Source organism: Rhinolophus hipposideros (assembly GCF_964194185.1).
Source record: "Rhinolophus hipposideros genome assembly, chromosome: 1".
NCBI lineage: Eukaryota > Metazoa > Chordata > Mammalia > Chiroptera > Rhinolophidae > Rhinolophus > Rhinolophus hipposideros.
In genome coordinates this window covers 30,242,750-30,366,103 of record NC_138047.1, presented here as the reverse complement: position 1 = coordinate 30,366,103, position 123,354 = coordinate 30,242,750, and the positions used below count along the sequence as shown (strand labels likewise).

General features: G+C 40.3%; 1 protein-coding gene, 1 long non-coding RNA gene and 1 pseudogene across 3 annotated transcripts; 2 read left to right on the top strand and 1 right to left on the bottom strand.

Annotated features, from left to right (window-relative positions):
• Window positions 1-7,342: 7,342 nt before the first annotated feature.
• LOC308499111 (DAZ-associated protein 2-like) lies at window positions 7,343-7,809 on the bottom strand (annotated as a pseudogene). The gene is made up of 2 exons: window positions 7,679-7,809; window positions 7,343-7,581 (listed from the first exon to the last, which is right to left on the bottom strand). The product of its transcript is annotated as a DAZ-associated protein 2-like (transcript).
• A 5,095-nt stretch (window positions 7,810-12,904) lies between these two features.
• LOC308502220 lies at window positions 12,905-16,980 on the top strand. Its single transcript, XR_013994008.1, has 3 exons — window positions 12,905-13,680; window positions 15,590-15,700; window positions 15,793-16,980. It is a non-coding gene; the product is annotated as an uncharacterized lncRNA (long non-coding RNA).
• Window positions 16,981-60,134: 43,154 nt separating this feature from the next.
• On the top strand, window positions 60,135-119,431 carry CWH43 (cell wall biogenesis 43 C-terminal homolog). The gene is made up of 15 exons (XM_081059626.1): window positions 60,135-60,303; window positions 65,753-65,873; window positions 66,243-66,397; window positions 68,606-68,807; window positions 75,320-75,408; window positions 81,113-81,370; window positions 83,788-83,913; window positions 86,970-87,049; window positions 89,562-89,667; window positions 90,724-90,859; window positions 92,533-92,682; window positions 97,770-97,914; window positions 100,660-100,721; window positions 101,521-101,676; window positions 118,428-119,431. Exons 1-15 carry the CDS (start codon window positions 60,150-60,152, stop codon window positions 118,504-118,506), a joined length of 2,019 nt encoding a protein of 672 aa, XP_080915752.1. The 5' UTR covers window positions 60,135-60,149; the 3' UTR covers window positions 118,507-119,431.
• Window positions 119,432-123,354: the final 3,923 nt, after the last annotated feature.

The following is a 123,354-nucleotide window of genomic DNA, read 5'->3' as shown; positions in this document are numbered from 1 at the left end:
TACATTACGAGATGATCACCACAATAAGTCTAGTTAACATTCATCACTATACCTTGTTTCCTAGTCAGCCCCTCCCCTCCATGAGGTCTGTGAAGATCTACTCTGTAACAACTTTGAAATACGTGATACAGGATTATTAACTATAGTCACCATGCTGTGCGTGACATCCCCATGATTTATTTATTTTGTAACTGGAAGTTTGTACCTCTTGAACCCCTTTCACCCATTTCGCCCACCCCCATGCAATCCTTTTTACAACCCTTTAGGGTGAGAGTACTATCATCCTCATTTGATGGGCTAGGCAATGCGTTGTGCAAGGCTACCCTGGCAGTTTGCAGTCCAACTAGGTCAGCTGGGTCCCAGGCCCTCTCTTTCTACTGTGCTTTGTCCATTCCTTCCAGCCTCCTGCCACTGCAAACCTCTGACATGTGGGGAAAACGCGGGTGCCTTTACTACCCATGTCACTCAGCTGGGATTCTTCCCTGGACATGCCCCTGGGACTCATGGAGTGTGACGAGTTGAAGAGAGGTCGTGCACTGCATTGAAGGCCTTCATCCTTTCTCTCCTTTTCCAACTGTCCTCATTGGCCTCAGCCCGTCCACCGTGCTGAGCCCCTCGCTGGCCCCTCCACCGCCCACCCTGGCCTCCTTTCTGTTCCTCATGTTCACGTGGCTCTTTCCACCTGAGCGCTGCCATGGAGCTTCCCCCTGCCTAGCGTCTCCTCCCCTTCAGTCTCATCCTGGCTTGGCCTTCTCTGACTGGTCCTCTGGAACACCTGTCTTGGTCCACCCCCAGCCTAACGGAGGGCTCCCTCCTTCTCTTTCATAGCAGAACACGCTGTGTTTTCTTTTGTAGCACCTATCACAAGTTGTTATTCTATACTTGTTAGGGTGTTCATTTGCTTCAATCCTGTTTCTCCTGCTTCAGTGTAATCTTCATGAGGTACAGAACAAGATGGTGTCTGTTTTGTTCACTGTTGCATACTTGATGTCTCAGATGTAAGAGGGGCTCAGTAAATAGTTATTCAACAAATGAAGGAATGAGCCTGTGTTCAAAGGCTGTCTGCCGACACACTGTTGTTCTGGAAGGTGCATGTTCCCCAGTGGATCCCCCAGACCACGTTTCTCCATGTGAGTCACTGGTTTTCTTTCCGCCCCACTCCTATGGGGATATTGTTCCATTACTAATTTTACATCGTGTTACCAGAAGTCAGAAGTAATCCTCTGCCAGCGTGTGGTCTACAAGGAACAGCTTTCTAATTGGTCTTGTGATAGAAACGAATAGCCCTCCATGACACAGAAGTCTAACGGTCCAACAAACACCTGAAGGACATCTGTCCTTTAACAAACATCTAGCTACCATCAAATCCATGACCCCGCCCTCACTGACTTAAATAACTAGAAGTTACAAATATGTAACGTGCATGAAGTATACGAATTCATTACTTGGCATCTGCCTGACAAATCTGATGTGCCCATGTTCTAGGCACTTTCAGAGGTAAGAGAGGAAAGACATGGGTGTTTCCCACAAAGAATTTGTCACTTCCCAAAGAATTAGAATAAAATAAAATATGTCTGGCCCTAGAAGTACATAACACTGAACAGAGCCTTTCTTAGGCTTTGCGTTCGTCCTCTACAGGGCTCAGGGTCATGCCCATGAAGTTGATTGTCATTGGCTAACGCTATGAAAATGGGGTTGATTTAGAAAGTGCCAGAGTGGTCACGGCAGGCTCCAGCTTGTTCTATTTCCGTAGCGCTGCACTGTCCTCAGGCGAGACCCAAATTCCCAAGCCGGCCCTGCATGATTCAGCTCCTGCCTGTCTCTCTAGTACATCTACTTAGGCTCGCCAGGGTCCTATGGAGTGGCTGATGTTCCACCTTCTCATGCTTTTGCATGTGCTGGAGCTCCAGGCTTCCTCTGCTTCTCCCCCCCTCTCTTTCTCTCATTCTTAAAGACAGGTACAGAAGCTTAGGCAGCATGAGAGGGAGAGGGATCCAGACAAGCAGTTTGGGGGAGGTGGGAGAGACTGCTATGTAGTGTGGCTGGCTGAAGAGCAGGCCCTGGTGGGGAAGGAGGGAGGATGGATTAAAAACAAAGTGCAGATAGGAAGCTGGATCAGTGCTACAGAGAGCTCAGGACTCATTCACAAGCACCTCTTCCCTGCTGGTAAAAGGGACTCTGGATGGTTTCCCGGTGTGTGTGTGTGTGTGTGTGTGTGTGTGTGTGTGTGTGTGTGTGTGTTTGGGTTGGGGGGGGGGGAGGGACACATCTTGGTGGCCAGCACAGCCCTTACCCTCCTGCAATCCTTTTTCTTGTCCCAACTCTCCACTTACCATCTGCTTAGCTCTGTGAGAAGCTCTGTGAATCACAAGATCTCCTGAGTCACTCATTGCCTCTCTGAGGGATACATAATGTCAAATCTCACAAAAGCAGAGCAGTCAGGTTTAAACGAGGTGTCACTCAAAAGCTGGGGTTCTGCTTTCCTTCATGAACTGGCACTGCTGTCATGAGAGGCATGTTGCCAGCTCTGCTTGAGCTTTCGGGCCAATGACCCAGAGCTCTGGCTGTTTTAGGTTAATCTGGATTTAATATTCAGACTGCCAGACTCAGCAAGAGGCAAAGCAGGGCCCAGAGATCATAATTTCGGCCCCAATGGGGAAAGTTTGAAGCATGAATATGACTATACGTGATTTGGTTGTCTCCAGTCTTCCTTGAAAGAGGCCTATCCTTTATTTCACTCCTGAATGCTAATAATAGACATCCCGAAAGAAAATCCAGTACTTTAATATCCAAAAACTGCTTGCCATAGCCTGCACATGCAAAGCCCTTCGAGTGCATAAAAGAGAATGCTCCTGGAGTAGCAGAGAGAATATGTGGTCAAGCAGAGGCCAGTAATATCTTGTGGCAGATATTTTGATCTCATTCCAAGAGAGTGTCGTCATCTTCGTGTCCTGGTGTCTTGTCCCAAGCTTCTCTACAGTACCCTCCCCTCCTGGCTAGGGTCAGTGTAGGAGAAAACAATTTGACTCTCCAGTAAAAAAAATACTCACAACAGGGTGTAAATCCAAGCACCGATTTAGCTCTTTGCAGGACATAATTCTGTGTTATAAGAAAGGCTTATTAATCAAAATCTAATTGATAGAAGGTTGGGTAAGACTTACTTTAAAAAACAAAAGGCTTTATTTTTTAGAGCAGTTGTAGATTCCCAGCAAAATTGAGAGGAAGATACAGAGATTTCCAATATCCCTTTACCCCCACCCCCACCCCACTTATGCTCCCCCATTATCACCATCCCCCATTATCACCATCCCCTACCAGAGTGGTGCATTTGTTACAATTGATGACCCTACTTGGACACATCATTGTTACCCCTGGGCTCACTCTTGGTGTGGTATGTTGTTTGGGTTTAGACAAATGTATAATGACATGTATCTACCATTATAGTATCATATGGAATACTTTGAGTATCCTAAAAATTCCCTGTGCTCTGCTTGTTCATCACCACCCCCACCCCCTGCCCCTGGCAACCACTGATTTTTTTTTTACTGTCTCTATATTACCTTTTCCAGAATGTCATATAGTTGGAATCATACATTGTGTAGCCTTTTGGGATTGGCTTCTTTCACTTAGTAATATGCATTGGTTTCCTCCGTGTCTTTTCTTGACTCCATAGCTCTTCTCTTTAGCTATAAATAACATTCCATTGTCTGGATATAGCAGTTTATCCATTCAACTACTGAAGGACATGTTGGTTGCTCCCACGTTTTAGCAATTATGAATAAAGCTGTTATGAGCATCTGTGTGCAGGTTTTTGTGTGAATGTAAATTTTCAAATCCTTTGGATAAACACTAAAGAGTGTGATTGCTGGATCATATGGTAAGAGTATGTTTAGCTTTGTAAGAAACTTCCAAATTGTCTTCTAAATGGCTGTACCATTTTGCATTCTCACCAGCGATGTATGAGAGTTCCTATTACTCTTACATCCTCCCCATCCTCTGGTGTTGTCAGTAAAGATTTACTTTTGAGGGGAATTTTCGGGAATCCCTGCTTTACCCTAGTCAGCCCTCCTCACCTGATTCACTTTCCTCAGCATTAGGGAAACGAGCTTGTACTTACTCTTCGGGTTTCATTGGCGATATCCAGAGACTAGGGCACGGACGCTGGAACCAGATTGCCTGGGTTCCGATGATAGCCCCACTATAAACCTATATCTGTATAAATAATTGTTGGGCACAGTGCCTGGCACATAGATAGGCAGTGCCATTTAAGTGTTCATAACCTCTTCCTCCAGAAAAACCCTCCCTGGCCTCTCTCTGTAGCCCCCTGGGGGCTACATTTAACCGACCTCTATTCTAAGATGTGAGATCCCTGAAGGCAGCGACTGTCTTACTCACCTTCGTGTCTATGGCTGGAAAACCACATGAAATTGAGATAGGATGTTTCGTATTCATTCAGCAGTGTGAACAAATAGTAGGTCTTCTTCCTTCTCCCTTCCAAGAAAGTCGCCAAGAGTGCCTTTACCTCCAGGATTGTTGATGACGATATCCATCATAGGGATAAAAGAGAGTCCATAGATCAAGCATGAAACAAACACCCAGAATATCACCCCTATGTAGACTATTGTTGTAGGGAAAATAAAAGCCCCAGCAGAGAGGAAGAAGTGGACAGATCCTAGAGGGAAGATTTGGAGCTTTTTGCAAAACTGGGATGGGAGCCGAGGCGTGCAGGTCCTGGAGTAGTGGAGACCAGCACTTCACTCCCTTCTTTAGCTCTGGTCTGCGGAAGGACCTCATGGCCAAAAAGCTGCAGGATGCCTCGAGGGAGGAGGTTCAGTAAACACTTAGCTTCCATGTCTGCAAAAGATCTAGGGCTGGGACTGGGGCCACCGCTTTCCAGGGGCCCTGTGGGTTTTGACTTGAACATCACAGTAGTGGCCACAGGGGACAGGGAGGGCCGGGTTCTGCACTGTGCCAGATCCCTTCTCCCAACCCGAGGGAGAAGGCCCATCTCCCCACCGGGCCCCCACCAAAGGTATATGTTCCCTGAGTGGATGGGGGGCTATGAAGAAATATAACTTTATTGGAGACACAAAGGCATATGGCTTGCTTTGAACCTTAGTGAAGTGAGCTGAAATTCACCCCTGCAACCTGCCCATGAGCCTAGCAAAAGTAGGCATGCTGACTATTTGGCAAGTAGGTAGATGAATGCCAAAAGTATTTTAAAATGTATCCAGTCTATTTTGTTTGTTTATTGATTGATTTATTTAATTAATTTATTTTTATTTTATTCTTTTATTTTTCAATTACAGTTGACATCCAATATTATATTAGTTTGAGGTGTACAGCCTAGTGGTTAAACATTTATACAACGAAGTGACCTCCCCAATAAGTCTAATACCCGCCTGACAACATACATAGTTATTACAATATTATTGACTATATTCTCTAAGTTGTACTTTATACCCCTATGACTATGTTGTAACTGCCAGTTTGTACATCTTAATCCCTTCTCCTTTTTCACCTAGTCCCCCACTCCTTCCCATCTAGCAATCATCAGTTTGTTCTCTGTGTCTATGATTTTCTGTTTTGTTTGTTTATTTTGTTTTTTAGATTCCACATATAAGTGAAATCATACAGTGTTTGTCTTTGTCTGACTTATTTCACTTAGTCTAATGCCCTCTAGTCCAGCCATGTTATTGCAAATGGCAAGATTTTATACTTTTTTTATTGCTGCGTAGTATTCCTGTGTGTGTGTGTGTGTGTGATCTCTTCTTTATCTAGTCATCTATTGATGGACACTTAGGTTGCTTCCATATCTCAGCTATTATAAATAGTGCTGCAGTGAACATAGGGGTGCACATGTCATTTTGAACTGGTGTTTTGGATTTCTTCAGATTAAAAGAAAAGTGGGATTGCTGGGTCAGAAGGTAGTTCTATTTTTTATTTTTTGAGGACTCTCCATACTTACCCTGTCTATTTTAATAGTGCCGTAGAAACAGTTTTTGTTTACTACCTTGAATAAAGGTTTTCGAGGGCTATTTCCTGAGCATTTAAAACACATTCAAATGAGTTGTCTTTGAACAAAGATTCAAAAGATGTTTGTAACTACAGGTTGCGTAGTAACAAGTTGAATTTAAAACTTACTAGTCTTACATTGTGGATCGTCTAACTACACCTGGCCGCTTTGCACTTTGTAGAAAGATTATGGAGTCTCTAGTCAGAACTTGTATCACTAAGCCCCACCTAATGTGATAAAGCCTGTTAGACAAAAACCAAAATCCTGCTTTGCGTATTGGCATCCAATTCACAAAGTTGCCTTGTGCCTAGTAATTCCTTGTCCTTGCTCAGAACGAAAGCTGTGTAGGCTGTTGTTTTTCTACTCTCAGTCACTTGTGGTCCAGGAATTACTCAAATGAATTAAGTCTAGAAATAACCCAAAAATGTTCCTTTAATCCGTAATTTCTGCTCATTCCCCCTCTCGAGTCTTCATAGACTGCTTTCTAGGCTGCTGTATAACAACCTGCAGACCTGCTTTGTTTTCTTGCCCTTTTAAGTGTCAGAACAGTATCTGAAAGACAGTAAGTGGAAAAAGGAGGAACAAGATAAAGACCTTGACAAAATATTCAGGCACCCCTCAAAGGTGAGAGATTCCACTGGACAACTGTCCTGACTCTCAGCAAATCAGCACCACAAAAATGGAGGCTGTTCCAGAGGAAACGAAATGTAAGGACCCCAGAGAACTCCCTAAGATGCCTTTATAAATATACCCCTTCAGGCAAATCTGACACATGACGATTTAGGACTACAGTTTATCTTTGGATTTAACAAAATAGAGAGTAAATATGATTGTAACTATGTTTCAGGTTTTCAGTTAGATAAGTACTGTACTTCAATTAATATCCCAAATGGCTTTCTTTTTTTGAATGTTTCATGTCAATTTTGAATCTTTAGGACAGTTTAATAACTTTTTTCTGTTCTTTTCTTTTTCCTCATTTAAACACAGAAAGCTTTTGACCTCTAGAAGCTATAAGGACTTTCCGACAAGTTACTACAAGTTACTACAGCACATTTATCTTTAATTCTAGAATAAACAAATCTTTAAGATTAAATGGGCGTGTATCAGAGAAAGTTTTAAATGGCTAGGTTAAAGTTTACAGTCATGAAAAATTATGAAAATATTGTAAGGTCTGCCCTACCGAAATAATAGCCTCAGAAATGAGGACATTAATTGTTATGTTACCACACCATAATTTCATAAAAGCAAACCCATCCTGTGCAGCTTCCTGGGAATCTTGTGTCCCCTCATCTACCCACCTAGTTCCACAGTGCAGGTGGAAGGAGACTATGCACCCATGAAGAAGTTTCCCTTCTGCTGAGTTACGAGGACACTGGCTCCCTGTATGACAGCACGCTGGCAGCATTGGGAGGGTGTGCAGGGGGTGGAGGAGGAATGTTTCCATGAGTTGCCCCAGCTCCAAATCTGGCTCCTTCCACCAGCACTGTGGAACCAGGTGGGTAGATGGGGCCAACTGGGTAATGAGCCACGGGGACTGTGAAAAGCAAAGGTCCAAATACCACAGACTGGGCCATGGAGAAATACAGTGAGGCATCAGGAAATGCATTTAAAATGGTGGGGACTGTGGCAGCTCCGGGGGTGCACAAAGCTCAGAAGATAGAGCTCTGAGGAGGTAGGTGGGGCATCAGTATAGGGGGAGCCTGAGGGAGATGCAAGGTCTGAGGGGACCCAGGATTCCCAGGAGGCTGCACAGGGTGGGTTGGCTGCATGGGATATCGATCTTTGCTGTTCATGGTGGCTGCAGGTCCAGTTTGGCTTGGCATCAGGGACGGTTATTTCTATACGTATATTTTAAACAATGTTTTGCTTTTATGAAATTATGGTGTGGTAACATAACAATTAATGTCCTCATTTCTGAGGCTATTATTTCGGTAGGGCAGACCTTACAAGATTTTCATAATTTTTCATGACTGTGAACTTTAACATAGCCATTTAAAACTTTCTCTGATACACGCCCATTTAATCTTGAAGATTTGTTTATTCTAGAATTAAAGATAAATGTGCTGTAGTAACTTGTCGGAAAGTCCTTACAGCTTCTAGAGGTCAAAAGCTCTCTGTGTTTTTATGAGGAGAAAGAAAATAACTACCAAAGATCCAAAATTGACGTGAAACATTAAAAAAAAGATAGCCATTTGGAGTATTAATTGAAGGACAGTACTTATCTAACTGAAAACCTGAAACATAGTTACCATCATATTTACTCTCTTTGTATTTTGCTAAATCCAAAGATAAACTGTAGTCCTAAATCGTCATGTGTCAGATTTGCTTGAAGGGGTATATTTATAAAGGCATCTTATAGAGTTCTCTGGGGTCCTTACATTTCTTTTCCTCTATAACAGCCTCTATTTTTGTGGTGCTGATTTGCTGAGAGTCAGGACAGTTGTCCAGTGGAATCTCTTACCTTTGAGGTGTGCCTGAATGTTTTGTCAAGGTCTCACAGATGATGGCTATACCATCTGGTGAAGGACCAAGGCTACCTCTGTGCCGAGAACGAAATCACATACTTCCGGCACTTCTCACAAGGTAACAACTTTAGTCATATTAACCTGAAGGTGCATTGTAGACACATGTTGTTGAGGTGATTTTCTGGTGCCCCAACTTTCAGACATTTTTCAAACTTAATAAAGAACCATGTCATGGTAGCAGTACCCGCCCTAAAGCATTTCATGGTAGGGGAGGTATCTATTCATGAAATGAACGTGGGTGAAGCAGCCCTAAGGATATTCCTTTAATTCCTCTGGAGTAATACTGTACCATACTGGTCTTTGCTGTTAGTAATAAAACATCAAATTAGGTTTGGAGGGAACTTTGATCTTCTTAAGAATTAAAGTTGCCAAATTATTCTGAATTGTCTTTAATCTCCTTTAAGTCTTTGATTTATATTACTTGTTATAAATGAAATGCATTAGTGGCCTGCCTTTTCCTTTCCATCCTTTGTCCCACATCCTGCCCTCAACCCTAGTCTTCCATTCCCTCCTGCCAATCTCCATCAATGGTGCAGGACAGAAAGCCAGTCAGACTAATTTCCGTCTCTCCTTGCACTTCTCCCCACTTGTCATCTTTTAACTAGTCTTTCACAAGGATCCTCTGAACCCCCTGTGGGCCCCAAGCACAGATCCCATTACTTCTGCTTTTGCATCTCCTCAGGCAAAAGTGGAGGGTGCCTTTTGGACCCTCCTCATAGGTTGTCTTTTCATACATAAACCAAACCCAAATTTGTTTTGGTGCCAGAAAAACTCAGCTTGTTTGAACAAGGTATAGCAAAGCAAACTGCTATAAACAATAGTTTGTTTAAAATGGAGGAGGTGGGAAGGGCAAGGAAGAGGATGCATTTCACAAGCCTGATTACTTTAGAACCAAATTAAGGCAAATTTTCAGATAAAAAAATTGGTTCCCATTTATTTTCTGAGTGTCTGATGCAGCGACTCATGGCTCCCCAGAATTTCTAAGCTGAGTTAATGGGGTCATATTGTGAATGCCTCACTGCAAAATGGCTTGAGTCCAGAGAAATCTCATTAGGGTTAAGAATATTTCAGGAATCTTTGATATTCTGATTTTTGTTTTTGGCAACTGGATTTTATTTTATCTTATCATTTCAGTTCATCTAAATTTTGTGTTCTATACATGTGGTGTTTGTACCATTGACTGTTAGGAAGTTCAGTTTCTCTCTGTATACTATGGTACACTTAACTTGTGGATTTTCTCGTACTAAAAATGTATAATAAAGACTATTTTGAAGATTTGAATAAAGTTACATTATACCTCAAAAGAGATATATACACATATAAATGATTTCAAATCCCCTGATATTAAATGACAAGTTCGGTGTTAAAGTGCCTTACCTGAGAAGTCTCATTACTTCTCACAACCCAAGATTCTTTCACGCCTCTTTCCGTTGAGGGAACTGACACACTGACATGTTAAAAACGCCCAAGATCACATTGGCAGCTGTAATAAAGGCGGGCTTGAAATTTAGAATTAATGATTCATTCTTCATCCAACCGATATTTATTGAGCACTTACAAAGCTTCAGGCTCAGTAACTAGTTTCTGGGGACACTGAGGGACACAAAATATCAAAATCCCTGCTGAGTTTAGCAGTTAGAGTTGATAACTCCTTCTTCCATGATTAGGCAGCATTCTAGCCTAGCTTTTGAAAAGTTTAGCCCTATAAGTTAATTTGCTTTTCCTGAAAGGAAAAAGGTCCCCAAACTCATCCTAATTCTCTAATTCTCTAAAGCGTGGAAGTCTGGACTAAAGCTGGACTCTTCCAGAAAAAAAGAACCGATCCCCACCCCAAACACCTCTCTTTAAAAGGAGATACTTCCTTACAAAAACAATAAATAAACAACCAATGCATACGTTTGTCTACATATTTTCAAAACATCATCTATTCTAGGCAAACTTAATAAATATGGGGCAGTACCTTTAATGATTCAAGATTGCCAGGCCAGTGGACTATTTTTCTCTGTTATAGATACCTGGTTACGACAATTTTCATACATTTCAATAAAAAAGAACACCACAGTTTATTTCCATAATACAGTGACCTGAATTTGCTGGGAGAGACTGTAGTTCATCAGGTAAGGCTTTCCCCCCCGAGCAACCGAACTGCTCTCATGCTGCAGTGTAGAACAGAGTCTGCAGTGGACTGACCTACTTGGGAAGCCCAAGGCGAGCACACAGCAGCACCCAGGTCTCGAAATAGTATAGCCATATGCACATCCAACTCATAGTTCATGTCTCTGGTTTGCTGCTTGTTATGTTACACAGGCAAGTAGTTCTGAAGGAATTGTAAAACAGTTGACAATTCTCCATAGACAGTTACCTAAACCTTTTATAATTTAAGTTATAACACTAGCTGCTCATATTGCAAAGAATATGCATAAATTTATTTGTTTATGCATTGGGATAAACAAATAAATTGGATACCTTCAGCAGTAATTACGGATATATAGAATTTAAAAATCATTGCTATTATTATACTATCTATTTACAATGATGAATATATTCTTTATTTCTATGTGCTAACATGAGGATCTGTGATCTTGATATTTGAGTCCTATTTTACAGTCTTAACACATACACATTGCATTATAGGAATTGAAAGAATCTGAAATAAGATTTTCTTCTTCTTCGAGTTTCTGAAAATGGCACTCATTTCTTTTACCATTCATTGAGACAAAGCTCATATGATTCACAGAAACGTAGGATTTATTTTTAACAATGCCTAGGAGGTTTGAGCCGTGCGTAAATAATTTAAAACAGAAATCATTAGGACTCTGGAGTTTATGTTCATATGGCTAGGTTTCATTTATAGTCATGAAAAAGCTATCCAATTCTCTTGCATTTCATGACAGTTAAAAGCTAAGTCTCCCTAAAGAGAGAGACTTAGTTAACTAGAACCCTGGATTTAACAGATGGGAAATTTTACTGTGAGGTGTCACATCATGAAAGCTACAGTGAGTGAGAGTGGATGAGGCTCTCGTTTTATATCATTTAGAGAAAGGATTGCTGTCTTCCCCTGGAACACCTCACCTTCTTACCTCCATTTTGTAATCTTGGCTGTGAGATAGACATGTATATCATGTTTTTGTTTCTTATTATTGGCTGAGGGTTTCTTTCCTCTCCTTCTCGACCTTAGTGACAATTTGAGGTCAAGCTGAAAACTAGGTCACTGGAGAGATAAAGTCTTTGGATGGGGAGGCAAGAGAACAGGGATTCCAGTGCTGGCTCTGGGTGACCCGCCTGCATTTCTGTTATAGGACAAAATGTTCCACCCTTCTGGGCCTCAGAGAACAGTAGACCAGATTATCTTTGAAGTTTCACTTTTGGTTGCAAAAGTCTATGATTTAAATCTAGTTTGAGCTATGGTAATTAAGAAGCAAACTGGAGGCAGTAAGAGGCTACTACGTATTCTGTAATACCACATTCATAAAACAAAAATGTAATGAAGTTTCTTCAAGAGTAGTGCTATTGCCCATGGGGAATAGTGTTGCAAGTATGTATAGTGTTACTCCCTACCCTTAATAATGTTTTATTTAGAGGGACATCCATCCTGTGACACTCCTGGCGTCTTTCGGCACTATCACTCACTCTTTTCTTGGGCACATGCAGTGACTTATTTAACTGGTGAGTTTAGAAGGAGACTCTGGATAAAGTAGTCAGTGCTTCCCTCTGGAGTCTTCTTGGGAGCTGGTATACCTGCAGAAGTCGTCTGTCCTTCGTTCCTTCATGGGATGAGCTTATAGGGCCAAGGTCCTGCCTGGGCAAATCTGTAATCATCCATGGGTAAGTTTGTTCCAGGGTTTAGTTCCAGGGTTTAGTGTTGGGAAAACATTTGGCTCCTAAATCTAAGCCACATTCTATAGTATCAGCTTTCTTAGTAGTAAACATGATATTTTGATTTCCCTGTGTCTTATTTTTTTGGTTTATTTCTCAAGTAGTTCATAAGTTGGATGACATACTATTTCAGGGGTTCCCTGAAGTCCCAATGAGCAGTACTAGATTTTATTAACAAGTGACTTTAGCCATGAACTTGCCCGAGATTATTTTAGGCAACAATTACATAGCTGCATGGTACTCATCGTTCTAAAATGTGAACCAAATATTTAAACAAACACCATGTGCCTTAAATATATTGCATCCAACTTATTACGTGAATCAAGAGGTTCTTATGATTCTGGATGTTGGCTGAAATTTGAATAACCAATCTATCCTTATAACAATTTGTTTCCCCCTTGAATCCAGAAGGAAGGGCTTAAAGTCACAGAAGCTATGTAACTTAATAAATATTTGAAAGCCTCTTATGGTCCCTGGACTTTTCTAGGTACTAGAAGATACAGCGGAAAACTGAACAAAATCCATGTCCTCAAAGAGCTTGTATTTTAGTGAGAGGTGAACACAATAACCAAAATAAATGAAGTAAATAATGTAAATAAATAAATCGGTATGATAATGCAGTATAGTGGCACAGTGTCTGGAGTTGACTAGCCTGGGGTCAAGGCTACAACATTTACAAGCTATATGACCATTGGGAAAGTTCTGAACCTGTCTGGGCCTCAGTTTCCTCAACAGTAAAATCAGTTTAATAAAACTTTTGTCGGTTTGTCATGAGGATTACATTTAATGAATGTTAAGCACTTAAAATAGTGAATGTCTGGCGTACTTAAAACCACTATATAAGTGCATGCTATTATTATATTAAATGGTGCTAAACCGAGAAAGGGAGTGTTAGGTGGGTTTGTAATTTTTAACGAGTGCTAAGAAAAGACTTCAATTAAAAAGTGGCATTTGAGCAAACGCCTGAATTTGCTGAGGGAGTTAGCCACTCTGATATCTGGGGTAAACATGCTTTAGGCAGAAGGAATGGTAAGTACAAAGGTCCTGAGGCTGGCACATGCTAGGGCACATAAGAGGGAGTTAAACAATAACCTTTGGCTCCAAAAGTTTCCTAAAAGAAGGGTTTACTGAGCCAGAAAAAGGACCAGGCTCTGGAACATACAGTCTAAACCACCAGCAACAGGGCCAGATGGAGAAGACCAATAGGTCTGCCATCCTGGAGCTGACGGGCTCTTTTACGCAATGGATTTGGGGAAGAAAAACGTAAGTTATTTTGAAAAAATTTACATTGGCTATATATCTTTGGGGGTGGGAAAAGGTGAAGCAGGGGCAATTCTAGGATGGGTGCATGTCTCTAAGGAAGAACTATTTCCTACTCCTGGATTGATTGTGGGCAACTGTCCAGAGAGTTTGTGCATAAGCAGGATACAGTGGCACCTGGTGGTCAGCTGTTTTCTTTAGATAGCTGCCTGGACATTGATTCAAAGCTTTCACATACTTTCAGGAATGTGAGTAGTCTTTTGTTGGTTTCTGCTCTCTTCCTCTCACCCTCTGGCCTGCTGTAATGTAATTTGGGATAGCTCAGAATTTTTCTCTTGTCAAGGCCAGTGTGGCTGGAGAGGGAGTCCTTAGAAAAAGAGCCTAAGACAGGAATTCATGTGCCTATGATTTATTGAGGATATGCTTGCTCTCAGGAGAAAGGAAGAGAGGAAAGGAGGGGAGAACAGCTGAAGGAGCTAAGTAATGACGGGGCCTGAGCTGGTGCAGCCTGGCCCACGGGGAGCTCTGCAGTGTGAATTGCACTACAGAGTGTTTTCCCCCTTGAGACAAGTGGACTGGCCTCTTGTACCCTCATATCAGTGAGTCATTGGCAGCAGGCTGCCAAGTAAGGTGGTTTCTGAGTCTTCAGGGTGCTATTATAAAAACCACACACTGGGGAGCTTATACACAACAGAAATGTATTTGTACAATTTGGGAGGCTGGAAGTCTGGGATCAGAAGGCGAGCATGCTAGGGTGAGGGCCCTCTTTCAGGTTGCAGACTTCTCCTTGTGTGTCTTGTGGGAGAAACGGCTGGGGAGCTCTGTGGGGTCTCCTTTGTAAGAGCACTGATCCTATTAATGCGGGCTCCACCCAAATGACCTAATCACCTCCCAAAGCTCCCCTGCCCCCCACTGATACTATTACACTGGGGGGTAGGATTTCAACATATGATTTTGGAGGAGGACATAAATATTCAGATCATAGCCCTTGGCTAAAATCAAGGTGTCAGCAGAGCTGCATTCCTTTCTGGAGGCTCTAGGCAAAGGCAGCTGACAAGAAAACATTCTGTGATGTTCTAAATTAAAATACAGTGGTTGGAGAGTGAGAGAAAGAGACAGAACAGTTAGTCTGTTAATAGCTGTGGACCAGCTCTGACAAAAGACTGCTCACATTCTTGTATATCTGTTGGAATTTATGATTCATTTCCAGGTGGCTATTTCTGGGATTATCCCAAAGAGAGAATAGCCAGGCACCATAGAATCCCAGGCAGCTCCACTTCTTATTTACACAGGAGCTTTTCCAGAGTCTGCTGTGGATGCTCCTGCGTCTATCCCAGAATCAGCCCCGCGTCAGCTTCTTCTGTATCCTTTGTTTATAGCTAATGGAAATCCTTTCAGCTTGCATCTTTCTCCTGGCCACCTGATGTACAAAACTCCTGAACATTGGACATGTCTTTCCTCCTAGCCATGCTGCTGGTGGTTTAGACTCTATTCCCCAGGACCGGTCTTCTGTTTTTGTTGTTAATTGTTTTTGCTAGCAATGACCTAATAAACTGTTTCTTTGAAAAAGACTTTCAGCCATGGAAGTTAGATTTTTTGTTATTTAACACAGCGAAGAAACTCTGTAGGGGGCACCTTGCTGCCTCACCTCCCCGTCCTCAGGGATTCAGGTCTGCCTCCAAACTAGCATATTCCACACACAAAGCAATTGCCCTGGAGGCAGACAGCCCTTCATCCTCAGAAAGCAGCATAGCAATCATGGATTGTACCTGGAGCTAGAGCCTTGGGTAGCTGCTTTACCCCCAGAAGCTTGTCAAAGGATTGCTTCCAGCCACTTAATATGTGTCCCTAAGAGGAGCTGTGGTGGCTTTGTACAACGGCAACTTAGCTAAATGGGAACTTCACTTTCCAGGTACCCAGACACAGGAGAATTCTGTATGGTGTACAGTTATGGTCACCACAAGAAAGAAAATATGTGATACCTGAAAGACAGAAACAAAACAGCAACCATCTCATTTTGAAGGTGGGTAGAGGCATTTAGGAAGAGCCGCAGAGGTGCCAGTGAGTCCCACTTGGTTCTTGTTTTCCATACTCTGAGCCCGCCTCTTTTTCCAGACTGCTGGCTCTACTGATCAGCCGTGACCCCAGTTCACCATGAGATACTCTGCTGTGAGCTCAGAGATGGAAGCCACAGAGAGGCGACAGTCTTCCAGATACTTCTATGCCAGCTTCCATTGGGGTTCCTCTCCCGCTGTTGAGAGCTCAACAAGCTCCGACGTGTCCACCTGCATCAGGGCTGGTTAGGACTTTTTCTCTGGTACTTTTTGGACCTTTTCTTCCTCAGCTTCTTGTATAGGTGTAACTCCATGATAAATACTCTATCCCATAATGCTCATGGTGGTCTTGCTTCCCTGATTGAACTTTACTGGTCCAGGAGGGAAATATAATCTTCATATTATCTTCAACTTATTACATGTCCAGGAACATTTTATCATTCCTTATAGATTGCTACACCAGACACCTTCTGGGCTGGCTGTCCTTGAATATAATCGGTATGTATCAATATAATCAATGTGACATTGTCCTCGAGTATCTGGTAGGGGAGGCACAAAAGAATTCTTTTCAGGAGAACCTTAATATCTAAAGATCCTTGTCAATGAGGCAAACATGAACTCGAGATTCAGTGGAAAGGCAAATCATTGCCTTCGGATCTTGCAGAGAATTACAAATCTTCTCCCATCTCCAGGGCTGGACCTGTCACCTCCGATTTCTTCTCCTTGTTCTTGGCTTTAGCCTTCTTCTCTCGTCACATAGCACTATGCTAAAGGGAGGCCAGCAGGACTTAATTCAATCATGAAATTGCTGAATTTACTTCTTCTTAATCTTGAGGTGTCATGAGAAGCGTGTTGGCCTAGTTTCTGGTCCTAATTGCCAAGAACCTCTGTGGATTAGGAAATTTATTCAGTCTCTCTGGGAGCATTGTTTTATAATGCGATATTAATGGAATAGAATAATGGTTCTTCTGCCACATACCTAAATTCATTGCTCTTGTGACAGCCTTTTTAGAAACTTACATTTCAGTTATTTACAAGTATATTAGAGCTCCACAGACTATGACACATGCATCCCAGAAACATTATAATATTAAATACACGATTGACATGGCAGCCTCACGTGATCCAAGTGTCACGTTTACTTTACAGAGAGCCATCCTAAGAAAAGAGTGAGACATTTGACATTGGGGGTTTGGATGTTGTGTGTTGTGGGAGTTTTTGTTTATTTTGTTCTGAAATTAAAGTATGCAAAATAAAGAAAAAAAAAAAAAAAAGAAAAGAGTGAGAGTGCCAGAACACAGAGGGGCTGATGGTGGTTTCCTCTTTTATTTGCTTTCAGCACAGGATGACATATTATAGCTTATATGTGCCCAGCTGTATTATCATAACTGTTTTTAGGTAATAGTCTCTGGTTTTAATTAAATTCATTCTCATAAAATAGACAGATTTCCTGCAAAGAAACCATGAGCTGAAGTGAAAACAACAACATAAGCGCAAATAAACAAAAACAAAATGATAGATCAGACACGTTTACTCCTAGAAAGAACAAACTCTTTGCCAACCACATTGAAAGATTAAAATAATGAGGATAAAATCAGATCTGACAAAAGTCTGACAAAAATTTTCAAAATTATCAAGAAGATGATTTACAATTTGGATTTATATCTACTAGATTCACATCTACTATCATTAATGCCAATCTCTCCTTACGGGCATATTGTGTCTTGAAATATTAACTAATGTAATATGATACCATCATGATTGGCAAGGCATTTAAAAATATTATTCATTTCACCTTGATAGCATCTTTTTATTTTATTTTTCATGCATTTATTATAGTGCTCATAGCACCTTGGGAAGTACACATATTGGAAGCATGTACTGAAAACTTTTTACTGATTAGAGAGCATGACCAAAAAGCTGGAGATTACTGATTTGGACTGAGACCAACATATCTACATGTCCATCTGACTTATGAAAATGAGGTATGGATGGTAGGCCAGATTGGAGTCTGCACTTCAAGACTGTAAAACATTTATACTCTACTGTGTATGACCTAAGGGATAATTACAGGAATTAAGGAAAGGATTGTACTTTAGGCATTCAGATAAGTGTTTTCATTTCATCTGTCAGGAACCCTTACCATCACCCCTCCCCTCTGTCCACTCCCCCAAACTTTTATGAGAAACAGTGCTAAATTTCATAATCTTTCAATGAGTGTTTTCTCTCTTACTTTCACCTGGTTCAACATCTAAGTAAATCAACATTGCTAACCTGTTAGTTTTTGGGAACAAAGGGACTCTGTGGAGACTTTTCAGAATCAGGGAAGAATCCTGTTAGGGAATTGAATATGTGCAATATTTATTTTTAAATTTACTTTACAAATCTAAAGTTACTGTTCTTCAGAAGAAGCGAGCAAACAAACAAGAAAACCAAACCGTGGTTTGCTCATAGATTGATTATTTATGGCATACTATTTTTAAAATGTATTTTATGCAGAAAATAGTCATCTTTAATACTTTATACTATTTTTAAACTTTGCAAATATAGAAAGGAGACAGAAAAGAAACAGGGCCATAAATGTGGGCTAAATTGTGCACCAGTAACAGACAGCTCCCTAAATCTTAGTGACTTACTGTCATAAAAGTTTGTTTTTCACTGACACTGCATGTCTAACGCAGCTTGGCAGATGGTGCTCTGCTCATTGAAATCTCTCAGGGACTGTGGCAGACATAGTCATGGCCCCTAAAGACACCTTAATCCCAAGAACCTGAGAATGAATTTGTTACCTTACATGGCAAAAGGTGCTTTGCTGATGTGATTAAGTTAAGGATTTTGAGATGGGGAGATTGTTTTGGATTATGCATATTATACAATGTAATGTACTCACAAAGGTCCTTATAAGAGGGAGGCAAGAAGGTCAAAAAGAGTAATCAGAGAGGTGTCCGTGGAAAGAAGGGCTTAGAGTGATCTCAGGGAGGGTCACAAGCCAAGGAGTGCAGGCAGCCTCTTGGATACAAAAAGGCAAGTTCTTCCCTGAAGCCTCTAGAAGGAAACAGCCCTGTTGACATCCTGACTTTAGCCCTGCAAGAGCAATGTTGGACTTCTAACTTCCAGAACTATAACATGATAAATTTGTATTGCTTTAAGCCGGTAAATATATTGTAATTTGTTACAAGAGCAATAGAAAACTAACAGAAATCTATGTTCCATCTTGACAAATACTTTCATGATTCCTAAAGCAGAAGTCAGAAAATTAGTGAATTATGTACCTTCTCTTAAAGTTTCAACTAGAAGCAACATGTATTTCTTCTGTTTGCATTTCATTGGCCAATGCAAGTGACACGGTCACACTTGACTTCAAAGGAGGTGGGGTGTGCAATGCTGCCATGTGCCGACCGATGGACAGCCAGAACATTTGTGAATAGCTCTAGGCACCAACATACAGGAATTGCAGAACTGGAAAGAATAGGACTTAGAATAGCCAAAGTGTGACTCATCATCAGAAACTCAGCAGGTGACTGAGTGCAGGAAACCAGTATATATATAAAAAAAGATCAGAATTTCTCAGTAGTAAATTTAGAGTAGACACTGATAAGTGGGGCAGTGGCTACCAAGACTTCATCTGAATCCTAAAGACAGGAAGATCCTACCTCTTCCGTGCTCCATGAAGCTAGAAGAGACAGAGAGCCCTGACAAGAAGAGAAGGGACTCTGAAAGTCACGTTCGATGGACTCAAACTGCTTTGCACTGGCTGTAGTTCCCAGGTCCCTTGGCTGGTTTCTGGCTGGGTTTGGCAAATGGGAGGCATGGGGAGGAAATTGGTTGGTGGGAGGAGCCAGGGTACTCCTCCCTCTCCTTTTCTCTTTCGGTGGAGACAGGTACTGAATGTCTTCTGGTCTCCTGCTTCTGCTAGATTAGCCTGTTTTCAAGTTCCAGCTTCAGCCAGGTGACCCCAAGTTGTCCACCTCCTCCTTTTGTCCCTGCAGCCTACGGGTGGTAATAAACTGCATGCTTTTGCTAATCTGTGAGTTACTCCATTGTTTCCCACATGGTTTTCAAGCCTCTTACATCATCAGTATAACTAATTCCCTACATTACAATTCCAGTTCGTTTCTGGTTTCCCGATTAGACCCTGGGTAAAACACGAAAGCCCTGAGTAACTCAGAACCTGATAAGCACACTGTCCACAAGGGCAACTCGAGACAAGGGCACGTCTTTGTGGTTCTAGCAGAAGGTGGGAAAGACTAGTGAGAATGACACAAGTCAGCAGGATTCAAGGCAGAGTGGAGAGAGATATAAGGTTGCCAAATACAATGCGAGTATATCTCATGCAGTATATAGACTGTATAAGCCTTTGTTATCGGGCTGTCTTGGGCACTGTAGAATGTTTTAGCAATATTTGGGACATACTTATGCCAAAAGATTATTCGTTGTTTATCTGAAATTCAAATGGAACTGGGTGTTTGACATTTTTTTTTTTTCTAGATCTGGCAACCTTAGTGGAGAATGAGCTCGTGTTGAGAGTTGGCTTCAATCTGGACTGTGCAGGAGTAAATATGGGGGCCGGCAGGATCAGTTTTGTGAAAATAATGGGTGCTGAAATCAGACATTGATTGAAGTCTTTGTTACAGACTATCGTTACTGTGACTGAGGAAATCATAAAATATGGATAAGTCCAATCAGAGGACCTATGAGAGTGAATGCGCAGAAAGATATTTGTGCATACATATGTGTGTGTGAGTGTGTGTGTGTGTGTGTGTGTATAAAATGAGTTGCAGAAACTTATCTGACATAATGGCCCAAATGCAGCAGTTGCTAGAGAAACATTCTCTATTATTTGGAGTCTAAAGATATAAAGCTGGTGAACCAGCATGTGTTTTTTGAGGACAATGATGGAAGACAAAAGTATCTTCCAAAGACAAAATGCCCAAACTTGGTAATCGGTCTAAATCAGCGTTCTCAACTAAAGACAGTTTTCTCCCCCAGGGAATACTTGGCAATGCCTGAACACAGTTTTGATTGTCACGGAGGGAGGTGCTCTAGTAGGTGGTGGCCAGCTAACCATCCTACAATGCATAGGACAGCTCCTAAAACAAAGAACCATCCAATCCAAAAGGTCAATAGTACCACTGCCGAGAAACCCTGGCAGAAACTTATATGGAAAGTCGCCAGTCAGCCCACATTCTGTAACGGCATACACAAAATGTGCCGTCCTAAGAGTGAAACCAGATAATAAGGCAGAAATTCCATGAAGACAGATTCCAAACTGAAATAGAAGCAGCTGGCACTGCAGAGTCCCCTCATTTGTCATCCTGTATCTGGGATTTAGCCACTTCTGCACATAGATAATAAATCATTACTGTGTGTGGTATGTTCATGGCATCACTCTTCTGTGTGTATTTAATCAGTATCCCTACTTATTTTAACCAGCATATGGTGCCATTGTTTTTTCAGGGTGATTTATTTCTGCATGATTCAAGAGGTGGATATCTGCATGGCAATACGGTTCAAATTCAAGGAGTTCATTGGGGGAAGTTGTGAGCTAAATCAGGCCAAGGAGATACTAGGGACATGGCTGAAAACCAACGGAATTCTCAGTTCCTGGGAAAGGTAACAGTGTGTTTATCAAAGCTCTGTCAGTTCTAGGTTATAGAAAACCAACTCAACTGGCTTATAGGCAGAAGAGGATATTTCGGTTCCTATGTTGATACTGTTTCTGGGGTATCTTATAGGACTAGAGGAAGGGCTGTACACACCAGCGCCTATCTGGGCACTGCAGAAATTCTCCTATTCTCTCACTCTATTTCTCATCTCTGACTTCATTTTGCAGGAAGGCTTTCTCCACAGGGTCATGGTAGGAAAGATGGCGACTGGCAGCCTAAATGTCACATCCTCCTGACTTAGAACTTCCATTTCCCGTTATCTATACATCAGACTCAGGAAGGGTCTCTGTTTGACCCTACTTGAGTCATTGCCCACTCCTAGATCCCTTGCTGATTACAGGGAAGTGGTACTATGATTAGCCAAGTCTGTGGCAAGGGCCCACACCCCTCATCAGGAGTGAGGTTACACCTCCAAATAGTAGAGGGGGAATTAGAATCACTTTTCTGGGACCACGTTATTAGGCTTTGTCTAGTTCTGACACTTTTTTTTTCAATTATAGTTGACACTCATTATTTTATATTGGTTAGTTCTGACACTTCTTTACTGCAACACCTGGCACCTGACTGGATTTGTGAGGGCTTTCATCCCTGGCTGTGCAGGGCTACTTTAGAGGTGCAGGGTTACCCAGACATTTTCGACAAGGGAATTGGTTCTCTTCACGTGGGGAAATTATCATGCGCTCATAAGCCTTTTGTGTTTGAGAATCACAATGATACATGGTGGTTGGTTGGCTTTTTTTTTTTGGTTCCCAAGTTTTATTCATGAACTCGTATAAAATATTCCAGATAAGTGAGTTTTATGAGTAATCCTCTTCTTTGTCCTGGTTAACCTGGGAGTCACATAATTTGTAACTCACTTTGCTGTTAGCATCTATGTGCAACCAATCACATTGGTTGTTCTTCAAATATTTTTTTTATAAGATATTTCAAATACCTGTTGGAAAAAGGTTATCTTGCCTTTCTCCTTTCAACGGTTACTCCTCCTCCACTGAGCTATCCAGAGTTTCTATTCACTTTGATTGTTTCCTGAAGAAATTGCTCAAAATCGGCAGCATCCATGATTCCATCTTCTACAGGATAGGTACAATCAAGGGTGAACTTAACAACCTGCTCCCCTTCCTTACTTCTCTTGGATACAAGCTTTTTCATGGGTGTCATTGCGGCTGTATAGGCGGAAAAAGGATTAATGACCTTTCAGTACACCAGATCATGTATATGAGTAATGGATAATATACGCTCTCTCTGCAGAGCCCATTGACTGAGCCATCTGAGTGATGTAAGAGAAGGTGCTCAATCTATGGAGTCCAATATATTGAGTTCCATGTGGTTCCATCACTTATTAGATGAGTGACCCACTGGACTGCTCTATGTCTCACTTTCCTCACGTGTAAAATAGGCCAATAATCCCTACCTCTCAAGGATTCTGAGATAATCTGTGAGATTACCTATATATTATATAATGCTTGTATACAGTAAATGCTCCAAAATGCTTCTTTCTTCTCTCTCTTCCTCCGCAGATTTTGGCCAATTTTTTAGCAAGATGCTAGATTTCTTAAAGTTTGGCAATATATTGTTCCACTTGTAGGAACATTTTTGAACATCAAAGAGAACACCCAGGTAGTATATTTAAAAGTAGCTAAATAAATTACACGCATGATAATTTGGTAAGTAAACTAAGCTAATCAGAATTCAATTTTTATGTTCTTGAACAAAAAGACTTTAAAGCTGAAAGGATACTAAAAATAAATATTGGAAAAATTTCCAGTACTTCACCCCATCCTTCTTCCAAGAGTCAAATTCTATTTTCACTCTGAAGTTTCAAAATATTTATAAATTTCTCTTATCTGGTAGTTGAACTATCAATGGGGTCATAAATGCCTTACCAAATGCTAACTCATTGGGCTGTCAGTGCACCATCCAAGTTATTAAGAATAAAAAACATGGAGCCTTTCTAGAGCAGTGTTTTTTCAATAAATATTCTGGGGAAAGCACTTTGAGAACTGACTGTACTTCTACATTTCTCAACAATGATAATTTATCTCAGTATGAGCAAGATTTGTACTTCAGAATAAATGGATAATGTGTCCTGGCAACCTGAAATTTTAAATTTTTATTAGCCTTCTCTTTCATTTGGCACATCTAAGGGGAGAAACACAAACATCATTAAATAGAAAGTTTACGTGTGGAGCGTGAGGTATAAAAGATCTTAATTTTCTAGTGCAGCTGAGTAAATCTTTGTCTAGAGTGTTGGTTGGCATACACAAAATGAAATGTACAATTAAATTATGGCTTGATAAATTTTATTTATCCAAGAAAATTCTTAATTCTTGCTGAGTTTTTTTGGCATATTGTATTTATGTAATTTTGTTGAATTTTTGAAATTTATTTCTCTTTTTATTTATTGCCCTACTTCAATAGAAGAAAGAAAATAAACAAAGAAATGCATACAATTAGCTTATTTATTTAACTGGGCAAGAGTCAACAAGGGAAATTAATTTATAGGGATTATCTAGAATTCTTTATTGCCTTACTTTCAACTGGGGTTCATTTCCCCACCTAAGGAAAGATTTCCTTTTTCCCCCCCTGAACCAAAGACTATTATGGAAATTGAATGAGATAATATATGTTCACTATTGACATAGAGCAAATTTTCAGTAAATGTTGCTTCTCTTTTCAGCCCCTTCTAATAATTGGTCATCATGCCTGACGACTTAGCAGAACAAGTGGTTCTCACATTTCAGAGCAAATCAGAATCATCCTGGAAATTTATGAAACATACCACCACCTGGTGCCCACTTCAGGATCAGGATTTCCAGAGCTTGTTTAACAAGTTCTGATGGACGCACTGTATTCGCTGATCATAAGTTTAGTTTAAGTCAGAGCCTGTAACAGTCTCTGGGTTGGTCTTTTTGGCTTTCAAGAATAGAATGAATTCTGAATCAGCAGCCATAAAGAGAAATTTGGAAGTAGAGAAGAACTTAGGATTTGTTCCAACTCCATCTTTTGCAGTTGAAACTGAATCCCAGAGCAGCTAAGGAACTTGCCAGGGACATCCAATCAGCTGCTGTGCCTGGCACGGTTGTTCCTGGGCCCTGTCCCACACCTGGGCTGGCTTTGAGCATTAAATCCTCCTTGGTTTCATGTAGTAGAAACATTTACTTTGGGATCAAATTTACCTACTTTTGCTACTTATACATACATGGCACCATCCTGAATATGTCACACTGATTCTGTACTTGGAGGCTGTACTTTGTACAAAAATAGCTTCCCAATTCTAATAGCTCGTTATTTCTCATTTTTATTACCTGATATAATTATCCTTTGCCCAATCTTCTGTGTGGTTATGTGATTCATGACTGTTATTAGCAGTAGGCCTGTGTGTACTTTGTAAGGAGTATTATGAACAAAGATCATTGATCAAATACTGTACAATCTCTTTTGATTATTTTAATGTCTCGGGAGCATGAGAATTTTAGGTAGATACCTTTCGAAAGCATTGTTTCCTTTTATAGCTTCAAGTCAAGTTGGCTTTTGGGAGTATAAAGTTGACCCATTTTTTAAAAACATAGGAACAACATTTTTAAATACTTCCACTTATTTTAGAATTGTACCATATGAGCTTTGATGAAAGACCATCATATATGATTTAGACTGACGTTTCTGAAGTTGAATTCCTAAAATTGTGGGAGTATCTGAAGATTAGGCATAACTAGTATGTCTCTCTTTTTCAGATATCTGAATTGATCTCTCCTACCTGTAACTCAGGTTATTACTACTGGAAATCAGTCCCTCTCAGGCTGTCCCTTAGTGTTTTCTGAACCATGTCGAACACGTGCTTCACATGACTTACCACCTGTTGCTCCTACTGTTCCTCCAGCTGTGGCTGACTGTTAAGGGATTCTCCTCCGTTGGCTGAGGCGGTCCTCTCCGGCTAAGTGATACTATTACACTGCTCACACTCTTGTCTTTTCATTCCCTGTTCCTCTATTTTAAGGAGTTTCCTGAAGATTTGATAACAATGAAAGGGGTGTACAACACAGCAGAGAAAGATCTGACCAGTCCTGACGCTCTCTAATTGTACTTAGGTCCCCTTCACTAGGCTGGGGCAGCTCACTCCCTACTGGAAGGTTCTAAATTCTTCAGGGTTTGTGCCAATGGTCTCCCACCCCTAGAGAAAAAAAGGGAATTTCTTCCTTATTTCTGTCTTTGGCCTACTTGCCTTAGACAATGAATATGTTGCCTGAATGATTGAGAATTGTAAATACTCATTACCTACATAGGAAACTATACGAGAGAACGGTCTGGTCTCAGCAAGTCAATCACACCATGGCCTGTTAGTACATTTCCCAAAAGTTGGGTTATTCAGTCTCAAATAAAACCATGTAGGAAGTATCAAGAACCCAGTCCAGGTTGAGTAGGTCCAAGCTCAATCCAGAGAATTCCATCTCTTTTCATCAAGGGTTCATATATATGGGTAGGGGTAGGGTCTAGTTTTCGCTGAAGTCATGTTGTTACGTGGAGAAATACTTTTCTGAGTACAGGATGTAAAAGTGCCTTCACTGTGAAAGCCACATCTGGAGATCCCTTCAGGCCTGGCTGATATTTGAGCATCCTCTCCTCCCTCAGAATTTTATGCATATTCCTCCCAAAGTCACAGGCCTGGCTGGACAAGGAGGCCGGGTAGGGAAGTCCCTAGGGATCAGCCTCCTGGGACACACACAGGCCATGGCAGAAAAGGGCAGAGGATAGATTGGAAGGAGCCAATGGAGAATAATCAGCGCAGGGCCTGAGGTAAAAGTACCTAGGGAGATTCTGATCCCTCATTGGGGACTCTGGAATGTCATAACTCAACCAACACCTTGGATTTTCCTAAAGATTGAATTCATAACTGTAACCTGGCTGTGTCTCTACGTGTATATCTGTGGATGTGTTTGTGTGTGTCTGTGTGTAGGTATACCTGTGTGTGCATGTATATCTTTGTGTTTATGTGGGTGTATATGGATGTGTGCCTGTCTGCATGTGTGTCTGTGTATACCTGCGCATGTAGGTTGCTGTATGGATTGTGTGTTTCCCTGTATGTCTCTCTGTGTGTACGTGCGTGTTTCTCTGAGTAGAGAAGAGAGGAACTTCTGGGGTAGAGGACCCAGAGCTCATGTGCTGTGATGGTTCTGAGTCTGGGATGGTAGGGGATACCCAACCCTCGTCTGCCCAGGCGTCTTGGGGCCTGACTGGCTGAGAAAGGGGTCTTGGGAGTCTGAATGACTGGGTTTGATTATGCAAGGCCAGTTTTAGGGTGGTGCAGCAGACTCATCCTTCTTAGAAGGACTGTCAGGCTAAGGCTGCCCCTCATATTTGAGGGGCCCAGGGCAATAGTATACATGAAAGCCTGCATAGCACGTGTCTACATCTTCACAAGTTAGAAATGAAGCGACAGCACTTAGCTCTTGTGTCTGGCATGGCCACAGGGGTTTGTCCTTGTGACCTGGAGACTAAAGGAGCCACAGTGCCTCCTGCCTGCGAGTGGGAGCCCAGCTCTGCTGTGGCACCCAGGACACGGCAGGCCCGGGTCTAGGCTGATTCCTTTGAATGAGTTCAGGGCACGAGCTCCACATTTCCCAATTGCGGTACCTTTGCAGGGGCTTGTTCTTCCTTAAGCCTTTGTACTATCCCACGAAACCAGAGTTCTCTACCACACCTAAGGAATTGCTTGTTTTGGAAGGGATTTTGGATCTCTGGTGCAGAGGACTGAGTGAATCATACTCCTCAGTTTGTAGCACATAATTATCCCTGGTCCAAGGCACCTCTGTAATTCACTCATTCAATTGATCATTGGGCACTCACTATTATACACAGGGTGCTTTGAGGGGCCCGCAAAACTGTTCTAATTTCTTTTAAATCAGAAGTAATAATATGCTTGCAGGTCAAAGAAGATGTTTTTACACATAATATTAATAGATTCATCTTTATACCAACACAGTTGTAAAATATGATATTCATATTTTTTATGGACAAAAATTTCACAAATGCAAAGGGCTTAGGGCCTATGGAGATCAGAATGTGGCCCTGCATTTATTCATCTTTTTATCCCATATACTGGCCCTATGGTCCCCAACAAACAACCCTTTTAATGGTTCTGTTTATTTCTATTTGAATGTGATTTTGAAAACTGTATGTGGTTGCTTTGTGTAATATATTTTTCATTTAAGTGAATTGTATTGTTCTGTTTCTTGAATTTTTCACTAAACGCCATGATTTTAAGATCAATCCATGCTTCTATGGGTATGTCCAGCTCATTGCTTCTACCTGCTGCAGAATACTCTGCGGTGAGCCTGCGCCACATTTTACAGACTCACTCGCCCAAATAACGCACGCCCTGCACTCCCTGCTCCCTGCTGCCCCCGTGCGGCAGCGACCTGCCATGGACACTTCCTTCTTGGACCTGGGTGGGAATGTCCGCAGGATACAGGTTCAGTTAATTTCTGAGCTGGAGGACACTTACATACTTAATTTGGCTAAGTAGTACCCGAAGGCTCCCCGGAAGAAATGCTATTTCCTATCTTTCTTTTCGTGTGCAAGTCATGTCAGGGTTTTGCTGTCAGTTATGTTATCTTCCTAAAATAAATTGGGTAGTTCTTCTTTTTTACATTTATATTTTATACTTTTTCCACTGCAATTTATATTGCAGTGGAATTAATTACTCTTTGAAAGTGTGAGAATAAGGGCAGTATAACGGCTTGGTGTTAAGGCCCAGTTTATATAGGCAATTCTCTGAAAACGTTTCCAATGTCTTGGTGGGCTGTTGATTCTAATAAATGTTAATGGTTCTCAATTTGATGCTGGTACCTTGGCAGGAATAATTAGGGAGGAGAAGCATGAGTCACCATCCCTCTCCCACTCTTACTGTCCTTCCTGTTATTGCCACTGAAGGGTTGGAAAATTTGTGGTAACCAGCCATGGGGCAGAAGACAATAAGGGGCTTGGGCTCTAAAGGTGCCTCTTGATATGTCCCCGGAGGGGTTAGGAGCTTGATATAGCTTCACACAGCTCTGCATTTGAATCATGCCTCTACAACTTGAGAAAAGTGTGACTATGGGAAAGTTACCTAACCTCTCCGATGCTATTTTCTCAACCTTAACGTATCCAACTCATGGGATTGTTGCTATACTCATTTGAAATTATGTACATAAAGCAGATGGCATTGTGCCTGGCCCATAGTTCGTTCTAACTGCCAATTTATTGTCTCATTTTTGTAGTACGTATCTATCCTGCTCAGCATGCCGTTTTTGGCACCTAGCACAGGGCCTGGCACCAGGCTTGTTGGATGGATGACTTTCTATGCATGACAGTATTTGGGCCATTCTTCTTTAGCTGCTACAGCTGTCAGTGCTGGATGCTACTTGCATCTGAATGACTGTCTTGGGCCATAAAAGGAGCATTGGTGTATGTAAATGCTACAGTGATTGTTTTGCATAATGTATGTTTATGCTGTTGGATATAAGGGTAAAGCCACAGGGATATGTGTAAGGAGTGAGGTCATATCTGAAGGGTGAGATAATTCATTGTCTCATCAACTAGGCAAGAGTCCTCCGTCCCAGAATTTGGTGGGAGAAGGGTGGTGGGTTCAGAATGGGGAGCTTTCTTTCTCTTGGACTTGATCCCAGAGATGTCAGTGTGACTTAGGGAGAGATGGTGAAAAAGAGGTCTTTCATTACATGACCCTCTCCATGTGGTCTCTTTCTCTCTGAGTCCCAGCCCTATCGTATTCTGATTGTCATCTGAGATATTGACCAAAAGGCTGGGACCTCTCCTTTCTCTTGGCCCTCACCTGTGACCAGGGATTCTCCACTTCATCACTATTGCCATTTTGGACCAGATAATTCTTTGTTGCAGGGGCTGTGCTGGACGCTTAGGAGGATTTGCAGCATTGTACCATGGGTACTGCAGGAGGAATGAAATGCCCTACTCACTAGATGCTAATAGCATCTCCCCAGTTCTGACTGTAAAAAATGTCTCCAGACATTGCTAAGTGTCCCTGATGAAAGCCTGTTTGAGAACCACTGAGCTAGAATGTTTCTTAGGTTTTCTGTATTTACTTTCCTCTTGTACCTTTTGGCATTTTGTAAAGCCTTCATGAAAATTCTGTCCTGTCCCTACCATACTAAGGAGCAGGGCAATGTTTCTTGGATATGCAAAAACCAGGTCCTTAAAGGAGGAGCATAGACCTCAGAAGTTACAGGGGTTGATGGTGGCCATAGGAATCAAAGCCAAAAAATCTTTAAGGGGAAACAAACTCAGCAGCTTCCCACCTGGTGATCTAAAGATTCGAATTTCAAACAGTTCGACACTTTAAGAAGGGATGGTGGTTTTGCTTATGTTGTTCTTGTTTTTCCCATGAATTTTTGGATTTCTTTTTCCTACTATGAGGCAGGTGGACATTTAAGAAGTTCAGAATAAATGTCATACCACTTTACTGAGACCTACTTAGAGCTGAGTTTTATAGTTTTTAACTGGATAGGGAACATACAAAGGGTAAAAGTCTAAAATGGCTGACAGCCCAATAAAGATGCAAAGTGCTTTATGGCTTTTCCAGCTATTTCAGAAATTAAGAGAGAATGACGGTGCTGTTTCCTGGTGGCCAAGCATCTGGAAGTGTTTTTCCATTGTTTTACTGGGCACCATGGTTGACTCACAAGGGACTCTCCCTCTTGGCATCTTTCACACGGAGTACTAGTTGCAACTTGTTGGCACAGATAAGATTTATGAATCTTTCAATTCCCTACGCTTTCTTTTTCCAGTCTTTTGAAACACTCCATCTAGGCCCTGAAATGCGAGCCAATGGAACAACACAATTGCGTGGCTTGTAAAGCAGGTGCAAAGTTTTGGAAAACCTCCCAAGACAGGTTTCTCTGGACAAGTGACAACTCCATTAATGTATGTCCGAGGGCTGATTTGCATTTTTTAAACTTGAGGTAGTGTAGAATAGGTAAGGATATTGCTAGGGGCAGTTTGCATATTAAGTTGAGTTCAAAAACATTATTAATTGATGCAAGGTATTGGGCAAGACATTGGATAGAGAGGGCAAGTTGGTCAGGCAAGATTGCTTTCAGGAACAAACTCATTTTGTAAGGGAGTGAAGTCACACATGAATAGAACTATGATGCATTTCAGTACCTTGTAGATGGCCAAAGGCTGTGGGAGAGAAAAGGGAGAGACTGTTTCTGGTGCAGAGGGATGTGAGATGCCCTCATGGAGGAGAAAGCATTTAAGCTGAGTTCTGAAACTATGCAGGATTTCGACAGCTGGAGGTGGCTGGCAGTGGAGGGGCACTGTGGCGGGGAACAATGGAATAGTATGAGCAAAGACACAGAGACAGGTAGGAGCAGGACATGTTCTGGGGGTGAAGAGAGGTTAAAGGGGTACTTTTTAATTCACTAAAGATAGTAATGGAAGATAAAGCTGGAAAGACACATGATAGGTGTTCAATAAATAAACATTTGTGAAATGAATACATTAAAGGGAGGTTGTAGTCATATTACAGAGGCTTTGAATGCCAAGATAAAGATTTTGGGCTTTTCTGCTGTAAGAGATGTGGGACAATGAGCAGCAACAATTTTTGATCAGGAAAGCAACATCGCGTTTTTATTTTAGGAAGATTAAATTAACAAATGAAGGGAATATGGATGCAGCAGAGTTTCCAAAATATGGTAAGTGTCCTGCTGGTGGTACACAGGACGATGGTAGGTGGGCTGTCTGTGCAGGGCTGACACTCTGCTAGTGAGAACTGACGGAGCCTTACTGGTCATTCACGCCATCTGGATTATTAAATGTTTCATATATAATCCCTGGATACATGCACACATTTACAAATGTTAATATTTATATTCAACTGTGAATTTAAAAACCATTGTATACTATTAAAATTTCTCTTAAAGTACATGTATTTAAGAAGAAAAAGTGAGTTAATTAAAAAGAAATTAAATAGTAGAATAGGTACATAAGCAAAATCCTGAAGATGGTATGTGAATCAATAAAGTTTGGGAAACACTCACCAGAGGGCCAAGAGATTAGAGAAAGATGACTGGTTAATTGCCATTTGTTCCACTGTCTGTGCACTCAGCTGGATCATAACCAGTTGTGGACCTGTGGAATAACGTGTTTGCAGTATTGAGCCCAGGCAACATTTACATTTTTACCCTTTTACCTTTACTGTGCATGCAAAGTTATATTCTAGGTAGAAGGATTTTAAGCACCAGGGAGCAAAGTGGAAAAAACTTGTGGGGCTAGGGGAATCCCAAAATATCAGGCTAGGCTTTTTGCTAAGGGAAGGCAAATAGTAAGATCCTTGTAGAGTGAATTTGTGGAGAAGGAAGGCAGCTAGAAGGAATAGTCTTTAGTTCTTATCTCCAGGGATAACTACTCACTGAGGAAGGGAACCATTCTAGCCCAGCCAACAACTATCTCTCCAAACACACACAAGAAGCCGTAACTGGGGTTGCCTCGGGGCTAGTGAAGCTAAGGACTCAGGGACAGGACTGAGAAGGAGAATTACTTTTCATTGTGTACCCATTTGTATTTTTTAAATTCTTTATGATAGATATGTAGGTATTTTCTGTTTGAAATAGAAATTTTAAAAAATTAAAATGAAGTACCACAGGCTCATATCCCAAAGTTTGCTAAGCCTGTAATTCTACCTCTGTCAATATTTGCAGCATTTCTTTCTAGTCTTATCTCTACTTACCCAGGAATATATTTGATAAAGTTGGGATCATACTTTGTAAACTACTGTGTGTCTTCTTTGTCCTTCTATGAGAGTTTCATGGGCATTTTCTAATTTTTTCTATATTTCCTCAAAAATATTTTTTTCCATTTGGAGGGATATACCATAATTTATCATCCCTAAGGTTGGACTTTTAGATTGTACCCAGTTTTTTGGACAGATAGTAAAGTAGTTAGAAATAACCTCTTGATTAATCAGAGCACTTTTGTGGTCTTTGCTGTTTAACTCTTGTACTATTTATCATTTGACAGGTGAATGTATGCTTCATTATTTAATTAGATTGTAAATGTGAGAAAAGAAGTTATACCTACACAAATTTTTGTTTTTCTCAAAGACCATCGAACAGCTCAATTAAAAACAGACATGTGAAAGAATCTCTATAGACTTTAAGGATGGTTTCTCAAATAAAAAGAAAAGAAGTCGCCCTAATTTTAGCTGGCAGTGTTAGCATTACAGCTGGCCAAATAATTCCTGCTGCTTGGGGGTCTGACAAAGGGAAGGGTGGCTTAGTGGGTTGAGAGATTTCCTTGCCTGGATGTTAAAGTTTTATTGTTAAGGATAGTTTTTTTTTAAAAGCACACCTTTCCTGAGATATAATTTACATATCATAAAATTCACCTTCTTAAAATGTACACTTCAGTGTTTTTTTGGTAGTAAGTTCACAAAATAACCCAACCATTAACTCTCATTCCAGAACATTTACATCACCCCCCCCAAAAAAAACCCCAGACCCTTTAGTAGTCACTCCCCATTTCCTCCTCCCTCCAGCTCCTGGGAATCACTAATCTACTTTCTGTCTGTATAGATTTGCCTATTCTGGATATTTCCTATAAATACAATCATGTAATATGTGGCCTTTTGTGACTGATTTCTTTCACTTAGTAAAATGTTTTCAAGGTTCATCCATGCTGTGTCATACATTTAGAAAACATTAACAACAACAACAACAACAAAGACACAAAAAAACTTCCTTATTAATAAAAAACCCCAACAAAACAACACCAACTTCTAGTTAGGTTCTGATAGGCATGACAACAATATATTCTTCCCAGAAATATGGCTGTTCACTTTTCTTCTCCTCCCCTTCTCTTTCTTTTTCTTGCCTTTCTTTTTCTTCCCTCTCCCACTTCTTCCCCCTTCCTTGCTGATGGAAAACAACCATCTGCCAGCTCAGGGTCTTAGTACAGGTCTTAGTACATCTTCCTTCACCTCTCTCCCCTTTTCTGCTTCAGTCCTCATTTCTTCCAGGCTAAATTTAAAAACAAGAAGGAACAATTTCTTTTTTTAGCACACAACTTTCTCTTCTGTACCTGCTGACTGATCATAGGGAAACTTGCCTCATTCTGGGAATAACGGTGGAGGACTTCCTCTCTGGACAATGTTATGTGAAGAGCAGGCAAGCATTTTTTTGTTCAAAAAGCCAGAATTTTCTTAAATAACCTAGAAACATGCATTTCTTAGTGCAGGATACCATGTAAAATGTTCTGTGGGATATAAAGAAAAGAAAACCAAAGGCCTGCTTTAGGTAGCCTATATTCTAAGAAGGGATCTAAAACATTTTTATGATATTTCTTTATGGTCATTTATTATACTACACTCCTTCTAGAGAGCAAACTCCTCAAGGGCTGGAACCTTGTTCTGTTAACCTTCCCGACATCTACAATGCTTTCCAGAAAGGAGACTTTATTTTTGTTAAGATACCCTAAAGGAAATGTACACATAGTGCTGAGAAATGGCAGAAAAGGAATGGGTTACTTCTGGCTGGAGAGATCCAAGGAGACTTCATGCAGAAAATGATTTCTGTGGTAAGCTGTGAAGGAGTCAGGCTTGTGGAGCTAGAAAGAGAATTCTGGGAAAAGAAGAAATGTGGCGAGGTGAAACAGTATGAGGCTTGGAATAAGAACCATGAATAAGTTCATGATGACTTAACTTAGAAAAGAAGGAAGTTGAGAAGTTCACATTAGATGACCTAAACTGTCAAGTAAAGAAAGAAGCAAGGGTGTTTTTAAAGATGGAAAGGAATGGGGGAGCAATTTGGGTCTAAAGAAGTGTGGAAAAGGTTTTGCTAGAGGATGTGGGTTAGTAACTCAAATAGACATTAAGACATGAGGTCTTGAGATGTTAGTGGGTCGTACAAATGAAGATACCTACAAATATTGGACCATCTATGTTATAATTCAACTAATTTTTTAAAATAAGTTTTTTCCCCAATTTGTTTTGTGAAACTTTAAATTTTTTTCTTTTACATTTTATTGGGGAATATTGAGGAACAGTGTGTTTCTCCAGGGCCCATCAGCTCCAAGTTGTTGTCTTTCAATCTAGTTGTGGAGGGCGCAGCTCAGCTCCAAGTTCAGTCGCTGCTTTCAATCTTTAGTTGCAGGGGGCACAGCCCACCATCCCAAGCAGGAATTGAACCGGCGATCTTGTTGTTGAGAGCTCGTGCTCTAATCACCTGAGCCATCAGGTTGCCCTTAATTTCTTAAATATATTGGTATACATAATATTTTACATTGTAATAATGTACCTTCTATTGACAATTAAAATATAGCATACATTCATTTATTCATCATCTAGTCAACAAATATTATTAAACACTGTTTTAGGCTCTGGGAACACAGCAGTGAACAAGATAGACAAGATTCCTGCCTTTTTGAACATTTACAGTCTAGTCAGGAGGAGACAGACAAAATAATTAAAAAACCAAAGTAAGTGCTCGCTTCGGCAGCACATATACTAAAATTGGAACAATACAGAGAAGATTAGCATGGCCCCTGCGCAAGGATGACACGCAAATTCGTGAAGCGTTCCATATTTAAAAAAAACAAAAAAAAAACAAAGTAACTAAAATGTGGGTAATATTAGCAGAAACAAGTACATGTGATTAAACATCATTACTTCAAAATAATACACAAACATTAGCAATGGCTATTTTGTAGCTAACTAATCAACAACTGTTTTCTAATATAAATATTAGAAAAAACAAGTCAGTCATTCATTCAAAGCCCATTTTCTTTTGTGCTTCATATGTCAAATTAACAAGGTTTTATTGTGTCAAGGCAGGAAGCTATTCAGCACGATATGAGAAAGGCAATTTGAAAATGTTCAGGATACTTCAACATTGTATCTATAATTAATTTCCAGAGAATCTTGTTAAGAGTGGTAAAGTCTTGGTAACAATAGGTAACAATGCATTTTTTCGTCTTGAATGTACGTATTTAGATGCCTAAAGTGCAAAGATACGTAAGACACCATTCCTATTTTCAAAGAGCTCCCAGTCCAGAGGAGGAAAGAATGCATTAGAAAGCTAACAAAATACACTGCACGATATCTGGTTCCAAATACTAGGAAGGAGTTTGAGTCCTGTTTTGAGGGCTGGGGGAACCTCAAGGCAAGGCTAGGCACTCCTTCACTAATTATTTGTGACATTTTTAAATAATTAAATAATTGTGACACTAATTAAATAATTAAATAATTGTGACACTAATTATTTATGTCACAAATAATTACTGAACCTCGCCTTGAAGGATTGGGAGGGGAGGGGGAAGCAGGTATAGAGAAAAGGAACTAATATTAATTGAGTTCTCAGCACAACATTTGGTACATAGTAGATACTCTACAAATATTTGTTCAGCGAATAGCCATTCTTGTCAGGAAAAGATCATTGCAGACTTTTTGTAGATAAAGAAACTGAGGTACCGGGAGATTAAATAATAGTTCCAAAGTCCCATAGTTAGACGTGGTCAAGTTAGATATTGACCCCAGGCTGTCTGCTAGCAGGCTTACTTGTATGCTATTTGCCCCGTCCAGCAGGGGAGCTAATATGGAGTGTTTGAGTGAGGGAGTAGAGTGGGCATTGTAGTCACAGGTGAACTGAGCAACACAAGTTGGGACTGGATTGCAGCAGTCCTTAAATGACATTCTAAGGAACATACACTGTCCTTTGTGGAAGCCACCAAGGATCTTAACGTAGGACAGTGATGTCATCAGTCTTTATTTATTTATTTATTTTTAAAGGAGGGCACAGCTCCCAGTGGCCCATGCGGGGATCAAACCTGCAACCTTGGTGTTATTAGTAGCACTGTGCTGTAACCAACTGAGCTAACCAGCCACCCCATCAGTCTTTATTTGAGGAAGGTAAGTGGGATAGAGTGGAAATTGGGAGATGGAGATGGGGGAAGTGACATGACAGTAAACTGATAAACAAATTAGGAAATGCTGTTATGCAGAGCATAACATGCTGTTATGCTGTTATGCAGGTTGAATATGAAACTGAACAAGGGCTGTGGGAATGGAGACTGAGGGTGATGAGGCTGGAAACAAGTTAGAGGGAGAGTCGCCAGCACTCATGGGCCAGATAGAATCAAGGAGAGGGAAGCAGTGCAAGGTGGTGCTGGGGTGTGTAACTTGGGTGAAGGATGATGTCATTAGCTGAAATAGGGGATGTAAGAAAAGGAATGCAGTGGGTGGACAGAAGGCACTATTCTGGATGTGATGAGAGGAGACATACAAAGACAGATGTATAATGGACAGCAGGAAATACGAGCAAAGGAGAGCAGCTGGAACATGGAAGTGTTGGACCGTGTCAGTTTCTAAGTGGGGCCAGATGGACCAGAGGGCCGGGGAGAGTGTAGAATGGGAGAAGAGAAGGGAAGAAAACAGGAGAGGGCATCAGCAAACGAGGCTACAATAGGGCAGAGATGTAGAAGGAGACCAGAGGGAGAAAGGTTATATAAGCTGAGGGCAGAGGCTAGGAGAGGTGGAGCTGACTGGGTGATGGAGGTGATCTCACTGAGGTCAGCTTTCCAGGAGCTGATGGAGGAGAGTCCGTTGGAGGACTGAGGGGTGAGTGAATGACTAGGCAATGGGGAATGTGAGTACAGTCTATTCTTTCAGAGTTTCACAGCAAAGAAAGAAAGACTCTGGATAATGCCATGGAGATTCTGGGGAATGCCACGGACAGAGAAATCTTAGTGACATTCTGTGGGAAGTTTTAGAGTTGGCAGCTGCACTGGTCAGTCACGGCAGGAGAAAAATGAGCGAAGTTGAGTTCTCGTTCTCTCGGGCAGTGCAGCTTTCTTAACATGGAGGAGAGAACCTGACTTAGTGATAGCATCACTTTTTGTCATTGTTAAAGACTGGAACATTATGATATCACTGTTCTTAGGGTATGTCCCACTGATTGTTTCATAATGATGTTCTCTTCTGAAGGGATAAAAATAGGATTGGATTTGTAGCAAAAGGCCGTAGTAGCAGGTGGCAAAGTGCCTCAATTCATGAGCCAGGCTGCCTAGACTCAGAGCCCAGCTCTGTCACTTACTGTGTGACCTTAGTAAGTTATTTAACCTCTCTGTGGCACAGTTTCCTCATCTGAAAACAGAAGTAATAATACCTAGTGCCACCTGATGAGATTGTTGTGAGCATTATTTGAGTTAATAAAACAACATAAAGAACTTGGAACAATGCCTGGCACAGAGCCAGCCCTAGCTATTATTGTCAAAGTTATGTCAAGGATCTTGGGTATTAGTGTTCGAAAGGTCGCTGGGGTTTAACTGACATTGATCTTTCCACCTGCCACTGGCCCATGGTGCTGCTATAATTGCTATGGCTGTTCTTTATCAACATGAGATTCTTTTAGTTTTGCATGTAACTGATTCTGTAAATTGATATTTGCTTTTCAAGATTAGAAGAGGCTTATTTTAAGTGGAAAATCAATGGCCACTCCTGCAGTGTAATAAGGAAGAAGATACATCTTAGGAGAAACTGGTTTTGGTGCAGTAAAACTCTGAAGCATGGTGCTCATAATGGTATAACCAAATAATTATAATAAGGGTGGGTGGATAGGGTCAACTTGCTATTAAATATATGAGATTGGACGTTCGCGAACTCATCCTAGGAAAAGTGCTACATACCTCATTGCTGAATATCACTATAGTCACCTTCGAAGTACTCCCCTTGGGAAGCTATGCACTGATGCCAGTGCCTACTCCACCCTTCAAAGCAATTTTGGAACTCTTTTTCTGAAATGGCCATCAGAGCTGTCATCATATTACCCTCGATGTCCTGAATGTCATGAAAATGGCTTCCTTTCAATATTTCCTTTATACTCAGGTAAAGAAAATCATTGGGAGCCAGATCAGGTGAAGAGAGAGGGTGTTCCAATACAGTTGTTTGTTTACTGGCTAAAAACTCCCTCACAGACAGTGCCTTGTGAGCTGGTGCATTGTCGTGATGCAAGAGCCATGAATTGTTGGCGAAAAGTTCAGGTCGTCTAACTTTTCCAAGCAGCCTTTTCAGCACTTCCAACTAGTAAACTTGGTTAACTGTCCATTTGGTACAAATTCCTAATGAATAATCCCTCTGATATCAAAAAAGGGTTAGCAACATAGTTGCAACAAGTTCACGAAGTTAATTGTCATACCTCGTAAGACTCTTTTAGTATGTTTTAACTGGTTAGGAAAGCTATATTTATGCTTCAGATCTTTCTTAAAACATTCTTCCTCTAAAATACTCCAAAACACCAAAGTGAAACATCTGGTACCAGGCAGTATGTAAAAATAATCTTTTATTTCGCAGCTATTTTTGTTGGCAATGAGGCTATTATTTGGAATTGCTCTACTTCACTGCCACCTGCTGGTCAAGGCCCAGTACAACCCACTGTCCGATGACCACTTGGTCAGCGTCTGCAAAAAGAAGCCCGGATTTCTTCCTGTTAAGAAACTACATAGCCATTTTAACTTATATCCAGGCCCAGGCCCTAGTTTTGTGGGACTTGTAGGATATTCAGCTAGGGGACCCTCTTTAAGATGAAAGAATACAAAATTACCAATATGAAAATCAGGTATGAAAGTATTTTAAAATGAGAAAAGAAATGACAACAAACTATTTCAAAAAACTAACAACTACAGACATTGCACAATGCATATAAATAAAGTATGTTTTATTAATTAACTGTCTCACACACCTCTCTAACACGCTTTCCCCCTACATTTAAAAAACTTTTTCTCTCCATAAAAAAAAGACAATTATTTTGCAATATTTTCTGTGGTGAGAATAGAAAGACAATTCAGATTTTCCTTAACCATGTTTCATCAAAATTTGTTTGATGTTGATAATTGAGAAGAATTTTCCCTCAGCTTCACAATTCATTTGTAATGTTATATGTAAATACACTGAGGTTTATGTTCAAATTTGGGGAAATCTCTATCACTCATGTACAAGCTGTAAGATTTCAGAACTTTCTAACTTTCTAACTTTCTTGTACAGTATCTAATCTTGAATACTGCTTGAATTCACAGCACTTATTTACTAGTTTTTGTCTCTGTGACCCCGTGGGACTGGTATATCATAATTTCTGTTATCTCTTTAGATAGTGGTATTTCATATCAAATTAGCAAGAAACTTAAATATTTTTTCCAGTTAAATACAATTTTGCTCCTCTTCATTAATGGGATTATCAAATAATTAAAAAACCTATTTATTTTATTTGAAATTGATCTCTTCCCCTTGATGAGTTCCTGCTTTGGGTATGATCTGACATTTTGGGGTCACAATTTGCTTTTCAGTGTCAGACCAATTTCTATTGTGGACAAAGAAGTGGCCACCTGTTAAACCTGACAAGCTCAGGAGACTGAAAATAACCACATAGGATGGTGTGAACATAAAAGTTCCTAACTAAGGTGGGCCGTGGCAGGAAGTCACATCCTTGGCCTGTAGCTTCCTGGACAAAGGTCAGTCTTTACCTTAAGTGAGCCTGTCTGTTGTCTTTTTGCATCTAAGATAACATACCCTTGGAACGTCAGAGCAATCTCTTTTTCTGGACCCTCAAGAGGTCACAACCCACCACACCAGAGCAAGAAACTACAAAATCTCTCATTGTTATCTTGTTCCCCAAATACCATCTCTATGTTCTGCAAAACTCTATTAACTCTCCTATACCCACCAATGTAAAATAAGTGTGTCTTTCCATTTTGCTTTTTATCCAATCCCAGAGATTTCCCTGCTTTGCTTTCTCCCACCCCCTTAATCTACAACCAATGGATTTCATGTAACCCTCCTTCTTTGATTCTAATGCATAAAATAAGTTGCAAAATGGCCATTTTCCAGAGCATTTTCTCAATCCTTTGCGACTTTGCTTCCTGACAATTGTCATCAGTTTGGCTCAAATAAACTCATAAGTTTTCTCTTAGGTTGGATGTTTTTCAGTTTGGCTCAAATAAACTCTTATAAGCTTTCTCTTAGGTTGGATATTTTTTTGTCGACAGCTACATGACAGTTCGGGGGTCTGCATGGAGTTTTCCCCCTGGCAATGCAATGGTGGAGTCAGCAATTTAGGAACAATGATGGGATTAGCCTGGAAAAAATATTAGACCACAGCAATTGCGATTAATAAGTCTAAGGGTATTAATCATAAATTTCAGCGTAGTTTTCTAAAACAAGGAACTGGGTGAGACGGGGTACATTCCGAGCTCCAACCGCAGGAGGATGATCTATCCTTAGGTCAAGGAACGGTGAGGTTGGGGACATTGCAAGTTCTATGTTATGGGGGTCCTGACCAGGCCCTGCTTCACTGGTGGCAATTTTACAACGTATAATGGTTTTCAAAAACAAATTTATTGAAATATAATGCACATATGATAAAATTCAATTTTAAAATAATTAAATAATTTTAATTTAAATTGTGTTTTTAAAGTTCGGTAGTACCTCGGTTTTCGAACACACTTCGGAAATCCAACATGTCATGCAGCTTCCACTGAGTGATAGATCCTGAGACCTAGCTCTCGGCTGTTGAGTCCTGAGCACCCGCGCAACACGGAGGTGATATTTGGGCTTATGTGGTGACTGTGTGCAATCAATCTGTGCTCATCTCATCTCAGGAGCACTCTTGCAATCAATTTGTTTTTGTGACTGTGTGCAAGTAATCTGTGTTCATGTCATCTCAGGAGCCCTCTGTCAATCACCCCTTGCTGTGAGAAATGGATAAAAGCTGCAAAGCCAAGACAATCATTAATAGAACAACAACAGAGGTGAAGAAGGAAATTATTTCTGATATGAAAGTGGTGTCCGTGTATGTGATCTGGCAATGCAGTTTGGTATTGCCAAATCTACAATTTGTACCATCTTAAAAAATAAAGAAGCCATTAAAGGAGCCAGTGTTGCAAGAGGTGTTAAAACATTTACAAGACAGAGAACACAGACAATTGAAGAAGTGGAAAAATTGCTTTTCGTATGGATAAATGAAAAACAGTTGGCCAGTGACAGCATTTGTGAGAGCATAATTTGTGAAAAAGCTTTACATTTGCATGCTGACCTCATCAAAAACACTCCTAGAATAAATGCTGAGAGTGATATTTTCAAGGCAAGTACAGGATGGTTTGAAGTTTAAGAGGAGAAGATGATATAGGAACATTTGTGACAACATGGATGGACCTTGAGAGTATAATGCTAAGTGAAATAAGTCAGACAGAAAAGCAGAGAACCATATGATTTCACTGACATGTGGTATATAAACCAAAAACAGCAAAAGAATAAGACAAACAAATGAGAAACAAAATCTCATAGACACAGACAATAGTTTAGTGGTTACCAGAGGATAAAGGGGAGGTGGGGGGTGGGAGATGAGGGTAAAGGGGATCAAATATATGGTGATGGAAGAAGAACTGACTCTGGGTGGTGAACACACAATGGGATTTATAGGTGATGTAATACAGAATTGTACACCTGAAATCTATGTAAATTTACTAACAGTTGTCACCCCAATAAATTTAATTTAAAAAAAAGAAAAAAAAAAGAAGTGGCATACACAATGTGGTGAGACGTGGTGAAGCTGCCAGTGCCAACAAAGAAGACGCCGACCAATTTGTTTGGAATTTAAAGATTAGGTAGAGGCAGAGGGTTTCCTTCTCCAACAAGTTTTCAACTATGATGAAAACTTTCTTTTGGAAGAAAATGCCAAAGAGGACCTACATAACAAAGAAGGAGAAGTCATTGCCAGGACACAGGCCCATGAAAGACAGGCTAACCTTTTTATTTTGTGGGAATGCAGGTGGGGATTTTAAGTTGAAGCCTTTGCTAGTCTACCATTCCGACAAACCCAGGGTATTTAAGAAAAACTATGTCATGAAAAGCAAATTGCATGTGATGTGGAGGGCAAACAGCAAAACTTGGGTAACCAGGCAATTTTTTACTGAGTGGGTTTATGAAGTGTTCGGGCCAAGAGTAAAAAAATGCTTCCAAGACAAAAATCTTCCAATGAAGTGCCTGCTTGTTATGGAGAATGCTCCAGCTCACCCCCCAGGCTTGGAGGATGTGTTGATGGAAGAGTTATCAATGTAAAGTTTTTGCACCCCAACACGACTCCTCTCATCCAGCCTATAGGCCAGCAGGTCATATCTAATTTTAAGAAGCTTTACACCAAAGCACTGTTCCAAAGGTGCTTTAAGGTGACCTCAGACACAGAGCTAACCCTCAGAGAGCTCTGGAAGAATCATTTCAATATCCTACAGTGCTTACATCTCATAGACAAAGCATGGAGGGATGTGTCTCACAGAACAATGAAGTCAGCACGGAAGAAACTGTGGCCGGACGCTGTCCCTGAACATGTATTTGAGGATATTGGAGAGGATGCTCCTATTGTTGAGGATGTTGTGTCTCTGGGAAAGTCCATGGGCTTGGACGTGAGTAGTGATGATGTGGAGGAGTTAGTGGAGGACCACGAGACTGAACTCACCACAGAAGACCTTCAGCACATTCTGATGGAGCAGCAACAGGCGGCAACTGAGGAATTGTCTTCAGAAGAGGGAAAAGACAGTGTTTCTACTGCACTGATCAAAGAAATGTGTGCAAAATGGGTTGAAGGGCAAACTTTTGTTGAACACTATCACCCTGATAAAGCTGCTGTAAGTCATGCCACTAACACTTTCAATGACAATGCTATGTCTCACTTTAGACAAATTTTAAAACATCGGAAAAAGCAAATGTCAATTGAAAAATTTTTAATGTGGAAAAGATCCAGTGAGTCTAAACCAGGTGTCAGTGGAGTAAACAATCAAGGAAAGGAATGGCGGGAGAGGAGTCACCTACAGTGATTATGGAAGAGGGCTAGAGAACACCTGAAGAACAGCCACATGTTGTTATTATTGAAGGGGACCCCACCTCCAAACCATGACTATCATCGTGGCAGGTAAGTGAAAATTACATTTTCGTTTTTATCATCTACAGTACGATTTTTATGTTGTGTTTATTATTTTTTTCCAGTACAGTATATTGTATTTATTGCTTTCATTGTGTATCATTTTATAGATCTGCGGTGTTATTAGATAGCAAAATTCATGCTAAATTGCCATTTTAAGGGTTGATTTTAAAGGTCTGGGACGGGTTAATCCATTTTGCATTACTTTCTCTGGGAAACTGTGCCTCGGTTTTCGAACATTTCAGAACTCGAATGGTCTTCTGGAACGGATTGCGCTCGAAAACCGAGGTTCCACTGTATACAAACAATGAGATTTGGTGTATTGACAGAATTATGAAACCATCACTACCCTCAATTTTGGAAGGTTTTCACCTCAAAAATAAGCCTTGTACCCTTTGGCCATCACTCCCAACCTCTGCCCCTGGGAAACTAGCCATGTGAACAATGAGAAAGGTCTGTTGCAATTACAACAAGCTACTTTGTTTGAATATGAATTAGTCAAGATTATTGTGTTTTCTTTTTTTAAAAATTGATTGGGGTGACAATTGTTAGTGAAATTACATAGATTTCAGGTGTACAATTCTGTATTACATCATCTATAAATCCCATTGTGTGTTCACCACCCAGAGTCAGTTCTCCTTCCATCACCATATATTTGATCCCCCTTACCCTCATCTCCCACCCCCCACCCCCTTACCCTCTGGTAACCACTAGACTATTGTCTGTGTCTATGAGTTTTTCCTCATTTGTTTGTCTTGTTCTTTTGTTGTTTTTGGTTTATATACCACATATCAGTGAAATCATAGGATTCTCTGCTTTTTCTGTCTGACTTATTTCGCTTAGCATTATACTCTCAAGATCCATCCATGTTGTCACAAATGTTCCCATATAATCTTTTCTTACCGCCGAATAGTACTCCATTCTGTATATATACCACAACTTCTTTATCCATTCATCTATCGAAGGACATTTTGGTTGTTTCCATGTCTTGGCCACCGTAAACAAAGCTGCAATGAACATTGGAGCACACGTGTCTTTTTTTTTTCCACACGTGTCTTTATGGATAAATGTTTTCAGATTTTTTTGGGTAGATACCCAGGAGAGGGATTGCTGGGTCATATGGTAATTTTATTCGTAATTTTTTGAGGAACCTCCACACTGCCTTCCATAGTGGCTGCACCAGTCTGCATTCCCACCAACAGTGTATGAGGGTTCCTTTTTCTCCACAGCCTCTTCAACACTTGTTACTATTTGTTTTGTTGATGATAGCCATTCTGACTGGGGTGAGGTGATATCTCATTGTGGTTTTTATTTGCATTTTTCTGATAATTAGAGATGTTGAGCATTTTTTCATATGTTTATTTGCCATTTGTATGTCCTCTTTGGACAAATGTTTCTTCAGGTCCTCTGCCCATTTTTCAACTGGGTTGTTTGTTTTTTTGTTGTTGAGTTTCATGAGTTCCTTGTATATTTTGGATATTAGCCCCTTATCGGAGGCACTGTTTGCAAAAATCTTCTCCCATTCAGTTGGTTGCCTCTTTATTTTGTCGATGGTTTCTTTTGCTGTGCAGAAGCTTTTAAGTTTCATATAGTCCCATTTGTTTATTTTAGCTTTTACTTCTCTTGTCTTTTGAGTCAAATTCATAAAATGCTCTTTGAACCCAAGGTCCATAAGTTTAGTACCTATGTTTTCTTCTATGCAGTTTATTGTGTCAGGTTTTATGCTTAAGTCTTTGATCCATTTTGAATTAATTTTGGTACATGGTGACAGATAGCAGTCCAGTTTCATTCTTTTGCACGTGGCTATCCAATTCTCCCAGCACCATTTATTGAAGAAACAGTCTTTCCTCCATTGTATGTTTTTAGCTTCTTTGTCAAAAATTATCTGTCCATATTTGTGTGGTTTTATTTCTCGGTTCTCAATTCTATTCCATTGGTCTACGTGTCTGTTTTTCTGCCAATACCATGCTGTTTTGATTATTGTAGCCCTGTAGTACAAGCTAAAGTCAGGGAGTGCGATACCTCCAGTATTGTTCTTTTTTCTTAAGATTGCTTTGGCTATTCAGGGTCTTTTGTGGTTCCAAACAAATCTGATGATTTTTTGTTCTATTTCTGTAAAAAATGCTATTGGGATTTTGATGGGGATTGCATTAAACCTGTATATTGCTTTGGGTAATATGGCCATTTTAACTATGTTGATTCTTCCAATCCATGAGCATGGAATGTCTTTCCATTTCTTTGTGTCTTCTTCAATTTCTTTCAAAACTGTCTTATAGTTTTCAGCATATAGGTCCTTCACATCCATGGTTAAGTTTATTCCTAGGTATTTTATTCGTTTTGCTGCAATTGCAAAGGGAATTGTTTTTTGTATTTCTTTTTCTGAGATTTCATTGTTAGTATATAGGAATGCAATGGACTTTTGTACGTTGATTTTGTAGCCAGCAACTTTACTGTATTCGTTGATTGTTTCTAATAGCTTTTGGTGGAGTCTTTAGGGTTTTCTATATATAGCATCATGTCATCTGCAAAGAATGATAATTTAACTTCTTCATTCCCAATTTGGATGCCTTTTATTTCTTTCTCTTGCCTGATTGCTCTGGCAAGGACTTCCAATACTATGTTGAAAAGCAGAGGTGATAGGGGAAGCCCTGTCGTGTTCCTGAATGTAGAGCAAAGGGCTTCAGTTTTTCACCGTCAATTATGAGATTAGCTGAGAGCTTGTCATATATGGCCTTTATTATGTTAAGGCATTTTCCTTCTATACCTATCTTATTTAGTGTTTTAATCATAAATGGATGTTGTATCTTGTCAAATGCTTTTTCTGCATCAATTGATGTAATCATATAATTTTTGTCCTTTATTTTGTTTATGTGATGTATCACATTGATGGATTTGTGGATGTTGAACCATCCTTGTGCCGCGGGGATGAACCTCACTTGGTCATGGTGAATAATCTTTTTAATGCAGTGTTGTATTCGATTTGCTAGAATTTTGTTTAGGATTTTTGCATCAGTATTCATCAGAGATATTGGTCTGTAGTTTTCTTTTTTTGTGTTGTCCTTACCAGGTTTTGGAATCAGGGTAATGTTGGCCTCATAAAATGAGTTAGGGAGTACCGTCTCTTCTTCAATTTTTTGGAAGAGTTTGAGCAGGATTGGTATTAGATCCTCTTTGAAGGTTTGGTAGAATTCACTAGTGAAGCCATCTGGTCCTGGACTTTTGCTTTTGGGAAGGTTTTGGATGACTGATTCAATTTCGTTACTGGTGATCAGTCTGTTTAGATTTTCCAGTTCTTAATGGTTCAGCCTTGGAAAGCTATATGTTTCTAAGAACTTGTCCATTTCTTCTAGGTTATTGAATTTGGTGGCATATAGTCCTTCATAGTATTCTTGGATGATCCTTTGTATTTCTGTGGTGTCCGTGATAACTTCCCCTTTTTCATTTCTGATTTTGTTAATTAGTGTCTTCTCTCTTCTTATCTTAGTGAGTCTAGTCAAGGGTTTGTCAATTTTGTTAATCTTTTCAAAGAACCAGCTCTTTGTCAGATTAATTTTTTCTATTGTCTTTTTGTTCTCTATTTCATTTAGTTCTGCTCTGATTTTTGTTATTTCCTTCCTTCTACTGACCTTGGGTTTCGCTTGTTCTTTTTTTTCTAGTTCTTTAAGGTGTAACATGAGGTTATTTATTTGGGATTTTTCTTGTTTCTTGAGATAGGCCTGTAATGAGAGAAATTTCCCTCTTAAAACTGTTTTCGCGGCATCCCAAAAATTTTGGTAGGATGTATTTTCATTGTCATTTGTTTCTATGTATCTTTTGATCTCTCCTCTAATTTCTTCTTTGACCCAGTCGTTCTTTAAAAGTATGTGGTTTAATCTCCATGTATTCGTGTTTTTTCCTGCTTTCTTTTTCCAGTTGATATCTAATTTCAAAGCCTTGTGATCAGAGAATATGCTTGGTATGATTTCAATCTTCTTAAATTTGCTGAGGCTGATTTTATGTCCCAATATATGGTCTATCCTTGAGAATGTTCCATGTACACTCGGAAAGAATGTATAGTCTGATGTTTTAGGATGAAGTGCTCTCTATATGTCAATTATATCCATTTCATTTAATGTGTCATTTAGGGCTGCTATTTCGTTATTTATTTTCTGTTTGGATGATCTATCCATAGTTGTCAATGATGCATTTAAGTCCCCTAGTATAATTGTGTTTTGGTCAATTTCTCCCTTTAGTTCTGTTAGTAGTTGCTTGGTATATTTCGGTGCTCCCTGATTGGGGGCATAAATATTGATGACTGTTATGTGTTCTTGTTGTATAGTCCCCTTTACCATTATGAAATGTCCATCTTTGTCTCTTGTTATCTTTTTCACCCTGAAGTCTGTTTCATCTGATATCATTATGGGTACACCTGATTTTCTCTGGGTACCATTTGCTTGGAGTGTCAATTTCCACCCTTTCACTTTGAGTCTATGTTTGTCCTTGTAGCTGAGATGTGTCTCTTGGAGACAGCATATGGTTGGGTTTAGTTTTTTGATCCAATCTGCTACTCTATGCATTTTTATTGGTGAGTTCAGTCCATTTACATTTAGGGTGATTAATGATACATGAGAATTTCCTGTCATTCTATCTTTAGTTTTCTGGTAAGGCTGTGTCTCCATTGTTTCTTTGCCTTTTTGTTGTTGTCTGTTATTTCTGTGTGGTGGTATTCTATGATGTTTCCCTGTGTTTCTTCTTTTATTACAGTATATATTTCAGTTCTGGATTTTTTTTTGAGTGGTTACCCTTAAGTTTATGTAAAAGAAGGTTTGATATTTAGATTATTCCGTTTTCTTCAGCAGGCTTACTTTCTCCATTCCCATATTCTGGTTCAGGCCTTTACTCTCCTCCTTTTTATATTGCCACAAATTGTCCCTGTTGATGGTGGTTGAATAGCCTCCTTTAGTATTTCTTGTAGTGCAGGTCGTGTATTAGAAAATTTCCTCAGCTTCTGTATGTCTGTAAAGGTCTTTATTCTTCCTTCGTATCTAAAGGATATCTTTGCTAGGTATATTATTCTTGGCTCATAATTTCTCTCTTTCAATAGGTTGAATATTTGGTTCTACTCCCTCCTGGCTTGTAGAGTTTCTGCTGAAAAATCTGATGATAATCTAATGGGCTTTCCTTTGTAGGTTACCATCTTCTTTTCCCTGGCTGCCTTGAGGATTCTTTCTTTGTTGTTGATTCTAGACAGCTTCAATACAATGTGCCTTGGAGAAGGCCTGATGGGATTGAGGTAATTAGGTGTTCTATTTGCTTCTTGGATTCGAGGATCCAGTTCTGTCCACAAGTTTGGGAAGTTCTCATCAACAATTTGTTTGAATGTATTCTCTGTTCCCTTCTCTCTTTCTTCTTCTGGTATGCCCATTATTCTTATATTGCTCTTTCTGATGGAGTCAGAAAGTTCTTGTAGAGTTCTTTCATTTCTTTTAAGTCTCAACTCTCTTTCTTCTTCCATCTGTGTAATTTCCAGGTTTCTATCTTCAATGTCACTGATTCTTTCCTCCATCTGGTCAACTCTACTACCTAAGCTGGTTATTTCATTCTTAATTTCTTCTATTGTGTTCTTAATTTCCAGAAATTCCATTTGGTTCTTTTTTAAAATTTTAATCTCTTTCGTAAAATGCTCATGTTGTTTTTTGATTGCGTTTCTGAGTTCATTAAATTGCCTTTCTGTGTTTTCTTGCATCTCGTTGAGTTTTTTCAGAACTGCAATCTTGAATTCTCTGTCATTTAAGTCACATATTTCCATATCTTTAAGTTCCTTTTCTGGAGACTTCTCACTTTCTTTCTGAGCTGTCTTGTTGCCTTGGTTATTCATGGCAATTACTGATTTATTATTTCTCTTCCTAGACATCTACAGGAGTGGCTTCTGCAACAGATTGATAGGAAGAGGTTTTCTTTTATTTTCCAATACTTGTTGGTAGAATGTTTTATTTTCTCTCTGACTGCAGGCTTTTTTTCCTCTCTCACACAGTAGTGCTATGTTTTCTCTGTACTATTCCAGCTTCTCACACAATGGGGAGATTCCCTGGGAAACGGGCTTCTCCTCTGTTAACAGTTCGCTTGGGTCATTGGACGCCATATCCCTGTGGGGATGCGGAGAGCTTTTGAAGTTCCAAAGCTCTTTCTGCACCATATTCAGAGCCCCTATGTTTCAGCAGTTCTGTTTACTCCTGCAGGGATCCGCCCAGATAGGTGGGGCCAGGGGCGGGGTGAGTTGTGAGAGGTGGCCCAGAGCAATGGCGGTGACCACCACCACCACCACAGCCAGTCCTGCTTCCACAGCTCCCTCCCCTTTGCCGGAACTAGTTGGGCTGCGAATCTGTGTCTGCAGTCCACAGTTCTCAGAACAGCAAATATTCTGTTCTTTTGATCTGACACTGCTACTGTTCCGCTTCTAGCACCGGGCAGTTGGGGGCGGGGTGAGCTCTGGGAGGGTAGAGGGGGGCGGCTAGTCTCAGTGCCTAAGGCTTCCATTCTCTGCTCAGCAGTGAGGGTTTAAACCACCGTTTTCAGCCTTCTTCCCTCAGTCTTTGCTCCGAGGTCTGCCGTGAGCGTTGGGTTCAGCCGTGCTATATGCTGCCCCCTCAGCCCTGTGGGCATTAAGCGGAGCCCTAGCAGTCCGAGTTCTTCCCTCTCCCGCAGCTGCGGTACTTCCAGGATGCAGCAAGCTTGGAGCACTGAGCTAGGTCTGCGTCCTGCGCCCGCGAGGCTCCATCTCCACACTTCTCCCTTCCCTCCTCCCCCGCTCACGCAATTCTCCCACCTTTACGTGAATTCAGTAGTGGGCCTCTTCCTCTTGCCTGTCTGCTGTGCAGGGAGTCCTTTGTGGAGTTATTATTATTCGATTAGTTGCAAATTCCAGGGGAGCTTTACAGAGGCTCACCTCAAGCTGCCATTTTGATGACGTCTCGATTATTGTGTTTTCAAGTGACAAAAATGCCAATCAAACTGGCTTGGCAAAAGGGAGGATTTACTGATAACAGGATTCATGGAAGCAGTGAACAAACCATGGGAAGGGCATCCGTGCAGCTGGGTCTTAGAAACAAATAGAACAAGGGACTTGAACGCTGCCGAGACTTCTTCTCTGCCCAAGCCAGTTTACCCTTCTCTTCATGTAGTATTCATTTTTTTCTCAATGCAAGCCACTTTCTTTCACATGGTGAGAAGTACATAGTATGCTCCCTGCATGGCCTCCACCACCAAGGAAGCTAAAAATAATTCTGAAGCCTAAAGCTACCAGCATGGACAAAGGTAACTGGGAAGAAAACTATGCCAACCTTCAAAAGTCATTATCATGAAGATAAGGTTAAAAACAAAGATAAAAGAAGGATAGAATATTAATGCAATCACATGGTTAAGTTCTGGTCAAAGGAATATAAGTAGAAGTAGTCTGTGCAACTTTTTAGAAAATGTCCTTCAAACACTGTCCTCTCTCCTTCTCCTTCCCTTTTCTTACTCTTGGTTTGAATGAGTATGTGAGGCCTGGAGCTGAAGTGGTTGTCTTGAATCATGAAGGAGAATCTGCCTGTTGAGGAATGCTGAGCGACAGGATAGAAAGAGCCTGGTCTCCTGATAACTGTGAAGCCATCATACCAGCCTGGGATTACTTAGGCCAACATTTATGTGAGAGATACAAAACCTCAGTCTTGTTCAAGCCCCTGTTCCATTGGAATTTCTGTCATACTTGCTCAAACCTTGGCATGAATAATCGCAATAAGGTGTTTCCTAGTCTAATAATTTCTCAATCTCAATGGATTGTTCCCACAAGTTTGGATAATGGCATTTGTCAATAAAGTCTCAAAAAATAAACTTCTTACTTCTCATGCACTCTCTCTCAGGAAGCCACTGCAGTAAACCAGTTAACAGGAAAACATGGGTTCCTGGAAATATGGAGTTTAAAACTGGCAAGAGGTGAAAACAGTTTCTCAAACGGGGCGAAAGAGAAGCTCCAGGACAATAGCTCTCTAGGCTTGGAGAGAAACCTGTCCAGATTGGAGCAGAACAGTAGAGGGAAGCCAGAGAGAGGACTCCAAGGAAAAGGGGAATAGTAGAAGACCTTCTGGGTGTGACTATCATGAGGTTTTATAGCTCTGGGGGATAGTTTGGGAATGAATTTGAGGTTGTCACAGGTAAGATGGAAAAAAATAGATCAATTATGAACTAGAGAAGACAAAAATATTGTATGAGAAATAAAAGATGACTGCATGGCTCAGCACTGACATGATACTAATATAATAAACACACTACTGATTTACTAAAAATTTGTGAAATAACTGAAACAACTATTGGATAGATGAAGAAGTGTGTGTGTGTGTGTGTGTGTGTGTGTGTGTGTGTCTGGGTGAAGAGATTTAAACCTCTATCTTCTACAATAAAAAAATCAATAATGTTTAAATTTTTGTAAAAAAACAAGGAAAAGACATATGGAAGTAAATACCAAGGAAAAGCTAAGGAGTTGAAACTGGTCGCCTCTGAGGAACGGGGAATAAAGACATAGAGGGATAGGACAGGGGAAAGATGTTTTGTCCTTATTATGTGACTCTTAAAACTATTACATACTTTGATAAGAATAAAAAATTAATTAATGAAATAAAACAACTTGACTTTATACTCTCTAAGCTCCTTGGAGAGGTTGGATTGAATTCAAGAACACTAGGAAAAAACAAAGAGAGGGGAGGACATTATTAGGAAGAATTAGTCTGCAAAACAAAATTCTAGTTTAAAATGATTTGTGTAGCTCTGTCTTGGTTACCTACCAATAAAAAAATATGTTCATTCATTCACTCAGTTATTCATTCATTAACCAGTATCTATTGAGGGCCAGGTATATGCCATAGTCTCTACTGAGTACCAGGTCTTCGAAGATCAACATGGCATAGGGCCCTCCCCCCACAGTTTACACTGTAATCCTGGGGCTCTTTACTCTGTTCACTACAAAGTAACTACAGTATTGTTATCTTCTCAGAGCTTACTCTGGGCCAATCATTTCCTATATATCAACGCAAATCCTCACAATGACTCTGCAAATGAGGCTTTACAGTTGAGGACAGGAGGCTCTGAAAAGTTAAGTCACTGGGCCAATTTTGCAGGAAGGCTGGAATCAAAATTTGAACCCAAGAGAAACTGACTCAACCACCCATTCTCCTTCCGTCACCACCCCTGACATTCTCTGTGTTCTTGGTGAGGATAGCAGCTGCCCCAGGAGCTGGGCTAAGTGTTTCACATGCTTTACACTCATTTGTTTGCATCTACATCTAAGGAGACGATTTCCTCCTTTGGTGCTGAAATGCCAGTCACTTCCTCCTCCAGGCTTCCTTGCAGTAAGGGCACACGGTCCAATCTCCATGAATCAGACGTTGACTCAGCAACCAGTAATGCCAAAGGAAAAGATGGGAGCACTCCTTCGGCATCATGGACGTGTGCCACTCAGAGAACCTTTGGTGAGGAGAATAATTAACTAAGAGCCTCTAGCATACACTGCAGCATTCATTCCATGTCTCTGCTCTCCCCAGGCAGCTCACTCCAATGAATGGGCACTGAGGGGGTACAGTTGGGCCATTTCTCTCTAACGCAGAACACTCGAATAGACTCCCATTCTGCCTGGGAGGACTTTCGCAGAGGTCACTGCAGTCTGAGGCTCTTCCTACCCATGCACCCTCCCTTCCCTCTCCCCTTACACAGGTGTCAGACCTGCATTATAATCTGCAGGCTTTCTCCCCACCTCTGCCCCCTCCCTTGTTTTTCTTGGGTATTTCCCTCATAAATCCCTTCCTCTTCTAATTTTGTCTTGGTGTCTGCTTCCTGAGTGGCCTAAACTGGCCCACTCTCTCTGGAGGTGGTGGCAGAAATGACAGCTGAAAAGGCAAGGTCATGCTATGAAATAATATACAGCCATGGGAAGTCACTTTGCAGAAAATTTTTTATTGACATGAGAAAATATTCTGTATGTATTAGGCAAAAAAAAAAAGAGCAGGCATTCAAATATAATCATTAAATAACTACCAATGGCTAATTAAAAGAACAGAAGTATACATTCTTACGGGGAAAAAGGGGGGCTGTAATAGATTGCATTATCATTCAAAAACAACTTCCTGCTTCTTTGTATAGACCCTGCCCCACTGAGGCTGGCTTGACCACTGGATTTGCTGAGTGTGAGTGGAATTGATGTGGTCTTCCATGAGCCCCGCAGGTAGAGGTGGGTTCGTCAGCCTGAGTCCCAGATTCATAAGGATGGAGTACAGCTGCAGCCAACCCATCATGGACATGTGATGTGAGTGAGAAATAAACATCTGTCATTGGAATCATGAACTTGGCTTATCCTAAAGTGGCACAGATGCTTTTCAAAAAATTAATGAGCATGATTGAGAGCTTGAAGTGACATGAAGGGGTTTCTTTTTATTTTATCTCTTCAAAGAAAAGCATTTCTATTTTTCGCTAGACCAGAAGATCTTGATTATACCATAAAAAGTATTATCTTTATCTCTTAGTAGAGATTCTTGTCTTCTGATTATGTGGAAAATAGTCTCAATATGTTCTGACTGAACTTGATGTGTTCATACTCCAAGAAACAGAGGAGGAAGAAAGAAGCATTGGGCAGTGCTATAATGAGCTCCATTCATTTCCATGTAAAATAAGAATGCGAACAGCAACTTGAGGTCAAAAAAGGGATTCCAGCAAAATTGAAAGACCAGGGCCTTCAAAATTAAATTATAACCAGCAGACTGTAAATATGAAAATCAAGGTAGCAGTGGTGAATTTACATATAATGGTGCATTCACAGAGGAAGTCAAACTGAATGATGCTGTTCTCAGTTGTACAGTAACTCATATCCTGTGTGTAATAATTAAAAGTTATATGGTAACATTGGTTAAATAGCAATGAAATTCAATGGAGAACAAAATAATTAAAAGGTCACATGAGCAATCTATTGGCTTATGACATTTGACAATGAAATTACAAGCAACTTCATAGTTAACCGTCTACAGGAAAAATAATTCAAACTTAACCAGCTACATAGGAAAGGATGAGGAATCGTGATAAAATTTCCCACATTGCACCACGGAGGGAAAAATGATAAATCAGAAAAATTATTGCAAACACAGCTGAAACGTTATTATCCCTTTGTAGAAGAGGAGGGGATAAATACTTCTGATGGAATTCCCCCTGGCATACTGAGTGCCATTCTTGTTTCTGCAGTTGGAAATAAATCAAAGAATTAGAGAAAGCTTAGAGAAGGCAATTAAAATGATCTCAGAATGGAGAGGAGACTGGTGTAATTACCAAACATGTACTAACCTACCATATGCTTAGCACAAGTCCAAACATTATGAGGGGTATACAGATAATAATGCAAGTTACCGTTTACTGAATACTGTGAATTCCTTAGGCAATGTATTGATTGTTTTAGTACTTGATTTACTTAAACCTCAGAACGACACGATATATATAAAGTAGGTTTTTACAGCAAAGACAGACAACTGCTCACTGCAACTTGGTTTCTTTCCTTTCTGGGCTCACAGCTAGACTGCATTTTTCCAGATTCCCTTGAAGTTAGCAGTGATGTATTAAATAACTGTTAAAGAAAAAAATACACTAAGATGAAAAATGGAGCTCTGAGTGAAAGCGAAAACACACTGCCTCCTTAGTAGAAGCAAAGCTTTTCCTAGCACTTAGCTTTGAAAGGGACAAACTTGACAGAGCACCTACTAGGCACACACAGTACTGAAATAGATGCTTTTCACATGGGTGCACAGAAAATAAACCTATGTGGTCAGAGAGAAAGTAAAATGCAGGGTCTGATGTTTTTAGTTACTGAAGTCCTTCACACAGTGAAGAATGCCTGATAATAAATGACTGGAACACAGCCAAAAAATTGTTAGAAAATGTAACTAGAACAAATTGCATTTCAAATTGCCTTATTGAGATATAATTCACATACTATATAATGCAAAATGTGCAATACAATGTGTTTAGTATATTCACAGTTGTGCAACCATTGCCACAATCTAATTTTAGAAGACTTTTATTCCACCTTGAAAGAAACTATATACCCATTAGTTCCCTTTCATCACCTGTTCCCCCTCCCTGAGCAACCACTAATCTACTCTCTGCCACTATAAATTTTCCTATTCAGAACATTTCATATAAATGCAATCATACAATATGTGATATATTTTGTGACTGGCTTCTTTCACTTAGCACAGTGTTCTCAAGGTTCATCCATATTGTAGCATATATCAGTACTTCATTCCTTTTTATTGTTGAATAGTATTCTATTATATGGATATGCCACATTTTGTTTATCCATTCACCAGTTTGTTGTATTTTGGGGTTGTTTCTACTTTTTGACTCTTACAAATAATGCTTCTATGAACATTTGTGCACAAATTATGTATGTTTTCGTTTCTCTTGGGTACACACCGAGGAGTAGAATTGTTAGGTCATATGGTAACTCTATGTTTCATCATTTGAGAAAGTACCATACTGTTTTCCATTTTACATTCTCACCAGCAACGTAGGAAGGTTCCATTTTCTCCACATCCTTTCCAACCAACACTTATTATCTGACTTTTTTATTATAGCCATCTTAGTGAGTGTGAAGTGCTATCTCATTATGGTTTTGATTTGCATTTTCCTAATGGAATGATAGTGAATCTTTTCCTATGCTTATTGGCTACTTGTATTGATTCTTAGAAGAAAGGTCAATCAAATCCTTTGTTCATCTTTAAGTTGGGTTAGTTGTCTTTTTATTGTTGAGTTGTAGTTGTGTGGTTGTGTGTGTGTGTTTACATATGCTGTATACCAGTTCCTTACCAGATGTGTGATTCAAAAATCTTTTCTCCCATTCTGTGTATTGTCTGTTCCCTTTTTGGATAGTGTTCTTTTGAAACTCAAAAGCTTTTAGTTTTGATGAAGTTCAAATTATCTATTATTTCTTTTGTTATTTGTGCTCTTGGTGTTGTATCTAAGAATCCATCGCCTAACTGAAGATCATGAAGATTTACTCCTATGTTTTCTTTCATGGGTTTTATAGTTTTATCTCTCACATTTAGGTTTTTGATCCATTTTGAGTTAATTTTTTATGTGGTGTGCTATGGGGTGGGGTCCTACTTTATTCTTTTTCATGTGGATATTCAGTTGTCCTAGAAGGACTACTGAAAAGACTATCCTTTCCCCCATATAATTGTCTTAGGAAGCTTGTTGAAAATCATTTGAGCCTAAATGAAAGGGTTTATTCTTGAACTCTCAATTCTATTCCATTGATCCATAAGTCTATCCTATGACAAAAAATACTAGTAAGTAAGAGATTTGGAAATCTGGTCAAAACTGCTATGGATTTAGAGCAATTACTGCTCTCAAGTGATTCTTACACTTTTAGGCAATCCATCAGATTAAGTTCAGTGCAAACTTTTCAGAAGTGATAAATGATAAACTCTAACAAAAAAATTAAAATAAATTGCTTTGAGAAGGTTCTAAAAAATTCAAGACATTCTGGGGTGTGGTAATATTAGAGCGAGAAATACTGGCTAGTTCACTCACCCCATTGCTAAAGAGAAGAGCTCTCTCAAAGGATGTTCACTCTCAAAGATCATTATTCATCGAGTTGAGGAGCGACGTTTCCACTCGCCCGGTTGTTCTCTCTCCCCTGGGCAAGTATTGGGACATCTCTAAAAGGCACAGACTGTCCTGTAGCCTTTAGAATTTGTTGGCCACCTTTCGGGAATGCAATTTGTTCACCCAATTTGTTGACTCACGCTGAAAAGCAGTAGCACAGTCGGGTGGCTCTCCCCGGAGTCCGCTTGTTCGCCCAGAGCTCCAGCGCGCGTCTTCCAGGCTGTCCGTCCCATCGAAGTCGCCCCTGCGTTCTCCTCGCGACGCACCCCCGTGGGCCTTGTTGAAACCAGGGCACTACTCATCCCAAATTGCACTTGTTCCCGCCCTTCTGTGCGATGGCAGCTCTCCATCGCGGGGTTGCTCCGGGAGCCGGCGGGACAACCAGGCTTTTGTCCGACGGCGGGGTCCTCCACGTTCCCGCGCTGGCACGCGTGTCACCCGCAGGGAGCAGTCGCTTCGGCGGAGGCGGCCCGGGGACGCGAGGCTACAGGGACGCGAGGCTACAGGGGACGCGAGGCCACAGGGGACGCGAGGCCACAGGGGACGCGAGGCCACCGCGGCGCAGCGCGCACCGGTGCACCGGGCGGGGCCGGCTGGGTGTGGCCGGGTGGAGGCGGTCGCGCTGCGGCCCCACCCACGCCTGGGCTCAGCACGCGGGCCGGCTGGCCGCGGGGACTCGGCGACGCGACGTGGGGCGCGAACGCAGGCCAGGGAGGACGCGGCGGCTGGCGGGGCGCAGGGTGTGCGCGGCGGGGTCGGCCCGCGCTGCTTCCCTAGGAGGCGCCACTGCACGCCGCGGCCATGCGCTCCCTGTGGAGAGAAATCCTCCTGGAGACCCTCCTCGGTAAGTTGAGGCCGCCCTGGTCGCGCGTCCGTGGGTGCCCGCTGCCCCCGGCCCTACCCGGAGCCGCGGCGCTCGGCCCGGTTGGTTGAACTCCGCGAGGGAGAAAAGGGCGCTCGGTGCCCAGAATAGAGATGCTTATCGTCCCCCTGGGAACTTTTGCTACGGTAGAAACAAAAAAAAGATAAAAGGTAAAAGACCTAGATTGAGGTTCCGAAGCCTGCGGGACACGGTGCCTTCCGAGTTCCCACGCTGCGCTGGGATGGCGCCCAAGGTCCGGGAGTTCCCCACGTATCGGCCTTGAACCCACGTAGCTGGTGTGCTCCGGAGTCCCCGCACCCGTGACTTTTACGTGTAATTTAATAAAATTCAGTACCAAACTCCAACTTTTGGAAGGAAAGGGGCACCTGTTTTCCCCTGCGGCTGCAGGTGAGCAGACAGGGCGGTAGCTACAGATGGTGTCGGCCCGACACGAGTGGCCTTGGTGGTGGCTGCACATGTATTTGGGCATTTGGTGAAAAGCATCGAATTCGAATCCTGTGTGCTTACTTAGCTTTGCAAAAAAATCCCAAGGACAATTACTGGTGTAATTCTGTCGGCGCTGTAGGATTAAAATCAGAAGTCTCAGACAAACGTTTGGGAAATCACTGGAATCTCGCTGTTCATTAAGAAACAAGCATTCTTCTGGCCGGGGGCGGGGGCGGGGCCTTCCTGAGAACGTGATTTTCTGCGAGCTGGTCATGTTCAGAGTGCCCATTTTTCTGGCTCAGTCTTTATGTGAAAGTACGGTGTTTTAAAGTGACTTATGTAAGTACCTAGGCTAGTGCTAGATACTCCTTGTACAAATTGACCTCGTTTAATCCTAAACCGGTGAGGTGATTAAAAGTGCTATTTTGCTGGTTAAGAAAGGGAGACTGAGGGCCGGCGTGGTGGCTCAGGTGGTTGGAGCACTGTGTTCCTAAAGCCAGGTCTCCAGTTCTATTCCCACCTGGGCCAGTGAGCTGCGCCCTCTCCAGCTAAGATTGTGAACAACAGCTCTCCCTGGAGCTGGGCTGCCGTGAGCAGTTGGAGGTTGGTGTGTGCTGCCCTGGGCTACTGTTAACTGACGTCAGCAGCCAGCAGCCAGAGAGCTGCTGTGAACGGCTGATTGGCGACTGACGGCTGATTGGCGACTGACGGCTGATTGGCGACTGACGGCTGATTGGCGACTGACTGCCTCAGCCTGGGGAGTGCAAGGCTCATAATACCAGCGTGGGACAGGGTGCTGTGTCCTACACAACTAGACTGCGAAAGAAGGGCTTGAACTGCAGGGAGGGTGGGGTGGGGAAGATGGGGAAGAAAGTGTGTGGGGGGAAGGAAATACAAAAATTATTAAAAAGAAAAAAAAAGGGAGACTGAGAGGCAACTTGGGAGAAAGTTAGTGCATTTAGTGGTTAGAAGGTTATGTTTGGAGCCAATCTGCGTGGGGTTTAAGTTCACTCTGCCTTTGCTACTTTTGTGACTTTAGACAATTACTTAACTTTCCGAGTCTCAGGATGCTTTTGTTGTTATTTGTTCTTGCATTTGTGAGAGAGGTGTATAAATAATGTCAAGATCATAGGACATAGGTCATGTGAGGAATAAGAGAGATGATCCAATTAAGTCCTTAGCACAGATTCTAGCACAGGGTAAGTGTCCATTAGCATTAATTATCATTATTGTAGAAGATTACATAGTCAGTAGTTGGCAGAGGTGAAACTGACTTCAGATCTGGGTATTCCACTACCTGGAACTGTCTCTAAGGATTTGGTTTAAAATAGTCTACTCTCAAGAAAATGATTGTTACCTAACCAGCCTGCCTTTGGATGTAGTCTGGAGTGGGAGGAAGGAGTTCTGCTAATGAGTGCTCCTGTCGATTTTCATATTTCTTATTCCAGAAGGGTCACCTCATGTTATCCACCAAGATCCTGATAGGAAACCAAATGCAACCCAGCTGGTCCAAATGAAGAGGCTTTAATAAAGGAACGACTTATCGGGGGGTTGAAAAAGGTTTAAGGAACAAACGAGGGTTGCCCAGGGACTCACAACAGCAGGGAGCCATGCTCAACCTGGCCTTACTGGCCAAGGCGAGGAATTTTCTTACTGGAAACAGGTTAAGGCCAGAGCTGTGAAGGAGGGCAGCCAGCAGGAGCAGTTGTGGAGGCGCGGGGTTACGGTTTGAAACCACGGTAAAGTTACGCTTTGTCTTTCTCTGAAAAATGTTTGTTTTCTAGGATACGTTTCTTGGTCTCTCTGCCATGGCCTGGCCCCGATGATTTATTATTTTCCTCTGCAAACACTAGAACTTACTGGGCTTGAAGGTTTTGGCATAGCGTTTCTTTCTCCAATATTCCTAACAATTAATCCTTTCTGGAAATTGGTTAACAAGAAATGGATGCTCACCCTGCTGCGGATAATTACTGTTGGTAAGATTTAAAAGTATTTCTTTCAGATTTGTTTTAGTGAAAAAATCAAGTGAAATATGTAGACTGTTCTTTGAATGCTAAATCATTAAATAAAAAAAATGAAAGATTTCTCTTTCTCTGACCTTAGAAGGATTCTAGTAAAACTGGAAGATTACACCAAAACCCAATGTGTTTTACATTTTTAACTTTTCTGTCCTATTGAAAAAGCCTTAAAAAATCACTGAAATAAGGAGGGGAAAGATATCTTGCTAAACACGTCAACTTTTTTTCCCCAGTTGTTTATTTACTTTTAATTTTTTATTAGTTTCAGGTGCACAAGACAAAGTAATACTTAGATGTTTATCATTTATATCCCTCACACTTGGTGAACCCCCTCCCCCCATCTACTATCCCTCTGACATCGCACAGAGCCATTACATTTCCTCTGTCTCTATTCCTAATGCTGTGCTCCGCTTCTTGTAAGTATATACATATACATATATACACACATACACACACACATATATACACACACATATATACATATACACGTATATATGTATATATATATATACATATATACGTGTATATGTATATATATACATATATACGTATATATGTATATATATATACATATATACGTGTATATATGTATATATATATATATATAAACTTGTAGTTGACATTCATTATTGTTCAGCTTCAGCTTCAGGTGTACAATGCAGTGATCAGGCATCTACATCATCCCTGAGGTGGTCTCCCTAATGAGACACGTGTCCATCGGATACCCTACAAAATCTTTACAACATTATTGATTACATTCCCCAAATTAATTTTCAGAACCCCGTGGCCATCTTGTGGTTACTGATTGTTTACTAATCCCCTCACCTTCCCCGTTATCCCCCCCCCATCTAGCAACCCTCAGTTTTTCCTCTACATCTCCAAAACTGTTTCTGATTAGTTCATTCACTTATTCTTTTCTTTGGATTCCACATATAAGTGAGATCATATGGTATTTGTCTTTCTCTGTCTGACTTATTTCACTTAACATAATGTTCTCTAGGTCCATCCATGTTGTTGCAAATGGTAAGATTTCTTTCTTCTTTATGCTGCGCAATACTCCATTGTAGAAATGCACCACAGTTTCTTAATCCAGTCATCTACCGATGGGCATTTCAGTAGTTTCCATGTCTTGGCTATTGTGTATAGTGCTGCAATAAACATAGGAGTGCATAAAGTTTTTTGAATTAGAGTTTTGGATTTCTCCGGATAGATACCTAGGAGTGGAATTGCTGGAGCATAAGGTAGTTCCATTTTCAGATTTTTGAGATACCTCCATACTGTTTTCCATAGTGGCTGCACAAATCTGCAATTTCACCAACAGTGCACAAGCGTTCCCTTTTCTCCACATCCGCGCCAGCACTTGTTGTTTGTTGATTTATTGATGATAGCCGTTTTGACTGGGGTGAGGTCGTATCTCATTGTGGTTTTTATTTGCATTTCTCTGATGGTTACTGAGTTTGAGCATTTTTTCATATGTCTGTTTGCCATCTGTATGTCCTTTTTAGAAAAATGTCTCTTCATGTCCTCTGCCCATTTTTTAATTGGGTTTTTTTTTTTTTGGAGTTGAGTTGAGTTTTTTATAAATTTGTGATATTAACCCTTTATCAGATATATCATTGGCAAATATCTTTTCCCATTCAGTAGGATCCCTTTTTGTTTTATTGATGGTTTCCTTTGCTGTGAAAAAACTGTTTGATGTAATCCCACATATTTATTTTTTTCTCTTACTTCCTTTGCACGAGGGGATATATCAGTAAATATCTTACTCTGGGTAATGTCTGTGAAGTTTCTTTCTATATTTTCTTTTAGGAATTTTATGGTTTCAGATCTTACATTTAAGTCTTTAAGCCATTTTGAATTTATTTTTGTATGTGGTGTAAGGAGGTCGTCCAAGTTCATTTTTTTGCATGTGTCTGTCCAGGTTTCCCAGCACCATTTATTGAATAGACTGTCTTTACCCCACTGTACAATCTTGCTTCCATTGTCGTAGATTAAATAGCCATGTAGGCATGGATTTATTTCTGGACTCTCTATTCTGTTCCATTGATCTATGTGTCTGTTTTTATGCTGGTACCATGCTGTTTTGATTACTTTAGCCTTGTAGTATAATTTGATGTCAGGTATCGTTATACCTCCCACTTTGTTCTTATTTCTCAAGATTGCTGAGGCTATCTGGGGTCTTTTATGGTCCCATATAAATTTTAGGATTATATGTTCTATTTCTGTGAAAAACATCTTTGGTAGTTTGATAGCAATTGCGTTGAATATGTATATTGCCTTAGGCAGTATGCACATTTTAACTATATTAATTCTTCCTATCCATGAATAGGGTATGCATTTCCATCTATTTATATCTTCTTTCATTTCCTTCTTCAGTGTCTTATAATTTTCTGATTACAGATTTTTTTACTTCTTTGGTTAAATTTATTCCCAGGTATTTTATGGTCTTTCAAGCAATTGTAAATGGGATTGTTTTTTTAATTTTTCTTTCTGATGTTTTATTATTGGTATATACAAATGCAACTGATTTCTGAATATTAATTTTGTATCCTGCTACTTTACTAAATTCATCTATCAGCTCTAATAGTTTCTTGGTGGAGTCTTTAGGGTTCTCTATATATAGTATCATGTCATCTGCATATAATGATAGTTTTACTTCCTCCTTACCGATTTGGATGCCTTTTATTTCTTTTTCTTGTCTGATTGCTGTGGCTAGAACTTCCAGCACTATGTTGAATAGAAGTGGAGAAAGTGGGCAACCTTGCCTTGTTCCTGATCTTAAGGGGAATGGTTTTAGCTTTTCCCCATTGAGTATGATGTTAGCTGTGGGTTTATCATGTATGGCCTTTATTATGTTGAGATATGATCCCTCTATTCCCACTTTCTTAAGGGTTTTTATCATAAATGGCTGCTGGATAAATTAAATAAATTATAGTTATGAAACTTGGAATACCGTAGAATGCTATGCAGCTATTAAAAAAAAAGAACATTATGTAATGAAGTGGATTGTTCTTCAAAATATAATAAGTGAAAAAAGGAAGCACTAAACAGTGTATGCAGAATATTAACATTTGTGTAGAAAAGATTAGATGAAAATATATTTAGTATTTAATTGAACATGCGTTAAATAGCTCTAAAAGGATAAAAAAAAAAGAATAGCATTTTAGTTGCTTCCAGGATGAAACATATGGTTTGTAGAGATAGGTAGGAAAGGGAAATTTTGCACTGTATACATTTTGTACTTTTTGAATTTTGAATTTGAGTATGTCACATTGCCAAAAAATATCAATTAAAAAATTTTTGATGTACACTTACTCTCACTAAGAATTGAGATTATTGGTATTAGTAAATATTGAGAGACCTTGGTGAGATAGTGGTAGTAAAAAACATAAGAAGGTGAGGTTGTGGAGAAAAGGTTTAAAAAACAGAAACACCAGGCTGCAGTCTATTTGAATCTGTTGATGAAAACTGTAGCTGTCTTTGTTCTGCTGGAACACATTTGGTTTCTCTGAGTTTTTCCAGTGGCGTTTGTTTATGAACCATGCCATATATTTCTTCTGTCTGGAAATAGTCAGTTGACTTTTTTTCGGAAACACAGACAGGAATCACTAGGAAATTGCCTTCTGCTTTTTCAGGCATCCGCGCCTGAAGAAGGCAGGACACAGCTAGTGTAGTGCGTTCTACAGCTGTCCACGTAGGTGTAGAATTCTGGTTTAGAAAGAGCTTGGACTCAGAACAGTGGTAAATACCCCTGAAAAATGCACCTTTGACAAAGATAGGTGCCATAGGAATGGAAAGACATATCAAATGGCTGCGAAATTTTCCGTTCCTTAAATAATAGAAATGAAGCTTTCTACCCTGAACTGCATGTATAGTTACTGAGTTCAACTGCCCTGGGCTTATAGTATCCTTCTGTGCATTACTATGGCCTGAGTGTTGCAAATTTCTCATCATGTTCCCTGGTTGGCTTTTACAGGAGTGATCTCATCACTGGTACTTTTTTGTTGCCTTTGCTCAATGCTGTCTTATCTACAAAGCCACCTTCTGAGCATTTGCTGGGACAGTATTTTATTATTTAAATCCAGTTCTAGTCCAGGAACTTCTGGTGGCGATAAGAGCTATTAAATAAGTTTGAGGGGGGTACAATGTTTGGGATGCTTCCCTTCCACCTCCTTTCTCCATGAAACTCATCGCCTTGGATAGAGGTAGAATTATATTGAGCAAGTGGAGTAGTGACTCAGAGTTGAGGATGAAGAGGCCAGTTTCTGCTAGATACTCTTCCGGGTAATCATTGAAGCTTTGCTGATGCTAAACAAAGGCTGAAGTAAGCCAAGATTTGTCTTAAAACTCCCTTCAGATGCTTCTTAAGGAAATGAAACAACTTTGTTTTTGAAAGCGTCCTAAGGTATTCTCACATAACTACAGAGAAAAGCTGAGTGTTATGTGCTAGCTTACCTCTGGCATCTCAGATATTTTAGTTTAATTACTCTGTAGTTAACTATTAAAATAGTTCATACTCCTATTGACTTGGGCTGTTTTGACTTTAAAGATTTTGACCCCCTAGAATGGGTGTAATCAGAAAGATAGAAAATAACAAGTATTGGCAAGAATGAGGAGAAATTGGAATGCTCACACATTGCTGGTAAGAATGTAAAATAGTGTAGTTGCTTTGGAAAACAGTTTGGCAGTTCATGAAAATGTTAAACAGAGTTATTATATGACTCAAGAACTCTACTCCTTGGTATACATCCATGAAAAATGAAAACATATTTTCACACAAGACCTTGTACACAAATGTTCACAGCAGCATTATTCGTAATAGCCAAAAAGTGGAAACAACTGAATGCCCATCAGCTGAAGAATAGATAAACAAAATGCAGTCTATTTATGCAATAGAATATTATTCAGCCAAAAAAGGAATGGCATACTGATACATACTACGGTATGGATGAACCTTGAAAACATTATATTAAGTGAAAGAAGACAGCCACAGAAAGCTACATATCGTATGATTCCATTTATATGAAATGCCCAGAATAGGAAAAATTCATACAGGCAGGAAATAGATGAGTGATTGCCGGGGGCTGGCAGGGTGAGGAAGAGGAAAAGAGAGTGACTGCTAACAGGTATGGGTTTCTTCTTGGGGTGATGAAAATATTCTGGAATTAGATAGTGTTAATAGTAACACAACTTTGTGCATATGTTAAAAACCATGGAATTGTACACTTTAACGTGGTGAATTTTATGGTATGAATGATATCGCAATAAAATCTTTAAAAAGATTTATGTACACATACAATTAATTATGTATTAACTCTATCTCTCTGAGTATAAAGATGGTATCAGGCCATTGAGTACCAATGCATGTTTGCCATATATGTTTAGCTTTCTTTGGTTTGTTTTGTAGGCAGCATAGCCTCCTTCCAGGCTCCCAATGCCAGAATTCGGCTCGCGGTCCTTGCGCTTGGTGTATCTTCTTCGCTGATAGTGCAAGCTGTGACGTGGTGGACAGGAAGTGGTTTGCAAAGGTATGGTTTGTGTCTTGTGCACCTGTAGCCAAGTATGTGTGGTGATCTGTAACCAAAGGGGAAGCTGGGACCAAGAGTTCCAGGTTATAGTATTTACCTTCCATCTGGCTGAATAGAAGTTTTCTTTTTTCCTCTTTTTACAAAGTCAGGACCGAATAGTTGCCATCAGTCTTGATAATGTTTTGAGAAAGAAGGAATTTTAACAAGTTGCTTAGGTAATGGACTAGCTAAAGGCTAAGTCGTGTATATTACTGCAAATTGCCAATTATACTATTTCATTTACTCATTCTAGAAAGCAATGAAATTCATGATGGACATTGCTCATTGAAACCACATTAAAAGTCTTTGAAAATACTTTTGCACTTACAGGTACCTCAGAACCTGGGGATTCATCTCAGGACAGATTTTTCTTGTTGTTCTCCGCATATGGTATACTTCACTAAACCCCATCTGGAGTTATCAGATGTCCAACAGAGTGATACTAGCATTGAGTACCATCGCCACACTTGATCGCATTTCCACAGGTAAGTGTGTGCCCATTTGATTTAGGCATATTTTCTCTCTTGCATGGTTTACTTTTCTTATCTAAATGGAACACATCTTGGAAAGGTAAAAATAGTCCTTCTGCACTATTTCTCTATTTCAACTTTTTCTCCCTCTGAAATAGTAACTGGTGCAGCCAGTGGACTATTCTCCAAGCAGAAGGCATCTTTTCCTTGCTAGTACAGAGAGAGAAAATAAAAAGTGGTCTGTGGCTTGTGTCACTGTGGAGTGGGAGAGTCGACCAGGCGTCCTGCTCCCAGTGGGCTTTCAGCTTTTTCTCCTTTTCCCCTCTGGACAGGGCTTTCCAGGATGGGATTCTTCACCCCTCGTCCTCCATACTCACCTCACTATATCTCTCATACCATAGAAAGTTGTGAGCTAGGGCTGTGGGAACTACCTGGGTTTGTTTATTTTTTCTAGGAATCTGAAGCTATTTAAACTCCAAATCTGAAACTTGAAAAGAAAGGCAATCTTCTTGCACATTCATTCCCACCACCTTTTAAATCACCTGTCTCCCTCTGGAGCTGACTCTCCCAGACATTCACATACCCAACTTAGATGTTGGCTTCACATGTTAACTCTTGACCCTTCTGAAAAGAAGGGAGAAGTGTGACTAGATTCTAATTAATTTGCTCCTGGCTCCTGTAACTTTCAGCGAGTCACTGTTCTTTGTAAATACAAGGAGAAATCTCACAGATTCATGGAACTTTAGAAGGTTTTGGCACACCATGAACAAAATCCTTTTGACCCCGATTTTGGCATGAGTTGGGGGTAGTAAGAATAGGGGAACATCATGCAAGTAAATTGGTCAAGTGACATTACTATTATTCATTAGAACATTTAGATCTCAGTCTAGTACCCTAATATGTTTTATATTTTATAAAACACTAACATTTAAAAGTTGAAACTCAGGCAGCAAATCTCACGGATACAGCCTGATAAGGATCTGAACTCAGGGTATCCTTTACACTTCCTGACTTGTGTTTTATTGTTTCTCGCCTCTGTTTTAAATTTATGTGACCCAGTTGTTGGTCCCTTCTTGTTTTTACCCCTATGCTTCCATTTACAAAACTCCAGGCTCTTCACCAGCTTATCTGATAAGCTGGATATGTGACCATACCAGGCATTTTTTTTTTTTTGGTAGTTTTATTGAAGATTTGCTGGGTCCTGGGGGGAGGGTCACCCACCATAATACTCAGGAAATTCAGTTTAGCTATCTCCCTTCTCCAAAGATTGCTTAGCCTGCAGGCCCTGACCTTCTGCCGTTTTCACCACCCTCTACCTTAACCCCATCGCTTTCAGCTCTGTTCCTACTTCTTCTGACTCCTTTACTGGCAGAATGGCTTTCTCCTTGTGACATCGGGCTGCCATCCCCCTAAGGCTTCCTTTGATCCTTTGACTATGCTTCACAGTGTCATAAAGCAGGCTCTCTGTTCCTATGAAGAAATTCTCCTGCCAGCGTTTTCTCCAATTGTTACATTTGTGTAGGGTATGTCACTTATGCAATGAGTTGAGACCCCTTGGTTAAACCGTCCTGGAAGTACAGTGTGGTTACGTACACAGGTGCTGCAGCCAGACAGCCCAAGCTCCAATCCCAGTTTCTCTTTACTTGGTGTATGATCTTGGACGAGTCACTCATTGTCTCTGGGCTTCAATTTTCTAATCTGTAAAATGGGATTACTAATAAAGCCCCCATAATAAAGTTGTTGTGACAATTAAGAGAGTCCATACAGAGGGCTCAGAACAGGGCTTGGCACACAGTAACTGCCCAGTCAATGCACTGTTAACACTCTGGGTACATGGAGGATAGGATGAGAAGCCGCCGGGGTCCTGGAAGTGTTCCACACAGATTGGACTGCATCTGTTCCCTGAACATTCCATTCACTTTTCCTACATGTATTTTTGCTCCTACTGTTCATATGAAGTAAAGAACTTTCTGTATGTTCACTTGTCAAATTCCAAAAATGCTTTGTTCTTCCTAAACCATTCCTGATCCAGCCTATCTGAAATAATCTCTCCCACTGACTAGCTCTCAGCAGATTTTGATTTGTACTGTAGTTACATGTCTCATCTCCCCTTCTACAGTAAGCTCCTTGAAACCAGGTGCCGTTTTTCCCCTTTATAAAAGTCTGTAACATATAGAGGTAAGTTGCCATGTAATTGACCCTTTTCCATTTGTTTTATTCTAGATGGTGACTGCAGTAAACCTGAGGGGAAAAAGACCAGTCAGGCAGCCAAGGGGCTGGCCTGTAGACCGCACTGGTCGTTGGCAGGGGCTGCCTTTGGCAGTCTTGTGTTCCTCACCCACTGGATTTTTGGAGAGGTCTCTCTTGTTTCCAGATGGGCAGTGAGTGGGTATCCCCATCCAGGGCCAGCTCCTAACCCCTTTGGGTGAGTTTGGGTTTGTAAGCAATGAAGAAATTGGCTGTTATGATGGAAGGGAGAAATACCTCACTTGTTGAGCAGCTAGATCTGTGCCAGCCAGGTATTTCCTATTGTCCTTACCCTAGAGACCAGCAACGTTGCATAAAATCATTGTGTACTCCGGAGATGAGGAGCCAGAAGAGTATTTGCTCCAGTTCTGAAAAGTTACTGCAGCGCAGATGAGGGAGCGCTGAAAACTGCACAGCTCAGTAAGAGGTTCTGGGATCTTCTGCAGGGGCACTCTGAGACTCTGAGGAATCTCCACATGCAAGACCATGCTCAGCTGCAGGGAAGGCGTGGCATTCCCTGGCCGTTTTCTCCAGAGTTCCCTCTCCCTCCACCCCATTACAGTTATGAGCATTTGGTAGGAGGAGACCAGGGTGCCTGAGGAGAGACCACGTTGGCAGTCTGGGCAGAGTTCTCGATTCTCTGCACGTGAGGGAAGCCCAGAGAGCTCTGCATCCTCTGTGACTTTGGGACCCGCTCCTGCCGTGGGGCGCCCAAGGAGTTAGGAGTCTTGAGTTCAGGTGTTGGTGCATGTGCTTGGTCCTCATTAACCCTCTCTCCACTCTTCCTGACACCTCTTTTCTTCCATGGCCAGGTCCCACCTTTCATATTAAACCTTTCAGGTCCTTTAAGGGAGAATCCTTGAAGCATCTGCCTCAGGACTGAAATTCCCATATTTGGAGACACGCAACTGCCTGCTGGATCTTCCCCAGCACGTATCTGAGCCTATCCCACAGGTGTCTCAAACTCAGCATGTCCATGTCTGGACTCAGTAGTTCCAGTCACCAAACATGTTCTTCCTTCTCCATGCCTTGGTTCTCTGTCTCCCCACCCCACCATCCAAACCAGAGGCCAGGAGCCGTCCTAGAATTCTGAGTCTTCCTCATTTTCTGCATTGAATTGGGCATTAAGTCCAGTTGATTCTACTATTTCTCTTAAAGAGTCTTTCCCTTCTTCCCTGTCTCTAACCATATCGGCCTTAGTGGAGTCCTCACCACCTTTCTCCTAGGCTGTTGCTATTCTCTCCTAGTTGTCTCTCTTCAGTGTGGCCTTCTCCACACTGCCCCAGAGTGAGCTCTCTAAAATGCAAGTCTGACTCCATCACTCCCTTGCTTAAAACTTTTCAGTGGTCTTCCCCCCTCCCATACCAGATCACTTGTGACAGGATCTGCACACCCTTCCCCCCGCCACATACACTTTTACAAATGCTCCCTACCTTATCCCAGTGCTTTACCCAGGCTGAAATCGCTTTTAGTTCCTTAGAAGTTCCAGACTATTCTAGTCCTCATCTGCATGTACATGCTCTTCCCTTTATCTGGGTTGCCTTCTCTGCATTGACATCCTGGCAAGCTCTTACTCATCCTTCAGAACCCAGCTCATGCATTGCCTCTGTGAAGTCTTTTCTGATTATCCCAAGGATTCCTTTATGACACATATTACCTTGAATCTCCACCCCCCTTTATATCTCTTATTATTATTCTGTGTTACAATTTAAAAAATATTAGTTATTTGATGTCTTCTCTTCCTTTCCAGACACCATGCTCCTTGAGGGCAAGAAGTGAGAAAAGGAACTAATATTTCTGACTTACTTTGTGTCAGGCACTGAGCTAGGAATTTTACCTATGTTATCTCATTCAGAGTCTATGTCTTTTTGATTTGGATGCTTTAACACATGTGGGAGAAGGGAGAGAATGAAGAACGGCACAGAGGAAGAGAGGGGCAGGGATGGAGTTTATTCCTTTATTTTTTAAAATTAGTTTTAGTTGTACAAAGCAATATAATAGTTAGACGTTTAAACTCCCCATAAACTGATAACACACTCCCCAAGATACTACCCCTCTGACATCTAATATAGCTATTACAATACCATTGACTATCTTTCCTGTGCTATACTCCACATCCCATGATTATATGTACTTATATATTTAGTTACAGTTGACGTTCAATATTCTACTTCAGCTTTAGGTGTATAGCACATTGGTCAGGCATCTACACAGTCTATGACGTGATTCCCCTGATAAGTCCAGTGCCCATCTGGCACCTTATATGATCTTTACAACATTGTTGATTAAATTCCCCATATTGTATTTACTACCATTTTGTATTTCTTAATGCCTTCACCTTCTTCACCCTGCCCCCAACCCCATTTCCATCTATCACCCTGGTAGATCTAGTGCCTATCGAGCACTGTACCTAGTTATTACAATATTATTGACTATATTCCTTATGCTATACCCTACATCTCCATGACTACTGTGTAGCAACCAATTTGTACGTCTTAATCCCTTCCCCTTTCACCCATCCTTTACACCCCTCCCATCTTAAAGAAGTCCCTCTAAGAGTTCTTTTAATACTGGTTTGTGTGATGAACTCCTTCAGCTTTTTCTTGTCCAGGAAGCTACTTAACTGTCCTTCAATTCTAAATGACAGACTTGCTAGGTAGAGCAATCTTGGATGTATGTTGTTGCTTTTCATCACTTGGAATATTTCCTGCCACTCCCTTCTTGCCTGCAAAGTTTCTGTTGAGAAATCAGCTGACAGTCTTATGGGCGCTCCCTTGTAGGTAACTAACTGCTTTTCTCTTGCTGCTTTTAAGATTCTCTCTTTGTATTTAACTTTTGGCATTTTAATTATGATGTGTCTTGGTGTTGGTCTCTTTGGATTTATCTTATTTGGGACTCTCTGTGCTTCCTGGGCTTGTATGTCCATTTCCTTCACCAGGTTAGGGAAGTTTTCTGTCATTATTTCTTCAAATAGGTGTTCAATTCCTTGTTCTCTCTCTTCTCCTTTTGGTACCCCTATAATGCAAATTTTGGTATGTCTGATATTGTCCCAGAGGCCCCTTAAACTCCCCTCAATTTTTTGGATTCTTTTTTCTTTTTGCTGTTCTGGTTGGGTGTTTTCTGCTACCTTGTCTTCTACATCACTGGTTGGCTCTTTTGCTTCATTTAATCTACTGTTGGTTCCCTGTAATATATTCTTCGTTTCCATTATTGTATCTATTTCTAACTGGTTCTTTTTTATGGTTTTCATCTCTCTGTTGAAGTTCTCCCTGAGATCACTGAGCATTCTTATAACCAGTGTTTGGAACTCTGCATCTAAAAGATTGCTTATCTCTGTTTCGCTTAGTTCTTTTTTTGGAGCTTTGTTCTGTTCTTTTATTTGGGACATGTTTCTTTGTCTCCCCATGTTGGCTGCCTCCCTGTGTTTGTTTCTATGTATTAGGTAGGGCTGCTATGTCTTCTGGTCTTAGTAGAGTGGCCTATGTAGTAGGTGTGCTGTGGGGTTCATTGGCGCAGTCTTTCTGGTCCCCTGAGCCACGTGCTCCAGGTGTGTCCCTTGTGTGAGTTGTGTGTGCCCCCGTCTTGTAGTTGAGCCTTGGTTGATAGTTGCACATCAATGCAAGCAACTGACCCTTGGGCTCACTGGTTGTGAGGACTGGTCTTGACTATATTGGAAGAATTGTTGTGCAGGGCTGACCCTACGGAGCAGGATCTGCCTCAGCAGGGCTCTGCCCAATTTGCCCCTTGGGTGTTTCATACTTGGAGATGGCTGGGTGATGCTCCAGCTCATTTTGAAGCTGGCCACTGGGGGCTCCAGCCCCAGGATAACCTTGGAGAGGACCTGCTGTAGGTTTATTTAAACCACAGCCTGTAACCCACCCGGGGCCACCCAGTGGGAGCCAGAATGAAATCTGCAGATGTCTCCTGCCTGTGCTGTGCTTGAAAGTGCCTTGAGAGGCCAAGTTGTGAACCAAGGCCAGCTGCCACTAATGTCAGCTTAGGGCTGCTCAGCCAGATGTACAGGACACACTCAAGTGAGATGCTGCTTGCCTTAGTTCAGGGAACCTCTGAGAAATCCTAGGAAAGTGCAGTTTGAGCCAGGGCAGGTGGTCAGCAGGAAAAGCCACCGAAAGCTGCCTGGATATGCCTGATAGTTGGACAGGGCCAGGTCTCAAATTGCCAGAGTGGGGTGAACAAACAGCAGAGACTCAGAAATGGCTGCCACCTGTGTTCACATGCCGGGAAGGAGGAAGGGCTCAAGAATGAAACAATGGCCTCTGTCAGTTCCTCCATCCAGGAGAAAGCCACCTCTCCAGCCTCTGTCCCAAGCCAGACAACACAATTCCCCACCATTTGTCCTTGCCTCCTTTCACACTGCTGCCCAAGCACTGGAGCTCAGAGCAAATGATTCCGTTAGTAAGTTCATGCAGTCCCTTTAAGAGGAGCGCCTGTGAGTGCAGCCACACTCAGTCTCACTCAGTCACAATCTCTGCTAATTTTCACAACCAAAATTTATGGGGACTTCTCTCCCATAAATTGGAACACTGGAACACTGGACTGGGATGGGTCTGGGATCTCTCGCTCCTCTACGGGGTGAGGGGGGACACCCAAAGCCGAAATAGCCCTCCCGATTTTTAAAGGTCACTCGTGGGTGTGGGACCAGCCCATACTGCGTCTCTGAACTTCTTACCAGTCTGGAGGTGGCTTCTTCTGCACGTCCTTAGTTGAAAGGCTTCAATTCAGCTTGATTTTAGGTGATTCTCAATAACGGTTGTTTTGTAGACTAGTTGTAATTTTGATGTGGTTGTGAGAGAAGGTAAGCACAGCGTTTACCTACTGCGCCATCTTGGTTGTTCCAAGGAGTTTCTTATGTTTTAAAGCTTCATTTCCAAACTTCCCTGTGAAAACAAGCATAAGTTGAGTGGAAGAGCAAAAGGAGAACTGGACCAGGAACCCAAGGCCAGGCTGGAGTCCTGGTTGGCAGCAGTAATTCGCTGTCTAACTTTGGACCAGTCACATTACATCCCTGGCCTTGTTTTCTCAGTGTAAAATCGGAGTTTTCTTTTCAGACATTTTATAATTATGTCGGAGCGAGACATTGAAGATGGAGATGCAACTCATGAGATCAGCATTTCCAAACTGTTTTCTGTGGAACACTGGTTTCTTAAGATGTCAATGGGTACTCTGAGAGGAAAAAAAAAGTATTTTAGACCAAATAGGTTTAGGAAATAGTGCATTTCATAGTCCTTTCTTGGTGATTCACAATGTGCTTTAGCTTATCAGACTCTTGGAAGTTTCTTAAACTTATTGGAACATGGAATTCCTTTTTTAGAACACCTGTGAACATGTCATAAAGCTGGTGTTTCTCAGAAACCCTGTTTGAGAAATATTGCATTAGACCATCATCATCCATGACTGTCATAGCAGGAATTGCTTTCTAAAATTCACTCGATTCTACGTAAGGGAATGGGTTGTAGATAAGTTTTTATGGGATAAAGAGATGAGAGATGGGAGAAAGAGGTGAGAGGGGCTCAGAGGGTGCTGGAGGGACTTTGGGAAACTGAAGAATCAGTGCAGACCATAGACACTGGGAGAATGAGGTCACAGGACCAACTGTGTCCTAGTCACATGTTCCAGTCTCCCATCAGCCCCTGCACCCCAGCACTCCCAACCCTGTTCCTCTTACTCTTCTGTAGCATGTTCCACCTTCTGATAGCCTGTATTATTTTTGGATTGTGTTTATTGTTTGTCCTCCTCCCCCCATTGGAATGTGAGCCCTATGGAGGAAAGGGATATTTGTTCACTGCTGTGTCCCAAATCTCTAGAACAGAGCCTGGCACGTAATAGGTCCTCATAAACATTTGTTGTTGAATTAGGGATAGAAAAAGATTAACAGTGTGCTCCATGGCCTTTTGTCACACCTGGTCTTCTGTGGACCCAGGATGACCCTTAATCTTAGGAGGAGGGAGTAGGCAGGATAGCAGCTGGGAGCCTCACTCCAGAGTCGAAGGGCCTTTGTGAGATTCTCAGTCCTGTGGGTGCTACTGTGTGTGATCTCAGGCAGGTTCCTTAAATCTTGCCTGCTGCATAGTAAATGCTATGTTTTTAAGCTTAATTTATATTCAGTTACTTAATTGTGTGCTATGTCCTAGCTATTGTTGCTGCTGGATTTCCCCCCTAAAATTTAGTTTTTGCCAAAGTAGCAAAAGAGTGAAACAATGCATAGTTGTTTTAAAACACACAGCTATCAATTACTTATCAAACTGACATGGGTCCCAGAAAGGCAGAGACTGTAGATAAAAGCAGTATTGAGGTAGAGAAAAGAAAGAAAAGAGGCGAACTTAATAAAAACTATTCCCAGTGACTTTTTCTTTTTGTTTTTGGCAGAGCCATTTAAAATGTGTTGCATGGCGGGTATGACTATAATATAACAGTCTGAGGAGACACACTCTGTTTCCCTTAAGCATGAAAGACTGCAGATAGCATTCAAGTCAGAGTTGTTTTTACTTCAGTGCTCTGAATGTGTATAATATTGGATCCCAATGGGCTCTCATTATTTCATTGGTTGTTTCATACCCATTATCTCTTGGGTGTACCTAGAGATAGGAGATATTTTTCTTTTTTATATGTGGGACAGTGAAATATGATTAATGTCAGATGTTTTTACAGCATGTCTTTTTTTTTCTACAGAGGTGCAGTTCTGCTGAGTTTGGTGAGTGGATTGATGCTTCCAACATGCTCATGGTTTCCGGGTACCAGTTTAATTTGGTGGCTTACAGGTATGTAGAGTTTACCTGCAGATATGTCAGTCATTCAGCTTGGTTGTCCAATTTGCTCGCAAGCATGTGCACCTGGACTAGAAGTAGATTGCCCAGCCATACAGATGTGTGCTGTTGCCAAATGGGCTATTGTAATCAGCTGCAGCCCCTGTGGCCCCGATGTCACCATGATTACCAATGACCGCTCCAGGTTCCTTCTTCCTCCTATTTCATTTCCCCTTTCCTACTGTAGCTGTCTAATTTCTCCCTGACTCTGCTGACAGTCTCCTCCATCTCCCAAATGACTTTTACAAGGCACGTGTGTCCGGTGCCTTCACATTTACTACTGAAGATCTGAGGAGACGCAGGGTTGTATGTAGCCATATTGTTCCCCCCCCCACCCAAGATTCCTTACTCCTCCCTGCTCCAAGATTCCTTCCTTCTCTGGTTTTTGGGAATGTCCTTTTTTGGGACTCTATAATGAAGCTCAATTTCCCTTTCTCTTCGATGTGTAACAGTTTAGTTCCTCACCCCGCTACCCAGCTTTGGGGTCCACTTTGGCTTATTCAAAGTCTCAGACTGACTCTTCCCAGTCGCACCCATTAGGCTCACAGAATATTGGTGAAGTCTGTCATGCTTCAGGAGCAATCTACCTACTTTCCTGTGACTGAATTGTCAACCTTCTCCCTTCCCCTTAAAAGGCAGAAATGGTTCGAGTCAGTTTTAGTATTAAATACCACTCCCCCTCCCCTGCTCCAACTCTGTGACAGAGCAAATACTACATTTGACTTCCGTGCAGAGCGATGTCCTTATACATATCAGTTAAGCAGGGTAGTCAGAGTATTGCCTTAGATGTTGTGTGGATTTGTAAGACGGTGTATCAGTAATATGGGTTGAATAACATAATAAGTAAATTTCCATACACTCTCTCACCCTCACCCTTGCATGGAGATGTACATGGAATCCAAATAGGTTGCTCAGTTAATGAGGATGACCAGGTTCTCATCCTCCTGGAGCTGGCTCAGGGGACTGTTGCAGTCCTGGTGAGCTGTTTTCACTCGCTTGTGTCTTGTCTGGTAGGCATCCCCTGTGGAAGTTCATGTGAATTGTGGAGTAACCTTTCTTCTCATCGGAGAGATGCTCATGAGATTCCTCAAGAAAAGGACCGGATGATTTTGTTAATGCTGAGTTTGCAATGAGCATATCCCTATAGCTTCTTAATCTCTATGCAACTGGGAAAGGAACATGAAATACATTGAAAGTTTGTTCAGCATTTATACCATGCCTTTTCTCATGGAATATAAGCAACATGCTTATGATTTCAAACATGGTAGAACTGAGGTCCACAGACACATCAACTGTTAAACAACAGAAACGCTGTGAATTTACAGTGGTATGCTTATGCTCATTTCCCTAGATAAGTAAGGTCATTCCTTTGAGAGTCACACCTAATCTAAGTTTGCAGTCTCTCTAGAGCAGGGGTGTCCAAACTTTTATCAACATTTTTCACCAAGGGCCATATGCGGTAAAATACACAAATAGCCGGGCCACTCATTTGAGGTGAAGTACGTATTGCCTCACCTGGTCTATTTAAGTAACTAAATATATTTTTGGAATTTGCTGCGGGCCAATTAAAAATGGATTGTGGGCCGCAGTTGGCACATGGGCCGCAGTTTGGACACTCGTGCTCTAGAGTATTAAATAGTAGTTTAAAGGACCCTAAGGGCAAGCAGATGGAAGGTTTCTAATAGGCTATTGCAGTAGACAGAAAAGCAGAGCCATAATTCAGGAGCTTCATCTCCTACTCTGATCGTCTGCTCACCTGATATAAGTTGGAGCTCACACTTAATTATCTGGAGATGGTACCCACTTTTCATGTGATTCATCCCTGGAAACTACATCATGAAGCAGAGTGTAAAAAAAGAAAGAGTATTTTTTTCATTGTACAGATAAAGTTTGAAATCCCAACTGGGTCTCAGCATGAAATTAATTATGGCAAAGACCAAATTTCATAAACGCAAAGAACTTTAAATCTTGATGGGAATTAGTAAAATCAAAGTTCTATTTTTAAAAAGATATAAATTCATAGGATCCCAGTGTACTATACAGTGTGTCTACAATTTTATTGTATGCAAAATTTCATCTATTGAAAATTAACGTGTTAGACACTATAAATATTATTGGGATGTCCAATTATTGTTAATTCTGTTTGGTGTCTTAGATGTTGTAAAGATTTGGAGGAAATTATTTGGAAGGACTGTCTCAAACGAAAAACAGTTAAGGTGTGAAATTAAGTGAAAAAGGCAAAGTGACTAAGTGTGTGTCATGTGCCAGCATTGGCGTACAAAAAGAAAAATGTGCATACATATATATTTCTATGCATAGGCTGTCTCTGGAAGAATGCAGAAAATGCTAACATTGGTTGCCTTCACTAAGACGAACTAGTAGGTGACAATAGTCAGAGGGACTCTTTTCTATGTTTCGAATTTTGGATTTATAAACTGTTTAAAAATACAATTTTAGTGGATTTAAAAATACATAGCCTATGTCAAAATAGAAACTAAAAAAATGAAAGCAGTATCAGTCAAGGGAAATTTTAAGAGATGTTTTCTTTCCCTCTAGATAATTCTCTGTAGTAAGACAGAAGCAATCAGTCAGTCATTCTAATGTCTTTAGATTAGAATATCAAATCAGAATTCATTCTATAAAAAAATAGTTATTGTAAGCTAGTAAACAGGAAAAATTCAATCTCACTAATAAACAAATTAATTCAGAATTTGATACTACTTTCATCATTAATTTGGCAAAAATTTTTAGAAAAAATAATTTGGGCAGGGCTCAAAAGGTGAGACTTTTGGCAAGGTTTCTGGAGGAAATGAAGACTGGTATAAGCTTTCAGGAAAGCAACTGACTATAGGTAATGATTCTTTAAAATGCTTTTACCTCTTGACACAGTCATTATACTTCTAAGAATCTATTTTAAGGCATAATCAGAGATGTAGTAAGAGATTAATTGGCAAAGAAAGATGTTCCTTATGGTGTCAGAAGCTTCGTACATGGCCAACAATAGGAAAATGATTGCTTATATTGTGGTGTATTTATTCAGTGAAATAGTATATGTACATAAAATTTTTTTAGGAAATAAATTAAAACATGAGAAAATGTTCTTGATATAATGTCACATAGAAGCAGAATATAATCCGCAATATATGGTATGATTTCATTTATGTAAAAATACTTCCATATAGACATAGAAAAAGATTGAGAAGAACTACATTGGAGTATTGGCTATCGTTTTTTTTTTTTTTCCCCAAGTCAAGTTGTTGTCCTTTCAATTTTAGTTGTGGAGGGTGCTGTTCAGCTTCAAGTTGTTGTCCTTTCATTCTTAGTTGTGGAGGGCACAGCTCAGCTCCAGGTCCAGTTGCCGTTGCTAGTTGCAGGGGACGCAGCCCACCATACCTTAAGGGAGTCGAAGGGCAACCTTGTGGTTGAGAGGACGCGTTCCAACCAACTGAGCCATCTGGAAGCTCAGTGGCAGCTCAGCTCAAGGTGCCATGTTCAATCTTAGTTGCAGGGGCCGCAGCCCACCATCCCTTGTTGGACTCGAGGAATCAAACTGGCAACCTTGTGGTTGAGAGCCCACTGGCCCATGTGGGAATCGAACCGGCAGACTTCAGTTAGGAGCACCGAGCTCCAACCGCCTGAGCCACCGGGCCGGCCCCATTATTTTTAAATTAAACTTTATTGGGATGACAATTGTTAGTAAAGTTACGTTGATTTCAGGTGTACAATTCTGTATTACATCATCTATAAATCCCATTGTGTGTTCACCACCCAGAGTCAGTTCTCCTTCCATCACCATACATTTCATCCCTTTTACCCTCATCTACCACTCCCCTCCCCCCTTACCCTCTGGTAACCACTAAACTATTGTCTGTGTCTATGAGTTTTTGTTTCTCATTTGTTTGTCTTGTTCTTTTGTTCTTTTTGGTTTATATACCACATATCAGTGAAATCATAGGGTTCTCTGCTTTTTCTGTCTGACTTATTTCACTTAGCATTATACTCTCAAGATCCATCCATGTTGTCACAAATGGTCCTATTTCATCTTTTCTTACTGCCGAATAGTATTCCATTGTGTATATATACCACAACTTCTTTATCCATTCATCTATTGAAGGACATTTTGGTTGTTTCCATGTCTTGGTCACCATAAACAAACCTGCAATGAACATTGGAGCACACATGTCTTTACGTATAAATGTTTTCAGATTTTTTGGGTGGATACCCAGGAGAGGGATTGCTGGGTCATATGGTAATTCTATTCGTAATTTTTTTTTTTCTATTCGTAATTTTTTGAGGAACCTCCACACTGCCTTCCATAACGGCTTCACCAGTCTGCATTCGGCTATGGTCATTTTAAGTCTTAGGTGATCCTTAATTGCTTCTTTAGAGTTCTGTATTTTAAAAATTTTTACAGTGAATAGGCATTACATTTTTTAAATTTCAAAATGAAAACAATTTTGTTTCTGTTATTAAAATAACCATGTCAGATCGAAGTATTTGAAGGTCTCACTGTGGGGTTAAACTCTGTGAATTGTAAAAAGCCCTGGAACCTGCTTCTCGTGTTTCTCTGAGTTACGGTCTTTGGAAGTGGGGAGGAATAGATGGTCACATGGCATTGTCCTGTGATGGTGCAGGTGGCACTTTCTGATGGCTGAAGCCATGGGCTCTAAGAAGCCACGGGCTGGAGCTGCTTGCTGCTCCCCTCCCTGCCTTTGCTGGAGTTCTTGCCCCAAGCAACAGGAAAATGATTTTTTATATATTGAGGTGTCTGCTGTAGACACTTTCCTAGGGTGGGTTCCAATTATACTACATTGATAGAAATGTGCAGAAAATATCATATTCTATGGAAGAGTATCATATTGATGGCTCTAAAATGGGGTGCTGTAAGACCCTGATGGACTTTCTCAAAGCTGATTTCACAGGAATTGGGAAAAATGTTATATTCCCTCAGGATTGGTTCAACAAATTAGGAAACAAGTGCCTGCCCTGGACCAGGCAGATTGCACAGCCCCCAAACCTTCTAGGCTGTTGGATAAGGACTGAAGTAACTACAGAATTGCTAAAGCAGAGAGTCTACGATACGACTTCAGTCACATCTTTTAGGGCTGTGTGGTTGGGAAAGACACCTTACTTATTGTAGGACAAGGGGCAGCATTTAAATGGATGGAAATTCCTTTAGAATGTTTCCTAACAAAAACATTCTAGAAACCACACAGATTCTACGTTTTCTAATGTCCTGGTTCTGGCTGGTTAAACTAAATGGACATGTTTTTCGTATTACAGGTAAGTTCAGTTTTTTTCAGTTTTTATTGTTCTTAAGAACTTGACACAAATAACCTAAAAATGGCTTTTTCCCTCCCCACCACCATTCCTGAATAAATAGCACCGTACTGAAATTTACTAGACCCACATTGCACCTCCAGTTGTGCAAGTAACTAGCTGTGTGACCTTTAGCAAGTCACATTAACCTTGCTAGACTTCAGTTTCTCATTAGTGTGGAGATTGGACTTGCGTGTCTCTCAGGTCCCTTCTGGCTCTAGATGGCTTCATATTGGTCATCGTTTAAGCTTATTATCCCCCCTCCCTTTTTTTGAGAAAATGGAAGAGACTGTTACTGCTTTCCTGTCTGATTCTTTTTCTTTTTCTCTCTCACAAACAGGAGCAGCTTCAGCGGCAGGTCTCCTTTACCTGCCTACGTGGGCAGCCGCCGTTTCTGGCTGTGTACTCGCCCTCTTCACAGCGTCCATGTGGCCTCTAGTGCTGGGACACCTTATTAGCTCAGGGTCAAGTCCTGGGAAGACCATGACCGTTGCCATGATATTTTATCTTCTAGATATATTTTTCTGTGCATGGTGCACAGCTTTTAAATTTGTCCCAGGAGGTGTCTACGCGAGAGAAAGATCTGATGTGCTTTTGGGTGCGTACATTTGCAAGATCTGGATTAAAGTAATAAAGACGAGAAAATACCCTTCAGGACTGCCTAGGATTTAGCACTTTACATTGACTGGTGGAAATAAATAGGATGATCTTGCCTTTCTCATTAAAATAGTCACTTGATTAAAAAGAATTGGAAGAATGTCTGTATTGCTACTTAAAAGCAAATTTCTTAATTCATCAGTGAGTTTCAGTATTATTTATTACTACAAAGGCCTTTTAAGAGACTTAGTTGTGGTTGGTGGCTAGTTAGCGCACTTGGTTAAAGCATGGTGCTAATAACACCAATAGTTGCCGGTTCGATCCTCGCATGGGCGACTGTGAGCTGTGCCCTCCTTAAAAAAAAGGGGGGCTCAGTTGGAGAAAATCAAATTTAATTAATAATAAAGTGTAAAAGAGATACTGGGTAACAATTGTGTTATAGGATATGCTGGGAAAAGTTACTATCATGACAGTTCATGTTGCTACTTCACTGATAGGCTTGTAGATACATACAGGAATTGTGATTGTTGTTTTGGTTCTGAATTTTTATTACCATATTTTTACCAATAAAATATATTTTGCATATATAAATCTTAGTGTGAAAGATATATTCCCAAATCATAGAACAAATACGTTTTCCAATTCACTGGTTATGAACTTATGCACAAAAATTAAAATTTCCTAAACTCATCTCAGTTTCATACTTAAAAAATTATCTTCTGGCAGTCATGAAATTACAGATGTATACCAAGCATATAAAATCAAATGTTGCCTATCATTCTAATTTAAGTAAAATATGTCAGAGGCTTCCAGGATAAAATCTCTGAAAAATGAGGAGCCAATACATGTGAGGAGATTCAGTTCTTGTTTGTTCACACATTCATTTTTCCATTTGTTCATTTATTCATTAAAAAAAATGTTTTGCCCCCCCTCCTGTGTTCCAGGCCCAGTGCCAGGGGCTGGAGATGTAAGAGACATAGTGTCCTTCCCCTTCTGAAGCTTCAGTGTAGGGGGGGAAATATCGTATATAAAATTAGACAAATACTTAGCGAATTACAGCTGGGGTGAGTGCTATGCAGCAGTACAGGCTTCCTGAGATCCTTTTCCATTCCCCCTTGTGCCATGGGTGTACATACAACTACTGTGTACATTTTCACATGAACTTTTCTACTCCATGACCTAGACATCTGTCAGGACAGGCTGATTTGGAAGATACATTTTTAAATTGCCTGAAATATTTAAAATAACTTTGGAGAACTTGATGTTTCTGGCAAGTACCCAAACTCTCATCTAATTAAAGAAATCCGTTGCTGCATTTCCTCTGCGATAATCTTGGCTTTGCAAACCTTGTATGTCTTCTGGTTTCTTTCAGGTGTGTGTACTCTGTCCTGCTCTATCTTCCTGTCCAATGTCCTGTTTTTTTCTTACTCCAGCTTGCTTAGGGGTCTGCCATGTGGAGAAAACGAATGAAAGTAAGAGACACTCTAAGCATAAGTTTATTTCTTTAGAATGTTATGAATGATGTGCTTTTTGAGTTCCTGCTCAACTACGAATTTATTTTTTAGTAAGAGTGGCATTATACGTATTGATAAGGCCACAAAAACTAAGAAATGTTGGTAGTGGTCAGAGTAGCTTTTCATATAATGAAAATCTGTATTAAATCAGAAACGAGTTATAAATTTATTGTCTGGGTTTCTCCTGCTATTGCCTGGAAATTGCACATAACTTTTTTTTTTTTTGCTAACCTTCCACCTAAGCTTAACTTTTACTTGGCGTTTCCTAATTTATATATTGTTCCATCATACTTGTGTTTCCATTCTTATTATATACAATTTAGAAGTATATAAACTTTATATGTAAGCTACACTGTAATGCATCCCAGCTGAGCTCATTTTTATTAGTTGGCCTTATTGGCACAGGGTGAGTTCCAACGTACATCCTCTGTGAGGACCCTGTGCCCAGAATATCCACATCTCAGGCCAGAATTATTGCCACGAACACTGCCATGTTAAGAACCTACATGGCCTCTTTAGCGCTTCTCAATTTGGTGCCTGTGAAGTCCCTTCAGTGGAGAAGATCGAGTACCGAGGGCCATTCAGAAGGCTCCTTTCTCTCATGCTCCTCCCTCCCCTGAACAGTCACCTGTCAGTGATGTGCAGTCTTAGCAAACTAACAACTGGGAAACACTCAGGAAATGAAAAGAAATCCCTCATCAGGGTTCTACCTCGCTGATTTCTTATGATCAAAAGTACTATTAGAGAAATTGCTTAGGTACTGAGGTAAATGAATAACTGAATTTTCAGTGTGTGCCCATTTAATTGAAGTCTTGGCTCTTGAAATTTATCATTGGAAGGATTTGGGGATTAAAATGTAATATATTCTAATATATTCTTTCTTTTCTTTTCTTTTTTAAAATAGGCACAGTGATGCTAATTATTGGACTGAATATGCTATTTGGTCCTAAGAAAAGCCTTCACTTCCTTCTTCAAACAAAAAACAGTCCAAAAGTACTTTTCAGAAAGAGTGAAAAATACATGAAACTTTGTAGGTATAGTTTTGCTTTCTTTTTAAAAGAATTTTATTAAAAATATAAAATTTCAACATATATGAAATTGAAGAGTATAATAAACCTTCATGTACCCTTCACCCAGTTTCAACAATTAACATTTTCCCAGTGTTGTTATCATCTATTTCCTACTTTTTTTGGTGAAATACTTTAAAGCAAATCTCTGATACCATGTCATTTCAATCATAAATACTCTGTGTTAGTTTTGTTTCACTCCTAACGTAGATAAGATGATTTAACAGGTACAGTTTCCAAAACGCTTTTTTTAAATAGTTGAGACTACTTATTCCATTTCTCTCCTTTTTTTTTTTTTTTTAGGAGATTAACTATGTTAACTTTTGGAATATTGATGGACTACAAACTCAAACATGAAATTGGTTTACTATTCAGTATCTGACTCATTTCAAATGGACTGTATTAAATAAAAATATTTATTGAATGTACAAACTTTGCAGATAGTGTATTAGAATACAATACATTCCATAACTATAATGCATAGTGTTATGTAGGATACAAAGACATAGAAAAACTCATCTGCAATCTTAGTGACTTGATACTTAATTAGAAGAAGACAAAGTATTATAGTGTACAGGGATAGAAAACAATTAAGCTAAATAAAATTTTACTATATTTCTAAAAGAAATGTCACAAAGCAATAAGACCATTATATAAAAACCTTAATGTATGTTTTTCATAATTTGAAAAGATTATATTAAAATTTAGGGAAAATTTTTTAAATCTAGAGGTGTTTTGGTGTGTTCTTATATTTTAGGTATGTCCTTTTAAACCTGAATCTGACAGTTTTTGTTTGTTTTTAATCCTGACAATTGTTGTCTTATCTATTTATTATTAAGAACCATAATTCTTTACTTCATTCATCAAATCAAGGCCTTTGGAACAGTTTATTTACAAAGTTGTTTAGACAGTGTTATGTGATTTTTAAAAGTAGACTTTATTTTTAAGAGGAATTTTAGGTTCACACCAAAATTGAACAGAAAGTACAGAGATTTCCCATTTACCCCACGACTCCACATACACACAGCCTCCCCCATGGTGAACATCACCACCAGAGGGGGACATTTATTACAGTCAGGGAGCCTCCACTGACACATCACTATCACCTCAAATCTATAGTTTACATTAGGGTCGCTCTTGGGGTTGTACATTCTGTGGGTTTGGACAAATGTATAATGACATGTGTCCACTATTGCTGTATCATACAGTTTCACTGACTTAAAAATCCTCTGTGATCTGTCTATTCATCCCTCCCTCCCTCTATCCGTGGCAACCATTATATTTACTTTTTGAAATATTAATAGATTTTATGTTTTAGAATAGTTTTAGGTTTATAGAAAGATTAAGCAGAAAATCTAGAGTTCCCAGATACCCCTTCTGACTCCTACCCCCACAATTTCCACCATTATTAACATCTTGTAATAGTGTGGTACATTTGTTGCAATTGACGAGCCAATATTGATAAATTATTGTTAACTAAAGTCCGTAGTTTACTTTTGAGTTTACTCTTTTGTTGTATGTTCTATGGGGTTTGACAAATGTATGATGTATCTACCATTATATACCAAATAACACTTGTATACCAATGACATTTGTATATATCAAATGACACATGCATCTACCATTACAGTATCATACAGAAGAGTTTTGCTACCTAAACATACCCTGTGCTACACCTATTCGTCTCTCCCTCCTTCCAACTCCTGACAACCACTGTTTTTTTTTTACTGTCTCCATTGTTTTGCCTTTTCTAGAATGTCAATCTTTGTCTTTTAACTTCAAAGTTTAATCTATTTTTATTGTGATTTCTGATGTATTATGATTTATTTCTATCATTTTACTTTCCTTTTTCCTTTCTACTTTCTCCAGGTATATATTTTTCTCCTTATTTTCCTTCTTGATTTCTTTTGCATTGATTGGGTTTTGTTTTTTTCTTATTCTCCTCCTCCCCACTCCTCTTTCTAGCTTGGAAATTATAGCTTTAATTTCTGTTCTTTTAGTAGTGGCTTATTTTTTTCTCAGCACATTCAAGATATTCCCCTGTCATCTAGTTTTTATTTTTGCTGAGAAGTCAGCTGTCTTTGCTCCTTTAAAGATCATGTGTCTTTTCTGTCTGGCAGTTATATTTGTTTTGGTGTTCTGCAGTTTCATTGTGACTCGTATATCTAGATGTAGATCCTCCTTCCTCCCATCCCACCTACCACTCATCTGGCTTGGGAGTCTTTGGGATTTCTGAACCTAAGAGTCATATCTTTTATCAATTCTGGAAAATTCTCAGCATTATTACTGCAAATATTGCCTCTTTCTTATTCTTTCTTTTTTTTCCTTTTGGACTCCAATTAGATAGGTGCTGGACCTTCTTATTCTCTTCCCCTATCTCTTAACCTCTTTTATATACTGTACCTTTGATTTTCAGCTGCCCCTTGCACTAATTCTCTATTCAGCTTTTTCTGATCTGCTGTTTCTCTTGTCCATTGAGCATCTAATTTAAATTATTATAAATATTATATAATTTTATTTCTGGAAATCTTCCTGATTATTGAGTTAGTCTTATCTTCCTGAGTCCTACTATTGAATGCCTTCTTTTACTTTTCTAAACATGTTAAGCCTCCTTATTTTCTGATTCTGTAAGTTCCAGTATCTGAAGTGTTTGTGGGCTTCATTTTGCAGGGTGTTTTTTTTTCCTGCTGATTACTGCTCATGGAGACTTGTTTTCTTATGTATTATTTTCTACACACACACACACACACACACACACACACACACACACACACAATTTATTTATTTATGTTTATTTTTATTTTAAGCCTATGGTCATTGGAATATTTTTAGGAAAGATTCTTTGAAACGTCATTTTAAAGTATGGGTTGTGTATGCATGTCATTCAGAAAATTAATGCAGGAATTAGACATTTCCCCTCTGCACAAAATCCTTGATTAATAGTTTCAAAAATTTCATGAAAACTATTTTTTAAGAAAACTTAATTTCTTTTAAACAAATATATTTTCTTTCTATTTAGTTTTGTGGCTGCTTGTTGGTGTGGGCTTATTAGGATTAGGACTACGGCATAAAGCCTATGAGAGGAACTTGGGCAAAAGGGTAAGTAATTAAAAATCTTGCTATAGAATTTTGGATGATATATATGTATATACATACATTTACACACTTCATAGTGTGATTGAACTCTAGACCCAGGTCTAATGACCTGAGGGCCCTGGAACCCATCTCCTCAGCCATTAGTTCAGAGGCCAATAACACAATGGAATTGTTTTCTGAAGTTGGGTTGTTGGCACAGGATAGAGACCCATATATTAGAGGCAAATTGCTCCTGATTTTGTTATATGAAGTTATTTTTATCCCATGATTAAAACTTTATCTCATGGCCAAATCATCCCATGATTTAACATATCTAAACCATGAAATAAAGGACTATTTTATAATGGGCTTCTTTGTACTGTCTGGTAGATACTGCTGTGGGCAACAATGTGAGATTCTTTCAATTTAAGAAAAATCTTGGGTGGTGAACACACAATGTGACATATAGATGAGGTATTACAGAATTGTACACATGAAATCTCTGGAACTTTACTAACAATTGCACCCCAATAAACTTAAAACAAAGAAAAAGAAAAGAAAATCTTATAGGCAATTCTTGATTTTGCAGATTATGGGTAATTTGTGTATTGATGGATTGTGGAAGTTTTCTTGTCTTTCTTTCCCCTCTTGCTGTCTACGGTTTTAAATGTTTTATTGTCCCTTTTCTTCTAGAAATATGGGCAGAAGCAAGAGTAAGTCATTGCAATGTGTGCTTTCTATTTGCTCTGATAAAAAGTTTGTTGTGTTTCATAATGCAGTTAGAGTTCTAGTTTGGGGTAATGTAGAATTTGAGGGTTAACTTTGGATGTCAGTAATCTGTATTACTAAGCAAATTTTTCATATTAAGTAAAAAGCTATACTGAGGATGCAGGCCATGCTTCTCTTGTTTACCTTTGTACTCCTAGCACCTCACGGAGTGTTTGGCACACACTCAGAACTCAGTAACTATTTATTAATTAAGTAAATAATTCATTATATGATCCCTTTTTCTGTTGATTTATTAGTTGTTATTACTGAAAATAATGTCAGTCACAAGAGGATATGTAATGTCAGCTAGGGATTCTTTTCAAAAAGGAGTTATTCAGGTAGATTGACTCCGTTTGTTCATTCATTCATTCATTCACTCATTCATTCATTGATAAATGTTTATTGAATGTCTCTTGTATGCCTGGTGCCAGGGATACAGAGGTAAACAAGTTGGACAAGATGCCTGCTCTCACAGAGTTTACATTCTAGTAGGGGAGAAAGACAGTATTCAGAGGAACAATAAGGACTCCAGGACGACTTCTGTTTTTCTGGCTTGAGCAACTGAATGGAGGGAGGTAGCATTTACTGAGATTTGAAGAATGAGGGAGTACCAGGTTTTGGAGTGATGAAATCCAGAGTTAGTTATAGAAATATAGTTATGTATAAAGGGATAGCTTGATGAATATAATCATGCTTCTTGAAATCTCTGTTGATGGTTCCATTCTCTTTGTATGATGTTCACTAAACCGAAGAATGTTTCTTGAATAAAGATGAAATGCCCCGCTCATGGCTGGTGGCACATTGAGCTGTTTAGGTTGAGTCGTGGCCCTCCTGTGCATAGAGGCTGCTACTTATCCTTCTCCCAACCTGAACTTGTATGGTCCATGGAGTGTTTTTTTCCAATTGTGGTGATGGATTTTTTTCTAATCCAGCCATACTCTTTCACAGGATCCCTGTTGTGAATCAGTAGTTACTAATTTGAAATGGATGGTTAGGGTTGGACAGTGCATTCTCTGACTGAGCCCATGGACTGAAAAGAGGAGGTCTCACAGGGGACTAGACTCCTGAACCTTGGCCTTGTCAGGACAGCAGGGGAGTAACACCATTTATAAGTCAGTTGTGATGGCACTTTACAAATATGTTAAAGGACTCTATGTGTCCCTCTGGGATCTCATTCTTCTCCAGCACAAGGGTAACACCTCTCCTGAATATGGTGTTTATTATTTTCAGGCATTTCTTTGTATTGTTGCAATATATGATACACATATATCCCTAGACAATGTTGTTTTCTCCATGTTTTTGACTTTATCTAAATGACATCCAACATACATATTTTGCAACTGACTTTTTTTGTTACTTAAAATTATCTTTGTGAGATTCATCCATATGGAAATAGGTAGTCTCACTCGTTTATTAGGATTGCATAGCAGTCCATTATATGTATGTTACACCATTTAGTTTTTCATTTTCCTATTGAAACAACAGCCTTATTGTTTCTGATTTTTTGCTATTGTAAACAATGCTTATTATAAATGCTTGTTTTCCAAACATTCCTCCTGACTTCTGAGCTTAAGCTAGATGTTCACAGAAGATTCAGAGAATACCATATAGCAACTATCTCCTTATTTTTATGAATTAAATGTGGGCAAATGTCTAAGAAAATTCCCTTGCTGAAATATGAAATTTGGAAGAGAGAGGTGGAGAAAACAGTCACCAAACTTGCCATTGTTCACAGTCACCCTAAATTACCATTAAAATGATTCCTCAGGCACCAGCCACAGAGGTCTCTGCCGCCATCTGGCCTCTCAGGTTTGGGTACGACAATGAAGGATGGACTAGTCTAGAAAGATCAGCTCAACTGCTCAATCAAACAGGTAAGTTACTGGAATTAGTTCCAGGATTTGAGAAACTACTCTTGTTACTTTTATTTTGTGCAAGATCATAAGTAGTAGGAGGAGAGTTTGCTTCGTCATAAAGTAATCTCTGACAAAGGCTTTGCTTTGGTGGCAGCTGCCGGAGGGTTAAGCTTCTGTCAGCACATCTGTCTTTATTTGAGAGCAATTAATTCAGTTGATTCTGAGCAAAGGCTCATACTGGGTATCTACAGGAGATTCTTGTCATGACTTTGCTCTTAGAAATGCTTCTGCTGGTGGTTTCTGTCACTTGGGGACCTACTGTTGGGGACCAGAAAACTGTCAGATTAAAAGGCAGCATGGGTTAGAGTGATGCTCATTTGTGAAGCAAATTGCTTTCAAGAGCCCAAGAGAGAATTTTTAAATTTCCGTGCTTGGGGGAGCTCGTCTCTGTATGAAGCATCCTTGAAAATAATGTGGTTGTTTGGTTCTTAGAGCATGGAGCAAAATACATACAGGGCTACACTGTTCTGGTTATTCCTAAGGATAAGCACGTCTCCTGGAAAACTGCTGAGGGTCTGTATGAGTCTAATGCCGCTGAGAAATTTCCTGGGCCCTGAGTCCTCTAGTTCTGATTACAGGCATCTGGTACTTCTGGCCAGGTCTGGGAACACCAATACATTTACTTCTGTGCCCATGTTATGGAGGTGTTTGTCCAGGCATAAAACACTATTGTGCACCAGTCTATTGTTTCTGAACCTAAATTGGGTATCTGAGAAAGAAATTAAACTTATTTGAAATTTGGGGGACGATGTTAAGAATATTTGAAAATTTAGAAAAGTCATGTTTTTATTCTTTCCTGCATTTTCTCAAGGTGCCACATGTATTAATTAGATTCTAAATATGGGTAAGTTCCCTGTAGCTCAGATTTGAGCCACTTCACTTTCATGACCCATCAGGAGTTACTTTGTTTTTGATTTCTGAGTAAAGGCAAAAGGATCAAGAATGAAGTATCGCTTATTGTTTTTGCATTGCTGTGGTTAATCACCACGTGCATTTTTTTTTTTTCCTGAACAGGGGCAGATTTCATAACAATTTTGGAGAGCGATGCCTCTAAGCCTTTTATTGGGAACAATGACTTAACCATGTGGCTAGGGGAGAAGCTGGGTTTCTACACCGACTTTGGTCCAAGCGCAAGGGATCACACTTGGGGGTGAGTGGACCTTGGGTAGGAATCCTGAACATAGCCCGAAAAACGAGGCAGCATATGCTTAGAGATTGTCATACCTTCGTTCTGTGACTATGCCCGAGTGATGCTCTCTGTGGGATGAGGAGGTGCTGAAGACATGCATGTTCTGTAATTGTGTTAATGGTTTCCCCATTCCTGGATATTTTCAATTCTGCACCATTATAAACCGTTCAGCGTAGGAGTGGAGGTTACAACAGTAAGCGTGTCCGACCTGGATGCTGTTCATGGAGCTTACGTTCTAGTGTGAAGAGACAGAAAATAAACGTGTGCACAAAGAAGTAAATAAGAGAACTTGAAATAGTAAGTAAGTGCTGTGTGCAAAAGGAAGCAAGCTACCGTGAGAGAGTACTGGGTGGAAGGGACGATGGGAGATGCTACTACAGGTAGGACAGTCAGGAAGCTCTATGAAAACCTCATGAAAGGACCCAGGGGACTTACCTGTTGCAAGAGCTGAGGGAACCAGCAGCGTCAAGATTTGAGGCAGAATCAAGCATGGTCTGTCTGAAGCCTAAGGACTGAGGGGGAACTGGTAAGAAATGCGGTCAAGGAGGACACCTGATTGTAAAGAGCCCCGTAATCCATGCTTCAGGCTTGATTTAATTCAGTTCGCTGGGAAGCCATTGGAAGATTTAAAATGAGAGTGATCTGATCTGATTTACATTTTAAAAAGATCGTTCTGACTGTTCTTGGAAGAACAAATTGTTGGCAGCAGGAGTGCGAGCAGGGAGACAGGTGATGAGGTAGATACAATAGCACAGTTAAGAGATGACAGTGGGAGCCAGGGAGATGGAGAAAAGGGGGCAAATGCAGCAACTGTTTTGGAACGGAACTGACAGAACTCACTAACGGTTTAGATGTCAAGGGCCTGGAAATGAAGAATCAAGGGCAACAGGTAGGTTTTTGACGTGAATTCCTGATAGGAGACGATGCTGTTTAATGGGATGGGAATGGCCAGGAAAGTAGTAGGATTGTGCTAAGTTTGAGATGGCCCTGGTCAGTCAAGTGACATCCAGTAGACAGTTGTGTGTAGCCTGGAGAGCTGAGTAGGACAGGACAAGCTGGACATGGAAATTCAGGTGTCATCACTGTAGACATGGTCCTATTTGAGTGACTTCATGAGGGGGCCTGAAAAAGAGTGCGGCAGCCAGGGAAAAGAAGCTGGCTGAGGGCAGCGCTCTGCTCATCCTTTTCATGTGTCGTTATATGACTCAGACTGAGGCAGAATATGTTTTCATATCTTTATTAGACAGTTTTAATTTTGTAAAGTGTTACATTGTGTCCTTGCTGGCAAGATTGTACATCCCCGAATGTGTTGATTAATATTAGAATTGTTTATGTAAATATGTTGCCAGAGTAACAGTGCAAGTAAAAAGAATTTTGTGTATTATTAATTCTGCCCTTTTCGTGTCTCCAGAGCACTTACTAAAACAGAGTTGGTAGTGTAGTGACACAGCGAGACATGCTAAATAACAGAGAGAGTGAACCAGCAAGCAGATAAGTCTCCGCCACATTATTGCTCTGAATGCCCTCAGTGGGGTGCTTGCAGTGTGATGCCTTCCTTTTTACACATCTGCTTATAGTCCTGTCTGCGTGACATCAACGGACCAACAATGATGTTTCTTTTCACTCCTCTACAGGATTATGGTTTTGTCAAGATACCCCATTGTGAGATCAGAGCATCACCTTCTCCCGTCACCAGAGGGCGAGATCGCACCAGCCATCACACTGACTGTTACCATCTCGGACAAACTGGTGGATTTTGTTGTGACACACTTTGGGAATCATGAGTGGGTTTCTTTGGTCTATCTAATGGTACACAAATGCCAAGAAATATTATTAATACGTTGCTTGGCTTTCCATGCAATGACCTTTCTTACTTTCTAATTGTTTTCTCCCAACGTATTTCACCCTGTGTTGCTGCTTTTAAAAATCAGTTGCAGAAACCTTTGAGATGCAGGCGGTCCTTAGGGATGGTAGAGGGCGGCAGTGCAGTTACCAAGCAATTGCTGTGCTAATGCACGGCTGTAGTGAATCTTCGTATAAAGTAAGTACTGGTATAGACCCATTTTACAGAGAAAGAAACTAGACTGAGGTTAGACGACTTGTCCAACCAGGGTCACACAGCTAGGAGTTAGGTAGACCCAGTTCAGAGCCTGCAAGTGCTTGGAACCACATGGTAAACCAGACTATAGAAAAATGAAATTCCTTTTTCTTTTTGCAGGTTTACTATAATTGGCAGTACTGTTGGGATTTGAGGGTACTAAGTGACATTCCTTTTTCCTTCATGTTTTCACAACCAACTGATAGGTAAACAGAGGAATATGGCAGGGAGATCAAAATGTCACTTTTAATTCCGATAAGCCTGTTTGGACAACATGACTTCAGTGCGTCCATGTGGACCTGTTAATACATCCCCCAACAATACTTGAAACTGATTCTCCCAAAAGAACAGGCCTCCCCAGCAGGGGCAGAGGCTGCCCTGTCAAGCTCCTTTCTGGGTGGAGGGAATAGGCCAGAAAACATCCTGTCTGCAAACGGGCAGTTTCCAAGGATGAGAGAGAGAGAGGAAAAGTTTGAAACAAACCTGCCTAGTTCATTCTTCCAAACTTAATTAATTATAAAAATCCTCCCCAAAAGTAAAGCATGGAGAGAGAGAGAGGCCAGAGATGGTTTCCTAAAAACGCCCCTGTACATGGAGATATGAGGAAATGAGTTTTATCCCCAAAGAATAACATTCACAACCAGTTACTTCGTACTGAATACATCATGAAAGATGCCAAGAATATATTGTAAAAGCAAAGATAAAGGTATATAATTGATTACTACAGTAAACATTCTGTAATAATAATAGAAAACACTGATGTAAAGTGCTAAGTGCTATAAAATAGGGCATACGGTCCTGTCCACACAAGAGGCCACAGAGCTTTAAAGTGACATACAGAACATTAGAAAAACAACATTGTCATACTGTAAGTTTAATCTAAACAGAACTAGTGTGTCCACTACTCTTACTTTCCTGGTTACCTCACTTTTTCTCACAGTATTATGGGGATCAGTGAAAGTATACTTGCATATTTTCTGAAATAAGTCAGAGCATAAGTAATATAAACAAACCGTCCAAATGTGATTAGTATGAACCATTTGCTAATCAGATGCTGGCTTGCCTCCTTAGAAATAAAAAGGGTGTTTAGAAGACGGGCGATATAGATGGTCCATATCTTTTTAAAAAGCTGTTTGAAGAAATGCCTTCTGTTTCTCCCCGTCATTTTCCTGTAGCAAGCATAGGTATTGAAAAATCATTTCATTGACCTTAAATTGCACTTTGAATTGGGTTTGTCTTTTAAAACATAGGCACTTTTGTGTTTAAAGGTTGCAAGGTTTCAACCTAAGAAACAGTTGAATCTACTCCTTCCCTTTTTTCTTTGCTTTTTTCCCTTTCCCTCTTCTACTCCCTCCAACCTCCCCAATGTAAAGAATAGACTTGAAAGGGAAGAGAAGATTAAAAGACAGCCCCCAGAATGTGTTTAGAAAAGAGGAAGGAAAGAAAACCTTGTCTAACTTTCTATTAACCACATCTTTAAAGCTCTCTGATGAAACTGTATCCTTTATTTGCTCTCTTAACTCTCTTGATTTAATAATAATGAAAACAACAGTAGTTGCAATAATAGTTAACATTTATTGAGATCTAACTTCCGGGAGGAAAGTAGTGTGGTGTAATGGTTAAGAGCATGGAATTCCAAAACCTGGAATCAGACAATCTGGTTTGAATTTTAATTCAAGGTGTGTCCTTCATCCAATTATTTAACTAGCTTGAGCCTCATTTTGCTCACCTGTAAATCAGGGGCAGTAATCCCCCCTATTTCATAGGGTTCTTATGAGAATTAAATGAGATTATGATCTCATGCAAAGTACATGAATACAATAAGTGCTCAATTAATGTTGGACGTTATTATTAAACCAAATCAGACAGCTCTAAGTGTAAAGTATGTTGGGCACCTTAAAAAGAAGTCATTCATCAAGCATAAATCCAGCACTTTCCATGTCTCAGGCCCAGTCCATGTCCCAGCAAGTGACATGAGAAAGTATACACTTCAAATAATTTGTGAAGCCATCATTACATATTTTCATTTGCCTTTGTTTTCTACAATACTAAATAAAAAATCCTTACTGCGAATAAATATTTAGAGAATTCATTTTCTAATGATATTGGCATATAAGCATGAAATAATATTAGGAATGAATTACAGAATGCTTGTGCATGTTATTAGCTGATTCAACAAGATTTTAAAAAAATTGCTCACTACACAAATGTCTGTTTACAGCCAATAAGTAGGAAATAGCAGCGTTTCTTAGAAGTCATTTAGGTACACACCATTTTTTATTCAATTACAGGTAATTAACTGAGCCACCCATTAATCACCATTTTTTTTCTTTTGTTTATAATATATATCAATGTACACTGAAGAAAGAGCACAGAATCTGTAGACTGAAGACCTGTGTACTAGTTTTGGTTCTGTTGTAACATAACCTCAGTGAGTTTCAGTTTCCTTGTCTTTGAATATGGGATAAAATTCTCTTTTCCAGCCCACGTGATAAGGTTATTGGGCTAATCAAATATTAACAGATAAGAAAACAACATTTTTTTTCTCTCTCTCTCCCCTTGCCTTATAGCCATACATATACTTTCTGTTTTTATCATTATCCCTGGATAAGATTTATCTCCTGAGAAAATACAAAATCAAATTTATTATAGAGTACTTTGCAATAATATATTGCTAAAATGTATTTGTATGAAAACACTGTCTGTGTTGCAGTGACTTTGAGGTTTTCTGTACTTGGATTTGAATCCTAGTTCCATGTATCATAAGGAACAGAATTCACTGCAGACTTATTGGACAACTTACCAACATGGTGGGAGGGTCAAAGGAGCAGATAAGTGATGTTCAGCCACTCAGACACTAGTAACAGTCGGGAATCATTACCATCCTTAGGGACGGGCAGGGGAAAAGTGTTTCCAGAGAGATATCTGGAACCAGAAAGAGGGGCCACCATGCAGGAGGAATGCAGCTACTGCCAGAGGGGCTGCGGAAGAAATACTCCAACTTCTCTCTCCTCCCAACTTTTCATCTCCTGCTGGTGCTTCCAGTTGGCCAAACATAACTGGAAATCAGCAGACGAGGGAGCCCAGGAGATGAAATCTGTAGGGATCGGCCTCCCAGGGCATAGAGAGGGACAGAGAATGGATCTGTGCAGGGGAAGTGGATAATAACCATAGGCATGTTACTTAACCTCATTTAAAAACAGCTAAACACCTGCCTCTCAGTTATGGGAATTCACTATCAAAGATGTTAAACAAATGGTCATTCTTTCCGCTCTTCCATTTCTTGAGATACCTTTTAATAGTATCAGCTGCCCACACATACTTATCTGAGCTTAGTCCTGTCTTCAGATCCTGTCTTAACGAGGTTTCTCCAATCTTCTCAATCCTCAGTGATCTCCATTTATTTTCCTTTGTCATTGTTTTTGTCCTTAATTTGTTAGCTATCTTTCTCTGTAAATGCCTGTGTTGTTTTACTGCCTATTTGCTCTTGGATCCATTCCTGGCTCATCACCCTCCCTACACATTACAGGGAAGCACATATCCCAGAGTCTCTGCCTTCTGGTCTTTGGTAGGTGTAACTAATGAGGCATTAGTGCAAGTCTGCAAGGCAGGAGGAGTGGAGAAGGCAGGGTCCTCCTCATCCTCTCTCTCTGTGTTCTCTGGTGTTTCTGGCAGCAGCTGAGTGACTTCTGTGGCTCCAGCTCCTTCTGAGATGGCCCCAGCTCCCTCTAGACAGCCTCTTTCATAGCATCATCTCCCACCGGCCAGGGCTGGCTTCCTCCTGGTGTCCCTCTAGCTCTAGAGGTTATACTGGTTTCTCATTGTTGCTAAACTCTGGCTGCTTCACTGACTGCTGTTTGGCTTCCCATCACCTCGGCAATCAAGTCCCTAAATTAAATTCACTTTGTGTGAAATACTGAGTGGTTCCAGCTTTCCTGGCTGGATCATGTCAAATATGATGGCCCTATTTTTCCCCAAATAGATTGACTGTAAACCCCCCAAAGGCCTCATGTAACTGTCTCATTATCTCAGTTCTATATTGACATTGCTTAGAATAATAAAATATCCTGTCTCGCCAGAATTTGACCAGGAGAGCCACTTTTAGAAAGTGTTCTAAGTTGAGGGAGCTGAGTAGGTTAAATAAGCTTGGAATGTTCTGTGAATGTTAGGGTTCTCTACTAGCCTTTAGCTGTAATACTGACTACCAGGTTTCAGATTATTGGCATAATTTCTTCTGATGAAAAGTTGAACAAGTGCTGGGTTTGTTTTTGTTATTTATTTATTTATTTATTTATTTATTTATTTATTTATTTATTTAATTGGGGAATATTGGGGAACAGTGTGTTTCTCCAGGGCCCATTAGCTCCAAGTCAAGTCGTTGTCCTTCAATCTAGTTGTGGAGGGTGCAGCTCACTGGCCCATGTGGGAATCAAACTGGCAACCCTGCTGCTAAGAGTTCACGCTCTAACCAACTGAACCATCCAGCTGCCCGGAATAAATGCTGTTTTAAAAGTAGATATTTAAATCAACTTGACAACAAATGATTTGTCGGGGAAGTTCATGTTGTTCTTAGTTGAAGATTTGTCAGCCTACTCAGCTGAAGCACTGTGTCTCTGTCTTGATAATTTCCATAACATTCAGACATTTGCCCAAGTAGCAATTACTCTGGGTCTGTGCTCTATTGAAGATATATTTTTGGAACTTAGGTACCTAAGACTTTTAAAAAATTGTTTTGCAAATACAAAAAAATTACATTTTTGCATTTTTTTATAGAGATGACCTCGACAGGAAACTTCAGGCTATTGCTATTTCAAAACTACTGAAAAGTAGCTCTAATCAAGTGATATTTCTGGGATATATCACTTCAGCACCTGGTTCCAGAGATTATCAACAGCTCATTGAACATGGAAATGTGAAGGTAATACAGTCTTAATAGGATTTGATTTATTTATTGATTTAAGTAAAATATTTCTTCTCCATTTTTAAGAAAAAAAAATACCCGACAACTTAATATGTATTCCAATTATCTACTGCTGCATAGAAAACCACCCAAAAAACGTACTGGCTTTAAACAACTATAATCATCTGTTTGCTCATGAATCTGCAATTTGGACAGAACTCAGTGGGCATAGCTCATCTCTGCTCCACACAACTCAGTGGCTCAGCTGGGGACTGCAGATGATTCACGGGTGACACGTTGGTGCTGGCTGTTGACGAGGAGCTCAGAGGGGGCTTTGTGCTTGGGGGTCCTGGTTCCTCTCTATGGGTTTCCTTCCGGCATGATAGTTAGGTTCTAAGAGTAAGTGTCCCAAGAGAACCAGGAAAAAACTCTTGCCTTGTATGACTTAGCCTTGTAAGTCATATAGTGTGATTTCTGTCATTGTCACCACATGCTTACATTCAAGTGGAAGACACATAAACTCCATCAAGGAATATTAAAGTCATATTATAAGAATACCATGTAGAAAGATTGTGTTTCAAAAATAAACCTGCCTTATTATGAAAGTTAGGTATGATGTTGAGAGTAAAGGATGAAATGAAATGATACACAGCGAGGCTGGCTGATCAGCCAGACAGGGCCTCAATAAATGTCACTGAATTAGTCCTTACCTGTTCCGGTCTAAAACACTTGAATTTGTCTGTGTACCCAGATATAATCATGCTTTGGGGAACTGACACACGTATCACATCCTGGAGACTGATACATGTGCTAGAATGCTTAATGCATGAATTTGTAATGAGACATATAATTGTTATATTTAGTTAAGCCCTGTGTAGATGTCTTAGTCCTTTACATTTTGTTTTTGACTTCATGACTTGAAATGATATCTGCAGAGAGAAAAGCTTGCTTATCCATCTTACCAAGCGCTTGGAAAGACAGGTGAGGGAGAGCATGGCATAATGAGGGTCTTCTGCGTGTGACAGAAAACACAAAATGACAGTGGCTTCAACAAGAGAGAAGTGTATTTATTTTCTTCCTTTCATTTTTCTTTTCTTTTCTTTTTTTTTGGCTATAGAAGAGTATTTCTTTATGTTAAAGCCTGATTCAGCCCTGGTACGGCACTCTGGTGTCAGGGATGAACTCCTTCTATCTGTAGCTCCACTTGATGAGGCCTCCATTCTCAAGTTTGCCTCGTGGTCCAAGATGGCAGCATCCATGTTCTAGTTAGCAAGATAGAGAAGGGGATAAAGAAGGGGCCAAGAGCATAAGAATGTTGTCTCTGAAGGGAAATTCTAAGAAACTGACCTCCAACACTTGTCTTTACATTTCATCAACTAGAATTTAGTCACATGGTCTCACCTTGATGTACAGGAAGTTGGAAGATACAGTATTTAATCTTAATACTCACACACCACCCAGCTAAAAATACTACAACTTTGGAAGAAGAGCAAGGCAGATACTGGGGAGGTGAGTTAGTCTCTGTCATAGTGGATAAGGCAGAAAGTAAAATTAAGAGGAACTCCTGATTTTTGCTTTGGTCAGAGGGTTTATGATGGTGACGTTTGTTATTATAGAGAATAGAGAAGGAAGAAGAGTTTGGCAAAGAAGATGATGAGTTCAGCTTTAAGCTGTGTTGAGGCATCTCTGGGATATTAAGAGAGCTCTTGAAAAGGCAGCTGGATATATGGATCTGGAATTGAGAGGGTAGTCAGGACTAGAGATACAGATTAGGGAATTGCCACCATCTTGGTGATCATTGAAACCATGGAAGTGGATGATATTGCTTATGGAATTAGAGAAGTGCAAAAGGAAGACCAAAGAAAACTCCTGATTTAATGTGGCTGTCATGGGGGTGATGGATGAGGGAAAAAAAGGGAGATTACCTCAGAAAAGAGATGAAGGATATGTCCGAGAGTAAAAGAAAAACATGGATAATGTGGAATCACAGAAGTTGTATCACTCATTTATCACTTTGTAACTGCTTAAACCTAGTGGTTTAATATTCTTATTGTTTATTTATAGGATTTATAAAAAGAAGAAAATGGAAATTTCTTCAGTATAAAATCTCCATATTTAGAGTTTTCCCAACACGTTATAGAAAAAAAAAAAAGCGTATGTTCTGCTTCTGTGATGAAGAATAACGCTGGTCTCAAGCTTTTAACATCAAAAAGACTCATGATTCCTCCCCAGATGTGTTTATTTCCAGTGATTCAATTTAACAAACACAGATTGAGCAGCTGCCAAATGCCAGGTTTCATGCTAAGTACCAGAGAGCCAAAGTGATTAAGAGTTCCTCTGCTCAGGAAGGGGAAGGTGGAGACATATAAACAAATAACCATACAGAACAGTGTAACTGGTGTGCATATATATAGGTTGATCGATGAAGATTCAGTAAATTCTGCTTGGGATGAGAGACTTGGACAGTTGCAGGGAGCCAGGGCTGTATTGCAATTGTTGATTTCCCCACCTAACTCCCTCTCTAGACCACGTTTATGTGTGTACTCGATCCATCTAGTACAGAAGCAAAATAAGCATATAGTAGGTGTTCCAGAAGTATCTGTAGAATCAGTAAATAATTTGGACTTTAAGGGATCAGTAGGAGCCAGGCAAAGAAAATAACATGGACAAAGGCCTATTTATTACTGTACCTTACATTTTCAGTGGCAGCTCACAATAGAGCACTGTTTTAATGCCTTAAATATTCTCTTCTCTGCTAATTAGGATATTGACAGCACAGATCAAGACAGATGGTGTGAATACATTATGTATCGGGGGCTGATCAGGTGAGCATAGGTGTTTGATATTTTTAAAAATCTCTTATTACTGTGATCTTTTGGGTCTATCTCAAACTTTATGGACGCAATGAATTAATTTTGTTACTTTTTATAAACATTTGTTTGGTTATTTATGCAGTTTAACATTTTTTTCAAGTCATGGACTAATGATTTCAGAAGGAATAAATGACTAAGCAAATTAACCTTAATTATACAAAGAGGATGCTATGTAAGTTACTAAGCATGATAAGTATGTAACTGTCAACACATACTAGGTAGGAATGGCAGCATTTTTTTGCTGTATGGCATGACTGTGTGGCATGGACCATAGAATGAGAGGACCCGAGGTCTGAATTCCAGCTTTGCAACTTCTGACATGTAATCTTGGATAAGTCAACTAAATTGTTTGAGCCACTACTATATTGTGGTGAGGAACCTAGGTAAATTACATTTTTAAAACATAACATCCCATATCAAATTGTGAATATTTTATATATTAATATATTCCAAAATATATTGTGTGAGAGGCAATTTGTATAGATAGAATATTCATTAGTATAAAAAGTAAGAATAAGGTTGCCAAGTGTGTTTAGTTACTTAAATATATGTGCATGTTCCTTATTCATTTATATCATAAAGGTAATCTGTTGATAAATGCTTATAGTATAAAGTCAAGATAATTCTAATGATATACAGAGTAGAATTAGAATGGGAAACTGGCTTAATAATCAAGGTATTATCTACTAGATCTGATCAGATTTCTGTATGATGATAAAACCTTTAAAAACCATTTCTGTTTCTGCCACAGATTAGGTTATGCAAGAATCTCCCATGCTGAACTGAGTGACTCTGAAATTCAGATGGCCAAATTTAGAATCCCTGATGACCCCATTAATTATAGAGACAACCAGAAGGTAGTCACAGACCACAGGGAAGTTCCTGAGAAAATTCATTTCAGTCCCAGGTGAGCAAGCTTTATGTTGTAAGCTACGGCATCCTCTCTGGGGACCTAAATATTACCCCACAATGAGCTACAAACTATATTTGGTTCTAGAGGTTCGTTTAAGTAAAGGAGTCATGTTAAAGATTTAAAAATCCTGTTTCTGGTCAAGATGGTGGAGTAGGTAAATGCTGTGCTTGCATCCTCTCACAACAACATCAAAATTACAACTAAACTACAGAACAACTATCCTTGAGCATTGTATGAAGTATAGCTGAACAGAAGTCCTATAACTGAGGATATATGGAAGAAGCAACATTGAGGCTGGTAGGAGGGGCAGAGACACAGAATGGGCTGATCCCTATACCCACATATGACAGTTAAAAATCGAGAGGGATATCTTGGCTGCAGAGGTGTCCCCTGAGAAGTGAGGGGTCCCAGCCTCACACCAGGCTCCCAGCCCAGGGTTTCAGTGCTGGAAGAGAAGTCCCTATGACTTCTGGCTGTGAAAACCAGCAGAGATTGTAGCTGAGTGAGACTGAGGGCAGATGGAGTCCCAGGCATTACTCTTTTTAAAAATATTTTGTTTTCCTTTTTTTTTTAAATTAGTTTCAGGTGCACAAGACAAAGTAATACTTAGATGTTTATCTTTTATATCCCTCACATTATGTGAGCCCCCCTCACCCCATCCACTAACCCTCTGACATCACACAGAGCCATTACGTTACCACTGTCTCTATTCCTAATGATGTACTCTGCTTCTTGTAAGTACATACATATACACATATATACATACATATGTATATATATGTATACACATACATATACATACAAACTTGTAGTTGACATTCATTATTGTTCAGCTTCAGGTGTACAATGCAGTGATCAGGCATCTACATCATCCCTGAGGTGGTCTCCCTAATGAGACAAGTGTCCATCGGATACCCTACAAAATCTTTACAACATTATTGATTACATTCCCCAAATTAATTTTCAGAACCCTGTGGCCATCTTGTGGTTACTGACTGTTTTCTAATCCCCTCACCTTCCCCCTTATCCCCACCCCCTGCCCATCTAGCAACCCTCAGTTTTTCCTCTATGTCTCCAAAACAGTTTCTGATTAGTTCATTCACTTATTCTTTTCTTTAGATTCCACATATAAGTGAGATCATATGGTATTTGTCTTTCTCTGTCTGACTTATTTCACTTAACATAATGTTCTCTAGGTCCATCCATGTTGTTGCAAATGGTAAGATTTCTTTCTTTTTTATGGCTGCGTAATACTCCATTGTAGAAATGCACCACAGTTTCTTAATCCAGTCATCTACCGATGGGCATTTCGGTTGTTTCCATGTCTTGGCTATTGTGTATAGTGCTGCAATAAACATAGGAGTGCATAAAGTTTTTTGAATTAGAGTTTTGGATTTCTCTGGATAGATACCTAGGAGTAGAATTGCTGGAGCATAAGGTAGTTCCATTTTCAGATTTTTGAGATACCTCCATACCATTTTCCATGGTGGCTGCACCAATCTGCAATCCCACCAACAGTGCACAAGCGTTCCTTTTTCTCCACATCCACGCCAGCACTTGTTGTTTGTTGATTTATTGATGATAGCCATTTTGACTGGGGTGAGGTGGTATCTCATTGTGGTTTTTATTTGCATTTCTCTGATGGTTAGTGAGTTTGAGCATTTTTTCATATGTCTGTTTGCCATCTGTATGTCCTTTTTAGGAAAATGTCTCTTCATGTCCTCTGCCCATTTTTTAATTGGGTTGTTTGTTTTTTTGGAATTGAGTTGAGTTTTTTATAAATTTGTGATATTAACCCTTTATCAGATATGTCATTGGCAAATATCTTTTCCTATTCAGTAGGATCCCTTTTTGTTTTATTGATGGTTTCCTTTGCTGTGAAAAAAATTTTAGTTTCATGTAATCCCACGTGTTTATTTTTTCTCTTACTTCCCTTGCGCAAGGATATATATCAGTAAAAATCTTACTCCGGGTAATGTCCATGAAGTTTCTTCCTATATTTTCTTCTAGAAATTTTATGGTTTCAGATCTTACATTTAAGTCTTTAAGCCATTTAGAGTTTATTTTTGTATATAGTGTAAGGAGGTGGTCCAACTTCATTTTTTGCATGTGTCTGTCCAGGTCTCCCAGCACCATTTATTGAATAGACCGTCTTTACCCCACCGTACATTCTTGCTTCCATTGTCATAGATTAAATGGCCATGTAGGCATGGATTTATTTCTGGACTCTCTATTCTGTTCCATTGATCTATGTGTCTGTTTTTATGCCAGTACCATGCTGTTTTGATTACTGTAGCCTTGTAGTATAATTTGATGTCAGGTATTGTTATACCTCCCACTTTGTTCTTACTTTTCAAGATTGCTGAGGCTATCTGGGGTCTTTTATGGTCCCATATAAATTTTAGGATTATATGTTCTATATCTGTTTAAAACGTCATTGGTAGTTTGATAGGAATTGTGTTGAATATGTATATTGCCTTAGGCAGTATGGACATTTTAACTATATTAATTCTTCCTATCCATGAACATGGTATGTGTTTCCATCTATTTGTATCTTCTTTCATTTCTTTCTTCAGTGTGTTATAATTTTCTGAGTACAGATTTTTTACTTCTTTGGTTAAATTTATTACCAGGTATTTTACAGTCTTTGAAGCAATTTTTAAATGGGATTGTGTTTTAAATTTCTCTTTCTGGTGTTTCATTATTGGTATATACAAATGCAACTGATTTCTGAATATTAATTTTGTATCCTGCTACTTTACGAAATTCATCTATCAGCTCTAATAGTTTCTTGGTGGAGTCTTTAGGGTTTTCTATATATAATATGTCATCTGCATATAATGACAGTTTTACTTCCTCCTTACTGATTTGGATGCCTTTTATTTCTTTTTCTTGTCTGATTGCTGTGGCTAGAACTTCCAGCACTATGTTGAATTGACGTGGAGAAAGTGGGCAACCTTGCCTTGTTCCTAATTTTAGGGGCAATGGTTTTAGCTTTTCCCCATTGAGTATGATGTTAGCTGTGGGTTTATCATATATGGCCTTTATTATGTTGAGATATGATCCCTCTATTCCCACTTTCTTAAAGGTTTTGATCATAAATGGCTGCTGGATTTCATCAAATGCTTTTTCTGCATCTATCGATATGATCATGTGATTTTTATTTTTCATTTTGTTAATGTGGTGTATCACATTAATTGAGTTGTGGATGTTGAACCATCCTTGCATACCTGGGATGAATCCCACTTGATCATGGTATATGATCTTTTTAATGTATTGCTGAATTCTGTTCACTAATATTTTGTTGAGGATTTTTGCATCTATGTTCATTAGAGATATTGACCTGTAGTTTTCTTTTTTTGTGGTGTCTTTGTTTGATTTTGGGATCAGGGGGATAGTGGCTTCATAAAAAGTGTTTGGGAGTCTTCCCTCCTTCTGGATTTTTTGGAAGAGCTTGAGGAGAATAGGTGATAATTCTTTTTTGAATGTTTTGTAAAATTCACCTGTAAAGCCATCAGGTCCAGGGCTTTTGTTTGTTGGGAGATTGTTGATTAGTGATTCAATTTCCCTGGTGGTGATCAGTCTGTTCAGGTTTTTTGTTTCTTCTTGAGTTAGCCTTGGAAGGTTGTACGCCTCTAGAAAATTGTCCATTTCTTCCAGATTGTCAAATTTGTTGGCATATAGTTGCTCATAGTAGTTTCTTAAAATTTTTTTGTATTTCTGTGGTGTCTGTTGTCACTTCTCCTCTTTCATTTCTGATTTTATTAATTTGGGTCCTCTCTCTCTTTTTTTTAATGAGTCTGGCTAAAGGTTTGTCGATTTTGTTTATCTTCTCTAAGGACCAACTCTTGGATTCACTGATCTTTTGTCTTGTTTTTCTGGTTTCTATTTCATTTATTTCCGCTCTGATCTTTATTATCTCTTTCCTTGTACTCCCTTTGGGCTTATTTTGCTGTTCTTTTTTCAGATCCCTTAAGTGTGAAGATAAACTGTTGATTAGTGATTTTTCTTGTTTCTTTAGGTAGGCCTGCAATGCTATGAATTTCCCTCTTAGGACTGCTTTTGTGGCATCCCATAGATTTTGGGTCATCGTGTTTTCATTTTTGTTTGTCTCGAGATATCTTTTGATTTCTTCCTTGATCTCCTGGTTGACCCATTCATTATTTAGTAACATGTTATTCAGTCTCCATGAATTGGTGTGTCTTCCAGTTTTTCTCATGTAGTTCATTTCTAATTTCATAGCACTGTGGTCAGACAAGACAATGGTATGATTTCAATTTTCTTAAATTTATCAAGAATTGTTTTGTGGCCTACCATATGGTCTATCTTGGAAAATGTTCCATGTGCGCTTGAGAAGAATGTGTATTCTGTATCATTGGGGTGAAATGCTCTGAAAATATTGATTAAATCCAAGTGGTCCAATGTTCATTTAAAGCCATTGTTTCCATTTGATTTTCTGTCTGGAAGACCTGTCCCTTGTTGTCAGAGGTGTGTTGAAGTACCCTACTATGATAGTGTTACTGTTGATCTCTGTTTTTATGTCAGTCAATATCTGTTTTATATATTTAGGTGCTCCTATGTTGGGTGCATAGATGTTTACTAGGGTTGTGTCTTCTTGTCAGATCAATACCTTTATTATTATATAGTGCCCAACTTTGTCTTTTAATATATTCTTCATTTTAAAGTCTATTTTGTCAGATATAAGTATTGCAACTCCAGCTTTTTTCTCATTTCCATTTCCATGAAATATCTTACTCCAACCCTTCACTTTCAGCCTGTGTGTGTGTGTCTTTTGATCTGAGGTGAGTCTCTTGTATACAGTATATACAAGGGTCTTGCTTTGTTATCCACTCAGCTACCCTATGTCTCTTGATTGGAGCATTTAATCCGTTTACATTTAAAGTGATTATTGATAGGTACATAGTTATTGCCATTTTTAAATTTGTAGTTAGCTTGTTTTCATCTTTTATTTACAGAAGTCCTTTTAGTATTTCTTGCAATGCTGGCTTGGTGGTAATAAATTCCTTTAACTTATTCTTTTTTGGGAAGCTCTTTATCTCACCATCAACTTTAAATGATAGTCTTGCTGGATAAAGCAATCTAGGTTGTAGGCCTTTGTTTCCATCACTTTGAGTATCTCCTGCCACTCCCTCCTGGCCTTCAATGTTTCTGTAGAAAAGTCATTGGACAGTCTTATGGGAGTTCCCTTGTATGTAACCTTCTGTCTTTCTCTTTCTGCTTTTAGGATTCTCTCTTTGTCTTTAACCTTTGCCATTTTAACTATAATGTGTCTTGGTGTGGACCTGTTTGGGTTTATTCTGGTTGGAACTCTCTGCACTTCCTGCACTTATATGTTGGTTTCCTTCATCAGGTTAGGGAAGTTTTCGGACATTATTACTTCAAATATGTTCTCAATCCCTTGCTTCCTCTCTTCACCTTCTGGTATTCCTATGATGCGCATCTTGTTGTGCTTGATGTTATCCCTGAGGTCTCTTAAACCATCTTCATTGTTTTTTATTCTTTTTTCTTTCTGTTGTTCTATTTGGGTGATCTCTGCTAACTTGTCTTCTAAGTCACTGATTCGATCCTCTGCTTCATCTAACCTGCTGTTAATTCCTTCAAGTGAGTTCTTTTTTTCAGTAATTGTGTTCTTTATTTCTAACTGGTTGTTCATTATGATTTCTCTATCCTTCTTTACGTCGTCTCTAAGCTCCTTAAACATTCTTATCATCAGTGTTCTGAACTCTGTCTCTGATAGGTTGGTTATCTCTGTTTCATTTGGTTCCATTTCTGGAGGTTTCTTCTGTTCTTTTACTTGGGACATGTAAAAGAACCCCATTCTGGCTGACTCTCTGTGTTTGTTTCGATGTGTTAGGTAGATCCCCTAGAGTTCTTAGTTCTTGCTGAGTTATCTTATGTAGTATGTGTCCTTTATATTTGACTTGCACTACTTCGTTCTTCTCCTCTGCATGTGCTCCAAAGGTGACTCTTGTGTTGTGTATATTGTCCTGTTAAAGAAGATCTTTAATTGCTTTTTGTTTGTGAGTAGGTGGGGTTAACTCCTAGGCTGACTAATTGTGAGACTTGGCTCTGCCCACCACAAGGTGTTCTGTTCCGTGAGGGTTGACCACTTAAATGTGGTTTGGCCTCTATGGGCTCTTGTGCCTGTAGAGAATTCTCTCTGGGTGTGTCACTTGTAGGTCAAACCCGGTACTACTCTGGTTTGGTCTGGAGTTGGCCTCTGGGTGTGTTGAATCTTGTGTCTCTTAAGATAGGCCCTGGTAGGGCAATTTCAGAACAAAGCAAATCACCAAGCACAACAACAACAACAGCAAAGAAAAAATCAAATACATTCACATGTAAAAACAACCGACAACACACACTCAACACAGGCAAAGATATCAAAGATATAAAGACAAAACAAAACAAAAAACGAAAAACAGAACAAACCAAAAAAAGCAGCGCCAATTTTGGCTTAAGCCCACCAAGTAATCTCCCGGTTGTCCTCTGCTGTACCAAAGAGTCCTTTGTGTATTGTGTAGGCAAAGCCGGTCACCTGGTGCCCAAAGTGACCTTGGGACTGCAGATTTAGATGCGTGGGGCTGAGGGGTCTGGGTGATAGTTTCTATAAAGTCAGTTCAGTTTCTGCCCTTGCCTGCACTTATGCGCACTGAGAGTAGCACCACCTGTGTCCAGTTCTCCTGGGTCTTAGGGCACTTCTTCCGTGTGTGTGTGTGTGTGTGTGTGTGTGTGTGTGTGTATGTGTGTGTGTCTAGCGGGCGGGAGATTTCTGAGCTGCTGAAAGCCCAGAGCTGAGTCTGCCGCCTACTGCTCATCCCTGGGAGTGCCTCCGCAGTTATAATTGCCCTGCCCTAGGCAGGCCAGAAAGGGTGGGGGCTGGGGATGGAGGGGTCTTCTCTCTCCCAGCCCAGCCGTGTCACACTCCTCCCGCAGGCCAGAAAAGGTGGTGGCTGGGGGTGGAGGAGTCTCTTCTCTCCTAGCCCAGCAAAAATCACACTCTTCCCAGCCTCTTCCCTGGGTCAGAGCTGCATGCCCAGTCTTCCCAGAGCCTGAGCACTAAGGCTTCTCTGTAATCTGACACTACTCCTCAGTTTAGGGATCAGTTTAAATCTCTGGAAGGGTGGGGGTAGGATTGGAAGAGTGTGGGGCGGGGCCCATGTATGGGTTTGTGTCCTTTGTCTGACTTAGGGACAAATTGGCTTCCCCCTCGACAGGAGAGATCAGCAGTGGGATGCAGGGAAAGAGCCCACCTCCTGGCTTTTGTGTTCTCTGTTCCATCCTGGGATCCCCTGTGTCTCTGCAGCTGCAGATGCTGGCCATGTCCCCACAGCCGCAGATGCGGGCCGCATCTCCACTCCGCTCCCTTCCCTCTTGCCCTGCTCACCCAGTTTGCCCACCTTCAAGTAATCCTTGTGCGAGTCTCTTGTCTGTTCTGCGTAATGAGCAGAGAGTCCTTTGATGGGTTATAGATGTTCCGTTTGTGATAAGATCCGAGGAGAACTCAAAAAGTGTACCCTGCTGCTGCCATTCCTATGACGTCACTCCCAGGCATTACGCTTAAAGGGCCTGTGCACAGACTTACTTGCTGATGGACTCGTTCTTCCTGAGCTTGAGTGCTGGGGCAGCAGTTTGAAAGGTGCCAGGGACATATGGGGAGGAACTGAATTGTCTGGGCTCCAGGATGAGGGCTGGAGGGGCAGCTTTTTCCCAGACAGAAGTGCTATCCAAATCTAGTTTCTTTGTTGAGCTATCCTCCTTCCAGCATGAAGATGCAGGTGGGAGCCATATCAGAGTTTCCATCAACTTGACTAACACTTTTGGCCCTGCCCTGGTGATTCCCTGAGATGCCACCCTACCCAACTTGCAAGTCCAACCACTCCACTTCCAGTGGCTTTTGTATATAAATGACCTGTCTTGGCTCATGCTGTGGACTTTTCTAAAATTTCTCAAAGGTTCACAAAACCTAAACAAGGAGCATCTGGCCTTGATATACCCCGTACCTCTTACTAAGCAGCAATGAGCCTGGCACTAGTGGCAGCTGGCCTCGGGTCATGGCTTATTCTCACCCAGGTAATTTCAAGCCCCACATGAGTGACGGCCACATGCAGAATACTTTGTGGCTCGTTTCAGGAGGTCCTGTGGGCCAGCATTCCTGGTGGCCAGCTTCAGAGCAAGCCAGAGCACCACCTGGGTGCTTCCATGGATGAAACACCCAAAGGGCAGATTGGGCAGGCACCAGAGCTCTGCTAAAGTGAACCCTGCTCTGTAGGGTGAGCCTCTGCACAACAGTTACTTCACTATAGTCACAGCCAGTCCTCACAACCAATCAGCCTGAGGGTGAATCCCTCCAATTGATGTGCAAATAGCAATCAAGGCTCAACTACAACAGGAGGACACACACAACCCATAAAGGGGCACATCTCCCAGCACCCAGCTCCCAGCACCCAGGGAGACTATGCCACGGGGCCCCACAGGACACCTACTACATAAAGCCACTAAGACTGGGAGACGTAGCAGTTTTGCCTAATACTTAGAAACAAACTCAGGGAGACAGCCAAAATGGGGAGACAAAGAAACATGTCCCAAATGAAAGAACAGAACAAAGCTCCAGAAAAGAACTAAACAAAATGGAGGCAAGCAATCTACCAGATGCAGCGTTCAAAACATTGGTTATAAGGATGCTAAATGTGGACAATTTCAACAGAGAAATAGGAAACATAAAAATGAACTAGTCAGAAATGAAGAATATAATAACTGAAATAAAGACTACAGTAGAGGGAATCAACAGTAGATTAAATGAAGCAGAGGACTGAGTCAGAGATTTAGAACATAAGGTAACAGAAGACATCCAATCAGAACAGCAAAAAGAAAAAATAATCCAAAAAAATGAGAACAGTATAAGAGGCTTCTGGGACAACATCAAGTGTACGATATTAACGTCATAGAGGTACCAGAAGACGAGAGAGAGCAAGTAATTGAAAACCTATTTGAAGAAATAATGGTGGAAAACTTACCTAACCTGGCAAAGGAAATAGACATACAAGCCCCAGAAGCACAGAGAGTCCCAAACAAAGTGAACCCAAAGAAGCTCACACCAAGACACATCATAATTAAAATGCCAAAGTTTAAAGACAGAATGGTAAAAGCAGCAAAATAAAAGCAGTTAGTTACCTACAAGGGTGCTCCCATAAAACTCAGCTGATTTCTCAACAGAAACTTTGCAGGCTCGAGGGATTGGCTGGACATTCAAAGTGATAAAAAGCAAGGACCTACAACCAAGATTACTCTACCCAGCAAAGCTGTCATTTAGAATCAAAGGACAGAAAGAGCTTTCCAGACAAGATAAAGAGCTTCCCAGACAAGAAAAAGCTGAAGTAGTTCATCACCACCAAACCACTATTAAAAGAAATGTTAGAAAAACTTTTAAAGGAAGGAAAAAAATGATAAAAAACATGAATAATAAAATGGCAATAACTACACATCTATCAACAATTACTTTAAATGTAAACGGATTAAATGCTCTAATCTTGGGGTCAAATATATGGTGATAGAAGGAGAACTGACTGGGGGTGGTGAACACACAATGCAATATATAGATGATGTATTATAGAATTGTACATTTGAAACTTATGTAATTTTACTATCCATTGTCACCCCAATAAATTTTATAAAAAGTAAGATAATCGGGTGGCTGAATGGATAAGAAAATAAGACCCTTATATTTGCTATCTACAGGAGATTCACTCACTTCAGATCAAAAGACACACACAGACTGAAAGTAAAGGGATGGAAAAAGATATTTCATGAAAATGAAAAAAATAAAATAAAAGGATGGGGTAGCAATACATATACCAGACAAAACAGACTTTAAAACACAGGCTATAACAAGAGACAAAGAAGGACCCCGTAATCGCACTTCTGGGTATTTTTCCAAAGAAACCCAAAACATTACTTCGAAGAGAAATGTGCATCCATATGTTTATAGCAGCATTATTTACAGCAGCCAAGATATCGAGGCAACCTGGGTGTCCATCAGTGGATTAATGGATAAAGAGGAGGTGGTACATATATACAGTAGAATATTATCTGTTCATGGAAGGGAATGGGTTCTTGCTATCTGCAACAACATGGATGGACCTGGAGGTTATTGTGCTGAGTGGAGGAAGTCAGACAGAGAAAGACAAATGCCATATGATTTTCCTTATATGTGGAATCTGAAGAACAAAATAAACAAAATAGAAACAAACTCATAGATACAACTTTATCTACTCAGTGACAAGAAATCTCTGAAGGTTCCTCTATGTGTGTGGAGTGGGAGGTAGGGGTGAAGGGCAGGTTTATAGTAAAGAAATTTCACTGGAATATAAAGTAAATTTTCTCAGGAGGATTTAAGAAAAAAACATAGATAGAACATTTTGAGGGTTGTCAGATGGGAGGGATGGGTGAAAAAGGGGAAGGAATTAAGAAGTACAAATTTGTAGTTACATAACAGTCATGAGGATGTAAAACATAGCATAAGGAATATAGTCAATAATATTGTAATAGCAGTGTATGGTGTCAGGTGGGTACTAGTTTTATTGGGGTGATCACTTGTAAATCATATAAATGTTTAATCACTATGTTGTACACTTGCAACTAATATTGTATGTCAACTGTAATTGAAAATTAAAAAAATAATTTAAAAAAATTGCAGAATAATTACCAAGTGAAAAAAAAAGGGTTATAAAATCCTGCTTGGATTGAAGTTATCGTCCCTGCTTTCTGGGATAGAGAAATATATTGTGGCACCAACATCAGGTACAAAGATCACATCTGCATTATTATCACTGTCACCATCATCATAGCTGATAATTTGAGTGTTCCTATGTCTCAGACCCTGATCTAAATTCTTTGCGTGTTATCTTGATTAATCCTCATTGGGTCAGTACCCTTGTTATCCCGATTTTATAGGTAAGGGAGCTCAGGTTAGAGGAACAGGAAATAACTTCCCTAGGGTTACATGGCTAGTCAGTGACAGAGCGAAGAAGTAGGAAGGAAGCCTGTTAGTCGCGTTGGGTTGCTGCGGTTCTCAGTGATGGCTGCACATTAGACTCTCCTGGAGCGCTTTTATAATCTGCTACTGCCTGGGCGCCTCCCCAGACCCATTCATCAGGACTTCTTAGTGTTCTGAGCTTTGGACTTGAAAAATCTTTCCAGCTTATTCTAACATACAGATATGATTGAGGTCATGGAGAATGCATCATTCATTTCCATTGCAGATAATCTACCATGTGAAATATATTGGGTTTTGTTTAGTTTTAAATAGAGGTTATCTGAGAAATCTATTTGCAGCAAAACGTGTGACTTGGAGTGTGCTCTTTTCTTCTCTCATGACTGGACAATGAGAGGAAATGTCTGCATAAAAACCAAACCAGAGCACATCATATACATTATTATTACTTGACAATTCTACTATTTTTACCAGCTAATAGCTATATAAACTTCTCAGACATTATTTTGTTCCGTGGAAAAAAGGACATTCATTCATTTTCTTTTTCTTTCTTGTCTGTCCTTACAACAAGAAAAAAAGTGGCCTAACGTGTAGGCAACGCATGCGAGGAGAGCTATGACCAAACCTTGATTTGCTTCCATTACTGGGATCTTGCTCTTTGTAAGGGTGAGAGAGTTGTGAACAGCTCTCAGGTCCAGCTGCCCAGTTCAAATTCTCACTCTTGCCAACAAAGTGCTGGGTAACTGTGGGCAAGTTGCTTAACCTCTCTAAGCCTCAAGTCTTTCATCTGCAAAGTGGGAAAAATCGCAGTGCCTACTTCCTAAGGTTATTTGAGACTTGAATGACACATAAAGTTCTTAGACTAGTGCGTGGTGAGTGATCAGTAGCCATAGCTGGAATAGCAACAATAGGATTTGTAGTGGTACCAGGAGAAGAAAAATAGTTTCCCTCCTTTTGCTGAAGGAGGTGAATTTGTAAATGGAAGTAGAAGATCTGGGAAGAAAAATATTTCCTGTTTCCTTATTCTTCATATACCAGGAGTGTAGAGAAATCCCAATAAAATATTTTTGACTAATCATAACTGCTGATGGAATCAAACCAACTGTGAAGGGAGCTAGATCTGCTTTCCCATTTAGCTTCATTATGAAAATAATTGAAGCATAAGTAAAAGTCATGTCTTAATTTAAAAATTCTTTATCAAAAATGTGTACATATGAAAAGTTATGAAATAGAAATAGTCAGACAATACTAAGTTCACCAAAAATCCCATTTCTTAATTTAATATTTATTGAGTACCATGATGCCAACACTGGTGTGGGGACAGAACCCCAAAAAGCAGTTTCCAGGCTCTCGGCCTCACATAGAAAGGTGCTGGCTCGGGTAGTAAATGGCCATCAACTGTGATCAGATGGCCAGCAGCTGTGGCTAGTTGGCTGTCAGCTGTAACCCGTAGGTCATTGGCCACTAATATAACTGCTGTGGCTACGCTAGCAGGAATGGAATGGGGGCTAGCAAGAAGGTGGTGGCTGGCAAGCGCGGACTGCTGTTAGGCAGATTATGTAGATCCTGCTTCCTGTGTCTCCAGCCCAGCCGCCAGCGAGAATATATTGGTTTGACTCCCCTATCTATGGCTCCGTGGGTGTTCCTTTTTGGCCTTACCGTGTCCTGCGTTCTTGGGCGGAGAGTGGGAGCTGAGACCCTGCACGACAAATGGCGCAGCGAGCAGGGTCCCCTGCGTGACACATGGCGTAGTCGGCAGGATACGGTGCTGGCCAAAGCTTTCCGAAGGGCAGTGGAGCAGTTTGTGCCTATGAAAGCTCAGTCTGAGGAAGACCAGGAGGAGCAGCTGCCGGAGAGCTCCATTCCCGTGGAGGGGTGGAAAGACGTGGATGGTTCCCCAACCAGCAGAGGCCGGAGAAAGTGGAGAAAGCGAAGGTTGTTGCCGCCCTGTGGGCTGGGAACTGCTTGCTGAGGCAGCCCGGATGCGGGACTTGTCCCAGGAGGAAATGCTTGCTGAGTCCTCCGTGGGAGATGAGGGTGAGGTCAAGGTCATCCCTCACCCCCAGGACAGCCCTGGTGAATGACTATGGACTATGGGGAATTGCCTTCTATCCCTATTTAATGGACGCTTGATGGTTTGGGAACATACCACCATGTAGTGGGACTGGCGGATGTTTGCTTTTGTGTCTTGACTGGCCGCCATTGATAATATGTAAGCACCTTGATGTGAGCCGCTGTTGGTCCAGCACAGTACCCCGAGAGGCCCAGAGAGAGTGGCAGTGCCCTGAGAGGCCCTGGCTGTGTCCAGGAAGTCTGGCTGTGCCCAGAGAGAGTGGCAGTGCCCTGAGAGCCCTGGCTGTGTCCAGGAAGTCTGGCTGTGTCCAGAGAGAGTGGCAGTGCCCTGAGGCCCTGGCTGTGTCCAGGAAGTCTGGCTGTGTCCAGAGAGAGTGGCAATGCCCTGAGAGGCCCTGGCTGAGTCCAGGAAGTCTGGCTGTGTCCAGAGAGAGTGGCAGTGCCCTGAGAAACTCTGGCTGTGCCCGGGGAGACAGGTGGTACCCTAAGAAGCCCAGGAAGTCTGGCTGTGCCCAGAAGTACTGTGGTGGTGCCCTGAGAAAAGCTGGCTGTGCCCGGGGAAACAGGTGGTACCCTAAGAAGCCCAGGAAGTCTGGCTGTGCCCAGAAGTACTGTGGTGGTCCCCTGAGAAACCCTGGCTGTGCCCGGGGAGACAGGTGGTACCCTAAGAAGCCCAGGATGTCTGGCTGTGCCCAGAAGTACTGGTGGTGCCCTGAGAAACCCTGGCTGTACTCAGAGAGCCTGGCTGTGTCCAGGATATTGCATTCACCTCCAGGCTCCTTGCACAGGGCCCCTCGCAGAAGACGCTTGTTGCGTAGATTGTGAGGCGAGACCCTGTAGGGGTGGAGTGTGGGGACAGAACCCCAAAAAGCAGTTTCCAGGCTCTCGGCCTCACAATAGAAAGGTGCTGGCTCGGGTAGTAAATGGCCATCAACTGTGATCAGATGGCCAGCAGCTGTGGCTAGTTGGCCGTCAGCTGTAACCCGTAAGCCATTGGCCACTAATATAACTGCTGTGGCTACGCTAGCAGGAATGGAATGGGGGCTAGCAAGAAGGTGGTGGCTGGCAAGCGCGGACTGCTGTTAGGCAGATTATGTAGATCCTGCTTCCTGTGTCTCCAGCCCAGCCGCCAGCGAGAATATATTGGTTTGACTCCCTTATCTATGGCTCCGTGGGTGTTCCTTTTTGGCCTTACCGTGTCCTGCGTTCTTGGGCGGAGAGTGGGAGCTGAGACCCTGCACGACAAATGGCGCAGCGAGCAGGGTCCCCTGCGTGACACTGGGCTAGGCCTTGTGCTAGACACTGAGGACAGAGTGGGGAATAAGACCAAGTCTTTGTTTTGTGGAGCTTATGTTCTGGTGGGAGATCAGCAATTCTAAGGTTATCACTGGTAATCTTTTTGAATAAATCTTTGCTTTTTATATGCATGAGTGTGTGTGTGTGTGTGTGTATACGTGTATATACCTATAGATCACACAATTATTCCAACCATATTAATGTATGAAATATATATGTATGTGTGTGTATGTGTAATCATTCTACTTATTAACTTGACTTTTTTCCATCCAAATAGTATTTATGAACTTCCTTCCATAATAAGGTATTTTTCTGAAAATATTTATTTTATTGTTTAAAATATATTTTTGTTTTTAAATTACAGTTGACATATTAGTTTCAGGAGTACAACATAGTGATTAGACATTTATATAACTTGCAAAGTGATCACCCAATAAATCTAGTACCCATCTGATACCATACACAATTATTACAATATTATTGGCTATATTTCTTATGCTATACCCTACATCCCCATGACTATTTTGTAACTACAAATTTGTACTTCTTAATCCCTTCCACTTTTATACCAATTCCCCTACTCCCCTCTAATCTGACAACCATCGAAATGTTCTCTGTATCTATGAGTTTGTTTCTATTTTGTTTGTTCATATATTTTGTTCTTTAGATTCCACATATAAGTGAAATCATATGGCATTTGTCTTTCTCTGAGTTACTCCAGTCAGCACAAGACCCTCTAGGTCCCTCCACGTTGTTGCAGATGGCAAGATTTCATTCTTTTTTGTCGCTGAGTAATATTCCATTGTATATATGTACCACTTCTTCTTTATCCATTCATCCATTGATGGACACCAGGTTGCCTTCATATCTTGGCTGCTGTAAATAATGCTGCTATAAACATATGGATACACATGTCCCTTCAAATTAATGTTTTGGGTTTCTTTGAATAAATACCTAGAAGTGGGATTACTGGGTCCTTCTGTGTCTCTTGTTTTAAAGTCTATTTTGTCTGGTATATGTATTGCTGCCCCAGCTTTCCTTTTTTTTTTCTTCTCCATTTTTTGTGAAATATCTTTTTCCATCCCTTTACTTTCAGTCTGTGAGTGTCTTTCGATCTGAAATGAGTGAGTCTCTTGTAGGCAGAATACATAAAGCTCTTGATTTCTTATCCATTCAGCCACCAATCTTTAGATTGTAGCATTTAATCCATTTACATTGAAAGTCATTGTTGATAGAAATGTAGCTATTGCCATTTTATTATTCATGTTTTCTATCTTTTTTCCTTCTTCTTTTTAAAGAAGTCCCTTTAACATTCCTTGTAACACTTGTTTGGTGGTGATGAATTCCTTTAGTTTTTTTCTTGTCTGGAAACTCTTTATTTGTCCTCCAATTCTAAATGATAGCTTTGCTATGTAATCTTGGTTGTAGGTCCTTGCTTTTCATCACTTTGAATATTCATGTCAATCCCTTCTGGCCTGCTGAAAATATTTTTTTAAGGATTGCATAATATTCCATTCTATGGATGTACCAAACTTTAGTTAACCAATTTAATTGTTTTTGTATATTTAATTTTTCATTATTATAAAAAGTCTTCCAGGGACTTCTTATTATATCTTTAGGCATATCTTTGGTTACTTCCTTAGGACTCAGTTCTAGCATGGAATAGCTGGGTCAAAGGTTGGGCAAATTTTTAATATACCTTATTATTGTTTTGAGATAAAAAAGTAAACAGATCTCTTATCTTCTACATTATGGAAGTTATTTGGCTATTGCGATTGCTGATGAAGAAAAGGAAGTCAAGGGCTTCATTTGCTCAGGTTTTAGCTTCCTTTTCAGTGCCTTTTGTATTTCATCTCAGTGCATTTTGTACATCAACCAGAACTATATAATTAATGTTTTTCGTCAGCAAAGTGAATAATTAAGCTGCAACACGTGAGCACTAGTAAAAGACTTAGAAGTTTAAATCATGCCAAAATAGATTTTATAAATGCATAATTGTTACATGAATAACATTTCAGGTTTCATGATCGCTTAACCTAGAAAATGGATATTATTCGAGCTGAGGAGTAGAGAGAAAAATCCAGATTTAGTTTTCATCAATGTTATCAGCCAATAAGTCTTGAACAGTTGTCCTTCTGGAATGACCCATAACCATGGAAAGAGGACTTCAAAGGTTAAAATGTTAACCTGCCTTTCCCATGTGCATGAATCCTTTTTCATTTCTTCACTGAGTGTTTTATTAATTGATCACTTCTCTCCTAGTTTTGTTATAGATAAGTAAAACCACAATAGGTTATGATTGAAATTTTACATATGAACGTACCTTTCTGAATGCTTTTTACATATCAATTGCTTTTTTCTTTAGATTTGGATCCTACAAAGAGGGACACAATTATGAGAACAACCATCACTTTCACATGAGTACTCCCAAATACTTTTTATAAACTATTTAAAACAAGAATTCATTGAGCAAGTCTAAGGAAAACAAAAGAATATAAGATAAAAAGAAGAGAAAAGTGAACAATGGGAAACTATACAAAAAGAACCTCAAGTTTGAAAAAATATGCAATATCTATGCAATGGGAAATTCTATCAATAAATGATATTGCTTAATAAAAGCATTTCTCCAAATTGGTTTTCTTACATTTTTGATAAAAAATGGAATGTGTGGTAATATAAAAAAGTTTTACTACTAGCGATAAAATCATTACAATGTCTTACCTTTTTAATGCTTAAAAAATAAGAAATTGATTTATTGATTAAGGATTACTCACAAAAATCAAACACTCTTAAATCCCTCTTGGGACAAAGCAGGGAAAAGATGTTTAAAGAGAAGTCTAATTGTTAGGAGAGTAATGTGTGCATATCACTAGTGCTGACTCAGCAACAGCTGCAAGCGCTTCACCGTTCTTCTCTGCTACGATCGATCACCTCCTTCCATGTTTATACCATCCCTCCATGGCTGTACATGACACACTGTGGTGATGTCTCCTATCAGTCAGGCCACTGTCTGTCAGGGAGCACACCTCAATGCCCAGAGGGGTCCCATGGAGTGAATTTTCTCCCTTAGAACCAAGCAGGGAGGTGATAGGAAAGTTCAGCCCAATAGCACCATCTCCATAGGGAATAGTGACTTGAATGCTCTTGAATGCACAATGTTCAGTACACAACCAAAGATTACTAAGCACACAAGAAATAAAACACCGTAAACCATGATCGGCAGAAACAACAGACAAGGGAAACAGGTATATTGAGGCTTCGGGTATGGGATTTATTGGATACAGACTAAAAAATTATGCTGTGTTCAAGGACATAAAACCCAAGCATGACCATTCTGTCAGGAAACTGAAACTATAGAAAGTGACATCAGATTTGAAAAAAAGAAAAATTCTAGAATTCTCAAAAATTGTATAACTGAAATTAAGAATTCAGGGGAATCCTTTCAGAATAGACAAATAGCTGAAGAATTGTAAGATAGGTCAGAAGAAACTCAGGTGAAGAAATGGAAGGCTCCCAGGGAATAGGAAATTCAGACGCATCTTTTCAATAATTGCAAAGGCACTATCCTTGTTCTACATAGAAATTAGCACTTTCAACAACCCCTTTACACCTTCATACAGTAGTGTGTTTCGTGCAAGTCAAAGTGTACAGCTTTCCCCTATTTGATTATTATTCCAATGCAAGCACAGTAATTCAGAGTGCCTCTAACCTTCCCAGCCTAGTATGTGCTTTCTGCTGCTGACTCCTGGGGTAAAATAAAGGCCCTGATGTTTTGGGGTGGGGTGAGAGAGTGGCTGACCACAGGTTTCCTAATTGCTGGGCTCTTCTGAGCAGACCCATTGGACTGCCTTGGAGGAGGAGGCTAAAGCCTGTGGTAAATTGGGTGGAGCGAAGGTTGCCATCCTGGGAACTCAAGGAGACTGCTTTGGAGACTGATAATGTAGCTGAAATTGCAATACCCTGTTTCCCTGAAAATAAGACCTAGCCTTATCAGCTCTCACGTGTCTTTTGGAGCAAAAATTAATATAAGACCCGCTATTATATTATATTATATTATATTATATTATATTATATTAGACTGGGTCTTATAGTAAAATAAGACTGGGTCTTATTAAAGACGCATTAGAGCTGATTGTCCGGCTAGGTCATATTTTCGGAGAAACATGATAATTAGTAAACTGGTATATTCTGAACCAGCAAAATACAACATGCTCTTAGCTCACCTTACTAAAGTTTCTGAGGAAATCAATAGATTAGAAATTAAACCAAGTCTATGGAAATTTGGGGTTCTTAATGATAATAACACTAGAGTTCATATTCTATAATTTGATCCAGGATGATTGGGAGTTCTGGGGACCTGAAACTTCTTCAGTTCCAGCTTACTTTGAAGAGAAGGAAGTGTACAGATTCCTATATTTGTATTGCTTCCTAGCAGAGTAAAACACTATATAAACATTCCTCTGTGTGTTGTTTTTTTTTTTGCCACAAAGAAACTTTCTAACAATATCTCTGTAAACATTTTCTAACATTTCTGGCAGTTTCCCACTTAGATTTTTTTTCTTTAAAATATTTGGCTAGCTAGCAAGATGTTGAATATGGTTTTTATTTTCTTTTCCCCATATTCCTTTTAAATTTAAGATGAGAATTTAGTTGTTCGTTGATGATGCTCAGGGGGACAGGCATTATGGACTGAATGTTTGTGTCCCTTCCCACCCCCGGTTCACATGTTGAAATCCTAACCCCCAATATGATCGTATGAGCAGGTGGAGACTTTGAAAGGTAATTAGGTCATGAGGGTGGAGCTGCCATGAATGGGATTGGCTCCCTTATAAGAAGAGACATAAGAACTTTCTCTCTGCTCTCCGGCATTCGAGGATACAAGAAGACAGCCATTTGTAAACCAGAAAGAGGGCCTTCACCCGACAATGGATCTGCTGCCAGCCTGACTTTGTGCTTCCCAGTCGCCAGAACTGTGAGAAATGTTTATTATTTAAGCCTCCCGTCCCCTTGGTAATTTCTTGCAGCAGCCCAAACTGACTAACAGAACTGGGTTACTGACCCAGTGACTCTCAATTTGGGATGGGGTAGTATGTAGGTTGGGGAAGACAGAGTCCTGTGGGGAAAAGTCCAGATATCTCCCCCTGCTTTACAGTGGACATACTATTAACAGTTGATGTCTCCTCCATTCTGAAAACCAGTTTCTCCTTTCTTTCCTACTTGTTCTCCAACGAATTGTCTACTTAGAGGAATCTGGGAATTCAAGAGATGCGTCCTCATCCTCCTGCTTCCCGTTTGTTTTTTGAATTCTAATACATTTTTTCAGATGATCAGATGGGCTCTGGGGACAATGAAAGAGACAAGAAAAAAAGAAAAGTGTTTATCTGCTGTATTGTGGGGTGGTCAATTTATCTCATATAATTGAGTCAGTAGCCATTTTGATTCCCATGTATTTGGGAAGCATCCTATTTTTTAGCCATAGCTTCCTATGAGCTAATAATGCACATTCTCTTTTCTCTCTCTTAGTTATATTGGCTTAATCTGTACTGAGGAGCTCTGGAAGAGTTAATGCCTTTGGCTGCCTTCATAATGTGAGCAGGTAATAGGAGCAGTAACATAGTTAATTTCAGAGTGAAAGTATTAAAGAAGACTCTAGAATAGGAACCAATTAGTCAAATATTGATTAATAACACAAATAATCAAACACCCTTGATAAACTATAATTTCCCCTACATTCAATTTTTAGACATAAGAGACAAATCATACGAGAATATGCCCATTTGAATCCCAGAATTCATAATCACAGGGCTGGAAGGGAACCTAGAGATCACATAAATCAGCTCTCTTACTTTGCAAGTGAGAAAACTGAATTCAGAGGCATTAGATGATGTACATAATGACACAGAATAATAGAGAAGCTGGAGCAAGAATTCTGTTTTCTTGACTCCGTGCTCCAGCATGCCACCTTCCATATGATATCACCTCATAAAATTTGGTGGGGGAAACATTTCCAGGGTATAGCATGAGGATCTGATAGATAGTCCAAACCTCTACACCATAAACACTGATGTTGTAAATTGAGTTGTGTCTGTCTTACACATGTCTCGAATACCCCCAGCCCGGGTCTTACCACCCTACTGCGACAGAAGCTGGTCTGCCACCTGAATCTGTTTCACCTTTCTTTCCCCCTCCCCCCAGGCACTAGGGCAGGGCACGTATTGTGCATGGAGATTTCTGTCCCAACCACCTCTTTGACCTCATTTCTCCCCTTCACTCTGTTAGTCCTACTGTCAGCAGCTCTGTGGAAATTCTACCTCCGCCGTTTTGTGAGGTCCCCTGACCAGAGGGAGCCCAAGCCCACTCATGGGCTAACTTTGTCACTGACAGATTGCCTGACTGGCTGGTTGGCTATTCGAATTCTTCCCTCCATCTCACTCTCCCTCCCTCTTCCACTCCTCCAACGTCATTCCTTTCTTATTTATTTATGATCTCTTTGTATTCTGTAAGTTTCAGGTGTACAGCATTGTATTCAACATCTGTCTTTCCCTTCTTAAGGAGGCAGGACCTTGACTATGTAGGAGGCCAGAGAGATAGAGACTCAAGGGCTCTCTTGTGTCTATAAGGACATTTAGCTCCGTCTGCCCACAGCTGGGCTCCTTCTTTGAGATGGGGGTGTTGCTTTGTTTCCGCTGATTTATTTGAAGGATTAGGCCAATGATCTCCAAATATTCTGATGTGTGCTGCCATGTCAGTAAAAAAAAAAAAAAAAAAAATTGAGCATGCACTCTTAATATATTTACTTATAACTTACATGCATGTAACTACTCTAAATCCATGTATCAGATATAAGTAAAGCTTAATTTCTCGCCAATATTTTTGGATAAAAAGGAATATAAATAGAGGTAGTAGTAATTTCTCCTTGCATGTTTTCCTGCCCCCCACCCCCACCATGCCCCATTGCTGAATTGGGGAGTGGGTACTCTGGGAGCCACACACGGGATAAGTTGCGGTTCCGTGATGGCAATAATAATTGCTGTCATTTTTTTGAGCACTCACTGCATGCCAGGCATGGTATCAAGCCTTTACATAAAATGTTCCATTGAATTTTTGCAGGAGCTCATGTGGCACTCACTACTGATTCTTATTTTATTGTTAAGGAAACCAAGGCTTAGAGGTGCACCGTGGTCACTAGCAGCAAGAGGCAGGGCCAAATCAAAACTACATCTCTTTGACTTGAAGCAGGTCACTGCTGCGCTGCGTGAGGGATGACAGCAAACATTTGCTGAGTGCTGGGC

Coding starts and splice junctions, on each gene's coding strand:
- CWH43 (XM_081059626.1), top strand. CDS start 60,150: ATGATTTATTATTTTCCTCTGCAAACACTAGAACTTACTGGGCTTGAA. Junction 60,304..65,752: donor GCTGCGGATAATTACTGTTG/GTAAGATTTAAA, acceptor TTTGTTTTGTAG/GCAGCATAGCCTCCTTCCAG. Junction 66,398..68,605: donor ACTTGATCGCATTTCCACAG/GTAAGTGTGTGC, acceptor GTTTTATTCTAG/ATGGTGACTGCAGTAAACCT.